The following is a 143,848-nucleotide window of genomic DNA, read 5'->3' as shown; positions in this document are numbered from 1 at the left end:
GTCACCAAATTCAACCACAAAAGCATATTTTGTCTAGAATCCCTATAACAAAATGAGTTCCTAGGTGTCTCACTTTTCATGTTGCCATGCACTGCTAAAGTATTCAATCTATACATCTAAGTTCAAGTCCCATGCCTAAATTCTCAATTTCATAAATTTACCGAGTGTCTATGACCATATGTATAAAAATAATTAAACAAATCAGGTAGAGAAATAGACAAACCTTGTACTGAAACTCAAATATGGTCTCAATTCTTCTTTCGATAACCCCACATACACGACAAACATAACCAAGATCATCTTTTAAAACAAAAGAATGATCACAGTCTTCCTCCTTTTCCTCTTCTTCATCGAGCACATTCATAGAAGCATCCTAATAGAAATACAATTAACAAATTAGTGAAATAGCAAGATAGAGACGCTGCTATATTACAAGAAAAAATTAGTATTGAAGAAACTCCAAAAGGCATCCATAATAAGTATAATTTAGAACCAAAAAATAAATCTGATGTACATGATAGAGTAGCAACATTCTCTAATAAATAGCAAGCGGGACCACAAATTAACCAGGGAAGAAACACATAAACTGTGTAATTATAACACAGATCAAAGATCCTACTTTAAATTGAAAATTACATTCAAATGATAAAAAGTTCAAGTGGAAATACACAACTTAAAACTCGCATACATCATTGTAACACATAAGCTTAAAACATAATTAAAACAAATGAAGGAGATCCTAATTACTAGAATGATGAATACATAGCAAATCAAGGCCATGATAATCAAATTTATCATCTTCCACAGTCTCCATCTACATCATTGATGTCACCATATCCTTTGACTTCATCGACGTTAAGGTGATGAAAGAACACAGAACAGAACACAAGTTTGAAGCAGCTGACGTTGAACGTGGTTGCACAAGGACTAGGGGAAGATGAGGGAAAGAGGCCATGTGGCCCCTTTCTCTTATGAAAAACATAGAGAAATGAGGTTGCTTCTTTGTTTCCAATGATTTTATGATCTTCCTTGGCAATCCCAGAATAATAACAATCTTGCAATATCAATAGCTGATCATGCAGTCTTGCAAGATTGCATCTTAACAACTGTGCATGAAACAATCTTGGTTTCGTAACACAAACAACCTTTTACCATATAGACAAAATTTTCTGGAGTAAAAATAAAAGCATACTCTAAATATACATGCCATAGCAGACTTGCATATGTGTATTATGAATAGAGCATGTATAACACCGAGCATGAAGTGCCAGAGTATTAATGTTATGTTCCATTAATTATAAGGTTTCAATACACAGAAATCACATTCACTATCCATTTCTTGTCTCTACAATAAAACCAAATAATTTCTAAGTTAGCTAATAACAACATTCAGAAAATTTCTTAGATTATGTGCATTAACAAGTCATGATGCCAAGTGCTAAGAAACAACTGCCTTACTCAGAAAGAATTAGACCATAATTTTTTAATATCAATTTATTCCCCATATCTCCAGCTTAAGACAGCTAGTAGGGAAGCACCACAAGCGAGAAAACATGGAAACTGTACCCATAAACTAACTGGACAAATACAGTTTCAATTTCTAAAAAACCAAAGATAATAAGAAAGAAAATCAATAAATCATACCTTCGAACATTCTATAGCCATTGACATTTCCCTCCAAATATCACCTAAGCCATCATCTTTCTCTTCAACCTCATCTTCTTCCTCCTGTATACCAACATAGATACCTTTGTCTCTGGGACTCGTATCTTGACCATCCAGACTTTTCTCAATTTTTGGAACTTTACTTTTCTCATCGAATTCAATGGGAGCATGACCCTGTTATCAAGCATTATTGCACATAAAATGGCAATGGATGTCACTGAAATAACTTGCATATTAGAAAAGCAGCATCTGCTAAATAACAGAAGCTACAAAGTAAATCTGCATACACAGAATCTTATAAAGGAAGCTATCATAGTCCCAACCCATTAATCCAAATGAATGAGTTTGAACTATTCTGAAATATAAATGGAAATCTCATAACAAACTATTCATATTTCAACATTAAAGTTGTGCTTAGTAGGAGTAAGGGGAACACAGGTACAAATAGGATGGTACAAGCTACTACTAATTTAAATTTACAAATGTAGATATCTCATTGTTTTTGTATTTCATTTTTCAACTTTATCAGTTGCACAACTAATGAAAACCCACTTCAATCAACTCAGCACTGAAGTAAACAGGGTACAAACACATTTCTACTAAAAGCTCCAGCATGCCAATACTTATTATCTCAAAACGTAGCAATATACAAAGAATTACAAAAGCAAAGGAAACACTTACATTCATCTGCAGCGCAGGAGATGGTCTTACTGGTGCAGGTAACACTACTTGATGAAATCGAGGATCAGAATTTTTATCATTATCATCCTCATCATCTGAATCAATAATTACGATTGATGTTGGGGCTGCAGGAACATTCTTAATTTGCCCACCCTCCAACTTTATCAGACCCTGATGTGCACTAGTAACTGGTTCAAATTCCAATTTGACAGTTTCTTCAGTATGGTTAGTTGCCACTTTCAATAATTGATTGATCAGGGAAGGGTATTTTGCAAAGTATGGTCCCAACATTTGCATTTTCTGTACTCTGAGGGCCTCTATGTCCTTCGTGACACTTCCAAATTCCCCACTGTCAAGCCGGTTCAGAACAGCAGATATTGCAAATGGGTCACTGTAATCCACAACATTTGAGTATGGGGAGCCATCAGATGACAATTTCAGTCTTTTGTGTCCCTCAGAAGAATATTCTGGTTTCCAAAAATGAATATATCAAGTCAAAACTCATGCACTAGTAACACCCATTAATGCATTATTCTTTTTCTCAAATAAATAAATAAAAATTGACCAGCTTGCAATATACATATAAACACAGAAAATTATGAAATCACTAATGGGAGAGATTAGAAAAACTATACTAAGGGTAAACTACATAAATATTTTTTTCTTCCAAGCAATATATACTGAATATGATGCAATGCCAACTGACAAAATGGGCATATACATCAGGGTATCGCTTGTTTCTAGAGGCTGAGACTGAGACTGAGACTGAGATTGAGAGACTGGGACTCAGTATTGTGTTTGGTGGCAAGAAACTGGAACTAAAATTTCAGTCACAAGACACAAAATTTCAGTCCCTTCAGTACCTCCAGAAAGTGGAGACACAGGAGACAGTAACTTTTGGGGATGAATACTGAAACTTTAATAACATTTCTTTTCAAAAATACTCTCATTTAACTTTTCAAATTCCAAATCTATCATTTAATCTCCATATTTATCTTAAACTAAACATAATATTAAAACATAATTCAATTCAGCACATTTTACACCAAACACAATACAAAAACTTAGTTTAGTCTCTGTCTCTCAATCCAGTCTCCCTTCCAAATGCAACCCACATGAGATAAAAGACTTAAACTCCAATGATCATTGTTGATTAAACACCATTCGGCACCTAACCAAACCGAAAAATTTATAAGTGTTAGTGTTAGAAAACTCACCAGTTTACATTTTTCAAACAACAAAGAAAATGTGGACTAGCTTGTCCACTTAAAGCCCAATCGAAAGCACAAGCATCCACCCATCATCATACCAGAGAAATCTCAACCAACCACAGTGAAGAAACCAAAACTACTATTGACCCTCACTTCTAGTTTCTACACACTTAGCCCTCAATTCACTCTCAGAATCAGAAGTACTTATCTTTGAAGGTTTCCACTTTTCACCACTACCGAGGCAACTATTAAGCATAAACTGACTTATAGAACCTTATATACCAACAGCAAATTCACAATTCACAATATGTATCCATAAAAATTGGAAAAATCCAAAATAAATTGACAGAAAACAAAAAAAAAAAGTTGAGTAAAGTATCGTTTTTGTCCCCAACGTTTGGGGTAAATCCTATTTGTGTCCCTAATATTTAAATCATCCCATTTGTATCCCTAACGTTTGTAAAAGTGATTCAATGTTATCCTGTCGTCAATTACACATCTTGAACACTTTAGTTTGAGTTTTAAAAATCTCTTCTTGAAGTTAGAATACAAATGTCTGGATAGAATCGATGATCCACTCTGAAAAATAGCTCATCAAAAGTTGAAACTAATTCCTACAACATTTACATAATTCACTTTTCTAGGGGCATAATTAAATCTAAACACAAATAGTAGGTATAATATTAAAATCAAACACATCCAAGTGAGACCTAATTGAAAATGAATACATCCAAGTGAAAATAATTGAAAAATATAATCTGATTTGTTAATATAATTGATAGTAAGATAACATTGAATCACTTTTATAAACGTTAGGGATACAAATAAGGCGATTTAAACTTAGGGACACAAATAGGACTTCCCCACAAAAACCATACTTTACTCAAAAAAGTTATATACTCAAGAATTCAACAGAGGAATTTAATATTCCACAGAAAACGGTTAACTAAAGAAGAACATCAAAAACAAAATGCAACTGAAAACACAACAAAACATACATTTGACTATACCTGGCAATCAACATTCAAGGCAGATTACACGAAAAAAGAAAAACGGTTGACAAGGAAATGAAGAATACCAGTTGGAGCGGGACGTTTAGCTGGGAGTGTATCCACCGTCGAACCCATTGATCAAAATCAAAAACCCTGAATGATCAAACATAGGGGGAAATTATCAAAATTAAGAAACTATTTGAGCTTTTCTTCAACTAAAAAAAGAGGGAAAATTTTCTGATCATTGGAAAGAAGAGTATGCAGGTGACATACACCTGAATCACTGTGAGAGGGGAAGAAAGAGCATCGGGAAATTACGACGAAATGTGGGTGTGAGAAAGAGAGAGAGTACAATTGTGTGAGTGTTGAGTTGAAACTTGAAGGCCTTTTGGCCGGGCACTCGCCACTCGGTGGGTAGTGGAGGGGACTAAATATTACGAGAAAATTCGGCTCCCCTTCCCATGTCAGATACTAAAATGACACTTCTCTCTTTTATATTTTATAAATATACATTTTTTTTTTTTAACATTTAAAATTTTTTTTAATTTATTTTAAATTTTTTGTATTAACTAATATTAACTTTATCCATTTCTTAAAAAAAATGAATTATTTTTTAAAAAATATCTATTAACAAAAATTTTATTTTTTATCATTAAATTTTACTTACCAAAATATTCTTTAATAAATTATTTTTTTTATTAATTAAATTGTATTTTTATCAATAAAAGAATAATTTATTAAAGGTTATTTTAGTAAGTAAAATTTAATGATAAAAAAATAAAATTTTTGTTAATGAATGTTTTTCAAAAAAATAATTTATTTTTCTTAAAAAATAGATAAAGTTAATATTAGTTAATACAAAAAGTTTAAAATGGATTAAAGAGGAGAATGTATATTTATAAAATACAAAAAAAGAGAGTGTTATTTTAGCATCTCGCAGGAGAGGGAAGTAGAATTTTCTCAAATATTATTTATTTATTTTTATCAAAATTTATGAAAAAATATATATTAAAATAATAATTATATTAATTTATAAATTTATAAAAAAATATAGAATTATAAATAAATATAAATAATCATATCAAATATTTTTGAATAATTTATAATTTACAAAATTTATTGTGTAATTATAAATTTATTTTTAACAATTTTAGCTTGAAAATTAGATTAAATGGATAACATATATTTATAATCGCTCAAATGCTATTTTTATATTTTCTTGTTTTGTACCTTTATTAATAATGTGTAATATGTGAAATGAGATTTCACCTAATTTGCAAGAATGAAATTTTACCTAAAATATAAAGAATATTAAAAAGAGAGAATTTTTTAAATAAATAAAAAAACATTTTTTTGTGAAACAAAATTTTTTTAATTTTAATTTCTAGCGTTTTTTAAGACGAGTTTGTCGCACTCCAAATTCTCCCTTCTTAAACTATTATCATCATTTCTAAGGTTGTTTTTGTTTATAAAGACAGGACACTAACACATAGGATAAAAAATATAAAATCATGTTTGAGATATGGACAGAAATATTGTATCAAAAGATAATGAATTAATGTATTTTGTATCTATCCCGACAGGAAAGACAATAAAAGACACGACTTATTTTTTATTTTATATTTCTTAATTTTTTATTATTATATTTTTTCTCAATTTTTTTAAATGAAAAAAAAATGAGAATAAATTAAATTTATTCTAGTTTATCACCAAATAAAATACAAAAATATAAAATTTTGTATTTCTATTTTTTGTGTCTTGTTATCAGTGTCTTATTTTATCTTGTTCTCAAAAACAAATGCAGCCCAAGAGTACAGAGGAGTAAACAAAAATACACAGACAATCATGGCTTCTTCAATATCGCCCGGAACAATAGCAACCACTATCATCGTTTTCATACAGGCCTAGGTATACGGGAATATACTATATTTATTGTTTAACAATAATTTTTTATTATTATAAATTAAAAAACAATTATTATTTCTCATAAAAAATACGATTTATTTCTGTGTACTCCTATATACTTGTATATGTTATGAAAATAATGATAATAGTTATCATTATCCATTGTTGTGAAGTTTAAAAATTTGAGTCAGCCAATTATTTATTTATGAGAATTTAAAGTGAAGTTGGTTAGAAGATGCAATAAATTTGCCAAAAATTTAAAAAAAATATATCCTTATATCTAAAGTTAAAAAATTATTTTTAGAAATAATACTTTTTAATTTATTTTTAAAATATCACAAAATTTAACAATAGATTATTTAACATAATTTCTATTTTCACATAACCTATTTATATGTTTATCCAATCAACGTTTCAATAATAAAAAGGTTTATGTCCTGAATCCATATATGCTGTCCATATTCATTGATTACGTAACAATCTGAATATTCGTAATTAACCTCATTGGCAGAAAACAGAAAATGAAACATTTAGTTCTCTGTCACACAATTTGAGAATAAATGTCCTATCTGCAGCACATATTTGCCATATAAGCGGAGATCTTCCAATATGCTTGTAGAGATAGCACGACATGATGATTTTTGCAGTCAACGTCACAGAATTTTCTAAAATAATATATCATTGAAATCAGAGAATGTTTTTTGTGGAAAAAATATTTTTATTTTTTAAAACGGTGAACAATCATGAAACAAAATGTTAAATAAAGGGTTGGGATAATATTTATACAGTAATTGTTAAAAATATTAGTTTTGACTCAAAGTTTAGTATGTTTGTACACTGATTTAAGTTGATTTGATTAGACCAATTATTTAATGATCAATTTTTTTTAGACGAATTAATTTTTTTTTTTTTAACTTTGCAACATAAGCTGCACCCACATCCTACTAAAAAAATACTGTAATACAAATTTATATTCCAATAAATAGCCTGAATAAACTATTCATAATCTACCGAAAAACTACTCCGTATTTTAATTATCAAATACTACTTTATATTTTAATGAAATCTATATCCTCCTGTACAACTTTATGAAAAAACTTGAAAGCTGACGAAAAAGAATTTATAATAAATTCCAAGTGATTTCAAGAATTATAATAATTTAAAACTTGGTGTATGTAAAATATTTGTAAGTCTTTTTTAATTTATTATAATTTAAATTTACACCAAATTTAAGAGAGATGAGTTTACAGAAAATTAATAATAGAGATCACTATTAAAGTAAACAAATATTAATTTGTGTAATTAAACAAGAAGGTTGAAGATGGAATTGAAAATGAGGAGAAAAGTTGGAACGAGATTGTAATAGAAGCCATTAATATTGTTAGTAAATAAAGCACATGCATAAGTGATTTAGTGTTTGTTTAATATTTGTTTGGATTGATGTTTGTCAACGAGTTTGAGTGATAGTTTTTTTAATAGAATTGATTTTAGGTAGCAGTGAGTTTATGTCAATATGATTTATGTTTAGTAATTTTATACTAAAATTGATTTTGATAAAATAAATATTGTCTAGTTAATATTAGTTAAAATCATTCTTAGATAGATAATTAGTTAATTATTAAAAGAGTATAATATTAAATTATGATATTATTTTTTTAAATATATTTTATCTTTTTTTATACTTTTTTTAGTATTTTTTATATAGTATTTTTTTATAGTACTTTATTTTAGTATGTTATAATTTTTTACTATTATAATTTTTTAAGTATTTTTTATAATAAAAATTAATATTTATTTATTAAATTAAAAATAACATATAAAATAATATATTTTAGTATTTTTTATAAGTACTCTCAGTAATCTTATTTTTATTATTGTTGTAGGTTCTAACTTTTTATTAATTATATTTTTATTATTATTTATAATTGATTTTTATTTAATTTATCATTTTTAATAAGAACAATAATACATATTATAAAAAATTAGAATAATGAACAGTACACAAGAATTACAATGATAAATTTTACAATATCAAACAAAAAAAATTGTATAATTATTTTAATATTCTCAATATTATTTTATTTGTTTATTTTAGACCATAACATTTTATTACTTATGACTTTATTGCTATGTGTGATCAGTTTTTTATTTACTTCATCGTTTTTAATAAAATCAATAATTCATATTATAACAAAATTATAATAAAAAATTTAATTAAAAATAAAAAATAAAAATAGAAAATAAATTATTAAAAATGATAAAAAAAATTATAGAAAATTATTAAAATCAATAATGACCAACAACAAACCTAAACCCACGTGAAATGAACGTAGATGAACGTCCATTTCTTGCTTCAAATGAACGCGCTTTTAGGATACAAAATCACGTGAAAAGTTGTCAAACATGAAAAAATAGTGTTCAAAGAACTTAAATGCACTTCTATCCTTTTCCACGTGTTTGCCAAACACATCCTTAATAGTAATAGTGTATCAAAAACCATAGTATCTTGTTTGATCAGAATGAGTACATCAACTAACGAAATTCCTAAAAAGTTATATACTAATATAATCCACAAAATACTAGTCTGATTAATAAGAAAAGGAACTTTCAGCTTCGTCGCGACATTGGACCTGCAGTATTGTGACTCGCTCAATTGAGATGACATCAAACACCTCAACACCTCCGAACTTGAATTTGCACAGGCTAGCAAAGTCTGCCAGCCTTCGAAAATAACACCGAAGTTACCGTCTCGTCTGTCACTAAATTTGGTGTAGATGGCTTCCACCTCAATGTGGTCGTGTACAAAGATGAGTGTGTGCCTCTGACCAATGAAATTACAAATTAAACAACAGTTAGTGACTATACTAACTAGTAAAATGAAATATGTATAGAAATGAAGATCTTCTAGCATATCATTCATAGATTTCTATTTCCAGAAATAACGAGTGAACTAGAATCGAATCATAAACCCTCAATCATAACAAAGGAGATGTATCTCATTATTAACTCATTGACCACCCATTAGAGTTATATAGATATTAATATCTTATGAAGTAATTATGATATAAGACAATAATCACATTAACATTTGATACGTAACCTGTACCTCAGCCACCCATAAAACTCGGAACAAAAACAATAAAGTCGGATCCACGTATTTGAAAATAAGAAATGTGGTCAGCAAAATCTTATCACCCAAAACGAAACACGATAACCAACCTAGGATTTCGGACTTATCCGCAACAAACAAGCAAAACATCACCTATAAAGCCGAGTACATATCCTCCGCTAAAGATCAGGTTCTATTCTCAGATTTATATTCGCTTGACATATTCACTAAGACTCATTATTGACTTGAGCGTCGGAGTATCTTTTGCAGGTATTCCCGCCGCGGTGTCCAGTCTGGCCGACATATAGCTCTTCCTCCTTGACGACACCCCGCTCGGAATCGCTATAGCTCGACCACCCTCATACGGACGAACCAACATTACTTAACAATTACTATTTTACCGAAAATCATCTAGTTGCATAATCAAAATAAATCAAGAATCTTGAATTTCACTAATAAGTGACTTGTGAAAACCAAAAATCAATATTCTCTTAAAATGTCTGAATTCTACAGCTAAAATCATAATCACACACAACTAGAGAATACACCGTTTTGCTTTAAAAACACAAGAAAGCCAGGGATCTATCTATTAAATTATCCAAGTATCAAATAAAATAGCACACATTAGACAAGAATGGTTCAAGAACAGTAGAAACATTGACAAATTCAGGGTCCAACCCAATTTCCTCCTTTGCAATGTCCCCATCATCCTTATCTTCTTCCTCTACTATACCATATTATCACCATAACAAAAATTCAAAATTAATCTATTTGAGACAATTTCCCAAACAATTGACATGCAAACAAACAATACTCCCAAAAAATACAGGACCTATTGGAGTGAGAAGAGAACTTAAAAGAGCGCTTAGTGAATATAACCCTAAGATCATCGACATCCCCTTCAAAGAGGCAGATCAAAACAACAGCTCTCTTTGGTCTGAACTTTTCAGGGTTCTGAGCCACTGGTGTGGCCAATTCAGGAAATCCCACTTGGGAAACAACCTTACCGCTCCCACACTCTTCTTTATTGCTCTGTTCCTCAACCTCCTCCGCAAAAGACGGTGGCTTGTAGAATCGGAGCTGCTGCGCCAAAGCTTGAAGTAATGGGTCACATCAACATAAACCGCACAATAAAAAATCACAAATAACTCAATGTCATCGACATTATCAAACCGTAAATAACTCAACGTCATGGACATAACGTACTTGCATCCCTAGTTGCCCCATGTAGTCAATTGCCTTCTTTATGGGGAACCTTAAGTCGGCCAGATCCCGATCTATACTTTTGCGCCGTTCAATCACTCGATCTCTTCTATCGTGAAGCGCCGTCTCCTTCTATAAGTTCCAAACGAAGCTTGCCAATGACCCCAACCCAACTTGACCCTACCTGTTAATGGATTTTGGTGCTTTCTTGTAATAAGAAATTCTAAACTTTTTCCAAATTCTTACCAACCGTTACTCTATTTTATTTGTGAATCAACCCATGTATTTTTTATTATTTGAGTTTACAACCTGGTCTTTCAAGATCCAGATTATTCCTTCTCCACCGAAGAAAGCTCCTTGAAATCATTCAATCTTTTCGCTTCTATAATTATGTTCCATTTAGGGATGACAATGGATATCATGGGTAGATTTTCGTCTTGAGCTCTATTTAGGAAAATGTTTTTTGTCCTTGTCTCATTTTTGTTATGGATTTTTATATACTTTTTTATTGGAGAAGTGGATACCTGTAGATATTCATTTTTTTTTTTTCGCGGTATTCTCCAATTCAACGACCAATGACTAATTCGTCGCAGATTGGAACTCCATTTAAGGGTTTGTCATTATTCAATGAGTTGTTGCATACACAAGACGAATTTTGAACCCTGATACTTGCCTAAGCAGACCAAAGAACTATAAATGGATATCAATCTTTAAAACATTTAAAAAAATTAACACAATTATAATATAATTTAATACATTTAAACTAAATTTATCATATAGTCACCAAAAAAAAACTAAATTTATCATATTAAAACACAATGTATACACAAATGAAGATATTTTAGAAATTTCACCCTTCGCAAAAATTTGATGAGTCCCCATCAAACAAGTACATCTACTATTGTCCCCTTTTATTTGCAGAGGCAGGTCCTGTTTCATCTCGTAAAAATATTTTTTTGGTCTTGTTAAATCTTTTATCGTGGGTAATATCTACGGTTACCTAATTTTGCATATGTATTTGTCATTCCTAATTCCATCTTTTTTCTATTTTGTTGCTTTATTTTTTTAAAAATGTTATATACACACACATACAGGGAATGTATTGTATAAAAATGACATTCTTATATGACAGTGTGAGAATTAAGGTTCTAAAAATCGGACCGAACTAGTTGGTTCAATCAGATTAACCAGAAACCAGTCATCTAATCGATCCGGTTGACTCCAAAATCGGCTTGTAAAAAATTGATGAAAAAATTGGTCAAATCGTTAGTTAACCAGTGAACCGACTTAACCGATTAGGTTTTTAAAAGGATCTGTTTTTTGCTATTGGCCTGAATGGTGTCATTTTGACGCAAAAAAAAAAAACCTTAATGAACCCACTCAATCCAATACTTGGTGACCCCAACACCTTATGCTTTTGCGAAAACCTCACCCCATTACACTCACCAACCACCACACAACCACACCTGAACCCTAATTTTCGCCTCCAAGTTCCAATCTTCACCGAAGTCCATCGAAGGCCACCGTCCTTACTAGTCAACCACAATCAACGCCGGCTCAAAGCTGCTATCACCGGGAAAAAGGATCTCCAACGGGCGGAAAGAAATCACCGTCGTGGATCGAAGCTGCTATCAGCGGCGTCGTCGGTTGGTCGTCTGAACTCCGAAGCTTCCTGGTCAACATCGTTTGTTCGTCTGGTCGTCGAAAGCTTCTCTGTCAACATCGATGGCATCTGTTCTGCCGTTGTGACCTAGATGCCTTCTCTGCATCTGTTCAGCCTCTATGTCGTGGTGAGTTTCAATTACTTTTTTATTTTATTAACTAACTATATGAATTGATGCAGAATTTTTTATTTGGTTAATTATAAGAATTGATGCAGGATTCTTTTACTAATTTAAATTCAGTTAATTTTTTTATTTGGTTAATTATATGAATTGATGCAGAGTTCTTTATTTGGTTAATTCAGTTATTCTATTGCTTATGTAATTCAATCTTGGATTCTAAATTTTGCTGTAATTGTTGTAAACTTGTAATGGTTGCTGTATGTCTGTATGTAATTCAATTTTGGATTCTGAATTTCGCTATAGTTGTTTAATTCACTAATTTGTAATGGCTTGTCGTCCTAATCGTCGGCTTCTATCAACGTCATCGTCGGATATCTTGAGTTCTTGGATTTTTGTTTTTTTCAATTACTTTTTTATTCAATGAAAAATTTAGTCTAAATTTAAAAGTAATAATCATATTAATTTATAAGGTTATAAAAAATGTAAAACTATAAATAAAGTAAAATAAATATAAATAATTATATCAAATATTTTAGAACACTTTATAATCTATGAAATTTATTGTGTAATTATAAATTTGTTGTTAATAATTTTAGCTTGAAAATTAGATTGAACGGATAAGTAAATAACATTTGTAATCTCATAAATGTTATTTGTATTTTTTTTCTGTACATTTTTAATACTAATATGCAAAATGGGATTTCACGTAATTTGCAATAATGGAATTTTACCTAAGATATAAAGAACATTGAAAATAAAAGTTAACAATAAATTATTGAACATCTTTTTGTTTTCACAAAATTTTTTTTTATTGTATTCGTCAATTTAATAGATTAAAGATTAATTTGTTATAATATTAAATTCTATTTAAAAATTTGTCGCTAACCAATTAATTGCGAATTTACGACCCACACTCATTCGTTACATAACAATCTAATTATACGTAATTAATATCGATGGCAGAAAATGAAAATTAGATATTTGACATTTATTGACAGTATGAAGTGAACATAAATATCATACCTGTGGCACATGTTTACCATACACGCATTCATCTTTCAGCATGCCACGTAGGGATATCATGACATGATGTGTGAACATAAAAACCATACATATGGCACACCGCACATGTTTACCATACACGCATTCATCTTTCAGCATGCCACGTAGGGATATCATGACATGATGTGTGAACATAAATACCATACATATGGCACACCGCACATGTTTATCATACACGCATTCATCTTTCAGCATGGCACGTAGGGATATCATGACATGATGTGTGAACATAAAAACCGTACATATGGCACACCGCGGGATAGCATGACATGAAGTTTTTGCTGTCAGTATTACAGAATTCTCCAAAACGATATATCATTCAAATCATTCCATTTTTTTGGGTTAACCACCAAAATAATTTTTGAATTATTTAAATATTGATAAAAATATATTTAAATTTTATTATTAATAAAAATATTTTTAAATAATTTTAAAATATAATAATAATATTCAATAATAAATATATATTTTTAAAAAATACTTTAAAAATTAAATTTTAATATAATTGTTTAAAAATATTATTAATTATTAACAAAAAAATTACAAAAAATATATTCAGTAAAAAATTATTAAATTTTAAAAATAATAATATTTTATTTTTTTAATTATATTTATAAAAAATTATATCAAAATTTAATCTCTAATGTATTTTTAATACATATTTAATATTAGATAATTTTATAAAAAAAATTAACATTAAATATGTATTTTTCAAAAAATACATTAGAGATTAAATTTTGATGTAATTTTTTACAAACATGATTAAAAAAATGAGATATTATTATTCTTAAAATTTGGTGATTTTTTTAAGTATATATTATTTTATAATTTTTTTAAAGTATTACTAGTTGCTAACAAAAAAAATTATAAAAAAAATATACTTAACGAAAAATTACTAATTTTTATGTATAATAATATCTTATTTTTATAATCATGCAAAAAATTGCATCAAAATTCAATCTTTAACGTATTTTTTAAAATTATATATTTATTATTAGGTATTATCGATAGTAAAATTTGAGTATATTTTTGTTAGCGTTTAAATAATTCGAGAACATTTTTTGTGGTTAACCCATTTTTCTGCTTTTATAATTATATTCCATCTAGGGATAACAGTGAATGTCTTAGGCAGAGACGGGATTTAGATGAATCAGCATGATTATATTTAATATCTACAAATTTCAACAATATATTTTCTAGTTCAATAATTAAAGTGAGATATTTTATACTCCAAAATATGAGTTCAAATTTTATTTTATACATTTTAAATTTATTTTCTTTTGTTCATTCAATTTTTTTTGTAATTCTTTTATCTATTATTATATAAAAATACTTTAGTTTTTATAATAATTCCTAATTGAATGTAATAAGAAAATATATACATAAAAATAAATTAGATTAAATTTTATTTTTTATGATATTAAAATAAAAATATATTAAATGAATTATTTATTAATATGAATATATCTTATATATTATATTTATTAATTTATTTTAAATACATATATTAAAAGTATTAGAGAAATAAATTTATACTATTTATGTTATATTTTTTATAATACAGATAAAAAACAGAATTTTATGAAATTTTTTTTGATATAAATGATTTTTTAAAAATTAATTTTAGTTTAAAATAATATTAAAAAATACAATTTTTTTTATTAAAACTTTCGGTTTTAATATAACACTTTCAATTTTTTATTTTTAACTCCTTTTTTATAAGATTTTTGAATCCGTCACTAGTTATAGAGAATGTTTTGGTTCCAATCTCTATTTAAAAAAATATTTCTTGTCTTTGTCTCATTTTTTATATGAGTTTTTTATTAAATTCTCTCTATATTAAAAGGTGGATACCTATAGATATTTATATTTTTTATTTTTGATGGTATTTTTCAATTTAACAGACTAATGATTAATTTGTTGCAAATCGAAATTTCATTTAAGAATTTATCATTATTCAATAGATTGTCGCATGTACAAGACCAAATTTAAACCCTAATATTTACTTTAGCGGATTAATAATCAATCTTTAAAAAAACATTTAAGAAAATTAACACAGTTATAATATAATTCAATACTATTAAGCAAAAATTATCATATTAAAACACAATCCAACCACAAATGAAGATATTTTAAAAATTTCACCCTTTTTGAGAATTTGATGAATCTCCATCTGACAGGTTCATCTACTTTTATTCCCTTTTTGTTTACAGAGGCGGGTTTCGTTCCGTCCCGTGAAAATATTACGTATCTCATTAAACCCCTTGTCTTAGATAATACTTGCGGTTATTCAATTTTGTGGGTATTTTTGATATTTCCATTTCAATCTTTATTTTTTGTTGTTTTATTTTTTTATGTTATATATATAAAAATTAGTCACTAATTTTGTCACTATATATTTATAAATATATAATATTACTCCTTCATTTTTAAAAATATCAGTTACTTTCTACTTTTTTCATTTGTTACAAGTTATTTATCATTTTTTAATTTCAAAAAATACTCTGTTAAAAATTTCTTATTATACCGTTTTACATATTTATAATATCTATAATTTATTAAACCAATTTTAGTCTATATTTTATCTTTATTTTTATTTTAACATGTCAATATTATTTTAATGAGTCAATCTTCTACAATGAAGATGATTTTTTCAATGCCTCTAATGTATATAAGAGTAGTCATCAAAAAGAGGCAGAGTATTGAGAAGATCAAGTAGTGAAAAGAAAATGGATGTTAGTGGAGTATTTTTTTTGTTGGCCACGCTATCTCCCAATCCGACAGGTTTCATTTAAGAGTCTCCCGATATTTGCTTAAGCGGACAAGTGAGCTGACCACTCGACCAACCCAAGTTGGTTGGATGTTAGTGGAGTATTTGGTAACGTAAAAGTGAGAAGGATATAGAGTAGTTATTAATGGAGAGAGAAAAATATTTATAGTGAATAGTGATACAAAGTTAATTTTGTATTTCTATTCTTATTATTTGAATTTTTAATAAAAATTAATTAGTGTACTAGAATTAAACAAAAGTTTAATTTTATATAATTTTATAAAATTTTTATTCAGCTCTCTATACTTTTTTTCTTTTTAATTGAGTTTTTTATTAATTTTTTAATTAGGTTCTTACACTTTTTTTTCTTTTTATTTGAGTCTTTGTACTAATTTTTTTTAGTTAGGTTCCTATACAATTAAGTTAATTACTGCCAAAAGGGACCTAGTTAAAAAAAAATAGTACAGAGACCCAATTAAAAAGAAAAAAAATATAGAGACCTAATTAAAAATTTTACAAAACTATAGAGATTAACAGAGTAATTAAATCTTAAAAAATAATAAAATAAAAATAGAAAAAGTAATTCATTTTAATATATATCTTATATTTCAATATATATTTTATAAGATGGTTATTTTTTTATATACGTATCATGATTATATTTTTATATCACATATTACATTTAATTTTTTATTTTCTATGTTATTTATCTAATCTACCTACGTTGGTAGAACTTTTTATTTTTAATATTGGAGTAGTAATGGTATTTTTTTAAAATGTGAATTGTTGAGGTGTTATTCTCAAATGTGAAATCGTTTAGTTAGAGAAATAAAAATTGGACCGTCTGATTTATTAGAAGTACAGAAATTGGACTGTTCAATTTCTAGAGGTACAGAAATCGGACCGTCCGATTTATGTTAAAAAAATTTAAAAAATTTGGGATACAGAAATCAAACCCTTCAATTTGTGTACTATTTATAATTTTAAAAAATATAAAAAATTACAATATTAAAGTATATTACTACTTTTATTTCTATAACAAAAAAAAATTAGCCACATTAGTACCAAAATCTTACAGAATATAAACTTAGTTACATATGAATATTAGAATAATTCCAATAAACAACTACATCAAATTTTTATTTACATTTTACATTTTTTTTATCATAAGCAATAAAAAATATTAAGAGTGTCCCTTTTTTCTCAATAGGAAAGACAAACTCTAATCCTATTGTGATCTAACTTATTTGTTTAATTAAAATAAAAATAAATTAGTTTTAATGGTTAAATTAAATTTTTTTTCGCAATAATATTATTAAAATTTATAAATTAAAAAATACTTAACTATTACTAATTAATAATATACGAAAAAAATTAATAACTTTAGAATTAACAACAACAACAACAAATAATACATAACTCGAGTTTTAATCAATTAGCAACATTACTTAATATAAAGAAAAATATAATTAAATTTTACAGATGACGACGCACGTGGTGAAATTGTCACATGTGTGTTAATCGAGTCTTTTTTCAATTATTGATACTTCTGTCTATCTTAAAGTTAAGCATTTTTTTAGAGAATTTGACGGTATAATGTAAAATCTTTCTCTCTCAATTATGGTTGTTATAAGCCATTTTTCACGATATCATACTTTAAGTTTGAACAAAATTTTCTACATAAGCACATCTTTTATTTTTAACAATCATATTATGCAATATAATAGATGCTCTCATTATGTTTGCGTTCTTCCTCTCCTAAAAGTGCGTTAGACCACTATGATTGTGAAGTATGTTTACAATACTCTGATTACTCGCTTCACATATTTGCATTGTCCTTCTTGATATTATGCAAATAGCTTGTGTTTCTCTCCTTGTGATTTTGATATTGAATTGACTAATGTCCATTCAAAATAAATAACTTCTGCTAAATAGTATCACATCTTCAACACTTTTTTTCAAACATTCAATTGTGGTGCTTTCGCCTATGTTTACATAAGCATCAACAACATCAGCTACTGTTCCATATGCTAACATTTGAATCGTAGCATTTCATTTTTGCAACAATGATAAGCCTTTTTTTCGAGTACCATCAACCTCTGTTGGAAATACAGATAGACAAATGAGAGGGTATCAACAATCCAAAAAAATACATATTTTTTCATTCAAAACTTTGTTGAAAAATCTCAACATAATACATCGTCTCTTCTACAAAACAATCTCTAAAAATATGATTATGTCCTAGTTTGTAATCCCTATTGATCCATCTACAATGAGTGAAAAAAGAGCACTTAACATTTTGGTTTGTTGTGATATAAAGATCTTCGGATTTTGAATCATTATACAAACATTCTTAGATTCAATTATCCATGATTATATTATCTCATCAAATTTTTCTTTCATACAAAGTTTTATTATGTGATATATGCTTGAGAGGATAATTTGGATATCCAAAGAAAAGAGTACAAAATAGATATTTTACACTTTTGGAAGGTCCCATCATTAGAGCATGTGTAAAGAAGTTTAATAAGAGCTTTGGAAACTTTGCAATACTCATACATGAAAAAATTGAAGAATGTAGTCTAAAGTAACTCTTAGTGTTAGTTCTTTCAGTTTTAGAGAACACGTTCTTTGAATGTCTAGTGGAAAAAATCCTTCCAATGACCTAAGTTGTTAAGAACATATTTTTTAAAGATTTAACAAAAGACATTTCTCTTTCTTTGAATGTGCTTAGATTACACGGAACTCAACAAATCCTACCCCAAGGATCTGTACCCACTTCCGAGTATCGATGCTTTAGTGGATTCGACATCTAGATATCAATATCTGACCTTCATGAACGCCTACTCGAGATATAATCGAATTCTAGTGTAAGGCCCTGGTGAGGAGAATACATCGTTTATTACTCTCAAGGCAAACTATGGCTATGGGACTATGCCTTTTGGGGTGAAAAACACAGGAGCCACCTTTCAGTACTTAATAAATAAGGTTTTTCAACCTCTCTTGAAAAATCTTATGGAAGTATATGTAGATGACATGCTAGAGAAGATAACGAAAGCTTCCTTTTTAACGTCCAACCTTAAGGAAGTATTCTCCACCATAAGGAAGCACGAGATGAGATTAAATCCCACCAAGAAACACAAAAAATGTAGAAATAAGGGAAATAAAAGAGAAAATACCAACTTTACAATATGAAGACAAAAAAGTGTGAAGAAAACAGGCAAAAAAATGCATAATAAAAAAAGGACAAAAGTATAATACGAAGAAAATGGGTGAAATTGAGAGAGAATTCGAGGAAAAACAAAAAGATGAAATAAAAAAGAAATACTATTTATAGGCTACTAAGAGTAGGGATATTAAGGTCAATTCAATGTTATTTTAAATATTTTTAAGCAGGCACAATAATGGATAAAAACTAAAAAGACACAGGAGATATTAAAGTGACACACATCTCTTCAAAATCACATCGAGTATTAGCCTGACCTCAACTCTGACGATGCGATTTTATCAAATGATCTACTATTTGATGGGAATGGGATCATCTCAATTGTTAAAAAAATTGAGGGTGTAAAATGTGATCTATAGCCCTTCAATGCTCTCTCTCTCTCATGTTTTCTCTTGGTCCCACTTATAAAAATTAATGGTGAGATATCACACTTTACTCCCTCAATTGTTAAAAAAAATTGAGAGGATCCATTTTCCTATTGGACCGACTTGTTACCCGAACTCCGACCAGAGATCAAAACTCAGGTAGGGGTATTGTTTATACATAGACCTACACATTATAATCCAACCCACTTTATTTTTGACATATAAGCTACATACAAAATTGGATCTGCCAAGATCGGCCCAATTACTCCAAGACCATTACAGAAGGACTAGTTTACCAAGGTTGAACTAGGTTAGATGCAAGTCTTGAAACCTAAACCCAATCCAATTTGGGAAAAGTTAAACGCTCTCTCTACTATTTCGGTAACCACCTAAAATATGAGGGTTATTTTTCACACTATAAGGGAGTAACCACCTATGATCTTCATGATTCATCTCCAAAAAATGACTAAGTCCTACACTTCTACTCTATAAATATCACATCACACAGGTACTTTTTGTAATCCAATCTCACTTAAACCTGCTAAATCTCTTACTAACTTAAACATTAAAATTCTTTGCAAGTAATTTCCATTGTCTAGGTGAGGACATCGGACCAACCACCGTATTGGCATCTAGGTCAGAACCCACTCCAAAGAGTGTTTAGACCTCACGTATAGGGGGTGAAAATGGGTCGAGTTGAGCCAAGTTTTGGCTTTTACAAGCCTGTCCAATGTTATAAATAGATTGCCCAAGTCTCTCATAGGCATTTTTTCAGGTTTGAGCCTAGTCTGTTTAAAACTCGACAAGCCAACGAGCCTATTTTAAAAGCCTATTTCATGAATTAAAGCTCAGAACAATACAATTGAAAAAAAAAATAAATTGACATTAAATACATTCTAAAATTTATAATTCATAAATTATAAAGGATAATTTATTTATATATTAATCATTAGTTACATATAATAACCATATTTACAACGCACAAACTTTTCTTTTAACAAAAAACTTACAATCTTAACTAGTCTTGATTATTGATTATTTTTTTGTTTTGTTTTGTGTTTAATATAAGTGAAATTAAGAATAATTTATTTTTTAAAAAAATATTTTGACGAGCCAATCTAACAAATTTCGTAGGCTTCTTTTAAAGCCTATAACTTGATTTTTTTAACTAATAGACTTTTCAAAAAGTCCAAACCTAACCTATTTAATAAAACAAGCCGAGTTATGAATTTTGTCGAGTAGCCCGACCAATTTCATCCCTACTCAAAACAATATTTTTCTTATAGTATATACATACTTTTTTAACTTCTCTTTTCCCACCGAACTAACTTTCATGCATGTGCATTTGTAATTTTTTTTAAAACATGTATTTTTCAAGTCTTATATTTATATTATTTTGTTATTCTAGTTTCAGTTATATCATTAACAATTCTTAAAATTTTACAAAAAATATATATTTAATTACACGGTGCCAATTTAAAGAGTTATTATACGTAAAATATTTATAAAGCAATGAAGAAAAATGCAGTATAAAATAATAGTACTAATAAAAAAATACAACTCAGTAAAAATATAATATATTTTTTTGGTCTGAATTCTTTTATTTATTTATGTGTCTTTTTTGGTTTGGATTCTTTTTTCATAATATTTTTTAATTCGATAGATTAGCGATCAATTTAACTCTATTTAAAAATTTACTGCTAATTCATAGGTTGTAAGACAGGATTTAAATTTTAACACTTGTTTAAGTTAACTAATGAATTAACTACTAGACCAACTGAATTTGGTTTTTTGGTCTGCATTTTTTATTTTTATATGTTTTGAACGGGTGTCTGTAATTTTTTTATATTTGAAATCATATAATTTCTTTCGGGCTAGGCCCAACAAAAGTGCAGAAAAAAGAAAGTAAAAGATAATATTTTGCTATGTTCACCAAAAAAGGATGACATTTTGCCCGAAGAGAGAGAGAGAGAGAACCAAAAACCATTAAAAAAAAAAATCTAGAGGAAGCCCTGAGACCGCGTCAAAAAAAAAAACCCCTAAAGCCATGTTTGGATGAATAACCCCTAAAACGTTTCTAACTGTCAAACTTTCTTCGCTTTCTCTCTTCTCTGATTCCGCCTCACTCACTCTGGCCGGTGCTCTTACATTAGCATCAAACGCCTTTGCGCTTTTCCTCTCACCTTTCACTCTTTGGTAACTGCCTCCATACTCAAGAGTCTTCCTCTCTCTCTCTCTCTCTCTCTGTGCTACGTACCTTGCCGTTTAAGGCTGTGTTTGGTTTTGATTATTCAAAGAGTGCTTTTATAATTTGATGGTGTTTCATTTAGTTGGAAAAAGAAGATGAAAAATCAATTTAATTAAAAAGCTGCTTCTGTTTAGCTTTTTTTCAAAAATGTTGAAAATATATTTTGAATTTTTGTTTATTTTATAAAAATTTATACAAATATGTGAAAACTCATTTTTCCAGTGGAAAAAAGCTGAACCAAATGCACCCTAAGTGAGGGTAGGTTTTTTTTATTTTTTGAATTTCTAAGTCGCCAAGCTGTTTATTGATGAATCCCCAATGCATCGGTTACTGCTTTCAGATAGAAGAGTTTTGTGTTGAGATTGTATTTTCTTCGTTCAAGGTTTGCTGAGATGGGGAAGAAAAGTAAACTGAAGGAACATAGTGGCAAAGAACATTGTTCCTCGACTCTTTTTGTATCCAACCTGCCATACTCTTTTTCCAACTCCCAGGTATTTAGTCTTGTTCATATGTCTTCCACTTGTGGAATACAAATATCTTTGTGACTTTGCTAAATTTTTCTTAAATATCAGCTTGAGGAGACATTCAGTGAGATTGGACCTGTCAGGCGTTGCTTCATGGTCACTCAGAAGGGTAAGGAGCAGTGCATCTACCTTCTATTGTTTACCTGTGTATAACATTAGGATTTAGAACTGGCTGTTTCTATACTTTTGTGGGGAAGTTTACTTAATTTTGTGTTTATAAAATTGGGTGGATAAAATATGTCAGTTTCTTCTTAATACCTGTTTCAATGGATGGAATTAGCAAGCAAGAAGAAGAAATTCTGCTGCATGTAACCCAAGCTGAGTTGTACACTTGTTCTAATTTAACAAAACACTGACTTATGATGCTATTTTTGATCAATTATCCACAGGGTCAACCCAACATCGTGGCTTTGGTTATGTTCAATTGTAAGTGTTTTAGCCTTTTAACTATTTAATGCTTCGTCTTCATTGTCACCGTTATCTGCTCGTTAAGTGTGAAATCTGATAAGAAGAGCCTTAGCTCAAATAGACAGATACAACTAAAAGTTTTTGCATTTGGAAAATAAGGATTCCATAATATCTCATTGCAGTATTTTTTGAGACACAGATATATACAAACATGCTGTATGTGTTTGTATGGTGCCTGTGCTGTATAACCATGGTGTTATACTGTTATTAACTTTTAATTGGTAAATTAATCAATAACTATAACTTATCAGTTGACACTGTTTTTATGTACATAGGCAGACTCCTCCTTTTTCCGGTGTGTCATACATATTAGAAATTGAATTTGTTTCTTAGTTTTCTCTAGTCTAGTACCAAAGGTTTCTCTAGTTTAGTACTAAATGTTGCCATCTGCAGTGCTGTCGAAGAAGATGCTAACCGTGCTATTGAACTGAAGAATGGTTCATCTGTTGGCGGCCGGAAAATTGCAGTGAAGCATGCAATGCCACGTCCTCCCCGTGAAGAACGACAATCGAAACCAATTCAAGGTTGATCCACACTTTAATTCTGATTCACTGTTCTGTGATAGTTTTGAATGATATGCATTTTGAAATATGAGCACACAATGTAATCATATTTTTATTTCTCTGGCTTATTTTCTCTCTCTATTGTGTCACCCAATAGTTGGTAAGACAGAAGATGACCCAAAGTCAAAAAATGATGATAAAGACAGCAAAGATTCTGGAGAAGAAAAAGCTGTTTCAATTTCAAAGGCAGAAGGTGGAGAATATGTTTATGGTTTTACTACACATGGAATTGTTTTTCTTAGTTGCTTACAATTTTATTTACTTGTTTATTTAGTATTATTTTTATTGTCTTTTAGAGGTACAAGTTTCAAATAAACAAAGAAGCTCAAAGAGGCCCATGGAAATGAGAAAAGCAACTCTTTGTAGTGATATAGCAGATGATGGAGGAGGCTCAGAAAAGCAGAGGTACTTACTCTTCTACTTTTATGTATTGTGCATAAGCTAATTATGCACTCCAGTTTGGAGGTGAATGATAATCCCTACAAACTGAATGTTACATGGTTGAGAATTGCGATTTAGTTGGTATGAGATAATCTGATCCGGACTTATGGTTGTTTCTTTTTTTATTTGTGGATGTATATTCCTAAAATGCTGGTCCTTGTATTGTGTTTGGCAGGGTCGCCAGAACTGTTATATTTGGTAGTCTCATAAATTCCGATATGGCTGAAGATGTTCACCGTCAAGCCAAAGAGATTGGCACTGTGTGTTCTATTAAGTACCCCCTTCCAAGAAAAGATATTGAACTGCAAGGTAACTGCACATTTGAGCTTTTTAGCCCATAGGATGTATAATGCAGATGAGTTTTCTCCGCACTTGGTTTATTTAAACTGTGGTAAACCACAGTTATATTAGAAAATGTAACATTGATACTTTACGGGGATGTGTTCATGTTATTTTTGAGTCAGGACTTTCCATTTTTTTTTTCTATTTTATGTAAATTCATCACATTATTAAGGTGTGAAACAGATTAATGTGCAAAATTTGCTCCTGTCTATACCATTCTAAGTTCTAAGGGAGTTTAAATCTTATTATTCTACTATTAAGCTCCTTTGCACTAGGCAAACATTTAATTTGAGTGCTGTTAGAAATCAGGTAGGATCATACCATATCAAAGAGTATCAAATATGACTTCTTAGGATTAGCATTAAAATTTATCGTTATACCATTAGTAGTGGTAGGGTTTTACTATTGTTATAAATAGATGCTAGTATTCCCCTCATTTAAGAGCTAAGACACATCACATAAATGTTATATATCCTTCCTCTCATCTGTCGAGTCACTATCTTACTCTATTACTTACCTGGTTAATCATGGATTTTAACAAGTACTGACAAGGACATCGAAGCTTGTTTGTCCATTCCCAAAGAGTTGGTTTTTCAGCTAGGATCTAAATATGTTTTATCAATTATTTGAAGTTATTGTTTGTTGATTGGGATGTTAGTGGTCATTACACAATTTTTCTAGGTCTCCTGCAAGATGGCTGTGCTTTGGATGCTTCAGCTGTACTCTTTACAAGTGTAAAGTCAGCTCGAGCTGCTGTTATGGCATTACATAAAAAAGAGATCAAAGGGGGAACTGTTTGGGCACGGCAACTGGGTGGAGAGGTAAAGTGCATGTGTCATATAACCCACAAAGTATAATATCATTTTATTACAGATAAGTATCTGCTTTATATGTGTCAAAATGATTATTATCCGCTAGACAGGCTTTATTGTTTTGCTTTCATAAAATGTAGCCTTTTCCAATGTCATAAAAATTAGATTCCATGGTATCATATTGAATAGTTATTCATCTTCTGACTTCTGAAGATGAAAATACTATTCTCCTCAAATTTCTGTTATGAAATAAACCATCAACTATAAGTTTCTTTGTGCTCTGTTCACAACATATTAATTATGTTCATATTATAATTACATACTGGGACTTTGTGATATGTGATGCCTCAAAGCCTTGATAGGTTTTAGTTCTTTTAGTTTGGTTTTTGTTCTTTATCCAGTTTATATTTGTACTTTTGTAGAACAATTACTCTGATGTATTTCATTCTCTCATTTTATCCAATACCATGTGTCTGCTATGCGACAATCTGTTGAAATTAGAGTTGGTTTTGTCTACCATGCCCAACATTTGGGCTGAAAGACTATATACATGAAGAAAGCTTTTTGCTGGGCTTAGTGACTAGTTGTATTGGTTTTCTAGAATATATAATGTGTTTCTTGTCAGAATCATCAAATAATCTGTTAAGTGACAGAAGATCGATGCTTTGTTTCATGCTCTCTTGTATTGATCTTCAGTTGACCATGTAGATGTAGTTAACTTCTCTGTAGGATTCCCTATAACTACTGGTTTCTTAATTCTTATCTTCTGTATGTGGGCCAGGGTTCCAAGACTCAGAAATGGAAGCTTATCGTCAGAAACCTTCCTTTCAAGGTTTGGTGCTTATAATTAGAAGACATGAAAATCATTATTATCTGGCAATATTGACTTTTGACTAGTTGATTAAACATGATACAGGCTGGTGAAAAGGAAATAAGGGATGTGTTTTCCTCTGCAGGGTATGTGTGGGACGTATTTATTCCACACAAGTCAGATACAGGGTATATTCTTACTTGCCAGACTTAAACTGTTTTTAATATTGCATAAATATATAATGTCTTTTCAAGCTGGTTTTCTTTCCCTTTCCTATTTTAGGCTATCCAAGGGTTTTGGATTTGTGAAATTCACCTGCAAGCAAGATGCGGAAAATGTATGATCTGTTGCTAAAGTTTTACATTGAGTACCATTTGTGTTCTAAAATAACCTGAAGCTTTTGCTTTTGATTCAGGCCATTCAAAAGTTTAATGGATCGAAATTTGCAAAACGGCTCATAGCTGTTGATTGGGCTGTTCCAAAAAAGATATTTAGTAGTGATTCAAATGCCACTGAAAAAGGTAAGCTTTATAATTGGTTGAAGTGATACTCCCACCAGCAATTATTATGTGTATGTGTATTTGATGTGAGTAGGTCAAATAAAATAATGCTGTGGAAAGGTGTGTTCTTTACCCCAACTTGCTTATTTCCTGGAGGTAGATTACAATCGGATATTATTGTGAAGGAAAGTAATATCGTTTATAAGATCAGAAATTATATTTGCGGTTAATTGTCTCCTGTTTTTACTTCCTAGGATTAGTATGTGACGTAAATTTGTGATTCACTTTGAAAAACATTCTTCATATAGTTGAATACAAATGAGATAATTCATAGCTTGAGTAAGAAACTTCTTTTTATACTTATTTAGAACAAGAGACAAAAGATGGAGATAGTAGTGCCACTGAAGACGATGTTGAGCACATTGGTGATGATAACTCTAGTGATGACGATGATAGTGATGAAGAGAACCCTAGTCCCATGGAGAAGGAAGGTGTTCCTCCTGAAGTTGATTTTGATATGGAAGTAGACATTACTAGAAAGGTTCTTAACAACTTGATTGCATCCTCCACAAAAAGAGTATCAGCGCAGAATGATTCTATGTTGCTCAAAGAAAATGAAGAGCCAGAGTCAGAGTCAGACGAAGATGTAGATAATAAAGGAAATAATGAGTCAGAAAAAGTTTCAGGTGTTTCTAATCCTGAAATTTCCAACATAAGCAATTTATCAAATCCTAAGCAAACAGAAGATGTTGATTTGCAGCGAACAGTTTTCATAAATAATCTTCCTTTTGATTGTGATAATGAGGAAGTGAAGGAACGGTTCTCTGGATTTGGGGAAGTAGAATACTTTGTTCCAGTTTTACACCAAGTCACCAAGTATGCTCTGGTTCTTTATTTATTTGTTTTTTTACATCTCTATATCACTCCAAACATTATTTATCATCCCGTTTTTGCTGTGCAGACGTCCAAGAGGAACTGGTTTTCTTAAGTTTAAAACCACAGAAGCAGCTAATGATGCAATTAAAGCATCAAATGCTGCTTCAGGTATTCTGCTGAAAGGTAGACCATTGAAAGTTTTGAAGGCTCTGGATAAGAAATCAGCCCATAGCAAGGAACTCGAGAAGGCAAAGAATGAGGTTAATGATCATCGCAATCTTTACCTGGCAAAGGTTTGTGTTCTCCTGTGTACCAGCACTATAGCAACTGATGTGCAATTGTACTAACATTTTTTGCTGCTACATTCTACATTATATGATAGGAAGGACTCATTCTGGAGGGAACTCCAGCAGCTGAAGGGGTTTCGGCCAGTGATATGTTAAAACGCCAACAGTGAGTAGTTTTTGGTTTCAAGTGCAAGTGCCATTGTAATTTTAACTAACATCTATGATTTGGTTCTAATTTTTGTGTGCTGTGATTGAGCTTGTCTTTTATCTCACATTTGCAATAAGGTTATGGCTATTGCATGTGGTACTTATGTCCTATTTAATATGTTCATGTTTATGTTACTTTGTTCAAGAGTGGTTTTCTTTCATGTTCACCTGATAATGGAACAATCCCTGGTTGGTCCTTGCAGCGTTTGCTCTCATCTGAACTTTTATAAACTGTTTCCCTTGTCATATTTGCTCATCTATTTGACATCAAAACAAGTGGGCAAGAGAAATCCAGTCTCTTGAAAATTAAATAACAACATATCTTATATACTATCTTGATTTCCGTATTTTGGGTCCTTTCATCTTCCATATTTGCCAGTGGTAAATATTCTCTAAGTATAATTTCTCTTGGTTTTTGTGATCTAACATTATTTGTTGAAATTTTTTAGGTTAGAAAAGAAAAAGAAGACAAAGCTTCAGTCACCAAATTTTCATGTTTCAAGAACAAGACTTATCATCTACAATGTACCGAAGTCAATGTCTGAAAAAGAACTAAAGAAAGTTTGCATTGATGCAGTCATCTCTAGAGCTACCAAGCAAAAACCTGTGATTCGGCAGGTTGGTTAAATATGTTTTGATTTGGAGTCATCAAATAGGTTCTACACAATTTTATGAATTCAATTTTTACTAACACTTACTGTGCAGATAAAGTTCTTGAAAGATGCTAAGAAAGGAGGAAAGGTTGTCCATGAACATTTTTCACGTGGAGTTGCGTTTGTTGAATTTTCAGAGCATCAACATGCCCTTGTGGCTCTGAGAGTTCTAAACAATAATCCTGGTAACATCCTTCATTTCATTGTTAGATATGGGGAACGTTACTCTCGCTTCTCTTTAAACTGATGTTTCATTGATTACAGAAACTTTTGGTCCTGAACACCGGCCAATTGTGGAGTTCGCTCTTGATAATGTTCAAACACTGAAACTCCGGAAGACAAGGCTACAATTCCAAAAGCAAGCCTCTCGTGATGACATCGAAGCTAGTGAAAATGGTGTATCCAGCAAAAACGAAGTTGACACACATGTGAAGGACAGGAAACGGAAAACTCGGGAGAGTGGCAAACCAATGAATGATTTGGATAGAAATGGTGAATCAGGTGTTACAGTGGCAAATGGAAACACCCCAGAAGGACACAAATTCAAGAAACAGAAAGGCAAAAAAAGTAGAAAGGCTGAAGAATTACCAGAGAAAGAGAATTTGGATGCCTTGGCCATGAAACCAAAGAAAAACCAAGATGGCCGGAGCCGTGGTCGTGCACAACTTGAAGGTCAAAACCCTTCCATTGACACCAAGAAAGCAACATCAGGAAACAAGGTAGATGTTGGATCAAGAAAAAGGAAGATGCAAAACGAACAAGGAGACCAAAAGGTTTCTAAGAAACGTCCAAAAAAGAATAAACAATCAGTTGGAAAAGACGCGGTAGACAAGCTTGACATGCTTATAGAACAATATAGATCGAAGTTCTCACACAAACGTTCCGAAGGGAATGACGGTGACAAAAAACCATCCAAACAGCTTAGAAAGTGGTTTGATGTATAAATATCACCATGCTAAGAAATTTTACTTGCAAAAAGTATTTTTGTTTTCCCTTTTTTCCTAATTTTTTTTTCACTACCTGGTAGAGATGTGATGATGTAACTTTATACGTCATCTTGCGATTGTTTTATTATCATCTGATATAAATTTTGCTGCGTACTGTTTATTGCCATCATAGTTTGTATTTGGGGTTAAGCAAAGATTTTAAGAGTGAACAAAATGTTTAGGATGGTGATAAGGGATTTGATGTGTAGTACGGATGGTTGCTAGTGTGGTGATATATTAGGGAGTAGGCATGCAATTATACCTCTATTCAGCAATCGCAGTGCGAACGTGAGGCTGAACTGGATTTGGATTTTTAGACTGTATTTAGAAGAGAGACTAAGAGATAGAAACTAGAAGATAGAAATGGAGAGATTAATATTAAATTAAATTTTTGTATTATATTTAGTATAAAGTGTATAAGATTGAGTTATATCATAGTATTTTGTTTAATTTAAAATAAATATGAAAATAAAATAAGAATATTTATTAAATATTTTAATTTAAAAAAATAGTTAAAATTTTTATTTTTATCTCTAAAAATTTTAATTCTTTTTTGGAGATACAAAAAGAACTAAAATTTATGTTTTGAGAGATTATCAAATACAATATTAAGTTGATCTAATCTCCTAATTTAAGTTCTAATTTTTAGAAACAAACACTATCTTAAAAAACACAGAATTTAATTTTTACTTGCAACGTATTTTATATGCAGATCTGCTACACATCTAAGTATGATTGCCATCTAAATTCAACTAAGTAGACTTAGCACCAACAAAAATCACTCTCATTAGTGGTTGTCTTCTTCTTCGCGTTCTTCCTCCTCTTCCTCCTCATCCTCTTTTTTCGCGTTCTTTTTTCTTTGCGTGTTTTTTCCCCATCGTCATTCTTTTGTTGCTGCTGTTGCTATATTTTTTTTCTTCTCCTCCTCCTTTCCTTGGTGATTTTGCAGCATTATAAAGAATTATAACAAAATGAAATAAGAAGATAAAAAAGAAAAAGAAGAAGCAATAGAAGGTCAGGAGGAAAAATTTTGAATTGTACATAACAACGAGACCGAATGCACCTTAATTTGTTCAGAAATGAATCAAAATTACATAAAAAAAGAATCGAAAATTAAATTCTGAATGAACAATGATGACGATACACAAACAAACTCGTTTCAAAACAAGCGTAGACCAAGTCAATTTTGAACAAAAACACATCCAGATCAATTTTGGATTAGACAATATTATCAATATGACAAATTTGATAATAACGACAACGATGATATGTATTATAAGAAGACGACAATGACAATAACGATGATGATGATGGAGGAGAAGAATGAAAAAAAAAAAAGAAAAAATTCTAAAAAGAAAAGGAAAAAGAGAAAGAGGAGGAGGTGATGATGGTGTTATTGGTGACGACGATAACAAATTTGAAAAACAATAAAAAAGAAAGAAAAAAAAAAGACATAATATTAGAGGTGAAGAAGAATATGTCAGTATAAATTTAAAAAAAAAAGCATGAAAAAGAAGCGCATAAATACAATAAGACTTTATTAAATTTAATCGATTAAATCACTTAGAAGTAGAACTTTAATGTATTTAGATTAGGGGGCTCATGAATTAATGGGGAGGGACTTCTCAATTTTAAAATCTACTTGATCATTTCTTCTCTTTAAGCAGCGAATTTTCGTTGTTTAGTAATCAAATATCAAAGGAAATTCTTTGACGAAAGAGAAACTGGTATAACAAAACCCTATAAATCTAAGCCTAGCTTAAGATTATAACTAATAAAACTATGTAGTTTTAAGTTTAACATATTACATCCAAATATATATCATCATAAGGATCATTATATGTTTTAGTTAGGGGTAAGTATGGTTTTGGTCCCTAAAGTTTAACGCCAGAATCGAAACTGTTCCTCATCTAATTTTTGTATTAAAATCGTCCTTAACATTTTTTTTCGTATTAAAATCGTCATTTTTAATAAATTTTTTTATATTATTCCTAAACTACCCCTATTTTAATAAAAAAGATAAAATTAAAAAAAATAAAAAAAAATGTGTTGTGGGGGGAGGAAAAGGGTAAGGGGGAGGGGAGGGGAGGGGAGGGGAGGGGAGGGAAGGGAAAGGGGAAAGGGGAAGCCAGCCCCTCACCGCCACGCACAGCTTTTACCGCCGCGCCCAGCGCCTCACCGCCAAGTCCAGCCCTCACTGCCGCGCCCAGCCCCTCACTGCCAGCTGCCCCCAGCCCTCACCGCCTCACCGCCCAGCCCTCATCTCTTCGCCGAACCCTCACCGTCGCGCCAGCCACCCACGCCAGAGGAGAGAGATCGGACAGAGAGAGACGCGAAGAGGGAGAAGGACTCGCGTTGCTTCTTCTTGCCGCCTAGCCACTGAGGGAAGCCAGCGCCACCATCGCCGCTGCTCCTCGCCGCCTCGCCGCTTCAGCTTCTTGCGGTTATGGGTTCTGATGATGAGTTTGCCGGTGGTCCTGCTTGGCCTTCTGCATCTGCTTCTTTGTGCTTTGAATTTCTGATTTGGCTTTGTGCTTCTCTGTTGAATTTTTTGATTTGGCTGTGTTGATTTGTTGATTTGTTGCTTTCTGTTTCTGCATTTGTTAAATTTGTGCTTGAATTTGTTGATTTTCTGTTTCTGCTTCTCTGTGTGGAGGTGGAGGTGGAGGTGGGGGGAAGAGAACGGGGAGGGGGAGGGGACGCGGGGGTGGGGGTGGAGGTTGGGGGAAGGGAAGACGGGGAGGGGAAAAGGGGGGAGGGGGACGGCAACGGCGGCGTTGGTGGCGGTGTTGGTGGTGGTGCTGGTGGCGGTGCTGGTGTTGGTGGTGCTGTGGGTGGAGGCTGTGGCGGTGATGTTGGTGTTGGTGGTGGTGGTGGTGGAGCATGTAATTGTGTTGGTAGTGGTAAGAGTAATTTTGTCCAAAAAAATAAAAAGGACGATTTTAATACGAAAAAAAACGTTAAGGACGATTTTAATACGAAAATTAGATGAGGAACGATTTCGATTCTGGCGTTAAACATTAGGGACCAAAACCATACTTACCCATTTTAGTTATGAAGTAACGGCTAAAATCATGTAAAACAATAATGTTCTGCATCCAAGTGATTTTATTAATAAAATTTAATTAAATTGTTATAACTTTTTTTTATATTTACACGCTACGTAACTGATTTTTAAACATAAACAACTTCCCACTTTTAATATAAACGACAATTTTTTTCTTTTTTTTTCTTTTAAATTTGCGCACACTTCTCCAATATTGTGTCTTCTTCTTCTTTTCTTTTTTCATTATATTTTTCTTTCGTTATCGTCATCACCCATAACACCAATATTTTGCAAACATTTTTATTGGTTATGATTTTTTCTGATGTCATCATTAAATAATTTCGGTTTATTTTTTAATTTATTTCAATTCATTTGTGTGTTAATTAAGGTTCACTTGATACTATTGATAAGTATTGATCAAATTTTTTATTCTCTAAGTAATTTCGGTTTATTTCTTAGTTTAATTGAGGTTCATTTGGATTCAAAAATGATCTAATGTGTTTTTATTAATGATTGAGTCTTTTTGACTGTTTGTTCAAATCTGAACTAATTTCGGTTCATTTGTGTACTAATTGAGGTTCACTTGATGATACTGATAAGTATTGACCAAATTTTTTAATAAAGAAGAATGAAATTATTTATTATTACTTTATTCAATTGCATTAGATTTCACTCCATTCCATTCAATTAATTCAGTTTTGAACAAGCAATCAAAAAGACTCAAGCATCAATAAAAACATATCGAATTTATTTCTAAATCCAAATGAATCTCAAATAAACTAAGAAATGAATCGAAATTATTTAAGAAATAAAAAATTTAGTCAATACTTGTTAGCAGTATCAGGTGAACCTCAATTAACATATAAATGAACCGAAATTAGTTCAATTTTGAACAAGCAGTCAAAAAGACTCAATCATCAACAAAAATACATACAATTTATTTCTAGATCTAAGTAAACCTTAGTTAAACTAAGAAATGAACCGAAATTACTAAGGAATAAAAAAATTGGTCAGTATTTATCAGCAGCATCAAGTGAACCTCAATTAATTTACAAATGAACCGAAATTATTTCAATTTTGAACAAGTCGTCAAAAAGACTCCATCATTAACAAAAACACGTCGAATTTATTTTTGGATCCAAATGAACCTCAATTAAAAGGAGGAAAAGAAAAAACGCAGCAATAAAAGAATGACGATCGAGAAAAAACACGCGAAAAAGAAAAAGGAACGCATAAAAGAAGAAAGAAGAACGCAAAGAAGAAGAAAGAACGCAAAGACGAAGACGAAAAAGAATATGTGTTACGTTATTAAAACGCGCGTGTGTACACATTAGTGTAATGAAAATAGTTTTTGTTAAGGTTAGATCAATTTAGTTAGATTTAATTATCAAAAATACTTAAATGTGTACCCTGAACTGATTACCTACATTTGTAAATAAAACAAGTGTAATTACCCGTGCCATGCACGTGATAAAATTGAAATTATAATAATTTGATTAATAAAAAAATAATATGTTATGCAATATTTTTTTTTAAAATTTAGTATTAATTGGATTAACTCTGAAATAGTTATTAATCAATTTTAATAATCTACTTTGTTCAATAAATCAGACATATATACTGAATGTGATCATAAATAATATAGTAATAGTTAAATCTACCAACAAATATATTGGCTATTATCACACTCTAAAACAAATTAAATATAAAGGCTATTAGCACTCACTTATAAATTTATAAAATCGCACTGTCTTTAATTCGTGCAAGGATTTATTTATCAAATAAACTTAAAATATAAACAAAAAATATTTATAAAATGGACCTAGCATCACTTGAAAGAATCATGGAAAATAATCAACTTACTTTATCATCCATAAGAACCATTTCTCTGTAAGTCGTGTTGTTTTTGTCAAATTTGAATGAGACTTTTCATAACCTTATAATTCTTGTCTTTATTTTTCAAACTTTTTCATTACATAATCTATCATAGGTAATACTATTGATAGAATCGTAGTTAGTATCCCTTAAGTATAAAAAATAATAAACAGAAGAAGTTCTATGTCTGAAGTACGAATTTTCTAGATGATAAATAATTGTAACAATTCACTATTAATCCTTATATATATATATATATATATATATATATATATATATATATATATACACACACACACTAATTATACACTGTAATAGTTGACAAATATTTTCAATGGAGATACTTACTAAATATATATGTTATCGACATTAATTATATGCCAATATTTTTAGAAAAGAGCTAAAAGATGAGATATATAAATATATATATTATTATTGCTATATAGGAAGCATACATAAATTGCTATATTTTTTTATTATATTATACAACTTAAAATTATATTATCATGTTATTATTAATCCTAGATACTTGCTATAATTATATCAAATTTAATTATGAATCTAAATAAATAAAATAGATAACATTCAATATTATTTTTTTCTTTTTTACATTCAATATTACTGTAAATATAAAAAGTAAAATAATTAATGAAAAAATATGAGCAGAAAATAAAATATATTAATTAAAATTCAATTTGTTATCTAATTAATCTTATGTCCATACGATATAATTTTACAAAAATGTTATGAATCACAACCTTTTTTATTCTACAAAAAAGAAAACCACTATATGTAGCCTTTAGTAATACAAAAAATAATTATAAAAATTAATTATTGATATTGATATTAATCATAATTGATTATTAATTTTTAAAATATATTTTACCTTTCTAAAATATAATGCATGTACCGTGTAGACTTTATTATTATTATTATTATTATTATTATTATCCACTAATTGATATCAAATTAAATGGGTCACTATTAATGTGTACATCAATTATTTCCTAATAAAATTATTGCACTTGAATGAGAATTAGAACTATATCAATTGATATAATTAGAATGATTAAAAATATCGATGATTTATAAATAGTTTAATAACATATTAAATATTAATTTGATATAATTATAATGAAAATATTTTCTTAAATTAATATAATCATGCATTATTCGTGAGCTAATTGTAATATAATTACAATAAATTTATTTGAGAAAAAAAATTCATGTATAATTTTCAGAAATTATAATAATTTTTTTATTTATATATACATATATATTAATTTTGTTAAATAATTATATATATATAATTATATACATATACATAAATAAAAAATATATGAATTATATTTTGTTAAACTCCATGTTACCGACTATTAAAAATATTTAAATCACATGTATTAATTTTTTTGTTATAATTATTTCGTTTTATATATATGATTATTTTTTATTCTACAATCGTGAAATAATATTTTCATAATATTATTGCTATATATGAAGCAGCTTTATATTACTATAATTATATCAAATTTAATTATGACTATAAATAAATAAAATAGGAAACAATCAAAACTAATTTTTTTATAGTCAAAATTTACTGTAAATATAAAAAATAAAATCACTAATGATTAAAAATTTGAGTAGAAAATAAAAATCCATAAGTTAAATTCAATTTGTTAACTAATTAATTTTATGTCCATATAATATTATTATTATTATATATTGATTAAAACTGTGAATACATACTAATAAAATTATTACATACGAATGAGAATGAGAATTAGAACTATATCAATTATATCAATTATATAAATTCAAAATTATTATTATTGAGTAATGATGATAATTCATGTGATAATGAATATTACCTATAAAACATCTAAAATTAAATAATATTCAAGTATAATTATGTGACAATTATAATTCAAAAATTACTATTTATGAAGTCACGTGAATTATTATTATAATTGATATAATAATTGCTATAATTACTATATATTCTCAATCTTATCGGTTGTATCAATTTAACTATATCAATTATATTCAAATTAGTAGTCAACTATTTTTATGAAAATTCTTGCTATAATTAGGTTATACTTATGAGATTATCTTGTATTAATCGTTATAATTAATTTACTAAAGATATTTATTAAATATATATGTTATCTATATTAATTATATGTCAATATTTGTAAGAATGAGTTTAAAAAAGTGATATATAAATATATAATATTATTGTTATATAAAAAATAAATTTAAATAATATATTAAATATTAATTTGATATAATTATAATAAAAATATTTTTCTAAAATAATATAATCATATATTATTCACGAGCTAATTATAATGTAATTAAATGTATAATATTATTCTATATTATTTATTTACCGTCATGATTTGATTTGATTATTTTCTAGTTTATTTAATTACATAAATAATTAAAATATATAACATAACTATCGTAATTATTATAATTTTATGATATAATTATAATTAACATATTTTATCATAATTAAATATTGATTTGATATAATTATAATAAAAAAATTTTCCTAAAATAATATAATTATACATTATTTATGAACTAATTATAATACAATTAAAGATATTATTATATCATAATATCTACTTACTATATTAATATAATATTAAAAGATACATGTTTCATTATTTTTTATAGATAAAATTGGTTTTTATTGGCAACTAAATTATGTTTAGGTCAACGAAAACTATATGTTTAGGTAGAGATTTTTTGTCAAATATAATGAAATACAAATAAAGAAATAAAGGATAAAAATAAACTTAAATAATATATTTGACACCACTTCATTTTATTAATTATTAAATTATTTAAAAATAGTAAATCCACGAAAATACTCATAATATATAAATTGAGGCAATAATTTAAAATTTTCTAATTATAATTTAATCAAATACTAATATTAAAACCAAATTACTTAAACAATATTGAATCTATTATAGTTTTTAGTCACGTATAATATAGAGTCATTCTCGTAACGATAACCAACTGAAATAACATCGCAAATATCAACATTTAGAATTCGTGCAAATTCAAACCATTCTCTTGTTAAATAAGCTTCATCATCCGCTATCAATACAATGCGGCAAGATATAAAATTGCCACACCGAGAAACCAAACTAACCCTTGTTCCTCTCAATGGCATTGCATGCATGCAAAAGAAAGCCGGTAATTTCTGAAAAAAAATCACAATATGTTATAAAATTATTCTAATAATGAACAACTTAAAATAAGAAAATTTAAATATATTACTAATCGTTAAAATTGTATATCCGAATTTGTCACGAATTTAGCAAAAATGAACTTAAACTGAGGGAATTCAATCTCATTATGTGCTCCACTTCGAAGATTTTCGGGCAGACGTAAAAAACATGGAGGGGATGAAAGTTGAACTTGCCCTATAAAGTTCCGTGGATGCAATTCCTCAATCAAAAATCGAGCTCCTCCCAAAAAAGTTAACTTTAACCACATTCCATTAGGTTGGTCATAATAGGTGAGTAGATCCAACCATCCTTCGGTAAAGTAGAGATTATTGTCCCTTCTTTGAACGCTTACATCCATGTAGTTGGAATCTGAATCAGTGAAGACAACTCGATGAGGTATTTCATGGATGTGATGCATTGTAAACGATTGTGGTAAAAGATAATCGAAATGGAACATTAGACAATAAGAATAACTTAGAGTAACAACAATTAATAAATTATTAAAAGAATAATATAATAGAATGAGTATATGAAAAATATTATAAAAAATTATAAATTGTACCTTAAAAGGATCAACTTCAATAAAAAACGAAGAATACATTCTTATTCTATGAAGTAGTAAAAAAATACTAAATATAAAATTATGAGCTGACTCTCAAATTTAGATTCATGTACCACAGAAAAATACTATTTATAGACCTTAGTAAAACAAAAATAAATATGTAAATTACTTATTATTAAGGCAATTTTTTATTATGTACAGTAATTACGCATTATAATTGATAAGTAGTTTAAGATTGCATTAAATATTGATTTGATATAATTATAATGAAGATATGTTTCTAAATTAGTATAATTATATATCATTCATTAAATATTAATTATAATATAATAATATAATTATAATAAAGGTATTTTTTATAAAATAATTTAGAATATATGAAAAATTTCATTCGTTTTGGAGGGAAAACAGGCTCACGAGAGATCGACACATCACCCTTATTAATTGGGGGAAAACCCAATTTTAATATATTACAAGTGCAATGACCCGTGCTATACACGTGATAAGATTGAAATTATAATTTTAAATTATTTTTTAAAATTAATTTAAATTATAATAATTTGGTTAATAAAAAATTAATATGTTATGCATAGTTTGTTTTTTTTAATTTAGTATTAATTGGATTAACTCTAAAATAGTTATTAATCGATTTTAATAATCTACTTTCTTCAATAAATCAAACATATATACTGAATGTGATCATAAATAATATAGTAATAGTTTAATCTATCCACAAATATATTGGCTATTATCACACTCTAAAACAAATTAAATATAAAAGCTATTAGCACGTACTTATAAATCTATAAAATTGCACTGTCTTTAATTTGTGCAAGGGTTTATTTATCAAATAAACTTAAAATATAAACAAAAAATATTTATAAAATAGACCTAGCATTACTTGAAAGAATCATAGAAAATAATCAACTTACCTTATCATCCATAAGAACCATTTCTATGTAAGTCGTGTTGTTCTTGTCAAATTTGGATGAGACTTTTCATAATCTTATAATTCTTGCCTTTATTTTTTAAACTTTTTTATTACATAATCTATCATAGGTTATACTTTTGATAGAATCGTAGTTAATATCCTTTAGGTATGAAAAAATAATAAACAGAAGAAGTTCTATGTCTGAGGTACAAATTTTCTAGATGATAAATAATTGTAACAATTCACTATTAATCCTTCTATATATATACACACACTAATTATACACGGTAATAGTTAACAAATATTTTCAATGGAGATACTTACTCAATATATATGTTATCGACATTAATTATATGCCAATATTTTTAGGAAAAAGCTAAAAGAGGAGATATATAAATATATATAATATTATTGCTATATAGGAATCATACATAAATTGCTACATTTTTTTATTATGTTATACAACTTAAAATTATACTATCATGTTATTATTAATCCTAGATACTTGCTATAATTATATCAATTTAATTATGAATCTAAATAAATAAAATAGATAACATTCAATATTATTTTTTTCTTTTTTACATTCAATATTACTGTAAATATAAAAAGTAAAATAAATAATAAAAAATATGAGAAAAAATAAAATATATTAATTAAAATTCAATTTGTTATCTAATTAATCTTGTGTCCATACGATATAACTTTACAAAAATGTTATGAATCACAACCTTTTTTATTCTACAAAAAAGAAAAATACTATATGTAGCCTTTAGTAGTACAAAAAATAATTATAAAAATTAATTATTGATATTGATATTAATCATAATTGATTATTAATACTCTAATTTTTTAAAATATATTTTACCTTTTTAAAATATAATGCATGTACCGTGTAGACTTTATTATTATTATTATTATTATTATTATTATTATTATTATTATTATTATTATCCACTAATTGATATTAAATTAAATGGGTCACTATTAATGTGTGCATCAATTATCTCCTAATAAAATTATTGCACTTGAATGAGAATTAGAACTATATCAATTGATATAATTAGAATGATTAAAAATATTGATGATTTATAAGTAGTTTAATAACGCATTAAATATTAATTTGATATAATTATAATGAAGATATTTTCTTAAATTAATATAATCATGCTTTATTCATGAGCTAATTGTAATATAATTAAAATAAATTTATTTAAAAACAATTCATGTATAATTTTTAGAAATTATAATAATTTTTTTATTTATATATATGTATATATTAATTTTGTTAAATAATTCTCTCTCTCTCTCTATATATATATATAAATAAAAAAATATATGAATTATATTTTGTTAAACTCCATGTTACCGGCTATTAAAAATATTTAAATCACATATATTAATTTTTTTTGTTATAATTATTTCGTTTTATATATATGATTATTTTTTATTCTACAATCGTGCAATAATATTTTTTATAATATTATTGCTATATATGAAGCAGCTTTATATTACTATAATTATATCAAATTTAATTATGACTGTAAATAAATAAAATAGGAAACAATCAAAACTAATTTTTTTATAGTCAAAATTTACTGTAAATATAAAAAATAAAATCATTAATGATTAAAAATTTGAGTAGAAAATAAAAATTCATAAGCTAAATTCAATTTGTTAACTAATTAATTTTATGTCCATATAATATTTTTATTATTATATATTGATTAAAACTGTGAATATATACTAATAAAATTATTACATACAAATGAGAATTAGAACTATATCAATTATATTAATTATATAAATTTAAAATTATTATTATTATTATTATTATTATTATTATTATTGAATAATGATGATAATTTATGTGATAATTAATATTACCTATAAAATATCTAAAATTAAATAATATTCAAGTATAATTATGTGACAATTATAATTCAAAAATTACTGTATATGAAGTCACATGAATTATTATTATAATTAATATAATAATTACTATAATTACTACATATTCTCAATTTTATCGGTTGTATCAATTTAACTATATCAATTATATTCAAATTAGTAGTCAATTATTTTTATGAAAATTCTTGCTATAATTAGGTTATACTTATGAGATTGTATTGTATTAATTGTTATAATTAATTTAATAAAGATATTTATTAAGTATATATGTTATCTATATTAATTATATGCCAATATTTGTAAGAATGAGTTTAAAAAAGTGATATATAAATATATATAATATTATTGTTATATAAAAAATAGTTTTAAATAATATATTAAATATTAATTTGATATAATTATAATAAAAATATTTTTCTAAAATAATATAATCATACATTATTCATGAGCTAATTATAATGTAATTAAATGTATAATATTATTCTATATTATTTATTTACCGTCATGATTTGATTTGATTATTTTCTAGTTTATTTACTTACATAAATAATTAAATTATATAACATAACTATCGTAATTATTATAATTTTATAATATAATTATAATTAACATATTTTATCATAATTAAATATTGATTTGATATAATTATAATGAAAAAAGTTTCCTAAAATAATATAATCATACATTATTTATGAGCTAATTATAATACAATTAAAGATATTATTATATCATAATGTCTACTTACTATATTAATATAATATCAAAAGATACATGTTTTATTATTTTTTATAGATAAAATCGGTTTTTATTGACAACTAAATTGTGTTTAGGTCAACGAAAATTATATGTTTAGGTAGAGATTTTTTGTCAAATATAATGAAAATACAAACAAAGAAATAAAGGATAAAAATAAACTTAAATAATATATCTGACACCACTTCATTTTATTAATTATTAAATTATTTAAAAATAGTACATCCACAAAAAATACTCATAATATATAAATTAAGGCAATAATTTAAAATTTTTTAATTATAATTTAATCAAATACTAATATTAAAACCAAATTACTTAAACAATATTGAATCTATTCTAGTTCTTAGTCACGTATAATATAGAGTCATTCTCGTAACGATAACCAACTGAAATAACATCGTAAATATCAACATTTAGAATTCGTGCAAATTCAAACCATCCTCTTGTTAAATAAGTTTCATCATCCGCTATCCATGCAATGCGGTAAAGTATAGAATTGCCACACCAAGAAATCAAATTAACCCTTATTCCTCTCAATGGCATTGCATGCATGCAAAAGAAAGCCGGTAATTTCTGAAAAAAATCACAATATGTTATAAAATTATTCTAATAATGAACAATTTAAAATAAGAAAATTTAAATGTATTACCAATCGTTGAAATTGCATTTCCGAGTTTGTCACGAATTTAGCAAAACTGAACTTAAACTGAGAGAATTCAATCTCATTATGTGCTCCACTTTGAAGATTTTCGGGCAGACGTAAAAAGCATGGAGGGGATGGAACTTGAAATTGCCCTATAAAATTCCGTGGATGCAATTCCTCAATAAAAAATCGAGCTCCTTTCAAGAAAGCTAACTTTAACCAGATTCCATTAGGTTGGTCATAATAGGTGAGTAGATCCAACCATCTTTCGATAAAGTAGAGATTATTGCCCCTTCTTTGAACGCTTACATCTATGTAGTTGGAACCTGAATCAGTGAAGACAACTCGATGAGGTATTTCATGGATGTGATGCATTGTAAACGATTGTGGTAAAAGACAATCGAACTGGAACATTAGACGATAAGAATAACTTAGAGTAATAACAATTAATAAATTATTAAAAGAATAATATAATAGAATGAGTATATAAAAAATATTATAAAAAATTATAAATTGTACCTTAAAAGGATCAACTTCAATAAAAAATGAAAAATACATTCTTATTCTATGAAGTAGTAAAAAAAATACTAAATATAAAATTATGAGCTGACTCTCAAATTTAGATTCATGTACCACAGAAAAATACTATTTATAGACCTTAGTAAAACAAAAATAAATATGTAAATTACTTATTATTTATGTACAGTAATTACGTATTATAATTGATAAGTAGTTTAATAGTGCATTAAATATTGATTTGATATAATTATAATAAAGATATGTTCCTAAATTAGTATGATTATATATTATTCATTAAATATTAATTATAATATAATAATATAATTATAATAAAGGTATTTTTTATAAAATAATTTAGAATAGATGAAAAATTTTATTCATTTTGGAGGGAAAACGGACTCACGAGAGATCGACACGTCACCCTTATTAGCTGAGGAAAAACCCAGTTTTAGTATATTAAGTAAAAATAGATATTTAAATTATTTATTTAAAAAAAACCCCGAAACAAACGCATTCAATAGATATTGTTAAGCTTTTTATTTTATCAATTTGAATATATTAATTTATGGCCACCACTTATTGAGTTCTTAATATTTTGATTATTTCCTTTTCGTTTCAGGAATGAAGCACGTGTACATTGAGAGAGAGAAAGAGAGAGAAAATGAAAGATAAAAAAATTAACTGCATTTACTTTAAAAAAAGAATTAGAGAAATTTTTAATTAATAAGAGTTAAATTAAATCTATTTAATAAAGTTTTTACCTAAAAAATAAAAAAGTAACTCTATTATGAAATTAATTAAATAATATTATTAGATTAAAAGACTAAATAAAGGCCGAAATTAAAAAAATGTGTAACATTTTCCCTCGAGATGAAAGTTTTAAATTTTAATCCAGCTTAAAAACAAAAAACATTTAACAAAAAATTCATTCCATTTTACCTATAAGTGTACATTAAAATCAGCTACTAATATAAAATACATGTTGAAATATAAATACACGTTTAAAATAAATTAAACCACATATGTATTTATATACAAATACATTGATAGCTGATTTTAGTGACTGATTTTGGTATACAAATAGTATTTTTGTTAATAATAAGATGATATCAAGAGAAGCTACTCAGAATTTACAAAAACGAATTGATATCATTACAAATTACTTAACCACCACTTTCGTATATAGTATTAATCACATTAATTCATCATAACTCACATTTGCATCTTTATCTCTAGCTCCAAATATCTTATTCTTTAAATTGTCTAAATTACATGGGGCACAACGTCGATGCAATGTTTACAATACAAAATCCCAAATCTTGTTTCACTAATACATTATCTTCCTAAAAAAAAGAAGGAATACACTTTCGGGATATGCTTTTTCTTGATAAGCTACGTACTATCAGTTGGTTAATTTCATCGATACAAAAATTTAAAAAATAATAATAATGAGTAAATAACACGAGATACCAAGGATTAAAAAAAAAAAAAAGAAGACGCAAAGCAAGGTATAGAAAACTAACTTCACAAGCCTTCAACTATATTCTTTAAACTTCTATTGCTATGTATTGTTTTCATGCGTTTTTGCTCTCTTCCAAACAATTACTATGCCATAAAAATCAGATGTAGCCAAAAAGTTTTCTCCATGGTTCCAAGCAATTCCGAGGACAGGAAACCGATGACCCTATATAATATAAATTCCAAGTTATATTGAGCTTCTTGATTTTTCATCACGTTGAAGAGTCCACTAAAATAGAAAACTAACCTGCAGCTTGTTTACACAAGTATGCTTTGGCCGAGTTAAATCATAGAAGTAGACATTTGAGTCTTCACTTCCAGCAACTTCACATGACAACAGGATAATATTAAAAAGATAGTAACTTAAATATTGCTATGTAATACAAGACACTCGGGAAAACTTATGGCCTTTTGGTTTTTGTTTTCATTTTAGTATCTTTCATTTTCAAAATTTTGTTAAAGAAAATATCAAAAGTGAAAAAGAAAAACCAACTAGGCCCTAACGTGTTTGCAGAAAATTGGTCGTGTTTGCAGAAAATTGGTCTCTAAGGCCTATCAAGTCTCAATAGAGCATTATATATTGTATAGCAGTGTCAACAAAGCTTAATTATTGAGATATGGGTGCAAGTGCCAACAATGCCAGATTTTGGGTCAAATTTACAAGAGCAACATAATTTAAATTTAAACTATGCAAAGAGGTAGTGGAGAAAAAGAGAAAGCAGTGACAATGATATACCTATGAACTCCCCTTTTTCTAAGGAAAGAAGGGGGCAGAAAGAAGCTTGAATTTTGTGTGTACGTGGGGCTAACTTGAGTGAGCATCGTATAGTTAAATAACCTTGTGTCTCCAAAGCCACGCTACAACATAACAACTTCAGTGATCCAAAGAAAAATAAATAAATAAAGAATAAGAGTTTCACTAAAAAACAAGGAAATGCACTGAGGATTAACGGCAGTTCTTTATAAACCTGAAGAAAGACAGGTTTCCGTCCTGAGTACAGGTCAACAATACGGGTCCTCCAGCCAGTAAAGAAAAACTCCGATACTGCACTGTTGTTACAGGAGATTTGTGTCTGCTGCTACTTCGGTAACGATGAGCGCGGGATAACACACCTGTGTGGGAGTTCATATTTACTGAGTATATACATCCCTGCATACACAATCCAGTAAGTAAAGAAAATCAGATAAAACTGAAGGATATACATATGCATGTATATTAGAGGCACACCTGTGCATCCCCACAAAATATGAGGTTTCCTGTATGATTAATGTCCATAGCGGTAACTTCACTGTCAAATACTGATGAATTAATTATCCTTCCAGTGCTAAAATTGAACACCTAGTACAAAATATAAAGTTTAAGAAAAGTGAATTGAAACAATGTTACGATGACAGTTAACATATGGTAAGTGAAAATATATAGTAGCACAGAATTTTAGAGGAGAAATTATTCAAGGTAATAGAGTATCCACAAGTCACGAGTAGCTAATGGCAAGAATATTGACCGTATCATGAATTTACATGTTCATGAGAATAAATGACTCTCCTTGCTTCTTTTCCAATTCCACAAAAAAGAAAAAAAAAAAAAAGATTATTTCTTCTCACTTACATGGGGAAGTGACAAAGGGAATAATTCTACTTATCTGGGACTTATATGGCAGGGTATTGACATTGTTGATAGAACAAAGCATAGTTGTATTTGGGAGTTTTGGAGTGATTGGGATCTGCTGAGAGTCATTTACACTATGAATGGGTTCTCCCTCATAATAATGAGGATTATACCAAAAACATTTACATAGGCTATACTGAAATTTAACAATATGACAATTTGTAAGCCACATTACCCTTCCAATTGCTTTGCTCAAATTATCCAAACACAAATCGGGTAACTCATTTCTGTTCCCTTTCTATCTTATGCCATTACTCCCCATTCCACCCCAGTCTCTCCAAATCTTTCCACGAATAACCTTGGATCCAAACTATAAATTCTTCACATACTATGTGAAGAAAGAACATGATGCAATTCATGACATTTCAGAAAAGGATCTGTCATATATGATGCTTCCTTTTTGTTTTGAAAGAGTAAAAAGAGAAACAGGCAGCATATTTACATTGATTTCCCTGTGTGAATTGCCAACTGATAGGAAGTTGTTATTTACCTGCACCATATAGAGAGAAACAGACTTCCATCACAACCAAAGATATATGGAAAGAATAAATTTATTACCCATATAAAAATCAAAATTATGCAAGCATATTAAATACAGAAAGTTGCAGAGAACATATCGTTGGAAAGATTAACCAATTGAAATATTTTGAAATTCACTAGGAGCGACCATGGTTTGAGTTACTGTAAGAAACAATCTGATTTAATATGATTTAGACTTTTAACAGACTAGTTGAAAAACATTTGAACAGGTTCAGAATCAGTTATTCAAACTCATGGAATTGGTTGTGAACCGGTTTAGACTTTATCAAACCAGGTTGAGAAGCGTTGGTGATGGTCAAAGACAGTGTAGACACTATTGATCATAGGGAAATATCATTGTGGTCGATGGATGTGATGGAGGACAAAGTTTAAGAAAAAATAAATAAATCCTACTCACGCCACCAACCCCCCAACAGCAACTACTTTTCGACAAAACAAGAAAAAGAAACTTACAAATAACCCAACATATATTAGGAGGTAGTCCCAATTCTTTACCAAACTCAATGAAAAAACTGGCTATTGCCTTATCATTCTCTTCAAAATAAAAATTTTAAGAAAGTCAATCTATGCAACTACCAGGAAAAGGGAAAAACAAAAGAAAAAGAAAAAAAGAAACACGCAGACATAAGTAAATCAAAGCTTAAGGGCTTGACTTCCTCAAACTGTGAGGGATTCAAAACCACCCATGAAATATCTAGTCTTTAGTCTACAAGTCAATTTTATCACCTCTTTCATTAGTAAAGGGTACGAGGAGAAGAAAGACAGAAGAGACTGAGGATCTAATACAAGTTGTATTATTTTAGGATTCAACATCCATGCTAGTAACTTGGGGGGTTATAAAATTTTAGTTGTATAAAATTTTAGGTCTCGACTGGTTCGACGGTTTTCTACCGATTTTCTTTTGAGCGGTTATGGGGGGAGGACCGGACCGCTTGCATCGCCGGTTCCCGGTTGAACCAGTTCGACCGGCCGGTCCGGTTCGGTTTTCAGAACCTTGAATACAACACATACAAAGTCATAGATACTTTACATAGAATTTTAGGATTTCTTTGGTGTTAGATAATATTTCGTTTACAATGAAAAGTACATTGATTTTCATTCAATGTTCAATGGAACAGCTAAAAAAACTGAAACTTAAAAAGATAAAAAAAAAAAAAATCGATCTAAAAGTAAGAGAGAAATAAAATAGAATAATATCTGTGGACCCTTGGGGTGGGTGTGATCATGAATTTGGTTTTGGAGAGGAGCAAAAGGCTTTGGAAGGTTAAATCTCGTTCATGGGTTTTGTTTTTGGAGGTCGAGGGTTTTGGAGGTATTAAATTTAATTTACCTTTTTATCCTTAATATATTATTATTTTAGAATTTATTACCATTTACTTTTATTATTTCTAATATTTAATAACGGATAAACTTGTAAACATATATAATAAGCCCTCCCTATTCATTACATATTTTATATTTGTGAAACAAAAAAGGGCTTAAAAATATTAATCACTTCCCCCTTTCCTTTCTCTTGCAACTCGCAAACACACCCTTAGTTTTTTACCTAATTATAAAATCCAAGAAAAACTTAAGAAATATCGAAGATTTTAAAATCTAGGATAAGTATTTTGCTATCCAGCTATCAATATCAAAGATAACAATGCTATCAAGCTATCAACTCGGAAACAAGGTTAAGATACACTCATATATATGCAATATCTTGTACTCACAGGGTGAAAACGGATGCACAATTGCGAAGAAACTCCATATATCACCCGTATGCAAATGCCTTTTCCTATCTCCCATACTCTCACAGTTTTATCCAATGAAGATGATGCAACATACTGGTTGTTTGATGTAAAATCAAAATCTGTAAATAAACCATCAAAAAGAGAAAGCATTGATTGTAAAGGAACAAACTAAGGTAAACATAACAGTGAAAAATAACAATTATTTGGCATTGACCTTCTAATAATCACGCTACATGTACATCAAAAATCAATCACAAAATCAGCCACCCATATAAAATACATGTTGAAATACAAACTATACATTGAAAATGAGTTAAACAACACATGTATTTATACACAACTATATAGTGACTAATTTGGTGGCTGATTTTTGGTGTGCACATAGTATTTTTTTATCCATAATATATATAAATTGCAGCAACTCTATTATAAAAGCAAAGTAACCATTAAGGTATGAACTTGGCCTAAAATTGTAGGATAGCCTATCATAGTCTATAGGTGAACTAGTTGATGATTAATCACAGGTTTATATTTGTCAAAATTCTTTCTTTGTAAAATCATAGTTGATAGAAAATAAATTTAGTTACAGATCTTAAAGAGGATGAAAACTTCTCTATAATATAGAAAACATAGGGAGAGAAAAAAGGCAAGGCAATCAATAATAGCATATTAGATCTTGTCGTCTAAGTAATAAAACTTTGGCTGAATCACATGTTGAAAAACGGTTAACCAATAGCAAAGCTATTTTTCCTGAAATGTCACAACTTTCCTCTACAATACGAAATATGCAAAACACAATTTTTTCAAGCATAATCCACATTAAAAATAATACATTGATGATATTGCCTTAGTGAACTTATAATAATACATGTGATACAAGATGAAATAAAAGACTGAAAAAAAAATACCAGTCTATCCAACCTGTAACATCTTTAGAGTGCCCATTTAACTGTTTGATGACCGTAGGTGTCTCAGAAACACTGCAAACAGTCAAGGTTCCATCTGATGCTCCATAAGCTAGTAGATCAGAACTCATGTGTCCAAACTTTATCACAGTAACTACACATAAAGGATTTAGGCATTATTCCTCCCAAACCAAGTGGACTAGATATAAATCAGTGGCATAATGGAAAGAAAACCAAGAGCTCTAGATATTACCAGCGGCTTTGCACTGATCAAAGATGCAATGCATGCCAATAAAAGAATAGCCAGGCTCAACCCCCCGATGCCGTGGACGATCAGAATCACTTACACTTGAACCAAAACTTGCTCTATTATTGGATGCTGGATTTGGAGTTTGCACATCCTAGAATTAAACGAACACATGATTTTGTCATGACATGTCAAAAGGTTAAAGATCAAGAAAATTAAACCACCATTTGAAGTTTTATAGAAAAATTTAACGAACCTCCTCCAATTTAAAAAACTGAACACTGCATGTTTCAAGCAAAACCACGTTTCTTTTACATTCATTAACTGTAACTATCTAATATACATGTCGCTATCCTATTGCATTACCATAGTTTCCTTTAATAATTTGAAACCTGAAACCCAAGGTCCGGTAAGGTTTTCCAAAATCTAGAAAAGACGGTTGGGAGATACTTCAACTTTTGCCCATTGTAATTTCAGCTAGAGAAGCATTGAACTTGCTAATGTTACATACAAAATCTATTCATGTGCTTTCACTTAATTATTAGAATTTGTGGAAAAGATGGTTCACAATATGATATCAGTCCCGCCAATCCAGCGGGGCACAATTGGATCTCTGTAACCTCATTCTTCTAATGAAAAGTTATATTCCCATGCAAGATAGGATAGATCAAAATATTATCTATCCTTCAAATCCAGAGGACTCTTGCATGAGAGGAGAGTCAGTTTGGATTGGCATTTGAAAAAAGTACTTATTTTTTTCATCTTTTTAAAAAAGATCTTTTTTAACAAACAAAATTATTTTACATTTGGATAGGCTTTTTAAAAAGAGTTTTCAAGTATGAAAGACGTCTTTTGCTTCTGCTTTTTTTAAAAGCAAAGTATTGTTAGCTTTTAGAAAAAGCAAATAATTTGCTTTTTTAAATAAAAGTACTTTTTTTAAAAGACGTATCCAAATAGGTTTTAAATTGAATAAAAGTACTTTATTTTTTAAGAAAAGTATTTTTTTTCACTCAAAAAAGCCAATCCAAACTAGCACATATTAGATATAAAATCATTTGTGTGATTTTAATATTTACTTTTCATCCTTTCACTAGCATGTTTGGTTGAACTTTTTGAAAGTTTGAAGCTATATACTTTAGCCTTTTAAGAATTAAACGGAAAGGATTCTTCCAAACAAAGAAGCTGCTTAAAGATACAGCAAACTAAATATTAGATTCTTTTTTTTTTCCTTTAAAAAAAGATATTTTAAAAAGAATATATAAAAGGAAAAGAATATAAGACCTTTGAGAAGCTCCAATTATTGTGAAGTCTAGGATAGTTAGATAAACAAGCATGCATCCTGAGAAGTTTCAGTAAACAGAGCCTTACGGTCCAGACCAAGAACTTATCTAGTAATTTTTCCTAATATACCTAATTCAATTGCTTAAGGATTTCTTTTGACATTCCCTTTCTAAAAGAACAAATAACAAAATAAGCCTAGGTATCCTACATCCTCAGGGTGCTTCGCAACTACAATCTTTCCTCAATGACAGCACACTCAATGCAAGTTTATCACAACATCTATAAGGAACTAAACATACCCGACTAGAAGTCCAGCTGTCTCCCTCAGACCAGCGGGAGAAGGGATTTGGAGATGACATCCATCGACCACTGATGCATCAACCAGTAAATTATCCTGATGTCAGAATTGTACCGAAACAAATTTAAGCTAGCACAATATATGAGAAAGCTGCATTGGCAAAATATTTGGTCATATTTGACTAAAAGTAAAGAATTAACCACAAAGAAGTACATATGAATATCAAAACAGAAGGATGGCAATTGAATTGGGAAAGAGAAAGGTCTTATAACAACATTTTATTATAAGATGTGATATCATTTTTAACCTAGAAAATAATAGAAAAGGATTGGTGAAGAAAAATACACCAGATTAAAAGAGCTCCCGGTTCTTTCAGCCAAAAAGTCTGAGATATTTTAATACATATGAATAATGTCTGAGAGATATTAATGTATCTAACTATATATCCGGATCATTTGAACTGAAACTCCATTTACAACCAGGCCTATCTTTAGGTCTTCAAATTTTGTCACCCTTTTGATGAGTTGAAAATCATGGAGTTCAACATCAAACATCTATGCTCATAACTTCAAGTAAAAAATTCCAAAACCTGTTTCCTGGAGTACTCTGCAGACTTGGGACACGTGAACTTTCCCAGTTCTTGGGCCTAGATATATAATTCCTGTATGCCACATAAGTTTTTCCATTGCATCTCCAATCCTTTAACACAAATATTCCAACGTCAAAAATGTGCTGAACTTCATCCAAAACAACACAATTGAGAAGAGCATAAAAGACAGCCTACAAACAAAACTGAGTAGAAAATTCATGGAAAAGCAACCAAATTGTAATCGATTAGGTGGCATTCATCCTATTGTGAATCATATGTAAATCATTTTTTATTCCTCTCTTTTTTTTCTTTTTTTTTCCACCAATAGGTTGTTTTCTTTTTCCTCTATCTTTAGTCATCGAAAAGGTAGTTTCCACACATGACCAGATTCTATCATACTTTTCACGGTACTTCTACCTTGCTTTACAATTTTCTCTCAAATCTATTGCTTACTGTCATACAAGGAACAAACAGAAAACTTTTACGAAGATAACATAGCTAAGAGCACTGTAACAACACGCGAATCAATGACCGAACTGCAAAATCATTCCAAAACTCCAAAAGTAACAGCACCAACTCCAAGAGGAAAAATCATATATATATGATTTTAAACCAAAATTCAAATCTAGCACGATTGATCTGAGCAAACATGAAGTTCCAAAGAAACCAAATGGAAAAACAGAATAGAATGAGATTAACAAAGAAATCGCATAGAGAATTTAGAAGCAGCGAACACTGTAACAATGTGAATTTTCAGATATGTGCGATAAATTTGAAACTATGAATCGATGAAGCGCAAATTTTCAAAATGGAACGTACTCTGCGGCTGAGAAGTCCGGCCTTGGCCTTCCGGTGAAGGAGGAGGCGGCGGATGCCGATGTATTCGGGATCGCCTTCGGCGGTTGCGGGTTGCAACAAGCAGCAGAACAAGTCTGGATCTGAGCTGCTCTTCTTCTTGTTGCCGCCGTCGGCGTTGTTGGTTTCGATTTTGTTGTTGCTGTTGCTGTTTTGGTGTTCGTTCTGTTTGAGCTCTGGTTCGCGGTCGTTCATGGCGGCGCTGCTCTGCTCCGCCATCGTTCCTATGAATCCTTCATCGGAGAGCGGTGGCCGAGCTCGATTCTCCGGCGTGGTTGACCGTTTTGGAATGAGAGAGAGAAAGAGAAGAAGATAAATAAATGGAAACCGTACTAGCCGGTGATCGTGGGAGAAATCGAGGAATAATAATAATAATAATAATAATAATAATAATAATAATAATAAATAAATAAAGATTTCAAAAATATTTTTTTTATAGATATTTTTTAAAAATTAAAATTTAATATATATAATCAATTAATTTGTGTTATTTTTATTAAGATTAGATCGAATAAATTAGTTTATTCAAAATTTTAATAAATTAAAATTTGAATTGGTATAAATTAATATTTTTTATAAAAAATAATTAAAATATCTCTATTTTATATATATATATATATATATATATATTAATTTTAAAAATTATAAATTCTAATTCAATGATGACAAAAAAGAAAAATGTTAGAATTTAGAATTTTTAAAATTAATATATATAATAAGAATATTTTAATTATTTTTTATAATAAAAGTATTATAGTCATTTTTTATAAAAAGTAATATTAATTTAGATCGATTTAAAATTTGATTTATTATTTTTCGATCAAATTAATTTGTCTGACTTAATTTTGACAAAAATAACACGATTTAATTAATTATGTATTAAATTTTAATTATTAAAAAATATTTTTAAAAAAAGATATTTTAAAATTTTTTTATCAAAATGACTCTCTACTAATAATAATAATAATAATAATAAGTCTATTATACACGCAAATCTTTTTAGTTTATAAATTTATATAAGTTAATTTAAAATCTAACAAAAATAATCTTTACATCAAAATGTGTGTAAACACGCGATCACTTAACTATTTCAATAGCGGGCAGACACTTATGTAATTGTTACGCGATAAAATGTATTTTTTTTTGTTGAAAGATAGATCATTTATATTTATCTAACAGTTATACTACACATACAAATATTTTTGGCTTACAAGTCTTATAAGTTGAGCCAAACTCAACAAAAGCTACGCTCACCCATAAAAGCGTGTTAACACGCGCATCACGTTTTCAAAGTGCTCCTTCACCATTTTGAACGATTCTTTTTCTTCCTCGATGAAAACCACAACTGTCATTTTTTTCGCGTTTCTTCTTCTTTTCCTCTTTTTCCTTTTTTTCCTTTTTTTTGTGTGTTTTTTCTCTTTTTCTTCAGGTGTTTCATCTTCATCGTCGTGTATCTCCTCTTCTTCTTTTGATTTTGTAACATTATATTTTTTTCCTTTTTTGTTTGATTTTTTCTTCTAAAAAAATTATGAGAATATGAAATAAGAAGATGAAGAAGAAGAAACAGCAGAAGAGGAGGGAGGAGGAAGATGAAGAGTTTTGAATTATGCATAACTTATCAGAATAAAAATACACCCAAATATCTTCGTTTTACACCCAAATTTGCTGCAAATACAAAAATGAGTTATGCTACGTGTATACTAACCACCAAAGTATACTGGAATACAAATATACATTGAAAATAAATTAAAACACACATGTATTTATACACAAATACATTGGTGGCTGATTTTCGTGTACAAATAGCATTTTTGTAAGAAAAATATTTTCTCTAATATTGCTTTTTTTTTTCTTTTTTTTTTCCTTATTTCTTTCTTTCTTTTAATTAAATGAATGTAAGTTCATCCTCTTCCAAGTAATTTTACAACATTATGTGTTTCTTCTTCTTCTTTGTTTGATTTTTTGGTTTTTATTCTTGTTAAGAGAGTAAAATAAGAAAAAACTTGAGAAAGTAAAGCAAAAAAGAAAAGATGAATAAAAGAAAAAAAGAAGAAAAAGATAGTGATGATGATGAAAAAAAAGGAAGCAGAAGATGAAGAGGAGGAAGAGGAAGAGTTTTAAGTTATACAGAACTTATCAGAAAAAAAATACACCCAAAATTCTTATAAATACACCCAAATATCTTTGTCTTACACCCAAATTTGCTGCAAATACAAAAAAAATTCCTCTAATACTACATTTTTTTTCTTCTGAATTGAACCACACCTCAACTACTTGATTTGACTCAAAATAATAAAGATTTTTTCGATTTTCCTACTTCAAATCCAGCTGAGGGATTTGTCTTCTCAGTCGGAGATATTTTCAATTTCCATTTTTCCTTTATGCCACATGTAATCAATTGATTCTTAATTTCGTTTTTCTTTTTATTTGTGCTCCGAACTCTTGTAGAAAAACCTGCAGCCTTCGCATAATCCTTGTAGAATTTTACAGCATGGTGTTAAAGGTCATCCCAACTTTGGATACAAACTACTCATCAACAATACAGATTTGTTGTAAAATACACCCAAAATACACCATATTAAAACAAGCATAAACTATAGAATGCAAATACAACTATAAAACCATTATAAAAAATAATAAAAATCAGATTCATGAATTATCAATAAATAGAAACTAAAACAATTCAACTAAAATAATAAGACAATTCACCCTCAATGAGATGAAAAGTCTTAAACTGTAAATACACCCAAACTTTTCTGAAATACACACAAATATTCTTGATTTACATCCCTGATATAAAATGCAGAAAATTCACCAGAACTAGTACATTAGATTCAATTCAAACAAGGAACAATGAACAACAAATTTCACAGATAAGGTTCACTCATTATTCAGCTACACAATCATAAACTACTAACTGAATTCAAATTCAGATTCAATTATTAATTGGAATTAAACCACACCTCAAGAACTTCACTGAATTCAAATTCAAAATCCACTTCGCTCTGGTTCAACTGATAATCTAAAGTTGAATCATCTATTATCTTTAAAACGATTTCAGAACTTAATTTCAGAAACAATGAAAAACGAAAAAACGAAGAAAAAGAACAGAGAAAAAAACTTACGTAAACAGTGAAAAAAAGAAAGAAAAAAACACACGAAAGAGATCAAAGAGAGAAGATAAGAAAACGCAGAAAGAATTCAAAAAAGGAAACGAAATTCTTTTGAAAAAGGAAGTTATAGATTCGCGCGTTGATTGATTGGAAAATCTGTTAAGGAGGTGCGTAAAACATACGTGCCTTAAGAGGCGCGTTTTAGGGATTATGAATTTTCAGGACTTGCATAACTTGTATAGTAAAAAAGCTTGTATATAGATAGGGTTGAATACTAAATATACTATGGATCCGTTTGGAAAACACCAAAAAGCTATTTTTTTAACTTTTGACTTATAAAAAGTTATATTAATAGTGTTTGGTATAATTTTTTAGATAAACTTTTAATTTTTTAAAAAATTATTTAAGAGCTTTGAAAAAGTTAAAAAATGAGATTTTTTCTATTTTCAAAAGCTATTTTATCACTCTTATTTAATACACAACTTTAAAACAGAAACTTTTATAATAACTTTTCAAACACAAAATAACTTATTTAAAAGTTGTTATTAATAAAAAATTTTATATTTTAAACTTTTTTTTAAAAAAATTTTATTTAAAAAATTTAGCCAAACTGACCCTATATCTATTCTTTTATTATAATTAATTAACAAGGTAAAAAATGAGCTTTGTAGACTTAATACAAAAATCTTTTTCATCGATATAAGGCCTATTAAAGACTTTTTGGCCCAACAAGAAAAAGAACAAATAAAAATCACACGTCCAATGGGAACTCAAACTCACAATTGCCTGATTAGAACTCAGACACCTTATACATTAGCCCATGAGCCCATGAGCCCATGAGCGCTTTTTGACGCTTGCTTTCATGAAATACTAGAGCATAGAGTGCGTGAACAAAATAATCGCATACAATTATTCTCTATGCAAAGCTAATTGATGAATATAAATAATGTAGCTTTAAACAAAAAAATTGTATTTCATGGCGTAACAATTACTGAATTATATTGTGCAAAAATTACATTCACAATTAAAACATAAAAAACATAGAATTATAAAACATTATTAAAAATCTCTCTAAAGATAACAAAGTATAATATTACACCCTAAATAGTCTTATCTTGAATTTAATTCTAGACAAAGTAAATATAACAACAAAATTAAATTTTTGTACAACTCTTGTGAAAGATAATTAGCTTAATTATTAATAATGTTATTGAAAATAATTTAAAGATGAAATGTTTGTTTGATTAATGTAAATATTAAAAAGTTTTGTATAATAAGAATATGAAGACACAAACTATTAGATATAATACACATGAAAACTCCGTATACAGAGGAAATAAGTTAATCTTCAAGTTCAATAAGAAGAAACACTAGTAATATTTGTGAAGTCATAGATTCCACAAATGAAGAAACCTATGCGAAGGTAAAAAGAACCCTGCTACATGATAATATGATAATTGCTCAATTGAATAAATTATTATGCAGAAAATTAGAAAATCATATACCGCATTAAGTAATACTTGAAAGGAAACAAATAATAAATTATCAACAAATATTATAGAATGTCTAATATAACACAATTTTGTATTCAAAAAATAACCTACATTATATATTATATACCAGTAAACAATTTTACAGAATCACTACATAGTTTATCTTAAAATTTTCTGTATGAAAATATAGTTTGCACAAATCGAAAAAAAATGCTTCCATTTGAATGATTCCTTGCAAAGCATAATAGGAGAGTTCCATTCATTCATTCAAATCAGAGAGATATAACAATCAAAAATTAACTAATATATTCATTCAGAACTAAGAAGCACAAAAAGAAAACCAACTGTGCAAGTTATGAGTCAATTCACATAAGAAGATAGCAAAACTGCCAATAGAAATGGTAGCTACACTTTATTGTTACTTTTCATACCTTGTAAAATTAAAAAAAATGAACATACTTACAAATTCAAACAGAGACTAATAATTTGAATAAGAGAAAATTATTATTTTCTTAAATGACAAATACAAAAAGAACTTGTGAAAAAAAAAAGAGCACGCTTCAGATTTGTAACACTAACTTGTTGCACTTACTTATAACACTAAGTACTATTAGCCTGTATGTAGGTAGAGAGATTGAAAATTAACAAATTAAGTAAATAAAAGGATTGTATATAAATATATCTAAAGAAGAAAATACGACAATTGTTTTGGAGTCTGAATGATGATGCACAAAAAGTAGCAAAGCATAAATGATTGATGATAAAAATTTGTAAAGATGAGAAATGAAACTACTTGTGCTAACACACACACACACACACATATATATATATATATATATATATATATATATATATATATATATATATATTTCTCTACTACTCAGCTGCTCCTTATACCTTTACATTAATTCTTCATAAAAATCAATTTTGCATCATATTTAAACAGGCATGCAATATTATTCTCTGATCTACCTAGCTAGCTATACTACACATCGTGCTATTAGTTGAAGTAGGAGATAATTAAGAAATAGAAAAAATTATCTTTACACATGTTTAATTTAGTAGATGATTATTCTAATTAACTAAGAACCGAACTTGTGAAGGGAAGCAAAGAAAAGCAGTATATTATTATTACAGGTGACAAAAATGTACGAAAAGTCAAGTAAAGAGAGCGAAATCTGAAGAATGAACAATTCAAATTAGCAAACGACTTCTTTGAATTCTAAAATACAAATACAGTGCCCAATGAAACTATTCAATCATTCATAAAACATAAAAATAAATGAAAATAAATTAAAGCAATTGTGATGATTCTTAAGTACGACTACTTAAAATTCAACCAGAAATTACCAGTGAATCCCTATAAATGATTTTAAACTGAGCAATTCTCATACAAAATATTTTGAAACAAATAAATACTGTTAAATCACTCATATGGACAGCTTTTTGGAAATGGAGGTAGTAACTAATTATATAGTTGAAAAAAAAAAGAAAGCATAATGAAATAGGAATAAACTCTAAAGTTACGGTCAAATTTTCTTACGAGTGCTTGAAGCAATGTAGTTTTCTTAGCACCCAGAGGACCCGGCTAGAATGTCATCCTGAGATTTCACACCAGAAAAAAAGAAATGTATAGGTATTCAAATATTTTTGTTTCAAAAAAAGGCTTCATAAAGTAAATGTTAAATTGCCCTCATTGTATACATTAAATAGAACTGAATATAAATGAGAATCATTTTACCATGATGATTTTATTATTCCACTAACATCTTTAAGAATATGAATTTCTCTCCTATTGTAGTGTGCAAGGTGAAAAATACCAGAATACTCTATCGATCAAGTGAATTAATCAATCATAGCATTAGTTCCACTAATAGTACTATTCTCAAATTCAACTAAAAATCATATAGAATAATATAGTGAAATTATAAATACCAGAAAATAATAATATTCAGATTCATTATTCAGCAATAGCTAGTGTGGGAACATTCAAGGTACCAAGTTAGAAACACTCTAACCATTGGCAAAGTGGTAGCCCCTCCCCAGTCACAACCTCAAATGATACCACCACTCCCTTCATCTGATTGAAGTAGTGCTTGTACCTTCTATCCAACTACTTATCAAATCATCGATAGATAATTAATTAAGAAGCTAAGCCAGCATTATATTGGTGATACTTATGGTAGAGATATCACCAACTCATCAACTAATTTTTGCAGATAATTATATGAATTTTCAAAAAAATTTCACTCTCATATTCTTACTGCTACTTTTGCTAACACAGATGATGAAACAAACGTAAAGGATGGGAGCAAGAAATTAAATATTATTTCATAAGCGCTGGATTTGAACCCAAGCTAGCTTAGAAAATCACTCTTTACTTGAAAAGCAAAAGAAATTATTAAAACATGATTAACTAAAAGTGCTCTTAATTTGAAATCCCATAATATCAAGTTTTCCTCTCATAAAAAAAGCAGTTTCAAAACTAAATCAAACCAGAAAATTAAAAAATAAAGTTCAACGTAGATTTAATTAACTATCACCAATGACAGAAAGAAGTGATTGATAAATAAAAAGGCTTTTGCGATGATTAATTAAGTCAATATGAAAATAGAATGGAGAGTAATTAATTGAATAGACCAAAGGTTTCTATGGGCAGTAACTAAGTGTGAACTTCATCGTTCTAGATACATTGGACGCTGGACATGATTTCAACATATGACATTTTAATAAATAAATTTGTTTGAATATTTTCATAAATCAATTAAACATGAGCATGTCTATTCAGATCCAACAACAGTTTTGCATACTTAGCTACTTGATTAAAATGAAAATAATTTTTTAAAAAAATAAAAAAGGAACAACAACAACAACAACAACAACAAAATCTTGTCCCACTAAATGGGGTCAGCTACATGAATTAAACGATGTCATTGTGCTCTGTCATGTATCATATCTACAGAGAGACCGTTTACATGTAGATCTCGTTTGACCACCTCATGGATGGTCTTCTTAGGTCTTCCTCTATCTTTCGCCATTTGTCCATCTTCCATCTCATCCACCCTCCTGACTGGATGTTCTATCGGTCTTCTTCTCACATGTCCAAACTACCTGAGACGCGATTCAACCATCTTTTCCACAATGGGTGCTACTCCAACTCTCTTCCTTATATCTTCATTCCTTATTTTATCCAATCGCGTATGACCACTCATCCATCTCAACATCTTTATCTCTGCCACACTTATCTTATGTTCGTGCTCCCTTTTAGCCGTTCAACACTCCGTACCATACAGCATAGCTGGTCTTATAACAGTACGATAGAATTTACCTTTAAGTTTTAAAGGCACTTTTTTGTCACATATAAAACCAGATGCACTCCGCCATTTTGACCAACTTGTTTGGATCCTATGATTTACATCATGTTCAATCTCTCCATTATCCTGTATGATGCACCCCAAATACTTAAAACTTTTAACTTTTCCTAGGATGTTTTCTCTAATCTTCACCTCTATATTGGGGTTTTTCCTTCTCAGACTGAACTTACATTTCATATATTCCATCTTGCTACGGCTTATGCGCATACCATACACTTCTAAAGTTTCTCTCCATGACTCCAACTTCTTATTTAGGTCTTCCCTTGACTCTCCCATAAGGACGATATCATCGGCAAAAAGCATGCACCATGGCATAGGCTCTTGGATGTGCTCTGTGAGTACTTCCAAGACTAATGTGAAAAGGTATGGACTTAAGGATGATCCCTGGTGTAATCCTATACCAATAGGGAATTCCACCGTCACACCACATTGAGTCTTCACACTAGTTGTGGCCCCATCATACATGTCTTTAATTACCCGAATATATGCGATCCTTACTCTCCTCTTTTCTAAAACCTTACATAAGACCTCCCTTGGTACCCTATCATACGCTTTTTCCAAATCAATAAACACTATATGTAGATCCATTTTATTACTACGATACCTCTCCATCATCCTTCTTAATAGGTATATCGCTTCAGTGGTAGATCTTCCTGCATAAATCCAAATTGGTTCTCTGTTACTAGTGTTTCTTTTCTCAACCTCCGTTCTATCACCCTTTCCATAACTTCATAGTATGATTCATAAGCTTAATCCCTCTATAATTTTCGCAATTTTGTATATCCCCTTATTCTTGTAGATAGGTATCAAGGTACTCTTTCTCCACTCTTCAAGCATCTTCTTTGACCTTAAAATCTCATTAAAAAGTTTGGTTAACCAGTTGATGTCTTTTTCTCCAAGACCATTCCAAACCTCAATCGGGATATTATTAGGTCCTACTGCCCTGCCATTTTTCATTTGCTTTAGAGCATCTTTTACCTCGAAGTCTCGAATCCTTCGATAGTAGTCAAAGTTTTGATCTTCTTCCCTTGTGCATAATCGACCAAGGCTCAGAAGAGTCTTCTGTCCCTCATTAAATAACTCGTAGAAGTAGCTCTTTCACCTTTCATTAATCTTCTCCTCTTGAGCCAACAAACAATTGAGCAAAAAAAAAAAAACTTCAATTGCAACCACATCTAAGCAAAAAATGAAAAGAGCAGCTTGAATGCCAAAAATTAAATATTACTACTTTGATAACAAAAAGGAGAACCTTGAATTGCAACCTCATCTCTTCATTTCCAAGTTCTTGATCATGTTGATGCTTTGAAATCAGCATGTCATTGGATTCATGTTGCTCCCACACCCTCCACCCCAAACCAATTCTTTCAAAAAAAATGTATGACTCGGATAAAAAAATTTGAAACTTTAAATGAAGCTGAAAGATAAACCGCAATCAAAGATTCTAATGTGGTATTCATTTTCTATGTTGAAAAATTCATGCTCCATTACTTAAAAATCTCATTTAATTTTTTTGAATGCAAAATTGAAGATAAGAGGGAATTAGATTAAAACCTTTTGTCGAAGAGCAATTAGAATCCTGGCAATAATAATGTGGTTCTGGGTTTTCTGCATCAACGGCTCCACACCAGATAAAGACGCTAATAACAACAACAACATTACAAATATATACATCAAATCAAATAGTAAGGAACATACACAACTCTTCATCGCAAACCATCATCAATCTGTCATTGAAAAAAGAAAAAGAAGAAATCACCCGAGGTAGGAGCGTGCCTCTTGAGAGTGATCTGGTGCTGCTGCCTGCTATGAAGACACAGTTTAAATAAAAAAAGATAATATTAAAAAATAAAAAAAAGCTATGTGCAGGGCAAGAATATTAAAATCTTATACCTTTATTTTCTCAGAGGGCTTGTTGGACAATTTGTTGCAAAATGCCCAGAAAATCCCATAGTTGTAGCAGCTTCCGCCGCCACAAACGCTGCCGTACCTACCTTGGCATCTGCCTCCTCCCTGGTTGCAATCCTTGATCCAGCCCACCATGGCTGTACATGCACGACCGTCATCACATCCCCCACCTTATCCACCATCACCATGTCAACTATTACCACGAACTCCAGTTTGACCACTGAGTCCACCGCTGCCTTAGACTCCTCGACTACCATAGTTGCCGCCGCAACCTCTTCGACTGCCGTAACCCTACCACCACTGCTGTTGTCCCTTTCACCGTGACAGGAAATAAATAGATCTAACCGCTCCGTTCTTGTCGCCGCCGCTGCTGTGCTCTCCTCTTGCCTAGTCTCGCTGCATGTGCTTTCTGTGGCAACCGCTCAGTTCTTTCCATCGATCTACCTTCTTTCACCGCTTCCTCCTCTGTATCTACCACCACCACATCGGTGACCACCATGATTTTGGCACGGCATCACCAAATGACAGAAAAGCTATCCGGTGATAAAAAGATCTGAAGAAGAAGAAGAAAAACAGAAGAGGAGGAACTGAAGAAGAAGAGAATGAGAGAAAAATAACGTAAACCCCTTTTCAATTTTGATTTTGAATTCAAAATTTAAAATTTCACGCTCAATCTTAGTGGAACTCAACTGTGAAAGGAGCCAATAAGTGTACGAATGAATTGAAACATGGCATGTAATAGATGACATAAGCCGCCAATGAGAATGTATGTGTGAATCATTGTATAGCATGTGGTGAATGATATAAATATCATGAACAGTACTTTCATAGCTAAAAGGATTGACACGGTAAATTCCACTAATTTAAAACAGTCTATTAGAAGAATAGTATTAGAAGAATAGTATTAGATTAGATTAGATAGTATTAGATTTATGAGAGTAATTGACATAAAATGTTTACACATAAATATAACACGTGTGATATTTACACTTATTATGTTAAGTGATTTAATAAAATATGTCTGATTATTTAGTGATTTTTATCTATTATTTTTATGTGAATATTCACTAATATTTAGCAATTTTATTCAATAATATAATTCGGATAGTAAAAATTTAGTTGCGCCCTAAACATTTAAGTGTACTAGCTAAAGATCTTTTAAATTATGAAAGTTAATAAAGTAATAAGATTAATCACTCTTAAATTAAAATAATAAAATGTATATATGATAAAAATTACAAATTTAGTGATTATTAATCACTTATCTTATCATTTTATTTTTTTTCCCTGCAAATTCAAGTATAATAACTTCTCATTTTACTAATTTTATCACCTTTTTTTTTTGGCTTTCTTTATTTTGGTCAAAGAGTCTTGATATTTTTATTGGACTCTTAAGGGGGAGGGTTTTACATGGCCCAGAGAATTTATTTTTTGCTTACAATCACATCTATTCTTTTGTATAATTATTCATTCAATTAATGTAAAAAATAAGGCAAGTTATCGAAATAAATTATTTGAAAAATAATATTACTATAATACAACATATGAATAATGAAAACGCAAATACAACTTTTATAATTCTATAGAAACGCGAAAGATATAGCGGATTAGGGATTGCACGGTAAACCGCTAAAAAATACAGCAGTTTATATTGAAAAGCGTGCAACCACTACATCCTACAGCGATTTCTGAAGAAGCTGAACAAAAAAGAAACCGCGGCACTCCTACAGAATTTCTTCGCATGTATCATTTCAATTCAATCTATATCTTTTATTTGATCATCATGTTATCCTATATACTATATAAAATATATTGTTATCATTATTCTATAATATCATCACTATTATATAATAAATTTATATTGTTTATTTTATTCCTTTTTTTATGCATTATTCACGTCCCAATTCAATATATTCTTAGTTTTGTGTTTCTTTCTTCTTTTTGATAATCATTTTATTATATATCATAAAAAGTATTTCAAGTATTATAGAAATTTTAATTATTAATCTCAACTATAATATATATAATATATAATTAAAATCAATAGTTAAAATTACTAAAACGTTTAAAACATCAGAGTACTCAAAATATTTTTTATGTAGTAATATAATATATCAATATATATACAAATTATTTTGTATGGTTTTAGACTTAGTTTCTCTTCAATGCATGATTTATTTTATCCGAAAGAATTTATAAAATTTAAGGAATATTTTTTTTAAGAGTATATAAAGAATAGCTTTTTGTTCGAATATTTTTTTTTTAATTACCTTGCCTTATTTGTTACATCACACCCCTAGAATGACAATGTCCCAGAATCGACCACAACTGCTTCATATAACACTTAATCTGCAGACCAAAAATAACCTCCTCTGTCAAATTCAAATTTTGCTGTGATCTCCGTTAACTATCATTCATTCATCTAGATTTAGAAATAACACAAACAATAAATCTCATGACATATATAATTAAATAAGCCAGAGAAACAAATCACCAAAAGACAAATGAGAAAGAGCATAATTTGTTGAATAAACTAAATGAATTCTAAGATAATTAGACAACATCAACATCTCCTTCCCCACAAGACCCTACCATATCTTAGCATTCACCCTTTAAGTGTCAACAGGCCCCTACTGTAACCTTGGCTTTGAAATAATGATTCAATAACTAATAGCAATTTAACCAAAAGAAATTCTAAAACTAAGGAAAAAAAAGCTCAAAGTTTTTACAAAGAAAAAGACTATCAAAGGCTTAAAAAGAGCAAAAGTGTCAACTGCGTTGGAAATTTGGAATTGCATATTTTTCTCTATCAATAAAGGCTTATATAAATTATAATCAACATGGTACCAATAATTTATGAAATTTAAAAATTATACAGAAACGAATTTGAATGTTTGTCGATCATATATCATTTTATAAATGCCACAATAAAATTAAGAAAAGATCAAGAGACATCAACAAAGGTAAAATCTATCTCAAATTCCAAACACCTTGAGTGAAAATTCTTAACTTAAAAAAAAAAAAGAAAAAATATAAAATTCAGAAAAGTAAAATATTAAAATATCAAAAAGAAAGAAGAGTGAAAGAAAGAGCAAGAGGAATAAGCCACAAGTTAAATAGATACATCACTTATTTCTCTTGACTCATATGCTCTTATTGATTCATCTATTCTCTTTGACTAAAACTTGATATTTTCTCAATTTTGTGAATGAAAAAGATTATAACCTAAAAAAAGTACAAAATGATATATGAACATTGAAATCCTACTAACATGTCTAACTTTATTTAATAGCGGAATAAACACATCAGTATTCAAAATCTGATCGCCAATGAAAAACAAGTAATCATAGCAGAGGGAACAACAATAAAACAAAGCATACATGAACAGGTTGAAGTTAGTCATTCTTGTTCGAATGCTGTTGTTGGGTTGCTTGGATTCGTCCCACCAGCTAGCTTGGGCTCTTTCCTTGGAGAGATGCAATCTGTAACGTAATTTTGTTCTCAAGTCTTAAGAATAACAAGTCTTTTAAAAAATAAAGAAAATTTATTCACCAAATCCCTAACAATGTTTTTGATGGATATAATTTAATGGTAACTCTTACAGAATAACAAGAAGCATGCTGACAAAAGCAACATTATACCTTGGGAATATGGATGTTTGCGAGGCATTCCCTTTCTGAGGGAGAAAAGAAAGGAGGTGTCGAGCACTTGAACAACGCGGTCATCTAAGAAATAAGGCCTCGTATCGAAGACTCGATTCACGAGTACACGCACAGATAAGAACCTTTGCTGCTGCTCCTCTTGTACCAACCCTAATTCAACTACTAAAATGCAAAAGGATGGAATGCCTTCTGCGAGACCAGAGATGGTAACACATACTTTGTTGTTGCCAAGGTCAACCAAGTTGAGATTGGAGGAAAAATCATCAAAGAAGGATGGTTGGATCGCCTCACACAACTCATCAAGGTCTTGATGGCGAAGAATGCAATAATCGTTATTATCCACCAGCAAAGCCTGTATGTCATATTTCACACCACGTATAAGACCCTTCACTTTCCATGTCAGCACCACACTGCCATCGCCTACATCCCCAAGGGACGGCACACGCAGGAAAAGAGCATAACCAGGATCAAAAGATGTGCGCTCCAGTTTAATCCATGCTTTAGGTTGGGGATCGTAGAGATATGCAATTCCTGGTGCGGACAGGCGATGCAAAAAGAATTTATCATTTAGCACAAAACAAAGAGGAAAATTACAATAATCAGAGTTGACTTCGGTTGGAGGATCGGGCGCGGAATGCCAGTTCGGGGGACGGGGATTGGGACATAAAACCCATAACCTCGTCTTTCTTCCTAACAGTGGTACCGCACCAAGCTCCAACAAGTAAACCTCATCTTTAATGTTTGCAAGGAAAAGGAAGTCTTCGGTCGGTAGCGGAGGGATTGCGCCCGTCTCTACTGCCTCAGATATGCCCAACGTGTTGCCACCGACATAGGAGATTTGGTAGATCTTGGTGCCAGACTCGGTTTGCTTACCGACTAAGAAAAGTTTCGAGTCGAAGATAAAGTGATCCGGCATGCTGGACTCTGGAAGATTCAAACAGAAATCAAACGGAGCCTGCTCAAGATGGGATTTCCAATCCCTATCCTCATTCTTCCCCAATTTTTCTAACTTCTCAACGCGGATGCCAAAGATGTAGTCGTCTGTCACCATCCACAGGCATTCTCCTGTTTCCGCCGACTCCATCATCAACAATATGAACACAGAGAAGAAAGGATTTATTTGTTTGTTATGTAGAAGGCTGGGAGATAGAAGGCAGACGTAGGCTAGGGTTTCGGTTATTGAAGATCGTATGCAAACCCCGCTTTTTCTCACCCAGCCAATCCTTTGGTCCGCGAAAAACAAAAATTCAAGATAAATCTTGTTCGAAATAAATTAAAAAATATATTTATTTTTCAAAACAAATAATTTTATCCATAAGTTTTAGAACACATTTTTTTGGACTTTGAAACAAGGCCGTCCACTGTAATAACGAACTTTAATAATTTTATAAAATTCGCTCACTTAAATGGCAAATTTTATGTTAATCAGCGGTAAATTTTTTTTCACATATAATATATATCCACATATATTGATTGTTCTTTATTCACATTTATATTCATCTTTTTTCTTCTACATTTTTTGTTATTATATTTTTTATAATATCTGAAATACCATTATTATTAATTCATTATAATGGTAAAATTACTTTTGATAAAGATGAATCCGTTATATTTATTTTTGTACAACCAACATTTGTATACTTGCCAATTGAAGTGTGAGAGTACAAAACATGAAGAGAGTGAAAAAAATCTATTCTACATATTCAATGGAAGTGAACGGCACTTTAATTTATAAAAGGTATTTATTTTTTTATTTTCTTATTTTTTGCTCGATATTTTGTTTATATTATTTTTATATGTAAACATGACTTTTAACAATCTTTCATTTGACCAAAGTATCGAATACGTGAAGAAGACATACAACTAATTAGGAGTTGGCATAATCATTTTCCAAACATCCATTTATTGGAATTATTTTTGCTTCTCTTTGATGTGTATAATGACATCGTCGAAAGTTGGTGTTGAGAATGCATCATCGGCAGTAATAAGAACAAACATCAAAAGGTTGGTTTAAACATGCCACTGAAAGAGAGTCAAGATGAGAGAAATCCTGATGATTATAATGATATGTGTTGGAAGTAGATCATGAAAGTCATGATGGTTCTGTGGTTGGAGACCCAAAACAAGATCATTACTAAGTTCATCTTGTGTCTGATGATGAAGATGTAGATGCCAAACCAATAGACATACCGGAGGAAGAAGATGAAGAGTTAAACAACTTCACAGTGTCACAAGTTGCGCTAACCCAGTCTACTATTTTCAGACCATACGATCATCTTGCTCACTATTCAACGTTGAACCTTAACGCAATGAATGTAGATTGGTCTTTTGGTTAAGGAGAGTCCGAGGATGATCCAACGCATGATCTTGAGATTGGACAACAATTCGACAACAAAGAAGCTGTGATGGCGGTAAAGATGTATAGCATCAGGCGAGCTATGGAGTATATAATAGTAAAAAGTGACCAGTTGAAGTATGATGTACATTACACTTAGAGAAATGGAACATACGCATTGCATATTGTCAAAAACAAGAGAAATGGGAGGTTAGGAGGAGATACGATAGTCCCCATTCTTGCATGCAAATAACATTAGGCCAGAACCATAGAAAGTCGGATTCGAAGGTGATAACTGAACACGTATTCTACTATTCTCTATAGTGAAGACAGATCCTACGATCAGCATAAGAGTTCTCTAAAGAGCAGTTGAGAATCACTTTAGTTACAAGACATCTTATAAAAAAAAGTTTCACTTGTAGAGCAGAGAGTGAAGGATTACCATGTTGTTCATAACACGCAGCGGAAGTAATAAAATAATCCTAAAAATCTATTTTATACTTAAACTTTATTCCAATAATAAACAATATATAGATCAGATCTAAATACCTGTGTGTACGCTAGTAAGAATCACTTTCCCCTTCGATGGTACGAAGGCGCTATGCGTATCCACACCGAGACCAACTTTTGCTGTCAACTCCTTGATTAATGGACATCTGATATAAATTGAGAAACCTCTTGCAACTCTTTGCATGTTATAAAATTCTTCTCCAAGAATTAGGCTCACATATATTTATGTGTGTAGAGGTAAAGGAATAAAAACCATTATTATTCTCTCACATTTTCTCTTCTTTTGGCATACATATAAATAGTATGAGATTTGTTACGAATTTTAAATTTAATTCTCAATTCAAATTTAAATCATATCTTGAAATTCTAAATCTGAATCATTCAAATTTATGAATCATATCATAACTCAATTTGAAACAGAATTAGTTAGAATCTCATCCAAATTTAGAAATAGAATAACTAATTATTCTCAAATCTTATTCAATATTCTCAATTATCATATTATTATTATATTCTTGGTGCTAGCAAAAAATATAATAATATTTCAATTTAAATTAATATAATTATTTATTTGATCAAATCAAAATAATAATTAAATAATTCTATAGCAAAGATTAGAACACTCGTTAGTGTGTGACCCCATAGGTTCAATATTAAGCGGGTAGTAAATTAGTCATACTAAATTTACTAATTAAGGTTGGCGTCTAGCAATACTCCTCAACGACCCGATAGTATGAAGTAATATATTTTTGGAAAATGCTCTTTGTACACTAAAATTAACCATTAGAATCAGCCACCAATGTATTTGTGTATAAATACATATGTGGTTTCATTCATTTTTAATGTGTATTTGTATTTCAACATGTATTTTATACTAGTGGCTGATTTTGGTGTACACGTAACATAACCCTATATTTTTACTAAGAACCTTAGAAAAATAAAGTATAATTCCTTCCATCTTTCCAACTCTTGGTTAACCCTTAGAGTATGGCTTAATTGTCAAACTCTAACTTGTTACAATTATTATAATAAAATGTGAAAGACTTAAGAAACTCATTTCTTCATTCATTCAATCCCCTTGACCAAGGTTTTAATTATTTCAGTCATTATAATCATAGAGCTCAAACTCTTTATTGAGAGTTGACGGATTTTTTATTGACTAATCATTAATTCTACAAGTATTTAAATCATACCCAATATCCATTCAACTAGCACCTTAGGGTATTAAGTATCCGGAATCAAAGTATAATAAATACATTATTAATTACTATGATAGTCGCAGGTCAAAGGAAACTCTATTACTATATTCATCTTGAGAATATCCTATTGACAAATATGCGGTAATTATAACCATTAGAAATTCACAGAGTGAGTCAGTTTAATGGTCATATCTCTATATGCACCATCTATATATATAATTTAATAAATGAGATCTATTAATCTTCATCCAATGAAGACCATTATATATATATTGATATTTTCGGATTATTAATGTCCTTTTTAATAATTCTATGACCAAGAACAATTTAGATTAAATTATAAAAGATTTATCTCTCAATATTATGATCACTATCATAATGATAAATCTCTAAATTTAATCAAAGACCTTCTTATATTAACATTTTAATATAATAACGATAACAAATTATTTGACACATGATTGATTGGATTGTGGTCATACTCCTTATTCCCAACAATCTCCCACTTGCACGAGAGACAATCATGATAGATTGGATCTTATGCATACTATTATCTCAGTAATCTCTCACTTGCACTAGAGCCAATCAATTATGTGTATAATTTTTAATGCACATTTGTGTTTTTTAAAACTCTTTTGACCTTAAACACCTTAACCTTTGAGCACATGTGCTTGACCTTTTGCAAGATACCCCTAGTGCATAATAAAGATCGCGTTTTCTCAAAATATGAAATCTCCCACTACAATAGTGTATAATCTTATTTTAAGGACAATCCTTATTAAACATGATTATAAAAAAATCTAAGTAACTATTAGATCTATTTTTATAGAATTGTATTATTATACAAATATGCTACTTTTTCAAAAAATTAGTTTTATGATCAAACCTTTTATACTTTCCAGAGAAAGTATATCATCTGTTGAGTGGTAAACAATTTTAATAAAAGTAATAATACTTCCACTTTTTCTTTGTAAATACAAAATTTCTCTTGACATTGTATAAATCAAACTTTTTTATTGTCTTGACTTTATCAAGTTCTATTTGTTCACCTTATCATGCTGGACTCTGGAAGATTCAAACAGAAATCAAACGGAGCCTGCTCAAGATGGGATTTCCAATCCCTATCCTCATTCTTCCCCAATTTTTCTAACTTCTCAATGCAGATGCCAAAGATGTAGTCGTTTGTCACCATCCACAGGCATGCTCCTGTTTCCGCCGACTCCATCATCAATCGAAAATTTTTGCCAAACTTTAAGAACAAAAAATATACTTTACCCTTAAAAATAAGACTGAAGACACTATCATCGACAGGCGATCAAGATTTTGAATACAAGATTAACCGGCAAATATCGAGTAAATCCGCAAAATGGTCCCTCAAATTGAGTCCGTGCACCAATGTTACTCCTCACTTTTGAAATGCTCTAATTGCACCCTCCAAATTGAGCTCCATGCGAAATCCTGGTCATTCCACCCAATTCCGACATGACTCAGCAGCCGGAGCGCTGAGCTGGCGGTTTAGGGTCCACGTAGGCATCACAATGACAGATCATACTTGGTCTTGAAGACGGTGTTTGCATCACAATGCCTGAAGTTGGGATACTTTCTCACTTTCTTCACAAGCTTACTAGCAACCCAGTTACGATTGGCTACTCTGTTCTTATCCTCCCTTGCACAGGTATGATCATCTCTGAAAGTCTTCACTTGCCAGCAAGTGTCGTCTCGGTCCTTGGAAGCAAAGATAACCGAACTGCAATCCTTCACCTTGCAAACTACCCTAAGCCTCTTCCTATCGTTCTTATTGAATCGAATACGCCTTCCCTCCTGGATGGTGTACTCCTTAACAGCCTCTTTAAAATCTCACTTCGTATTAAACTTCATTCCAACCTCTAAGTGAAGCTCCCCAAACCTAGCCCCCTCCCTAAAAACTGGAAACACCTCATCAGATTCAGTCTCATCTTCTAATTCGTCTTCAGAATTCGGTGGGGTTTTCATCTCCAATGAATGCCAAGAGTTGGCACCATCAGAATCAGTCCCAAGATCGTATGCATTATAATCATCATTCTTACCAGTTCCTACGAATCCAAGATCCACTTCAACATCAGAATCATCCTCCACAAAAGCATCGTCATCAACACAAATCTTCTCTTTCATCTTATTCTTCCTCTTACCCTTATCTTGTGAATCACTCTTATTACTTGTTTTCTTCTTACCCTTTACCTTACGTGAAGGAACAGGGTCCGCAGCACATGAATCAGATGAGCTGTCTTCCCTTACTGGTTTATAGGGCTCATCTTCTGAACTATCATCAGAATTAGAGGAGTCCTCATTAGAGGACATCAACATCACTGGCATCTTGCTACCCTGCCTCCTTTTCTAAGCATTTGTGCCTCCTATCCCAGTTGCAAACCTCAGGCAATACCTCCTATGAACTTTTGTCTGATTTGGTTTCAGGGTGTTCTTGTCCTTCTTTTTAAGTTTTGTTCAATCGGCACCTTAACAGATGCTTTAACCCCTTCCTCCATAGGTCGTCTCACATTACTAGTAGGATTCTTTTCATCATTTGGCCTAACACCATCGTGTGGGGCAGCTGCAACATTTTCTTTTGCTTGCGTCCCAAGGTCTCTTACTTGATCATTAACGTATACCATAACCTCCTTCCCTTGTATAAGTTCAGGTGACGAAACCTCATGTTCAATGTAGATATCAACAATACCCTCATTCTTTGCACCCATCTCACATATCTCTCTTAGGTCTGCATCACTATTCAACTTCCTCAATCCCTCCCCTATGTTCTTTCCAGGTACAAGCCACCAAACTTCCTTCATTCTGTCATAACCTAACTCCTTATAATAGTTTCTCAGGTAAAATACATCCAGCCTATCCACCTCAACATCACCAAGGCAGTTTCTGTTGTCCGGATAGTAACCAATATTTTCATCCACACCATTTTCGAAAGTTCCTCCATAATGAAACATAATGTCTAGTACTTCATCCATCTGCAAGAGAAGTAAACAAATAAATTAAACACATGCAACAATAACTTTTGACCATAACTAGACAACCGTATCATTAGAGGAAAGAGCCCTTGTTGGATACATAAAAAAAACAGAGCAACTCAAATCCCATGCTAACATCGTAACCACAAAAAATCTAACAACATAGAAATCTCAACAAAACACCAAACGAAGATGAAATCTCCTTCAATCAACACATCACGTGAAGAGCCATCAATGAAAACCCAAAAAAAAATTAAACTTCAACTACACACTGTATTTCTAACCTTGTTGTAGCTGACGATGATGATACCCTCTGCTTCAACAACTTCGTACGATTGACGTCCTTCCTTCTCCTGCCAACGAACTCATACAAGCACTAACTAGAACGTGCCCTAGTGTGATAGCATTCTCTGGACGAAAGGGAGAAGAAACGTTTGAAGAGAAGTAGGAGAAAGACTAACGAATGATCAACCCTCTCCCCAAGCAACCTTTCAATTCCCCTTCATCACAAAACGACATTGTTCTGATTCATCAACCCCCTCTAAGCAAAACGACGTCGTTCAGGTGGCCTACGTGGACCATAAACCGCCAGCTTAGCGCTCCGGTTGCTGAATCATGTCGGAATTGGGTGGGAGGACCAGAATTTCGCACGGAACTCAATTTGGAGGGTGCAATTAGAGCATTTCAAAAGTGAGGGTAACATTGGTGCACGGACCCAATCTGAGGGACCATTTTGGGAATTTACTCGGCAAATATCATTATCAAAAACGGTTCAGTTGTTCTTCAAAATCAATCTACAAAATACAAGATTAACCGGCAAAACGGTTGAACCCGACCGTTTTTTGAAAGGTTTGGCTCGCTCTTCTACTATTCAAAACGGCGCCGTTTTATGTAAACAAAAAAGCCACCGAACAGATGAAAGGCAACCCTAAACCCTATCAGAGCAATCACCACCAGAAGCCCTAGCCGCCACCGTCTCCATCACTGATCTCCTCTACTTGGCCAGAGCGTGTCGTCGCCGCCGGGATTGTGATAGAAAGCGTGCCGTCGTCGCCAAAAGTGGTCTCTATCGATCAGCCCTCTTCTCTCCGTCGCGCTCGGAGTTCTTCTCCTCGCCGTCGCGTCTCTCTTCAAGCTCTCTGTTTCTCTCCGAGCTCACTCTGTCTCTGTCTTATCAGTCTCATTGAGAGCTGCACGAGAATTAGATTTGGATTTGGTATTAAATTTGGATATATTCGTAATCTTAATAAGGGTCACTTCTTAGGATTATGAGAAATCCAATAGATTTCGTTTGTGTGTTCTTGTGTTAGGATTAGTCTCCAAATATGCCCTATGGAAGCTATGAAATATGAAATAGAAATTGCTTCCAATTTTCATGCTTTTTGTCCTGATATAATATAATTGCTTTGTGCTACCGCTGCTGCTACTTCCATCATTCAAATCAAGAGCATGTGCGTTGTTTTGATGTCAAGAATAGTAAATGGCATGTTCTTACTTCTTGGTTGGCATGTAGTTTTTACTCCTCCAAATATGTAAATATGATTCTGTTTTGCGGGGTGAATTTTATTTATTTATTTTTATTAATGCTTCTGAGGTGATCAGGGCTGATTTGATTCTACTAATTTTGAACACTAGGTTTGAATTAGGATTTTTGTTTAGCAGATGTTAATTAGCCTTGGAAGTTGAGGCATCCTTTGATTTTAGTGCTACATCTTCAATTCAACTCAATGCGCCAAATTGTTTATGTTGGAATTTTTATGATTCTAAGTTGTTTATGCTATGATTCTAATTCTGAATTGTTTATGCTGATTTTTCTGATTTGTTGATTCTGGTTGTTGATTTTGCTGATTTGAGTTGTTGATGGTGGTGTGGTGCAGTACTTCACTGCATTGTTTATGTTGGAATTTTTCTCTGAATTGTTGTTTATGCTGATTTTTTTTATTCTGAGTTGTTTATGCTGATTTTTCTGATTCCGATTTGTCATTTATGCGCATTTTGATTTTTATTAGTTATAAATTTTAATGTCTGAAGATGTTTGTGAACTTTTAATGATAAATTATGGATAATTTATTAGGTAAAATTGTAAAATTTTGAATTTTATCAACTTAAAAATCATTAAATTTAAATATTTAAAATTATATATTAATTTTTTAATAATTATATTTTATATTTTATTTTAAGCACGTTCCGGGGCTGGTCGTCGATGCCGTCTTCTTGCTTCGAGCCTCGCCGTCAGCAGCTAGTTCTGATTTGGTGAGTTCTAACAAATTCCTCTTTTCTTTCTTGCTTAATTTTGTTGTTGTAATTCATCTTTGCACCTTGATTTTATTGCTGAAAGTTGAATATTTTGCTGAAAATATCACTGGGCTAATTTTTTTTGGCTGAAAATCATCACTGAGTGGAATTGTTTACTGATTATCATCACCGAATCTTGAATCTGTTGCTGTCTTGTTAAAAAGATCACCTAGCTAAATTTTTTGTTGCTGTAATTCGTTAATGCACCTTGACTTTGTTGCTAAAAGTTGAATTTGTTGCTGAAAATATCACTGAACTAATTTTTTTTGGCGGAAAATCATCATTGAGTTGAATTACTGATTATCATCACTGAAGGTTGTCTGTTGTTGTTTTGCTGAAATAATCACTTAGCTGAATTTTCTGTTGCTGTAAATCTGTAAATCATCTTTTGACCTTAATCTCTTGTTACTGAAAATTATCATATTTGAATTTGTTGTTGGAAATGAGGTTCATGTTCTCTGCAAGTCAGAATAAAATTGTTCAGTTAAATTGTTGTTCCCATTCTCTATTTTTTTTGCTAGAATTTTAAAAATGTCTTGATCACAACTCGGTTCCTATTATGAATTATTCTTGGTATTGATTTGTGAAAAATACACAAATGTAGATATAGATACAAATTAAAATGAAGGAAATGTTGGTCAAGCTTCAAATTTGTCCCATGAAGATATAGATGCCAACTTTGAGATCACTCCTTGAATTTGATTTACTGATTGTGTTATTTTTTGTTCTCTTTCTTGTTCATTTAAATTGAGAAAGTATTTTGTACCAGGAACTAGTTTATTATTTCTTTTTGCATTATCAGGTATGTCTAAAAATTGTTACTAGATTGTTATTAATATGTTTGTGAACACATGCATAACTATGTTTGTGCCACTCTGAGTGCGCAGAGAAATGCTGGGGAGAGGCTAATATGGCACCTGGGAACAGTACTGCTAAGTTATCGGAACTCCCTCTGAGTGTCGGGACCTCATACTTGTGCACAACTGCTTCGCACTCTTATCAACTTAGCATTCTGAGGCCTTTCTGTGTCTCTGCCAACTACCCAACCCACTCCCAACCCAAACCTTCCGATAAAGTCACCTCATCTGACACTTGGCTCACCAAGTGGTCTCCCGCTAACCCTAATTCTTCCCGATTCCCCAACCCCAAACCCTCACCACGTTTCCCCCAACCGGCCGCCGATGACCTCTTTGACCCCGACAACTCTCACTTCTTGCGGAATGACAACAACCCTTGCAACGCAATCGACAGAGTCGTTCTCCGCTTGCGAAATTTACGATTAGCCTCCTACAACGACGATAACGTGGAAGCACCCGGAGGTTTAAGTCGCTTGCTACGCCGAGACTGGGTTCGTTCTGATACCGCATTGGCTGAGGATGAAGCTAACGACATGCTTCTGCCATGGGATAGAGACGAAGGTGAGGATGAGAAGGTAGCTGTGGAGGTAGAGAATAAGGTGATGCAGAAGAGGAAGGTGAAGCCGCCAACTTTGGCGGAATTGACTCTTGAGGAGGAGGAGCAGGCGCGGTTGCGAAGATTGGGGATGCAACTGAAGGAGAAGGTGAATGTGGCCAAAGCTGGGCTCACGCAGGCCGTGCTGGACAAGATTCATGATCAGTGGAGGAAGAAGGAAGTTGTTAGGCTCAAGTTCCATGAGCTTCTTGCCAGAGATATGAAGACTGCTCATGAAATTGTTGAGGTTTCTTGCTTCCCCTTTCACTTATTCTTATTTTGTTCTTGATTTCAATAGCATTTTTGTTTAGAGAACTTATGAACTGAAATCTTGTAGCATTTTGCAGCGCAGAACAAGAGGGTTAGTTATATGGAGGTCAGGAAGTGTTATGCTGGTGTTTCGTGGGAAAAACTATGAAGGACCAACACCTGCATCTTTGGAAAGGAGTGAGCCGGTTATGATGAATCAAGAACAGCTTGCGAACATGACGCCAGAGGAAGAAGAGTTTGACAGGATGCTTGGTGGTTTAGGTCCTCGTTTTGTCGAATGGTGGGGCACGGGAATACTTCCTATTGATGCGGATTTACTTCCTCCTGCTGTACCTGGATATAAGACTCCCCTTAGACTTCTTCCAACTGGAATGCCTCCGAGACTAACAGATGCAGAGCTGACGAATATGAGGAAACTTTCCAAAGCTCTTCCTTGTCATTTTGCTCTAGGTAATGTTATTCTACTCCGGTAATGTATTAAATCATTGTCCTTTTACTTATATGGATCTTTTGTTGAACCTTGTAAAGGTAGAAATCGAAATCTCCAAGGTCTCGCAGTTGCTATTCTGAAGCTATGGGAAAAAAGCTTAGTTGTGAAGATTGCTGTTAAGCGTGGTATCCTGAATACAAACAATGAACTAATGGCCGGGGAGCTAAAGGTATGTTATCTGTAGCTTCGGTTATAGTCCTAGTCATTGTTCAATGGAGCATGATGATAAATCTTGTTTTTCTTTCCTGGTTCAGAAATTAACAGGAGGCACCTTGCTGATAAGAAATAAATATTTCATTGTAATATATCGTGGGAAGGACTTTGTCCCAACTAGTGTCGCTGCTGTTTTAGCTGAAAGACAAGAAATGACAAAACAAGTAGTAGATGATGAGGAGAAGGCACGGCACAGAGCCATTGATGTAACTCAATCAGGGGCAGATGAAGCAACGACTCAAGCAGGATCATTGGCTGAGTTCTATGAAGCTCAGACACGCTGGGGAAAGGATATATCTGCTGAAGAACGTGAGAAGATGATCAAAGAGTCTGCAAAAGCTAAGAATGTTAAGCTTTTCAGAAAAGTTGAACGTAAACTGGTTCTTGTAAGTCTCTAATCCTTTACATTGTTGAAGATTATATACTTGAGTTTTTTTATTTTTCATTTATTTATGATTATTAGTAGTGATCTTGTTCTTCTTATTATTATCATCATTACAACTCTAATTCTGAACAGGCCAAGACCAAAAAGATTAGAGCAGAAAATCTTTTATCCAAGGTAGAAGCTTCCTTGGTTCCAGCTGATCCTGATTGTGATCAGGAAACAATATCGGAAGAAGAGCGTGCTATGTTCCGCAGGGTTGGTTTAATTATGAAGCCGTACTTGCCACTTGGTGGGTAATTTTCAGCTGTTTTGAAAGTTGCTATATTATAATGGTTCATTACCTAACAACTATTAATGATAATCTTCAGGTATACGTGGAGTTTTTGATGGTGTCATTGAGAATATGCATTTGCATTGGAGACATCGTGAGCTTGTTAAATTAATAACAAAACAAAAGACCTTTGCTTTTGTTGAGGACACAGCTAGATTACTGGAATATGAGAGTGGTGGAATACTAGTGTCGATAGATAGACTTCCAAAAGGATTTTGTCTTATTTACTACCGTGGGAAAAATTATAGGCGTCCCGTTACCATAAAGCCAAGAAACCTTCTAACAAAGGCAAAGGCATTAAAGCGTTCAATTGCCATGCAACGCCACGAGGTTCCAAATTTTTATGTCAATGGCAAATCTGTATGTTTCCTTCTATATCTTTTATGTCTCAATTGATCTTGTATGACCTGTGTAGGCACTGAGTAAGCATATTACTGAATTGGGGAGAAAAATAGAAGAAATGAAAGAGGAACTTGTAAGTATTGACTTATCATAACTTGCATTCATCATTTGCATGCCCGGTAGATGTTACTTAATCATCAGGTTTCTCTATGTATCTGGTGGTCTTGCATGTTAGCATCAGCTTTCTCTGTGTTTTGTATATTCAATACTTATTGTCACTTCGAATTATTCAAAGGGTTTGTCTCATGATTTGGAGCCTGAAGATAGGGGTGGAATAGAGGACCTTAACCGTATAGATCATGTCAGAATCCACCCTGGTAAGACACCCTCAAAAATATATAGTTTCTTGTAGAAGATTTATGTACTGGCTTTGGATCTTATATAAATAGTTCTTACAGCATTTTTTCCCCTATTAACATCAAATTTCGTATCATCTGAAAGCTGCTATCGAGGAGAATTGATGAAATAAAATAAAATATGGAAGATGATCTCTATTCTAGTTACAATGACAACTGAATATTTGTTGATTGTTATTTCCAGAGTGAGCTTGAAGCTTCGGACGGGGAACAAAATGACGGTGATTTTGGCAATGAGGAAGATAGTGACTGGGATTTTGAGGATTAGAAGTTTCAAAACTTTGAAAATGATGATCATCCCCGGATGGCAGGTGTACAGAATTGCGGTGAAGTTTCTGGATGACATGCCGTTGCATGCAGCCAGGAGCCAGGTTTATTCAATTTAGGTATCAAGTCTGCATATATGCTGAATAAAATTGCTGCGTTCCGGTTTATTCAATTTTCCAGCGAGACATGCTTAAGGAATCCATCACCAATTGAAATCTCACTGCTATCTTGTTTCTTAGAATGCTGCTTATTTTCTCTATCTCTCTCTCTGTAAATTATTACCATGTAATATGTAAATATCCAATTTGATGAGATACAATTGTGACTGACTCGATTCCCCACGAATATCCACGGCTTTTTGAAAAATAAAATAATAAAATTGAAAAATATTTGGAAAAAAAATTAGGATAAACATAACTTAGATATAATTACAAGAACCAGAAATTCCTAGATACAATTAATCCCAAATCCGATTATAAGAACCAGAATTTCGAAACACAACTCAGATCCAATTACTAGAACAGTCAAATATTTGTTAGTAACTTGCAAAGGAGGAGGTAGACGGCGGTAGCGACGCTGTTGCTGGAGATGGAGCTGAGTGGCAGCAGCCGGAGGTAGAGGTGTGGCTGGACTGTTGGAGGTAGAGCTGAGTCGTCGTGGAGCAACATTGACTTTGGGGGTTTTTTCCCGCATCCTATTTGCTTTACTGTTTCTTGTTTCTCACTTTCGCTGCTCAGACTACTTTTGATAGCAAAATGATTGAAAATTTAACTTTATTAGAGTGAGACCCGCCCACCAATTTGGTAAATTAATGATAGTATAAAATATATTAAAATATGTTTTAATTATTATATTATTTAAAAATTAGTTAAAATATATATAAATTAATATTAAATTTAATATGTTTTTTATTTAAAATATTTTACAATACAAAAATTTTTTATATTAAAAATTATTTTTTTATTTGTTTTTATTTTTGTATTTATTTTATTTGATGGACTTAATCTTCTTAATATGGTGTTTGTCTTATATTTTTTGTTGTTGTTAGACTTGCTTCTTTATTTGTATGTTCTTATGAAAATATGTTCTTTCTGTTAATTTGTATATATTTTTTATTGTCATTTTTATTCCATTTCTTTATGTATATTCTTCATCTAGAAATGTGTTTTAAATTTGTTTATTTTTTTTTTAATTTCTTGATTAATATGTCATATAAATATGATGATTATTAGTGTTGGTGAAGTTAATTTCTATATTGAGGAATATATCCTAAATCTTAAACCTCGAACCGTCGAATCCTAAACTTAAATTTAAAACCCTAACCCTAAACGTAATATGTATACAACAAACAATAAAATTCTAATACTAAACCCTAATCCTAAGCCTAGCACATATAACATAAACCCTAAGCTCTAATCTTAATCCATATATCCTAATTCTTAACTCCTACCCATTAACCAACTTAAACTTTCATATTTAATTGAACACTTCCAAACTAGTTTATAATTGTATCGAAATTTGCATTAAACATAAAAAAACATCTTAAATTTCAAATTGTTACACGTTTCCTTAGTGTTTTCACCATTTAATTATCTAAGGTTTAGTATTTATAATTTTACTGCACAGTTTGCTTTATTTATAATTATTATTACTATTTATTTTTGGTAAATAATTATTATTACTATTATTATCATTATTTATTCTTCTGGGCTTTATATTTTTTGTTTATTGTTACTATAAAAGCACTTCATGGCCTAATTTGATTTTTATGTCCAAAAGAGTATTTCATATAATCCAGATAGCATGGCCATTAGGGTGGCAATATACATCCTATCCATGGATATTCAACCCGATTTGCAACGGATAAATAGGGTGTAGGTAGGATTCTTGTGCAGATTAGACAGGGTGCGGGTTGAGTCTCAACTCTACCCAACCAACCCGCACCATATATATATATATATGTTTTAAGTGGATGTTGAACTAAAGATCTCTCACTAAATACAAATGATTCTTAGTTATTAAGAGAAGGTCATTAATTGATAATTTATTACGTTTTTTTATGTAAAAGTCAATTCTATTTTAAATTATCATTAAATTATATAATAATGCTACATCTTTTTTGGATTAAGTATGTAGAGTCGGATACCTGTATATTAAAAACGGATAGAGTTAGAGTTGGAATATTCTTAATCTATGGATTGGATTAAGATTATATTCAAACCTTAACCTATCCTACCTATTGCCACCCCTAATTTGGCCATACCAAAAATAGAAAAAAAAATTATCTCCCTTAACAATCCATTAATCTCTCAACTATGCATTAATTTATCCTGTAAACATGACCAATTATTTTTTCCCAACTAACGAATGACTCACCCATCTACTGCACATCAGCTGTTGTCCCCGATTGTGGCTACAGGCAAACCACGCCTGGACAGCTCCTTCATGTCACTTCATTTCAGCATGTACTGAAAAATTACTGTCAACACCATAGCACAACCCCTTTCTTGAGGGGAGAAAAGCTACAGTACTCATCTTCGTCATTTATTTTTACATTTCTTTTCTCAAGGGATTGCACTCCTTATTTGTACATGATTTGTTTTGCCTTTTTCCTGCCTTCTTTCTATGTTAATGCATATTCTTACTTAGGAGTGGAAAGAGGTCAGAAATTTGTCAAGGATTGACAGCTGACTTGTGCTCGGCCTAACCTTACTTGATCTGTCACATGTGTCTAGATTCAAGCTGTTATAAAAGTCTTAAATTTATTATTTAGTCAAATCCATATTTGCAATTTAACCTAACTAATTGGTTAGACTTGCTTGGCTTTGTCAAAATATAAATAAATACAGAAATTATTTTTCATAACAAAAAACTTATTAAGTTGTTTATACTTTATATTTTCATATTTTAAATACTATAAATTTTTATATATTATCGTAAATATTAAATTTAATATATTGCATATAAATAATTTTTATGAATAGTGATTTTTTTAAGCCGAAGGAGTGCTGAAAGGGTGCGCAGAGGGCGTTTAGATACACCACTACTAGCCACTGGCTGGTTTCGAAACCAAGGTGCATTTCATGCAAGGTGCACTGGCTGGCTGGTTTCAAAACCACTGGCTAAGGCTTGCGTAAGGGGTATGAATACAAGAAAATTAAACTATATTTTACAGCAAAACTCTCCATACACTTTTACATTGATGATTATAATCCATCTGAAATGGATCAGTATGGATTTACTTAAACCAGGTCCAACATTAAGTTCTTACTCTACAGAGACTAAATACTAATACATAAGAGCCTTACAGTGTTTGTTGTTCACAAGTTGAATGAACATTTTCTTTTTCTAGCAAGGTGAATTCATTTGCAGGATTGAACCAATAAAAAATTCAATATTTCACTTGCTTTGCTTAGCAGCAACAGTTCGCTGAACCGTTGAAACACCGTCAACAAATTTTGTCCGGAAAAGAACATTTGCATTATTAAACATGCCTTCCTTCAGTGAAACAACAATAAACTGCAAAACAAGAAACCAAAAGACACGAGGTTATTCAATTCAACGAGTGCTGAACAGACACTTTCTGAAAATCTGGAAACTAAAAATGAATTTAGTTGTTCCTCTCAAAAAAATAAAAAATAATGAATATTGTTGGAAACATTACTGATTTGAGTGTCAACCAACTAACCAAGACAAACTACTGTTATTAGTATTAATAAACTTGGAGAAAAATTTGGTTGGGTTTCATTTTTTGGAATTAGAAAAATAAAGGATTCAATGAGTTCAAGGAAATTACACCACACTATAAAAACTAGTCCTTTTTGTTTACCTGGGAGTGTGGAAAATGAGTCTTTATCATTCTCCCTATGTTCTGTGTGTGGCTTAAATCAAGAGCCGCATCAACCTGCAACAATTAGAAAATTAACTCCGAAAGGAAATCTTCAAATATAGAAAGAATGAACCAAATGGGGAATGGCAGTGAATTAAGATGAAACTCGCGAGGTAAGAATACAATACAGAGAGGGGGAAAAAGGAAAAGATGTAACTGTTTTTAATACTCATAAAATACAAGTTATTTTAGTTTTGGATTCTCAATTTTTTTTATTTGGTCATTCTTTTATACATTAATAATTAATAATAGAAGTAGAGAATAAAGACATGAAAAGTTGAAAACCAACACCTCCTACATTCTCAATAACCAAAAGTAGAAGCTCAATAGATCAATCTCCAAACTCAAGCTAACAATATTCTTTCTGGCTGAATTTAAGGTAATTAATAATTATTATTGTAATATATCCAATAAATTGCTTTGACTGGATTTAATTGAGGACGGAAATAGAAAAGTACCATGCAATAATTAAATTCTTAACTGCAAAGTGAACAAATCAAAGGGCCATTGGCATTTTATTGGATACCAAGGTTCTTGCTGGTGGTGGAGGAATCACAATTCATGCAAAGCATACCTCATCAAGGATGTATAGTGGAGCAGGTTTGAATAGCAGCAGTGCCAGAATCAGAGAAAGTGCCAGTAGAGATCGCTGACCTCCACTTAATTCAGACAATGACTGTTTCCAGACACCTCCAAATGCAACCCGAACCTCAAGACCATCAAGAAAACTGCATCCTTCTGGAGGTTCTAACTTAGCCATCGTACCCGGTAGTAGTGTAGAAAATATGGATCCAAAATCACTGGGGAAAAAAAGGCATTGCCAAATTGAAAAGCATGTAAAATAGATGGAGTAAAGGGCATATATGAAGTGGTGGAAAAAACTCACTTGTTTACTTTGACCCAGGTCACATTTAGTGTCTCCTTCTTTTTTTCATCCAACTCTTCAATCACTTTCTTGATTTTAGACTTGTCATTCTGCACAACACAATGATAGAATAACCAGTTATGCAAGAAATGTGGCAAATTATTGAAATAGATGGGCAAAAAGAAACCTCAATTATCTTTTTCTTTGACATTAAATCGTTGTACTCGTCTTCTGCCTTCTCAAACATTGCCATTACTTTCTTGTTGACCCGTTTCTCAAGCCTAAGGGAAAAATTACATGAAATCCTTTAACAATAAATAATCATAGTTGCACAAAACATTTATTATTATTATAACAGTAAGTCAGTTTATCACGTCAACACACCCAGACTGTTCAGCTTGAAGCTTTTCAAGTTCATCTTTTGCTTTACCAGGATCACGGGAAGAAAAATCATAATCAGTTCCACTTCTACCAAACAACTGTTTTTCAGAAGCAATCCAAGCATGCTTCTCTAACAATTTATCCACTCTCACAGAGCAGTCTTTCTGTTCCATCTCCATCCGTTTTACCTAGAATAACAATAAGGAATTTCTTCATTAGCAAGGCACCTCCAAATGCATAGATGAGAAAATAAATTATTACCTCATTTTCTATCCTTTTCCTTTCAAGATTACTCTCACTAAGTTTATCTTCAATTTTTTTCTGTTCCTTCATAATACCACTGATTTCCTTGTCACATTCCTTCATTTTCAGGCGAACTGAGTTCAGCTGTGACTGAACTTGATCAAGATCATTCCTTGCAGAATCAACCTACACATGGAAAGTTTGAGGCCACAACTCTTGTTCACGAAGAATTCTAAACAATATAAATAACTATTCTTACTGCAGAACTTTGCTCTTCTACTTCTGATGTAAGATTACTGATCTGTGTTATCAAAGAAGCTAGTTGATTCTCCAAGGATGTTTGCTCCTTCATAACAGCTTCCATTTCCATCACAAGTCTCTCCTTTTCATTATCGTGTCCCTGCAAACCAGCAGGCAAATTGTTAGAGAAATTGTTAGAGAAGCATTATCTAATAGTCTTCTCTAACAATTTATCCATCACAAGTCTCTCCTTTTCTTAATCTTTGGATTACAATAAGAAAAATACCAGTTGCAAATTATAGTGAATTCCACAATCTAGATTGGAAACTTCAAATATTTTAGTACTCAAATTCCAAATTGTCCCTCAAAAACAGATGGGCAGGACTGGCATAAAAGATCATGGAATTTCATGAAATACAAATCAAGGCTGCCATAAAAATAGCAGCATTATGAGCCCCTACTCTCTTAAAGGTGCCTTACGCCTTTGACTACCTTGTCAAAGGATCAAAGCTGATATATCCCCAAAATGACAGTAGTCAGCAAAGAAGGCACTTCGAAAAATTGTCAAATTTGGCACATCAGAAGTTTCGTTGCACCTTGAGCCACATTATGGGTGTTAGAATATCTATGAATCTGTGAATAAAATAGTTATGACCTTATAGGATCAGATATAATCTTAGGAATTGTTATAATACAATTAGTTAATTGTATATATCTTATAATTATGTACAGATTCTGTTTCAGGCATAAGCAATCTCCAGTGTGTAGCCAAGATATAAGGAATAGACTATAAGCCATAGACCTTTGTGTAGAGCCCAACCATTCATTCCAAGATTTGAACCCACTATCACACTAGGAATGGCATTATTTACTTGTAGTAATACATTTCAAATTTTCTAATGGAAAAAAAAATTAAAAATAATTTCAAATGAATCATGATGATGAGAAAACATTTTGAGAATTACCTTCAGGTCTTTTAAAGAAGATTGCACTTGGGATTTGATTGACTTTATCTTTTTCTCTAATTCCTTCAGCCTACCCTCTCGACTACTGTTATGTTCTTTGATTGATTTCTCAAGGGATGAAACAGTCTTGACACATTCTTCATAAAAAAGTTGTTTTTCTTTTACTGCAACTTTTGCTTCGTCAAGTTCTTGCTCAAGCTTCTTCACCAACTCCCCAAGCTACAAAGAGAAACAAGAAAGGAAGCACGTTGACAGAGATATATAACATGAAGAAAAAAGAACTAAAAAATTGACGAAATCAAGGTAAAATTGGTGTGTCTAGTACAGGGTCAAATTTTGGAATGAAAAGAAAGGAACAATACCTTATGATGTTCATTTTGCTCAGCTCTGCTCTGAAATAGTGAAAGATCATATGACTTAAGTTCTAGTTGTGCTTTGAGGTCTTTAAATTTTTTCTGAAGAGGGAGAAGCTTTGTAATCTGTATTACCCAAGATTCAAGGCCAAGTACAAAGAACTGTGAGATTGAAATTTATCTCGGAATCATAAGCTTACTAGAAAAGAAATAGCACCCCTGCCCACCCACCCAACCCCCGCCCCCCTTTTTTCCAACCATCTACAACCGGTTTTGCCCCCTTATAAGCACCATCTACAATGGTTTTAAAGAGGCTATATTGGTAAATTCATTGCCCTTCTATGACGATGATTGATCATTGACAACTTAAATTACAATTTATGGGTAACGAATTTATTTAGTATGGATTATGGAACTATTATGAAATATAGAACTTAAGATTTGCTGCTTTTATCTAAAAAAATGTATATACAATATGCATGTTATATATATATATATATATATATATATATCACAATGTCCCTCTACCTTTGTTCAAATCCCAGCCATCCTACGTCCCGGGATCCCAACATTACAGTTTTTGGGACCTCCGGGATGCAGCAAGATCCGAGAATGACTACTATGGTTTCCATATTTTATTGGAAAAAGCAGTGTTGGGGATCTACCTTTTCTTCAATCTCCAACAACCTTCTTTGGTGCACTGAAAGTTTTGACTCAGCCTCAGCCAAATCATGCAGTTGCTTCAAAAGATCACCACTACCCCTGTTTTGTCAAAGCCAGCAGAATGTTACAAGAAATGCTTACAATTTCTCATAATATCATCTACACAAAAGACAATGGAACCTCATAATAAAATACGTCAAAAATTTCTATGCATTTTTAACACTTTCAATTAGAGTATTGGACAAACCTACTCTTGCTAGTCCTTGGAAGTTTATCTGGCAAGGTTTATTTTGTTTTTCATTAGTCATGGTGATAGACTAATAGCCTTACTCAAAACTTGAGGGTATACTTATGTAGAAATGTTCCTCATTCTAGTGGTTTTTGAAGACCTTTTCAGCTTAATTCTTTTCATGATTCTCCTATTTGCCAATTTTACCATTTATCTTCATCTAACTCCTGTTCAAAAATTCTTTTATAGGAGCTTGCAAGATCATTTTTATACATGTTTTCTCTTGATCTTCCTTATGAGAATTCTGTTAGATCCCCTCATATTGATCATACATTATAACTTCCCTGAGATATAAATGTCGCCTAGTGCCAAATATTTTAACAAGAGTATATCTGAGGAAAAACAAAAATAGGGCTGGTGGCAACATAACAGAAGAAATTGAGAGCTTGTCACTACACTGAATTCCCAAAGTTGGGATAGTGAAAGCATGGTAGGAATAGAGACTAGGCAAAGATGTGTTAAGGGGGAATTGTTACTTGAATACCATGAGCAATGAGTTCCAATTTCTTTTCTTTTTCTCAGTTACATATACCATATCAAAGGGGGAAGATCTCAACTGATATGTTCTCCAAGTGAATTAATACATACTTTCATTTTCACTTTCACGAAACCAGATAATGGCATACCTTCGGCTTCCACCAGTCAAAAGGCCACTTGGCTGAAATATATCTCCTTCAAGAGTGACACTTGTTGTATGAATATTCCGATTAAATGCCACCTAACATTCACAAAGTGCAATCCAAATTGAGCATGCATATAGGAGAGTAAAATCCTCAAAAGGTATTATACTAAGACAATAATGACTGTGATCAACAAATAGACAAAGTATCTACTAGTGGAAACAAATGAAGACTCATCCAAGAGAACAGCATATTTACAAAAACTATAGTATTGTAAGAGAAGCATGTAGAGGTGGGCATGTAGTCACCAAACACTTCTTCATAGAAGATATGCACATTTAGCAAAGTAAAGAATAGGGAAAAGATGGTTTTCTTTTGGGTGGGTGGGTGTGGGGGGGATGCACATGTAATGTGTAGAAGGCCTAAGCAGCAAAAGATGGTTTTCATCAATTACCTCCTTTGCAGCTTCCATGGTCTTGCAAACAAAAGTTGAACCAAAAACGTACTCCATTGCTCTCTGAAACAAAAGTACAAATTAAAAACAAAACTGAGTAATTTATCCAAAATAAAAAAAAAAAGTTCAATCTCAGCATCAAATTAGTTTATTGAGTTTGGCTTAGGTTATTTGTGTTCAAGACAGCTTCAATCAACATCTTTCTAACAAAGTTTAGGGGAAAGAACAGCAATTCTTTTTAACCCCCCCCCCCCCCCCAAAATATAGTAAAAAATAAACATGCAACAATTTTTTTGAGCAGCTGAATAAAATGTCCGTAATATGAAATTCAAAATAAAACTAGAGATGTTTCGTACAAATTGAAAAGGCATTGAAATTGCTTTCAGTATCAATGATTCTATTATATATCGTTCAGATTGGAGGGAGGGTAAAAAGGGAACACAAACAGAAAAAATTATTAGCTGACCCATCTAGTGGGAATAAGACTTAATTTTTGCAGAGCAGGGAATATTAATATTAATATTAATATAAATTCAAGGAGTAGCACCTTCAATTCTTCTTCATAACCAACCAAAGAAAGTGCTATTTCAGCATTCTCTTTCCCCACCTGAAATTCAAGTAAGAAAAATCGTCAGCAAAGTTAGGTAAGGAATCAAGTCAGTCAGAATGCAAATTAATGAGATAAAGAAAAAAAATAAAAATAAAAACTAAGTGAGAGATAAAAGTTGCAGAGACCAACCAATCTAGTAGCCTCTTGTTGAACTCTAGCGGGAACACTATAGGATTGTATTTTGTTCAAGGGTATGATTGTCACTCTTCTTCTGAGTTTGCCATTCTGTAGTAGCTGCTTTCCAGTATCTTCTGTGTCAACAACAACATTAAACAACTTTCCACCTGCTGTAACCTGAAAGTAAACATGTATTATCAGATTAACATATAAATAAATTTTTACTAACAAATTCAGATAAATGTTATCATACATGTTCACCAAAAAAATATAATGTGATCGTGCTATCCAACCTCTAAGGCAGTCATTGTGGACTTATCCTTTACTTTGATGAGTTTTGCAACGACACCTTTCACCTTTGATCTATCAAAGTTTTTGACAGGATCACAATACGTGAATTCAACATTTGACAAGTATGCCGAAATATTGCGTATTTCATCCTTCCACTTTTGTACACAATCCACCTCAGATGCACGATCCTGAAAAGTTTTTTTATAGACGAAAATATCTTAGTGCTAATCCTGTTAGATTGTAGAGAAGTGAATAGAAGCAAAACAAAGCCGATCTAACCCTTTGCAGAGCGTCCATCTCTCCTTCTTTATATGGAATAGACTCCAATTCGATCTTAACATTTTCCACGTCTTTTCTTCTAGCGGCAAGCTCATTTTCTACAGAAACAGCTTCTTCACGCTTTGACCTTAATTGTTTAGTTTTCTCTTTCAGTTCCTTTTCACAATGGCTAATTTTGGTTTTCAACTGTTTCAGTTCTGTTTCAGCACTCCCAACTGCTATCTTTGCATCACCTAGTTGATCCTCTAAGCATTGCTCTTCATTCCCACTGCTCTTGCCAGCTATAACACCCTGCCAACAGTTTTGAGCAATAGAATACGAAAAATCCACCTCAACCTGATAGTCTACCCATTGACATGAGAAAGTTGTGAACATGAAACCAATATATGCTTATGGTACCTGATATTCTTTCTCATGCTCATCCAGCTTCTTAGTAAGCTCATCGACCCTCTTTTTAAGATCTGCAGCTCCCTCTTCAGCTTTTTTAACAGCAATGGCCTTCTCTTCTACAGATTGCTTCAGTTCTTCAATATTTTTCACAATCTTAAAAATATCCAGGGTTTAAACTCAAATATCAGGTTCACAAAATGGACATTTTAAATTTAACATTTAAATGAATCTATAATCATTAGTACCAAACAAAGTTAATACCAAAATTACTTCCTACTTACATTAACCTTGTTGGTTTCTTCACTTCGGAGAGTGTCTATCTTATTATTTAACACAGATGTTTGCTTGACAAGACTCTGAGAAAGTGCATCTACTTTATCTGAGAGAGATTTCACTTCTCCACCCATTCTCGCCTCTTTTTCAGAAGTCAACTGAGCTATTTTTATTTCCATTTCCTTTATTTCTACCTGAGCCTTCTTAGCACTTTCATCAATCTCGGTTATCTTTGATTTTGCTTGTTCCACCTCAGATCTAGCATTGTCTTTAATCCTCTCTGCTTGAACAAACTCATAAGCAATACAAAATCTTCTAAGCCTATCTAAATCAGCATTGCCATTAGCCCATTGCATATACTGCATCCTTTCTTTTCTCAACTTCTCCAATGCAGGCAATATCTCCTGATCAAGAAGCTTGTTAATCTCATCAACCTTACTTTGCTTCTTTTCAAGTGTTTTTAGAGCAGCCTCTTTCTTGGTCTCATACATTCTCGTCCCTGCAGCTTCCTCAAGCATAGACAATATCTCTGGTGGCTTCATATTTAAAACCTTAGTGATGCGCCCTTGCATTATGAGAAAATGTGGATTATTAACATTTAGCTGCACCGAATGAAAAAGATTCTGGACTTGACTAGGCTGTGCAAGCTTCCCATTGATCAAATACTTGTTCCTCCCTCCAACTACTATCTGCATTGTGCATCAATTAAAGACATAGGTATACAAAACAAGAATTACTAACTAACATCTGACTTTAGAAGCAATAGTTACCTAAACAGTGCAGTGAACAACCACTTGAAACCTTAAAAGTATAATGAGAAAATCAGTTCACACAACTATGAATCTTAGAACCCATAAGTCAACTTTTTTTAGTTTAACATTTTATTTTCTTTTATGTTAAATAGTATCAAAATTAGAAATTACAAAGCTGTAAATAGATCTTAACTAACCAGAACTAAAAAAAAAATATACAGAATTTAGACAGACAAAACCCATATAAAATAATGCTTTCTTTTTTTCAAAATTACATACTATAAGTTTTATTTTATTTTTTGTCAACTTTTGTTTGCCAATAATGTACAGAATTATAACTAGTATACAAAAGAGAAATTGCGAGCTCTTAACAGACAACTTAACGAAATATTAAAACGATCACTTATAAACGGCTAGTGACAGAAAATTTAATTCAACCAAAACATCTAAAAGCATCAGAAACAGATAAATTCAACAAATTAAAAAACAGTAACCTGTCTTGTTACTGTAATCTCGGAATGGTCTTCATATCCGAGAGGGCTTCGACTCCTATCAGAGTTATCGAAAACAATTGACACCGTCGCTTTTGTAATCCCCGCTTGTCCCTGCTTGTAAACAAGCTCCTGGAGGTTCGAAGCTCGAACCTGCTGCAAATTGGTGATACCCAGCACGAAGCAAATCGAATCGAGAATGTTCGATTTGCCGGAACCGTTCAGGCCCGTTATGGCATTGAAGAACGGGTCGAAACCCGGAACAACGGTTCGCGTCGCATATGATTTGAAACCTTCCAAGCAAACCTCCTTAATGTACATCGCTCGAAAGTATAAAAAATTGGGAATAAAAATGGAAGAAATGAAGGGCGTAGGGTTTTGGAGATCGAAACCCTAAATGAAAGAGCTTTGGTTGAGTGCTTTACCGCGGGTTGTTGAAGGTTTCAGGATTTAGAGAGTGGGAAAAGGGAGAGAAAGACTTGAAATTTAAATTTTGAGGTAACTGATGATGGATCTGCGTTGTTTACTTGTTTTGTTGTGTTCATGAGTTGAAGACTTGAAGTCAAGGGAATGACCAAAAGGCGGGAAAATACTTTTTGAGTTTTGGTTATCATTTAGAATTTTAGACCAATAATTTTAATTTTAATTTAATAATTTCTGGTTCAGCAATGAATTTTGGTGTAAATTTTTGGGAATAAGCCAATACTCTTGTGATAAAAATGTGGATAACTATCATTTGGGGCCAACTCTCTCAATATTGAAGGAATAATTAATTTTTAAGACAAGTTTAAATAAATGAATTTTAAAAAAGTAAGACTTAGTATGTATATAAATAGAGGTTTAAATCTTTAACAATATACATGATCAATAATAAAATTTTTTATCCCTCTTTTATACTATCAGATACTCTTTTCTATTTTATATAAGATACTACATATATTAGTAAATATATTAATCATATCTATTATATTGAGATAGTAATTATGAGGAATATTACTACTAGAGTTATTTATTTATAACTCTTTTGTTTTATATTTATTATATATTCTTTATTTTTTTTACAATACAGTATCAGCATGAGATTTTGACTAAATTTTAAGAAGACTCGGCTAACAAATTTTTTTTATGTCGAAATTCTCTTATCTTAAATTTAATGTCTTAATACAAAACTTTTCATGATATTTTATATAAAATGAGTAATACTTCTTCAAACATATTATTTAGCTAATTTAATTATCTATCTTTTCAGTAAAGTTATTTATGTGTATTCGAAATTTACATAATTCATTCATTTGATAATATGTTATGCCAAATTTAGTATAATAGCTTTTGAACTTTGATCTTTTTACCTAATTGAAATCTTACAAATTGAAAAAAAAATATATTAAACTATAATAAACTTTGATAATTAACTTTTTGACAATAATTTAATTTAATGTTATTTTAAGTTTTATTAATTTTTTAGATACAAAATTAAGATATTCAAAAAATATTAGTGTTATAATATTCAAAGTTTCGATCATTTAACTTCTAAGCTAATTTCCAGACAATTATAATTTTATGTATTATCTTTAAAAAATTAAATAATTTTTTTATCAATTTATTTAATATTATTTTATATTTTTCTATTTTCTTAATTGAATTTTTTTATCCATAAAAAAAATTTAAATTATCAATTAGCGTATATTATAATTTTTAATATTTATCATTGTAATGATAATTTTTTTTTGCATTTTTAATATTTTATATATTCTAATTTTTTTATAAATATAATGATAAAAATAAAAAAAATTATATCTTTTTTAAGAGGAAGACTAATGTTTAAAAAAAATACATAATCTATAATATCAACATCTATTAATAGTTTCACTACTCTAATAAATCATAAAAAAAATGATTCAATGTAAGTATATAACTTTTAAAAGTTTAAATAATCATAACTAATTAATAATTTTGATACTATTTGTTTGATCTTATTTCTTTAGAATGAAATCCTAGAAATAGTTAGTTTTAATTTTGACTATATCATTCAAATAAAAAAGATGAAAATAAAAGATGTTATGATAAATAACATCAATATAAAAAATATTTAAATTATTATTATTTATTTGGTACAAATTATTTAAAACGATTTCAATATATTTAGTTTAATTTTTTTCTTTATAACTAAAATAAAAATACAACATATTATTTTTTATTTTTTAAATTATATATTGGCCTCCTCAAAAATTTCTGTTCAAGCTCTGCCACTGTATTTAAAAACAATTATTTATCATGGATATTAGATGCTGAAATTCATCTTGATTCAATGGATCTTGGAGATACCATTAAAACTGAAAATAATACATCCCAGAAGGATAAAGGCAAAGCTATGATTTTTCTTCGTCGTCATCTTGACGAATGATTGAAAAATAAATATCTCACATTAAAAGATCATGTAGATCTGTAGAAAGACTTTGAAGAAAAGTACAATCATCAAGAGACGATGATACTTCCTCAAGCCCGATATGAATGGACGCACTTGCGTCTACAGTAATTTAAATCCACAAATGAATATAATTCAGCAATGTTTTGAATCACCTCACAAATGAAATTATGTGGAGAAAATATATTTGATAATGATATGTTAGAGAAAACTTTTTCGTCCTTCCATACCTCGAATGTGCTCCTACAGCAGCAGTATTGAAAAAAGAATTTAAAAAATATTCTGAATTAATTTCTTGCCTTATTGTTGTTGAACGTAACAATGAGTTGCTTTTAAAAAATCATGAAGCGCGTCCAGTTAGGGCCGCCCCATTTCCTGAAGCAAATGCGGCAAATCATTACCCCATAAGAGATAAATGGCAAGGTTTTAGTAACAAGAAAAATTATGGAACGAAAAGGAATTATGTTTACTAAGGATCTCACCAGAAGTGGGATAAAGAAATGAACAATGAGCAAAATAAATCAATAGAGGATAAATATTTCTGTTGTGGTGGAAATGGTCATTGGTCACGTACCTGTCGTACCCCAAGGCACCTAGTCGATCTTTATCAATCATCTTTGAAAAAAGACAGCAAAGGAAAGGAGTCGGATTTTGTTTCAAATGATGCTGAAAATTTCACCACTCATTATGATGTATCTGATTTCTTTGAGGATTCTGAAGAAAATATTGGTCATTTGATCAATAATATAATAGTTTAATATGTGAGATTGTTAAGTATTCATGTAAATAAATAATGTAAAGAACTTTTTGTTAAGTTTTATTTTCTATGCATTTGAATTGCAAGTACGATGTATATAAATAATGTTTAATAAAATATTTATAAATTTTAAAATTATTGTGCTAAGATAATAATAATAAAATTTTTAGTATATATTTTACTTTTTAGAAAAATATTTTCAATCAAGAAAATAATTTTATTGCGTAAATATTTCTACTCATTTTATTATTATTTATCTTTGAAGAGAATGGCAATGACATATAGTGAAGATATTTGCCTTGCGGATATTACAAGTTCGCACATCATTCTCAAAAATAATATATGTTTTACCCATCTTGTACCAAAAGAAGAATATGTTAATACTATTATTGGCTCATGCAATGGGATAGAAGGCTCTGGAAGAGCAATAATTTTTTTTCCTGGAGGAACAAAATTTATAATAAATAATGCACTATTGTCTACCAAGTCTCTAAGAAACTTGTTGAGTTTTAAAAATATTCGCTGAAATGGATATCATATTGAAACAATGAATGAGAAAAATCATGAGTATTTATGTATCACAACTTAAGATTTAAATAAAAATGTTATATTAGAAAAGTTACCCTCACTCTCATCTGGGTTATATTATACCGAGATTAGTGCAATTGAATCACATGCCATTGTAAACCAGAAGTTTACTAGCCCAAATGAATTCATAACTTGGCACAACCGATTCGGTCATCTGCGAACAACAATGATGCGGAGAATTATTGAAAACTCCCATGGACATTCACTAAAGAACGAGAAGATTCTTAAATCTAGTAAATTTTGTTGTGCTGCATGTTCGCAGGGAAAGCTAATTTTAAGGCCATCACCAGTAAATATTTGATTTAAATCCCATGAATTTCTATAAAGGATTCAGGGCAATATATGTGGACCTATTCATTCACCATGTGGATCTTTTAGATATTTTATGGTCCTAATAGACGCATTTTCGAGATTGTCACATGTGTGCTTATTGTCTTCTCGCAACCTGGCGTTTGCGAGATTACTTGCTCAAATTATTCGATTAAAAGCACAATTTTCAGAAAATTCAATCAAAATAATTCGTCTCGATAATGCTAGTGAATTTACTTCCCAAGCCTTTAATGCTAATTGTGTGACTAATGGAATAAGTGTTGAACATCTAGTAGCTCATATTTACACACAAAATGGGTTAGTGAAATCACTTATTAAACGCCTCCAATTGATTACTAGACATTTACTCATGAGAACAAATCTCCCAACCTCAGTTTGGGGCATGCTATTTTACATGCCGCATCACTCATTCGTTTGAGGCTAACAAGTTATCATCAGTTCTCTCCTATGCAATTTGCTTTTGGCCCGCAGCCAAATGTTTCCCATTTAAAAATATTCGGATGTGCGATATATGTTCCTATTGTACAACATTCTCGCACTAAAATGGGACCCAAAAAAACTTGGGATATATGTTGGATATGATTCTCCCTCTATAGTAAGATATCTTGAGATACAAATTGGAGATGTATTTAAAGCCCGATTTGTGAATTGTCATTTTGATGAATCAAAATGTCCAATAATAGGGGGAGAGAATAAACTTCCTGAAAAAGGAACTTAATTGGAATGCATCATCGTTGATGCATTTAGATCCCCGATCAGGGCAATGTGAACTAAAAGTTCAAAAGATTATACATTTGCAAATAATAGCAAATAAATTGCCTGATACATTTTTCGATACAAAGAGGATAACCAAATCTTATATACCAGCGAAAAATGCCCCAATTCGAATTGATGTCCCAGTCGGACAAATAGCTACTGAAGTAAATTCATGCCAGAAGTGTGGCAGGCCTGTCGGTTCCAAAGACAAAAATCATCGAAAAGGAAAAGAGGTAAATACTATTACTATCGAAAAAGACATAGTAAAGACATATGTAGTTGTCCAAAATTCTGATATAATTTTAACGCCGGAAGACGTTCAGGTACCTAGAAATTATGAAAATGACGAGATCTCGATAAATTATGTATTTACAGGAGAAAAATGAGACCGAAATAAGACAATTATCAATGAAATATTTGCATATAATGTTACATTAAATATCATGTATAAAAATAAGGATCTTGAGCCAAGTTTAGTCGAAAAATGCTGACAAATGAATGATTGACCAAAATGGAAAAAAAGTCATGAAAGTTGAGTTAGACTCACTTGCAAAACGTGAAGTCTTTGGACCTGTAGTCCATACACCAGAAGATGTAAAACCTGTTGGATACCAATAGGTATTTGTGAGAAAACGAAATGAGAAAAATGAAGTTGTGCGCTACAAAGCCCGACTTGTGGCACAAGGTTTTTCACAAAGGCCAGTATAGATTATGAAGAAACATATTCCCTTGTAGTGGATGCAATAACATTACGTTATTTGGTCAGTTTATCCGCATATCATAAATTACATATGTATTTAATGGATGTGGCAACAGCTTACTTATACGGCTCGTTAGATCGTGATATCTATATGAAAGTTCTTGAAGGACTAAAGATATCTAAACCATCCAATGAATATTCGCAAGGGTTATACTAAGTTAAATTGCAAAAATCTTTATATGGTCTAAAGCAATTTGGACAAATGTAGTATAATCGTCTTACTGAGTATCTGACCAAAACGGGATTCAATCATGATGATATCTGCCCATGTGTTTTCATAAAAAAATCTGCATCTGAATTTATTATAATTGCTGTGTACATTGATGATTTAAATATCATTAGAACTCCTAAAGAGATTCCAACTATTATAAAATCTCTAAAGAATAGTTTGAGATGAAAGATCTTGGAAAGACTAAATTTTGTCTCGACCTGCAGATCGAACATACAAAAAATAAAATTTTTATTTATCAAACAACATACACAAAAAATATTTTGAAGAGATTTTATATGGCTAAGTCACATCCCTTGAATACCCCAATGATCGTAAGATTTTTATATGTGGAAAATGATCAATTCCGTCCTAAAGAAAAAAATGAAGATATCATTGGTCCTGAAGTATCATATCTTATTGCCATTGGAGTGCTAATGTGTTTTGCTAATAATACACGACTTGATATATCATTTGTTGTGAATTTACTAGCAAGATATAGTTCCTCTCCAACCAGAAGACATTGGAGTGGAATCAAACAAATCTTTCGATATCTTCATGGAACGACTGATATAGGATTGTTTTATCCATATGAATCCAAGTCACAATTAGTTGGCTATGCATATGCTGGATACTTGTCTGATCCACATAAAGGGAGATCTCAAACAAGATACTTATTCACATATGGTGGTATAGCTATATCACGGAGGTACACAAAACAGACGATTGCGGCAACATTCTCTAATCATGCTAAAATACTAGCGATATATGAAGCTAGTCGCGAGTATTTTTGGCTCAGAAGTTTGATCCAATATATTCTGTCATCATGTGGACTGATTGATCATAAGATAGCCCCAATTGTCTTGTTTGAAGATAATATAACATGCATTGCTCAACTTAAGGGTGGATACATCAAAGGTGATATAACAAAATATATTTCTCTCAAATTCTTCTTCACTCATGATCTTCAAAATCAAGGACAATTGATATCAAACGGATCCGCTCAAGTGACAATCTGACAGATTTATTCACAAAGTCACTCCCGAAATTCTCTTTTGAAAAATTGGTATATCAGATTGGGATGCGTTTATTTTGAGATATTAAATGATGTCGACAATAAGGGAAGACTGTATTCTTTTTTCCTTGGTCAGGTTTTTTTCATTGGATTTTTTTTACAAGGTTTTTAACGAGGCATTTCCCATCACAAAGAATATTGTACTCTTTTTCTTTCACTAAAATTTTTTCTCATTGAATTTTCTTTAGTAAGATTTTAATGAAGTATAATCCTAAATGGTCATCTAAAAAGGAGTGTTGTCATAAAGATGTGGATGACCATGATTTGGGCAGCCAACTTTCTTAATATTGAAGGAATCAATTTTCAAGACAAATTTAAATAAATGAACTTTGAAAAAGTAAGGGTTAGTATCAGTATGTATATAAATAGAGGTTTCACGATCAATAATAAAATTTTTTATCTCCCCTTTGTACTATCAGATACTCTTCTCACTTGTATATTAGTAATATATATAATATTAATAAATATATTAATCATATCTATTATATTGAGATAATAATTATAAAAAATATTAATACTAAAATTATTTATTTACAACTCTTTTATTTTATATTTATTATATATTTCTTATTTATTTTACGACAAATACAAAGTTATTAAAAATGTTTTTATTTCAAGGGTTTAGTTAAGACATAAGATCACGTCTTAAAGTCGTAAAATGGACGTGAACAAATTCAGGATAGAGAAATTAATGGGGATGGTTGAGGAGAAGAGAGTTGCGCGACACCCTCATGCACTCACGTCGCAGCTCTTTTCCACAGGGGTGTTGGTGCAATCAAGTGAGATCTGGGGGAGAGACGGTCACCGTCGACTGATCATGACGATGTCCCGATGACTGAAAATATTTTACGAAGGAGACACGGTCGGTAATGAAAAACAGAATTAGGGTTGCGTGATCGGGTCAGAAGGCGTTCAGCGTTCTAGACTTCTAGTGGCCTCATACATGGTTACAAGTTTCACAATCCTTTACAATGCTATATCATGGACCCACATTAATTTCTAATTGAATTATAAAATTATATAAAATTATTTTTAATTATTATCGATAATAGTTGGCCGACTTTAGTCTTGGCAACGTATATTTTTTCATAAAAAAATTAATGAAATAATAGAATTAAAAATTCTACCTTAAATTAAAATAGTGAAATTCATATAATAAATATTAAGAATGACAAATTTAATAATAATTGTTTTTATTTTATTATTTATCAGTTTTATCGTGACCTCTAAATTCGAGAATTCCTATCTAATAAATTCATTTTTTTAACCCAACTAAAATGAGTGGCGATTGGTGAATTCTCCTATGAATGTCAGTATGTACACACAACAAAACAAGAAACTCCACCATATATTTATGTTAGTTCCAGAATAAGAACGGGGGAAGAAGAGAGGGAGAGAGAGAGGATCAGATAAGCATGGAGGAAGAGAAGAAGAGGAACGGGATAGTTTCGGTTGAACCAAAACCGAGCAATGGTTTCACGTCAAAAGTGATAGACTTGTTGGAGAAGCTTATAGTGAAGTTGATGTATGACACTTCACTCCCACATCACTACCTCACTGGTAATTTCGCACCTCTTCCCGATGAAACCCCTCCGACTAAGGATCTTCCACTCACCGGCCACCTCCCGGTTAGTTACTATCAAGATTATCATATGATTATTCTTTCTTGAAATTTTTGAATAATTAGTGCCAGTAACTTTTTTTTTTTTGTATTTAATTTGTACAGCATAGCTTAACAGTCTTGTGTGTTTGTGTTTCATATGTTGGTTTGGTTTGGTTGTGGAAACCAAAGCTAGATGAAGAAAGGAAAGGGATTTATATCTATGATGAACAAAATGATTAAAAAAATGCTATGTTAACACCAGCCACTAAATCGACCACCAATAATTTGAGTATAAATACATGTGTTGTTTTACATATTTTCAATATGTATTTTACATTTTAATTATGAGTGGTTGATTTGGTGGCTGATTTTCTTTGTATGCCTAGTATGGTTGAATAATTATTTTAATTTTTTTTAAAAAAGACGTAGGAAGAATTGGATAAACAAAAGGTTTGGATTTAGTATTTTTTCTCTTGTTTTGTAAACTTTCCTGCATAAGTCTTCCAAAGCTAAATAGATAATAGAAGTTGTTGACCTCTGCAATAATGGTTGTTGAAAACATCAAAACATTTCTGTTTATTTATTTATTATTTTATCCTAGCCTGTAACTTTTTGCAAAGGATTTGGATCCAGTTAACTAAAATAAATAAATATAGGATTTGGATCTTGCCATGTTATGAGGGAAGATATATACATAAGTAGCTTCCTGGGAATTTTAAGAGGGACTCCAATGTATTTAATGAGTGTGTCTCTATGGCATATTATAGAAATCAGTGCAACAACTGAATTGTTTTATTGATAAGCTTTCAGTATTTTTCGCTGTGTAGTTAGTTTTTGTCAATTGATTTTACTGAGCATGTTATGCTATGATCTTAGGACTGTTTATACAGGACTTGGTGCTTAGTAGTTAATAAGCATTGAAGCTGCCGCTTTCTCATAGTAAACTGGCTGAATTAATTGAAATCATCTTCAAAGGTGTTTAGATTTGGTATTATGACATTATTTAAGTATTAAGTGCAACTGAAGAAAGTTTCATATATTCACGCTGATAGATAATTGAAAGCTAAAAATGAGAAATCCATATAACTTTGAGGAGGAGGAAAATACTAGGCATTAATTGTTAATGTTGACGTAGGTCTATTCCAATTTTAGTTGTTTGAACTACAGTCCTTCAATTATTGTAGCGTCTTTTGCCTCAGTTCAAATTCATAGACCTTCTTGTGCTTTACTAGCCATGATGAAAATAGTTCTTTTATATTTTTGGGTTTTCTGCTTTTCTGCCCTTGAAAACTGGTTACTATTTCTATTTGCTGATTGCTGAAGTAAAATGTCTATAATCAGTACCTTTTCTTGTATCAACTGCTGTTATTCATTTCTTACCATTTGTAAGTCTTTTTGTAGGATTGCTTGAATGGTGAGTTTGTCAGGGTTGGACCTAATCCGAAGTTTTCTCCTGTGGCCGGATATCACTGGTAATTTTGTTCTTTGGTTTTCATCTGTTTAGCTTCAACTTATTGATTTTCCATTAGCAATATTTATTTTTATGGGAAGATTTAGTTTTAAACTGGAGGTGTCTCAGCTTATCTGGATTGAAATGTGTTTATTCTTAGCACTGCTTATACAATATACCCTCCTCTCTCGTTTTGCAGGTTTGATGGAGATGGGTATGTAATTTGCTTCCTTCATACAAACTTACATTTCTTTCAAGTGTCTTCAAGAATAATATTTCATGTAAATAGAGTGGTGATATTTGATCCTAGATCTGCGAGGATGAATGCTCTGTTTGGTGGATATTATTATTATTATTGAAATCAATGAGAAATATTGTGAATGAAAAACTTTGTTAAGTATAAAACCATTTGTGTGCCTTTTGAGCTGTTGGTAGAGGCAGATGAATTGTTTTATACCTTAGCAAGCTCAAGTCAAAATCTTGTAAACTCTTTCTCTGATTATATTACACTATGGCCCTCCGATGTTGTTCTACATATCATTGAATTTCAGAATGATTCATGGTTTGCGTATCAAAGATGGAAAAGCAACATATGTTTCTCGTTATGTGAAAACTTCTCGTCTTAAACAGGAAGAGTACTTTGGAGGCGCCAAATTTATGAAGGTATGATATCATGTGCACTAACTTGTTGTCATTGTTTTCTCTTTTTTTTTCATTATTACTTTTTCTATTTTATTTAAATATTGTCTTTTTTAGTCTGTCTCTGCATGCACTTTTTCCTGAGTTGCATGCTTGATTAAGTGAGTGACTGCTTTAGTGTGCAGACATGAATGCCCACATGGGATTAGTTGTATTATTTGTAGTTCTTAATTAAGTATGACCAGTGGGGCATCATTGCAAACATTTCCTATTTCAAATCTGTTCTTGATGGTTATTTTGCTTTAATATTTATCTAATTCACTCTTTGATTGAATCAATTGTGCTTCTGACACTGTCAATTGTCAATATCTTTCACTTTTGTGATATTGCTTCCCCTAGAACCTATCAACCTCTCTCTCATTTAAATATGAGCATACGAAAGTTCAATTCAGTCAAACTATATGCTTCCAATTGTTTACTACTTTTTCTCTATCCTTTTTTAACTGTATAAGGATCCCTCTAAAGTGAGGATCTCGCTTTAGGGGATAAGGTGAAGGATTTCCCCCTATTGTTTAAGAATAGAAGTTATTTTACTTTATTGCTTCAATGGTAAAACTTCTTATTTTACCTTCAAAAGTGAAATCCTCACTTTAGAGGATCCAAATTTGTATTAAATGAGCAAAGGTCAAGTCTTCCATTCAACTTCTAAAATCCATTCTACAAGAAAGTGCTAAATACTCTTAAATGTCATTTCAGATTGGAGATCTCAAGGGTCTGTTTGGACTGTTGATGGTTAACATGCAAATATTGAGAGCTAAATTGAAAGTACTTGATCTGTCTTTTGGGAATGGAACAGGTCAATTGTGCTATCTATCTTGTTCTGTCCAATTCAGACCATGATTTTAATGTATTTTGTATGTGAACATTATGTGCTTGCTACATCATGCATGGACATCTATTCAATATCGGTACTTTACGAAATACTGTAAACTTCTAACCGATCTTTCAAATTTCAAGATAGCTCTTAATTCTTTTCTAGAATGACCAGATAGTGCATTATCCTTTGGTCAGCCTTGATGGTTTCTGATAAATGTACTTTGTTAAGTTTTCTTTTTTTGTTTTGTATTTCTTCATTTTCATTTTCTTATAAACCATGACTGGAAGATCTGAAACTAACTTGTAATCATCTCTAATTTATACCAGCCAATACAGCTCTTATATATCATCACGGAAAGCTTCTAGCTCTCTCAGAAGCTGATAAACCCTGTAAGTACGGCTATTATATGTTTTAGGCTTATGAAGACTACGCACTTCTTGATTTTATCTTAACTGTCACTATATGGATTCAACAAAGGTTTTGAGAAAACCCTTAAGTTTTCGGCCATCCTTCAGCCATGATCATCTAAGCAATTATTTTTTCCTTCATGGAGAAAGACACTGAACTTCAATTAACAACTTTGTTGTACCTGAGGATTCAACTAGTTATCATTATATTTACTGATACTATTTCCCCCCTTAAAAAAAAAAAAAAAATTTTCACACATTTAAATATTTTTTTAAAAAGATAATCAGAAGTTTTTAAAAATTCAGTGTTTATTTTTTTCAATTATATTGAAAATTTTAGATGTAAAATACTCTCCCCCCCCCCCCCCCCCTTTCTCTTTTTTTATTTTAAATTGTTTTGTCCAGAGGAAAACAAACAGCTTGACATGGTCCTTTTGAACTTTTGCAGATGCTATTAAAGTTTTTGAAGATGGTGATTTGCAGACACTTGGTTTGTTAGATTATGACAAGAGATTGGGCCATTCTTTCACAGCTCATCCAAAAGTTGACCCATTTACTGGTGAAGCCATCTTCAATTAAGTTGAATCATTTAGGGGAATAATTATTCCTATTTCCAACTAAATGAATATCCTGTTTGCAGGCGAGATGTTCACATTTGGCTATTCACATACACCACCATATATTACGTACAGAGTTATTTCAAAGGATGGTTTTATGCATGATCCTGTACCCATAACAATAGCAGAGCCTATCATGATGCATGACTTTGCCATCACAGAAAATTATGCAATATTTATGGATCTTCCTCTGTATTTTAGGCCAAAGGTATTTCGAGTGTTTCTATTCATATATTCTGAAAAAGGGAAAAACAAGAATTAGTTAATTATAGTTCAACTATGCCAAGCATGGTATTTAGATTCTCAAATGAGTCTTATTTATGATTATTATAATTATAAGGATAAAAAACATTTTGCTTTTCTAATTTCAATATTGTGGTAGACTATAGGAAAAATGGCAAGCCTAAAAAAATTTGCACTGTTTGTTCCTGACATGGTCATAGAGCAACTGAAGTTGTTGTGGTCAATCTTTCTGCTCCCATTCTTAATTAAATTATAATTTTGCACTGTAAAAGTGATCCCAGGATTTAAAAAGATTTTTCTGAGAGAAAACATATTTGAGATAAAAGCTATTTCAATGTTTACACCTAATAGTTTTAGCTTTTGAATAAACTCTCTTTAATTTTACTGTTACACTGAACATACCATATCAAAATCCATTTTTCAGGAAATGGTAAAGAATAAGACATTGATATTCACATTTGATTCGACCAAGAAAGCTCGATTTGGGGTCCTACCTCGGTATGCTAAGGATGAGAAGCATATTAGGTGGTTCGAGCTTCCAAACTGCTTCATATTCCACAATGGTATGTTTATATGTTCTGTTTCTACTTAATATATGATAATGATAAACATTCTGCAATTATGATTCAGTAAAAATTCAATGATCATAAAGGTGAACTGTCTGCTAACAGTTTAAGTGATGAGTCCATTATGATGGGTTATGGGGATGAACAATATACAAGTAAAGGATGTGAAACCAACTTGTTATCTCTGCTTTCATTTCATTGATTGACTGGTTGATTTCAACCTTTTTGACAACCTTATTTTTCTTTTATTCTTTTAAAAACCAGCTAATGCATGGGAGGAGGAGGATGAAGTTGTTTTGATCACATGCCGCCTTGAGAATCCAGATCTGGACATGGTCAGCGGAACTGTCAAGGAAAAGCTTGAAAATTTCTCAAATGAACTGTAAATAGACTCCTTTTCTTCACCTAGTAATTATTGGAATCAAATTTACTTAAACTTTTTATTTATTGTAAATAACTATATTAACTATATATTGACAATTTTTTTAAGGTATGAAATGCGATTTAACATGAAATCTGGCGAAGCTTCTCAAAAGAAACTATCTGCATCTGCTGTTGATTTTCCTAGGGTGAATGAAAGCTACACTGGCAGGTAAGATACCAAAGTTTTGACCATTTTATTTCTTCTTGGTCATCGTTCTATTCGGTTAAGGGTTTACGGTTTTGTGGTCACATTCTTTGTGCTTCTTGGACAATGTTTATAATAGTTCTGCGATATATGGTTTTCATATTATGTTCTAAGATAACTAAATTTAAGTTTGTTTTGCCTCTCTTGTGTTTATTATTTTCTTTGTCAAAATCAGGAAGCAACGATATGTATATGGAACCACATTAGACAGCATTGCAAAAGTTACTGGAATTATTAAATTTGATTTGCATGCCGAACCGGACTCTGGAAAAACAAAGCTTGAAGTCGGAGGAAATGTTCAGGGTCTCTACGACTTGGGACCCGGGAGGTTTGGTTCCGAGGCTATTTTTGTCCCACGTATTCCTGGGACAACCTCTGAAGAAGATGATGGATACTTGATCTGTTTTGTACATGATGAGAATACTGGGTATGACTTTTCCATTGACATTTCAAATGATTACTTATGCAGTTTTTTTTTTCTTTTAATGTGAATGAATTATATGAGAATCTGTGATTCTGTGTATGTCGAGCTTGTTGCAAACTTTTTACAAAGCTTGTTCCAAGCTCGGATAAAAGAGGAGGGTTCTCTTGAACATTTGATAGTCAATGTAAAACGTTGAATCTCTATGAATTGTAAAACTGCTACAGTAATGGCCATCATGGCTACTATGACTAGTCGTCACAAATCAGTCATCTCTTATATACTTACTCTGAGATGGCTTTCTCTTTTAGTCTCCTCTATCGAAAGAATGAAAACCTAATTGCCCGAATTTAAATTAAATTACAACACTGCAGAAAATCGTTCGTGCATGTCATCGATGCTAAAACAATGTCAGCAGATCCTGTTGCTGTTGTTGAGCTGCCGCATAGAGTTCCTTATGGTTTCCACGCCTTCTTTGTGACAGAGGTTAGTGTTACTCACTTCACATTACTTTTTTTTTTTAATTTCGTTTCTCTCTCTTCCCCACTGCATGTAGTGTTCATTTGGGTATTCTATAGGATATTACATTATCTCTCAAATTATGGGTTTATCTGATATGAACTAATTAATAGGAAGATCAGTCAAACCTACTGGTTCAGTCACAGAAATGCCTGTGACTGAAGTCATAGCTCCAAGTTTGTGAGAAGTCCTAAATTATGCTTGCCATTGATTAATATAATTTACCCCCTATATGATTAATCTAATCTAGTAATCATTTCCTTTGTACCTCCATATAGCTTTACCAAACTAGCGGGTACTTCGACAATAATAGGCCGAAAGGAGTTAGTTACATTGTTGCTTAATGCTTAGCTTTTTCTAAAGCATTATGTTGTATGTGGGAGACTGAGAGTTAGGAAGAAAGGGAAAAGGAAGCATAAGGACTGAGAAGAATTGAGTTTAAGTTTTCTTACTTGTAAAATAATTTAATAAGCTCATAATTTACATTGTAATCCTGTGAGACTCCCCAGTTTAGGGGAGCTTTGAAATAGGGTGGTAGAGGGAAATTTGGAGACATGATAAAATTCCCATGTCTTTTTCCCTTCTAAAAAGGATGGTATAAAGGTGAAAGCTAAGGAACTATGAAATACAGCTAAAACCTATATAATGGCGTGTGGTTTACAGAATGTTTTTACATTATTAAGAATTTAATACTAGAAACATATTATTGGAAATTTACATTTTTTTTCAATGTAAAAGTTCATAGGAATGTGAAAGAAGGGAAGGGTTTGAAGAGTAAAATAGAGTTTATTGAACTTTTCCCTTTCCTTCCTTTCCTTCCGAGCAATCCGAACCTGTGTATGCATGATTAGTTCATGATGCTAACTCTTCATTTCATGGATCTATGTGCAGGACCAACTGCAAGAACAGGCGTAACTTTGATTAGTGTTGACAGCTTCACTATGTACTATCTCATAATGTATAGGCAAGTATCTGCTATATACTATGTATCCAGTGTTATGTTGAAACAACCTATTTTATACCAGTACACTATCATAAATAAATTAATAAAGAAATTTTCCATCTTAACACATAACTTTTGCATCTTCTTGAGCAGAAATTAGTGAAAATGTGAATATCTTATTTCAGCTCAAGTAGGTAAAGAAGTAAGCGGGCGTATGAGGTACTAAAAAATGTGTGTGAATATTCACCTCATCCTCATGAAATGTATAGGAAAATTATGTATGTCAATGAACATGTATGAAATATATTTTATTAGTTGTTCTGTTGTTGGGACTGGAGTGAGGGAGGGACCAATTCATTGAGTATTTCTCAACTTCCAGAGTAAAGATTTATTAAGCCCCTGTGTAAAAAATTAAAAAGATTTATTAAGTCCAAACTTTACCCCTTTCTCTCTCTCTTCTCTTCTTTTTTTTTATCATTTTTTTTAATTTTTTTCTTTGGTTCAAAATATCTTCTAAAACTCTAACTCACAAAGATGGCCCGTGGGACAATAAAAACTGCAATACATTGCATAACTTCCTTTTTGAATGAAACCCAAAGTAGTTGCAACGAAATTTTGATGGACATTTAGGTCTTCAACAAAATTTTATTCTCATAGAGATTCTGAGTTATTGCTACCGTAACATGGATAGGTCACTTTACTGGTTCAAGAAAACTCGTTTTGTGAGTAGGGATGACAATGGGTTTTTATGGAGTGGGAGAAGTTCTCTTGTTTCTGTTCAGTAAAATGCCTTCCGTTTCATCTTCACTCCATTTTTGTCGCGGCCTCACAGGTTCTCGTTTATTTTTTTAGCGAGGGTGGCGAATACCTGTAGATAATCATGGATAATTAGAGATTATTTAAGTTTTAAATTTTTGTTAAAAATAATTCACATAACCGTAATAAAATCTTATATAATTCAACTAAATATATCAAAATCAAACATAATTTAACATAATAATATATTTATAAAATTTTTAACATATAAATTGAAATAAAATAAATTAGTTAGTTACTTATATAACTTGAGTTTAATTTTGATGCACTGACATTGTAAAACGTTTTATACAGTCGTGTAATTACAACCGTTCTCTTAGATGACCATCACGCGATCAATGTAAAAAATTATTATTTTTGCTAATATGACATTATGTGATTGGATGTACGTATAAAACGATTTTACACTAATAGTGCATCAAAATTAAATTCATATAACTTATGTACATAAGGACATTTAAGTAAGTTTTATTTCGTGGAAATTTCGCAGGTCCCCATGAGATGGTACTGTTCTGAAGCTTACCTAAAACCAGATGATTGAGCTTGAATGAAAGGCCCAAACGTTGAAAGAGGGTGGTCTCTAAGCTATTACTGCATAGGAGCCGCCGTCCGAGTTATATGCTTTGAGGAATGGGGGTGGTACCTGCAAAGACACTCTGATGCCTAAGTTAGCAAGGGGTTAAGCAGGTTTTAAATGTATTAGAACTTAAGTTTAGGTTGTCAGTGTATTTATAGGGAAGGAACCAATAACCACCGTTGAAGTAGTTCTACTTCTGATGGTGGATACATGTCTCTTTATCGGGCACGGATTCAGTACAAGGAAGGAGTTTGCGCACCGAAATGCCAAAAAGTTGTTTGGCGCACCAATCAGCCAAAAAATATCAAAATAAAAATGCATGTTTTTGTGGAGTCTTTTTAACAATTAGACATAAAATAGGGGTAACTTCTTTTAATTTTTTAAAACAAATATATTTCACTTAATTGTTAAAAGCCGCCTCCTCTTCCAGGTTATCTTCCTCCCCTTCCTTTGCCGTCCCAAGCGCACCGCCTCTTTCATTATCTCCACCGCCAACAACGACGGAAAGAAAGAGCTAAAGCTCCACCATTTAACGCTGTGAATCTCGGTGCTTCCTTGTGTAGAACCAGAAAACACTATATACATAAAATCGTTGAAGTATCGATTGGCGTCAAGATTCATGGTCAAAATGAGGTCTTTCGGTTTCAGATTTAAGTACGAGACCCAAACCGTTAAAACCATTGTTGATCCATCGAACTCGATCCACGCGTTCACCGTGTCACCGCTTTTGAGATCGACATTGATGAATCTCAAGTCGAAAACCTTTGCCGAAACCATGCTATTTAAGTCCACGCCGACGTGGTTACTGTTAATGTCCTTGAACTCAGCGCCCATTAACGTGTCAAATTCAACGGCGACGAACTTCGTGGCAGCGGCAGCGAGGCCGAGACTTCCGCCGGCGTCGCCGAGGGAATCATCGTCCGTCGAGAGGACAAATGCGAGGCCGCCGCCAATTGATGAAGGGTTGAGATTGGTTACAGAAAATGAGAAGAAGGTTCGGAAGCTGGCCGGAGAATGATTTTTCGATTGGCGGAATCTGACCAGATGAGAATATAAGGCTTTGCCGGAGCCGGAGCTGGGGACAGGAAGGTCGCGCGTGAGGCTGACGGTTCTGTTGTTCAAATGAGCGTCGCCAAGGAGCTTGAGAGAACTGAGCATTAAGGTTCCAAAGTCAAACTGAATTAATTTAAATATTTGATTTTTTTAATTTTTTGATATAATACCACAAAATATTTTAAATTTAACAACAATAACCATCATAAAACTAATATTTATGAAGTTATCCCACTACACAAAAATTGTATAAAATATTAACTAGCCAATCATATGAAACTAGGTTCAAAAAGATCTTTACCGTTAGATTAAAAAATATACAATAATCTAATGGTTTCTCATTAAAAGTGCTCATCAGTCAGCCAAATCACTTTTTGGCACTTACGGTGCGCAAACGTGTTTAGCATACCGAATCTGTCTCCCCCCTTATCTTAGGATTGTTAGGATCTGTCTTTTAGAAGTGGGTGAGATATTTAAAGAAATAGTTATTCACTTGGATAAGTGCTGACTGCTTGTTGGTGTCGAGCCCGACTTCTTACGTGGGGTCGGATACACGATGAAAGCCAATTTTTTTGGATTGTGCCTTTTAGCCTAATTGGGCTTGACTTATGTTTTGGGTCAGAATATAAACAGATACTTTAATCCCACTCCGTCTCAATTTATCCGTGAGGGTGAGTCTTCGTTTCTGTAAAAATTTTGGGAGTTTTCGTTAACCTCTCCATCACGTGTGTGAACTTTTTTGCGATCCCTATTTGTGGGGAGTAAAGAAATTTTTTTTGAAGAAGACGCATTTATCTTGTAACAAATTGTTTTATAATAAAATTAAGGTGAAAATTCAGGTGAATTAACTTCATATGACGTTAATAACTGGAAATCTTTTTAGTCAAATCTAATAAAATTATTTAACGATTCTCAACTATCAATTTCACATAAAATTATCTACATCTGAATTTTCACCTAAAATTAATTAATTTTGTTTATTATATATATATTAATGGCTTTATTAAAATTTTGTACTTGTCAAAATAATGCGGTAAATATAATACGAATGCTTTTCTTCGCGATCATTACTCCCTCTCCTTCTCTCAAATTCTCTACTGTCCTCCCTCTCATTCTCTCCGCCACCCTTTGCCGTCCGCCACCCTCGTACTCTCTCACTTCTTCTACCTCTTAATCTCAAGGTCACTGCAAAAGACAAAACCGTTGTTGCTGGGTGCCTCTCCTCCTCTTAGATTCTCTCCCTCTCCTCCCTCTTCTTCTTCTTCATTCTCACTACCGTTCACCACCCTCATCTCCTCTCACTACTTTCACCTTGTTATTTCTTTTATTAATTATTTTGTGATTTCTGTGTTTTTTTTCTTTGATTTTCTTTGAATTCTATACAATTATCTATGATTGTGTCTCATATATGTGCCTCTATTTTTTTTTAAATCATGCACAGTGACTAGGAAGGATTGGAATGGAATGTTTAAAGTTTTTGGTTATGTTTTTAAAATATTAATTTTTGAATGTTTGAAGTTTTGGAATATGTTTTGTAATTGTGTTTATTTGGGTGTCATTATTATGATAAAATTTTTTTAATAAAAAAAGATTTTTTTTAATTTTTTAGTGTATTTAAAAAATTTTCAGTAATAAAAATAAAAGTACTATAAAAATAAAAAACATCTTTTTTAAAAAGTTACAATTTAGACTTGTCTGGACGTTATTCTCATAAAATATATTTTTTAAATGATATTTTAAAAAAAATTATAAAAATAAAAGTAATTTTATTTTTGGATATTTCATATAAAAAGATTTTTTTATCTATCAATTATGTTTGGATAAAATAAGATAAAAGTACTTATTTATTTATTTATTATGTAAAAAATATTTTTTTAAAGAAAAAAATCTTTTAAAAAAAATATAAAATACTTATTTGGGAACTATTAAATTAATAAAAAAAATTTTTACAAAAAATATCTTTTTTATTTCTTAGTGTGTTTAACAAATTTTTAATAAATAAACAAAAAATATTTTTATCTTATTTTATTTAAATATAATTAATAAATAAAAAATATTTTTATATAAAATATTCAAAAATAAAATTATGTTTACTTTTATAAAAAATCTATTAAAAAAATCATTTAAAAAATATTTTTTTTAGAAAATACTGCCAAACAAATACTTTACGGCTAAAAAAGTTTGATATGGAAATAAAATGAGTGATATATTTTAATATGGTAATTTTTAGTGTTTTTTAAAAGAGAAAGTATATGGAGCCAATGACCTAAGCGTACAATGTGTACAATGAAGGTTCAGAAAGTATTAGAGATATGATTATTAGTGTTACATTGTCTTATTAGGTTATGCTTTTGGGATGAGTGGTTTCAAGACATGGTATTAAAATTCTAGATCCGAAAAGTCAAGAGTTCAAATCTTGGTGAACCTAAAATTAATTTTTTATATCATGAGATGTTTATTCGTTTAGGCCATTGGCTCCCTAGCACTACTCTTTTTAACCATGCGAGTTGTTTGATTTTAAAATTTTACTTAAGAAATCGTATGAGCCTACTTGTAGTTGGACAAATATGAATTTCGAAAAGCTAGAAAACCGACCCTCCAAATTATTTGTTATTTTAAATTTTTTTACTGATGAAGAATTCGTAATTCACATGGTCCAAATTCTATTCTATTTACACTATATAATTGTAAAGTATCTGTATTTTCATATTTGAGTCCAACACCACTTTTTTTTCCATATGCAACTTAAAAAGTGAATACTTTACCGATGGAAGGGTTATTTATTTGTTTTGAGGAATGTGAAAGGGTTATTTATAGTAACACCTCTCTATAAATAAAGAGGTTGGAGCGGCTACATTGTCCGTGTTACCCTTTCAGCTCTCCAGATCTTTCCGCAACACACAACCAACGAACAAAACCTTCTTTCACTTTCTCTATCTTGTTCCCAAATCTATCTTCTCTCTCTCTATATAACATATTAACATCGCATCTCTTTCTCATATAAAAGAACCGTTCTTTCGAATCCTTCCCGCTTTCTCCACTCTCTCTTACACTCCCCTCCTCAATTAAGTTTCAATTTTTCAAGATTTGTAGATTCTCGTCTACCCCTAACCTTAATCCGAACCTAATTTTGCCCTCAAAGGTCCGATCTCGCTTGCTCTGTCTCAATCGACATATATATATACAACCCCTCTTTTTATTTTATATTTAATTAAAAGGAGAACACAGAATTTTGGGGAATTTGTCTATAGTTGTTAGGTTTTCTTTTTTTACTGTTTCTTTCCTCAATTCTTTTGGGGAAATATGGGATCTGAGTTCCTTTTCATTTTTCTGGGTGTTCTTTCGGTAAAAATGTTTCCTCGTGTTATGAATAAGGGTCAAGATATTGTATTGTGGTAAGAATTTTGTTCAGCTATTAGATTTTTCATCCTTTTTCCTAGTTTTTTTTATTTTGGGGAGATTTTAAGATCTGGGTGCCTTTTTTTTTTGGGGGGGGGGGGGGGGGGGGGGGAGGAGATGGTGTATATTAAATATTAATAATTATTTTGGTTGGAATAGTTCCTTTTATGCAAGAAAAAAAACGAGGATGAAAATTTGGTACTGACCGAGTGTAATGTTATATAATTATTAGGGTACATGGCTGACCAAGGATTGGAGGGTAGCCAACCAGTGGATCTGACCAAGCACCCTTCTGGGATTGTGCCTACCCTTCAGTGAGTATCTATCTGATCTTCATAATTTTGTCTTCCTATATAATTTACAATAGAACACTTCAATGAGGTTTAGTTTATGTAGCTGACTTTATGTGTTAAAGCTTTGTTGTTTATCTTGGAATATGTAATCACTTTGCTTTTATAATCTGATAACCAAATTATTTGTACCCCAGAAATATTGTATCAACGGTCAATTTGGACTGTAAGTTGGATCTTAAAACGATTGCACTTCAAGCTCGTAATGCAGAGTACAATCCCAAGGCAAGTTTCACTTAGTTGATGTTGAATTTAACTTATGCATATTGTCTAAGCTGTACAAACACTTTGCTCTATCATAATTATGGTTTGCTTAGGAACTACATGCATTTTGTCCATGTATCTTGCTTTTCGAAACATATAAACATTATATTCGAAACATATAAACATATGTTTATATTTGATCCAAAATCAATAATTAACCTTGTACACTGTGCTAATAGTTGTGTTATCATCCTTTATAGCGTTTCGCTGCTGTGATTATGAGGATCAGAGAACCAAAAACAACTGCCCTCATTTTTGCTTCTGGCAAGATGGTATGTTCCTTAAAACTAACCTAGTATTCTGTTAATAAATGATGGTAGTGGATATCACTGTCCTCAAATAAAAAGGTGGTGAATTTTTTTATATGCAACTACTTTTGCTAATTGATCATCTTATGATTCATTGTATTCTGCCATGATTTCAATAATGCTCTTGCTTTGTGATTTTATTCATGATTGGATGATTCTTGTCGCTTTAGTTGAATTTGTCTCTTTTAAGCTTTAGCTTACATTCCTAATGTTAAATTCCATTGGTACGGCTAGGTGTGTACTGGAGCGAAGAGTGAGCAACAGTCTAAATTGGCCGCAAGGAAGGTATGAGTATCCATTTGCCTTCTTTCTTCATATGGAAAGAGAGCGGGTGGTGGGTTAGGATGCTCTTTATTCCTAAAAATTTGCATCATCGTCTAATTTTACATTTTCTTCCTTCAGTATGCTCGAATTATCCAGAAGCTTGGTTTCCCGGCCAAGTTTAAGGTAATACTTATGTTATATCTCGTTATGTTTACGAAGTATTTTCACTCTCTACTGTTATATCTAATAGTAGTTGACTCATTTCATGCTTCAGGATTTCAAGATTCAGAATATTGTTGGCTCTTGTGATGTCAAGTTCCCCATAAGACTTGAGGGTCTTGCATATTCCCATGGTGCTTTCTCAAGTGTAAGTTATTAACTTATTATTTAACATTATTATTTTTTAATGGATTTTGGGTTGGTTTGCGTATCTCATGACTTCTACATTAAAAATAATTATATTGAGATTGAGTTAGGTACCCTGTGAGATATTATATATAGAGAACTATATGTTGTCTAAATTTTAGTTTCTCCAACTATTGAGAGTGTTGATCTGACATGTATTGAACTCCATATGCAAAACTGATATTGAACAACCTTAAGGTGGTTTTGTTTAGTTATTAATGTGATGATGCTGCTGGCTGGCTATGCTCAATGTTTCATTGAACGCTGCAGAAGCCTATATTTCTTTCTTTTGTATGATATTTTTATAAGTAACATGGTGGAAATAGTGAACCTTAATGAATGGTATTGTAATCATGAAACAAGTTGCATGTCCAATAAATTCCCATGTCATCAAGTTAAAGAAAATGTTGAATAAATCTTCAACTTTGCTGTTTGTGATGTTAGTACGAACCAGAGCTGTTTCCGGGGCTAATTTACCGTATGAAGCAGCCTAAGATAGTCTTGCTTATATTTGTCTCTGGGAAAATTGTGCTAACAGGTGCCAAGGTAATATTCCTTCGTATTTTTAGTCTGTTCTTCTCATTTTGGTTTTGATGTACATGTTCCCAAGATTATTTATTTGTTTTTCTTTCCATATTCTAGGTGAGAGATGAGACTTACACAGCATTCGAGAACATATATCCCGTGCTTACTGAGTTCAGGAAAAACCAACAATGGTATGGATGTGGTTCTGTTCATTTTAACATAATTACTGCTATTTATTGGTTTACACTCTGAATTGTAACTGTAATATTGGTTAATTGCAGAGATATTGGACTCTACAATTTAACATTTCTTGCTTTCTAGCAAATTTTCCAGAAAAAAGGTTTTGTTATTCATGTTTGCCTTGTACACTAAGTGTGCACTCTAACCTCTCGCCTTTGGATGTGGTGGTATTTATTCATTTTAGAAGATTCCACACCCCATCCAAGGGCAGAGACGGAGTGCATGTTAGCTTGTGTACTGGACTTTACAAATATCATCTCTTTTTTGGTTTATTTTTTATTTTGAGGGCCCTAATGAAGTATTTGATCAATTGTGACAGATTTTTTTTCAAGGGAAGGAGCAAAGTGCCACTAAAGGAATGATGTTCCATGGAAATGTAAATAACAAGACAAAAAGAAAAAAAAAAGGAACATCTGGATTGATATTAGTTAAGACCCATTTGTTTTAGTTGTTTCTCTGTTTTGAATGTTCTAGTAAAGTGAAGCACATTGTTCTATTCTAATTGAAATTTCAAAACAAAACATGATTTTGAAGAGGCAGAGAGGTGTGAGAGAAGTGGAAAAGAAAAAAAAAATATCGAGGAGCTAGAAGAGAAAAGGAAATTTTATTTATGTAAAATTGCAACCACACATTTGATTTAGACCGTACGTAACTATTTATGTGAGAACAAACTTGCCTAATTAAATCATTGTAACAATTATAATATTGTAATGTGTCCATAGCCATAGCTTCCATGTGGAGGCATATTTTTTTAAGGGTTAACCATTAAAAATGTTTCTAAATTATTCAAATACTAATAAAAATATATTTGAATTTTACTATTGATAAAATTGTTTTTAAATAATTTAAAAACGCAATTAAAATGTTTAACTAGAAATATATATTTTTAGAAAATGTTTTAGAGATTGAATTTTGATGTGAAAAAAATTGGGATAATATTATTCTGAAAATTTGGTAATTTTTTTGTTAAGTATATATATATTTTTTGTAATTTTTTAAAAGTCTTATTGGTTGTTAATAAAATAAAGTATACTAAACAAAAAATTATCAAATTTTAAGGATAATAATATCTTATTTTTTAATTATATTTGTAAAAAATCATATAAAATTTTAATTTTTAATGTATTTTTTAATAAATATATATTTAATGTTAGATAATCTTGCAAAAAATTTAACATTTTAAAAATGCATTAGATATTGAATTTTAATGTGATTTTTTGTAAGTATGATTAAAAAAATGATATATTATTATTTTTAAAATTTGGAAATTTTTGCTAAGTATATATTTTTTGTGATTTTTTAAAAATATTATTGGTTGTTAAAAAAAATTACAAAATATATATATACTTAACGAAAAGTCATCAAATTTTAAGGATAATAATATTTCATTTTTATAATCATACTTGTAAAAAATTTTATCAAAATTTAATTTCTAAAGTATTTTCTAAAATACATATTTATTGTTGGGCATTTTTGTTGCGTTTTAAAATTATTTAAAAGTATTTTTGTTGAAACTAAAATTCGGATGTATTTTTGTTAGTGTATGAATAATTTGGGGTGTTTTTGGTGGTTACCCAATAATTCAAAGAAAAGAATCCAATGAGTGGCAAGTAGATTCAAGAAATATGTATAAATGAGTTTTTTCTAATTAAATTTCATTTAACTAATTTCTTGCTCAACATTACAATACATAATTTTACCTTCAGTAATAACAGATTTATAAATTACTCAAATAACATATTTGAGTTTGTATAAATAGAAAAACAAACAAATAAAAGAAAACCGAATATGAAAATTAAATTGAGAAACACAGCACGAAAAAAAAAATAATAAATGAACCTACCTTGCGATTGAAAACTTGGTTAGTACTTAGTACATGAATCACATACAACTTCTATCAAATTGTTTCTTTAATTTCCAGTGTATGTATTCAAGGAAACTTTTAATTCACAAATGGAGACAGTGCACACTTTCTGTCATATTATAATTAGAAATGAGTTATGGTCCTAGAATCTTGATACATTAAGGGAAGCCATCTGAAATGGATATAGTACGCATAGATGATAGATGAGATCATGAAAGCTTATGAACAAAAAAACAATTCTGAATAATGTGATGAGATTCTTCAGATTTGGAGATTAGATGTTTAGAGCAATAGTTGAGATTCATGACACAAGGATAATGTCACAAATAATTTATTAAATGTATATATAATATATAAATGACTTAATTAACCATTTAATTAGATGGTTAAGAAAAAATCTAGATAAGAGAAAAGGAAAAAAAAAATTAAAAGAGTTACACGTATTTTAAACTTGTGAGAGAAGCAATTGAGAGAGAGGAAGTTAAGAAAAAATAAAAAATTGTGAATGTAAAAATATTCAATGTCTTAAACTTTTTGTGTTTCAAATGTCGAAATTCTTTGTCACTGAGGCAGTGACATGGTAGAAGATTTGTTGGCCTCCAAAAAAGTTGTATCGACTTCAAATTTTGGATTAAAGTCAGAAAGTGAAATATAAAATTCATAGTAATGTCCTTACCAAAAAAAAAAAAAATTCATAGTAATGTATGTTATGCAAAAGAAAAAAAAATTATCAAAATTCTTTTATTTTGTACTTGATTGTTGATTCTGTACATTTTGTGACTGTTATAAACATTTCATTAGAAGAAAACCTGTTTTGGGTTAAGAACATGGTTAATTATTATGGTTTTTTTTTTCGGTCATACAAAATTACAAATACAGTAATACACTCGCACACACTAACTTAGTCACGGTAAAAAAATCTTTTATTGTATACATAATGACTTGAAAAAAATATGATTTGAAATAAATTAACTCAGCACAACTCTATTATTGTAGACATAATGACTTGAAAAAAATAGTATGTATACTTTTATTACTTAATAATATTCATCAATCATTACTATCAATGTTAAAAAATACAAAAGCACATAAATATGAAAGTATAGCCACTAAATACTCACCAATTAAGGGAGATGCATGTCAAGAAACACAACATTATGACATTTTCACGCAAAATGATGTTAATGTACGGTTCTATGAACATTCAAATCCAGTTTCAAATATCTCCCATATTTAAATATTATATGTCCACATCCAAGTCACAAATAGTTCAGAAATCAAAGTTATTTGTCTTCTTTCCTTCATCCATTTTACAAAAGTGAAGGGAAATTGAGATAAAGGGAGACCAAAGAAGGCATGGATTGAACCATGAACCTTCCTTATTGATCTCACCATTTAACTGAGCCAAGAATGAGTTGCCTGAGATGAAACTCTCTTGTAACGGTGGTATCCTCCAAAGTTGGATGAGACAAAGCTCACCAACTTCATCTGCAACAATATTAGCCTTATATAAGATTTAAAGCAATAATGGACAAACACACAACACTCTTAATCATGTAAAGGAAAGTTTCAAAGTATAAAGTTATTTACAAGTAGATTTGTAAAACTTCTTATCATGGGTATGTCTTATATTTGTTTCCATTACTAAAAACTTTCTATATTCAAAATGACAAAGAATTTAATTTTTATGCACTGTTAGTGTAAAACAGTTTTACATGTGCATTCAATCGTGTAACAGCACATCAACAAAAATAACTACCTTTACATTGACTGCATGAATAGTCATTTGAAAGAATGATGTGATCGAACGACGGTGTAAAACACTATCAGTGCATCAAAATAAAACTCGATGATAAGGTTGTTGACATGCTTTTGATTTCGGATTAAAACCATGTCTGCTATCCATGTATATGTATCAAATACTACTATGTTAGAATACTTTTACCCACAATAATCTTTAGAACAAATAGACAAGGTTGTAAAGTGTTTTCAGGTTACCTTTAGAGTCGCCATGTGCTGGAGGGAACCACCAACTTGGGGGGAGATGTCATTCAATAGCCCCATTTGGGGCTCCATGCATAAGCATGCCTTGCCTTTCTCCACCAAAGCAATGTCCCTCATTTCTTCCATTAAACTGTGAATGGTACATTGAGGACAGACCATTGCTACCATGGAAACCAATGGTGAAATTCTGCATTTTCTCCATGTCGTGAACCATGGACTGCGACACAACATAGTGATCATTGTTGGAATGTAAAGTAGCCGTGGAAAGGGAGCTTCCGGATTCCATTGAGGGGTTTATACTGTTGTTGTTGTTGCCTTCAAGCTTCTTTGTATTAAGAAAGCGACCACCATTACCCCTTGCCCTTCTCATAGCATGAAGGTGACGCGACTCATGAAGATATGGCTGAAAGAAAAGAAATTAGTGAAACAAGTTACAAGTTACAACCATCAGTAATAACTATCACTTATTATTGGACACAAATGAAAGATCTAAAGTTATGCAAAACATTCACTCAAACACCTACTAGTGTGAGGAATGATGAAGCCTCAATAAGCATCATGGTCATTTGTGATCTTTACCGCACTAAATGACCATGATCATGTACAGAGAAAAACACAATGCTAGACTCACACAGTATAAAAGCATCCGGTGTTAACGCAGGGTCCGGGAAAAGGCCGCACCCAAAGGGTGTAATGTACACGGCCTAACCCGATAATTATATCAGTGGCTATTTCCACGGCTTGAACCCATGACCTTGAGATCACACGGAGACAACTCACCTATTGCTCCAAGGATCCCCTTCTAGACTCTCACAGTATATAATTTGAAGTAAAAAAATTGAAAATTTCCATCTAACTGACTTATCATAAAGGACCTCCTATATCAGCAATTTCAAATCCTATGTGTCCAAAGTCCAAACTGTTTAGGTCACACTTATGCTTTGTGAAGGTAATCTTAAAATGGATAAGTTGCCCACCCAAAAAAGTAATTTAAAGGACGGATTCAGATTTTATCCGAAAACAAGTAACAGAAGTAGTATGATCCAAATGTTATCATCATAGACTAGTTGATACCAGATATGCTTATGCAGAATCATTCCACTTACTAATCGTCGTGGAACGGAGAAGCATATTTAAAGATAAACTGATGTTTAGGTGACTTTTCCTTAATACATAAACTCAACTCTCATATCAAGAGTAACAGAACTTTTATGTTCTTCTGATATTCAAAACTCCTAAAGTGTTCTAAAATCTAAAGACATACTGCTCAGGACTCTGATTGTTATGAATTTCTACAAGCTCCCCATTCTCGTAGCAATAGAATCATTCATTTCAAGATGCTACTTTTTGAACAATTTGGATATCAAATGTACCTTTCTAACTTTAATCACTTTCTTTTCGAGCTCGGCCTTAGCACGTGACTGTCTTCTTCTCAGAATACCATGATACTGCTTTGCATTGACATAAACCGGCTCCTCTTCCATTTCAAGTGGCAAAAGCATTCTAGCATGGTTCATCCCATACAGCTGAGGGTTTATCTAGAATCATGGCAACAGCTGTTAGGACTAGAAATAAATCATCAATAAGGCAGTGTTTGGTTGTTGTCTTAAAAAAATAGAGACATAGACACAAAGACACAAAGACACAAATATACATGAACACAAAGATACACAAATTTTATAACGTGTTTGGTGATAATATACAAGACACATGTATTTAATTCAAAAGTCCATTTTATCCCCAAACTAAAACAACTCAAGTGTTAAAGATAAAGGACAATGGTTGGAATTTTAAAAAATAATTAGGGATAGAATTGGAAAAATCTGCGTCTCATGGGTTGTGTCTTAGTGTCACAGCTTGAAAGAGATACACTAAATACATGTCTTTTATGTGCATCTGTGTGTAACCGTGTCTTTTAAAATTTTATGTCTCAGCAAACAAACGGTGTACACGTACCACCGTGTCCATGTCTCTGATAGACATAGACATTAACCAAACGGAGCCTAAAGTAACATTTCACTAAATTGATTGAATAAGAATATTGAATATAACTTAGCACAGAAATCCATTAGAGAAAAGGAAAACCATCCTGAAAGGTAACACATTTGCAGCGATTACCGCCTAAAGGACGTGAAGAGTCCAGCTTACAGAATGGAATAGAACAAAAAGGCATTCAATGCTTATTGTTACAGTTTTAGCATTGCTGAAATGCATTAATTCTAAGTGAACAAGTGATAAGACATGTCTTCTTGTTTGCATAATTATTGTTATGTAGCGCATAATTATTGTTATGTAGCAATTTTGGTAACTATGCCTAATTATGGTCTGCTATTTATGCAAAGAATATCTGAGAGAGACAGAGAGAGAGGAGTGTTTGAGTGATAACCATTTTCGTAAACACTGTACGGAAAATCCTAGATAGTATACCATAGTTTGTTGCCCATAGGGTGTCAAGCCTCCACCATAATGTGCATCAAAATAAGCTTGCGAAGTTAAAACCTGCATCATACTCAGAACTCCTATTATGTTTGTTTTACTTTTAAACCAACATAATAAATGTGTATACTATACAAACACATGGTTCCAGATTCTGTAAACCGAAAAATAAGAAAATGGAGAAACAAAGAAAAAGAAGATTAACAGAATATGGACTAGATTTATGCACTATAAACTCAGTAAACAAAGGATCATGCCATAGTTGCATATGACTGAAAAATTTAGTTCCAAAGGTCTTACAATTGAATGACTAATGCTTTCATTCTCGGAATTCGGACCAAGGTGTTTTCCCATGGTAAATGGGGTTGAGGAAAAAGCATGTTTGATGTTCTGGTGCTCTTTGGTAACATCTCCACCTGAGAACAACAATCAAAATATTTATAAATATCATATTCATATAACATTCCAGTGTCTATGCAAAAGCACAATTCAGTTCCTAGTAAATTCTACTATGCACCTCATGCAATTCCCTACCTATATTCTATTTAGGTTCAATTGCACTTTATTTATTATTATTTTTTGTAAAAAATGAAAATAAAAGACAGTTAACTAATCAAAATTCTTATCCCAATAAGTGGAGCTGGCTACATAGATCAAATGATAACCGTTTTTTTCTTTTGACCAAAACCAAGACAAAAAGACAATTAACTAACCAAAAACCATCATTTGAGATACAAATTCCTCCCTTTCAAAAAGGTTACATATAGTAGATAAGTTTCTTATATTTGTGACAATTAAACCCTAATTTAAAGGGCATGGAACTCATTGATGACAAAGAGTCCTATTAAAGGTGAGAACGTTCAATTGGTTGGAGAAACTGCAGTAGCAAAATTGCAACTGACCTGAAGTTATTTCAACTCAGTCTACCAAAACAATAATTCTCCTCTCTCACTAATCACCTCTTGCCACGTGGAAGATAGGCAATAACTTAATAGGAAGTATATTTTAACAATTTAACCATTAAATCACAATATATAAAGATCATTTATACCAAATTTCAAAAAATCGGATATCAATAAGCATGCAACTGAAGAACTATTGGTTTATTATATTCTGAACATATATATTATGTTGATTTTTAAGGATATAAAAAGTATAGCAAATGATTATGAATTCACATGAAATTTTCTAGATATAGATCTATAAGATAAAAGTTTCTAATCCAACAGTTGAACTTTTTAAAACAATTACACAAGCAAAAAGCTATTCAACAGTGTAACATATACTTAAATTGACATCGTTGTCATTTGATCTTAATACACACACACACTCTCTCTGTGAGCAGCGATTAATGGGACAGAAAAGGGACGAATATGGCTCCTCTAAAGTAAGCATGTTGATGTTCGTAAAGTGATAAAGTAAAGGGTTAACTGTTAATGAATAACCAATGTTAAATCAATAGCTTTCATCATGTATAGGACTCACCAAATGATGAAATGTTAGTTATCCTCTTGGATTTCCCACTTTACCAATAAACTCACTTTAGAGAAGCCAAATCCGGGACGGATACGATTTGGGAAAGTGTTATACTTACTCAAAACCAGAACATCTATGCATTATGCCAAAATACAGACACCTGAGTTATCAATTCCAGGTAGTGATTGAGAAATCAAAGACTGCATCTGTTTATTGAAACCAACAACTTCATTAGTCTCTGATTGTGTTGTGATTGTGCCACCATTCATGGCTGATGAACCATTCAACTGCTGATCTACTGATGATGATTTTGGGGAATTCTCACCAGCTCCGCCGCGCCACCAGGGCTGAGCATAAATGGAAGCTTGAAACTGAATCTGCTGGCTTCGCTTCGCCCGCCACTCGTCTGATTCGGGTTTTCCTGGCATCTTAAGTCAAGTATTCCCTGGAACCAAAACAAATATACAACAACAAATTAAACATTCTAAAATCATATATATACAAAAACAAACTTAAATTCCCAAAACACACAAAGAAACAAATAAATCTCAGTCTGTTAACTCCATTAAACTGAATTAAACGTTGCATCTATGAAGTTGAAAAGGAAACGAATATGAAGACCTACCCTCTACTCAGATAAACCCCAAAGAAACTTGATCGTGATCAACCTACCCTCTTTGTTCTTGACCTGGAATCGGATTTATTTATTGCTACCCTGAAATTTCTACATAGAATGAGAACAAAGTAAAGATTTCCCTTTTTATATTTTCATTTTTAATTTCCGTTACTACACTAGAAACCTCAAAAAATCAAACTAATATTCACATGTTTTCTTCCCAACCAAACATTAACCACTAAACAGAAAAATTCCGATTTCTCAGAAGCAATAGACAAAGATTAAAACAAAAAAGGAAAAGAAGAAAACACAGAACAGTAGAATGCGCTTTTGAACTCTCTAGTCAAATAAGATTCAAAGATAAGGTTCTCATGAGTTTGAAGCATAGAAGACAATTTCTTCTTGTTGTTTTGGTAAAGAACTTACTATGGTAGGAGCTATGCTTTTCACTCTTCAGAACTGAATTACATTGAGATTGAGATAAGAAGACCCTTTCTCTCTCTCTCTCTCTCTGTCTCTCACTCACAATGGAGCATGATGCAATGATGAGAATGAGAATGAGAATTAACCTATATGAATAATGAATTTTAATTAATTAATTAACTTAATGTAATAAGAAGTATATTTTATTTCTACTTCACGCAAAGGTCTATGTCAATGTCTGATCTCTGATGTCTCCAATTTGGAAGAAAATAAAGAATGAAGCCAGAATGACCTAATTACTTTTACTTGAGTGCAATGCAAGAAGAATTGATATCTTTTTTTCTAACAAAAACTCTGCTGAAAAGTGGATCAAGCTTCATCCCTGTGTCACCTTATTCAATGTAGAATATACGAAATTATAAATGAAGCATGTTTGGGTATATTTGGGTAATTCACTTTTTAGAATAGTAGAAAATAAATTATCATTTAATATTTTTTCTTGGCAATTTGTTCTTAGTATTTTGAAAAAAAAATAAATTTGATCCTTAAGGTTTAAAGTGTTCTATTTGAATTCAAAAAAATTTTATTTAGTATTAATTTAGTGCCACAGTAAGATCAAAGTTAAATAATTAACGGAATGACCTACATAACAATAGTACCAGAACAAAATCGATAATCTGAAAAACAAATACAAGCTCCAGAGACATAAAATCAACCGTTGATGTATCAATACATTTATTTATCATTCTCTTTAGTTCTATAGAAAATATTTTATTTATATTATAAAAAAATAATAAATAAATATATTGGTACATCAACGGTTGATTTTGTGCCTTTAGAGCTTGTATTTGTTCTCCAAATTATCGATTTTGTTCTTGTACGTAATGTAGGACATTCCCTTAATTATTTAAGTTTGATCTCACAGGAACTAAATTGATGCTAAATGAAACTTTTTTAGATTCAAATAGGATATTTTAAACCTTAAAAACTAAAACAGAATTACGCCCAAAAATAGAAGACCAATTTAATACTTCACTCTTAAAAAAATAACATGGTTGAGAGATTAAATTATTTAAAAATTAGAAAATTATATGATTAATATACTTTTAAAATTTTATTAGAGATTAATTTATCTTATATTCTAAAATATTAGTAACTATTTAATTTTATTCAAAACAAATATTATTAAAACCAATTTAAAGTACTACTCTTATTTTGATTAATGTGAACTGCTTACTAGTAGGACTAGTATACTTTTTAATTTTATATTAGAGAGATGGTTGTGTTTTGCGTAGTTATTAGAAGTTAGTGTGTTTTACACTTTCACTCAGCTGTGAAGGTTATATTCCAAGAAATCGGAGAGTCTATTTCTTAAATTTTATAAATTTGACCCACAATTTTGTTTAATGATAAAAAAAAATCAACCACCTAAAAATTGGACCTTTCTGCAATCTCAAATTCAAACTCATCAATCTAAAAATCTAATCCTCAAATTTCATTTAAAATTTTAATTCACCCAAATCTGAGTCTCTAATTTGATTTTTACAATTAAAAAAAAATCACCACCATATTAAATTAAAACACCCAACTTTCTCATAACTAAGCATGGTTCTGAAAACCGGACTGGACCGGCCGGTTCAACCGGAAAAACCGAGAACCGATCAGTTAACCGATCCGGGTAAGCTCAAAAACCAACCAGTAAAAAACTGGTAAAAAATCGGTTGAACTGGCCGGTTAACTGGTAAACCGGTCGAACCGGTCAGTTTTTTACGGTTTTTTAACGGTTTTTTATTAAATTAATATATTTAAAATTATTTTTAAGTTTTTTAATAATTTTATTTAATATTTAATTAAACCGGTTGAACCCCAGTTGAACTCCGGTCGAACCATTGAACCATTGAACCAGTAATCTCACCGATTCATTGACCGGTCCGATTCTCGCAACCTTGTAACTAAGGATAACAAAACAGTAACTTCCATTACTAAAAAAATAAGTCGACAACCTTTTCTTTTAGGGTATTTTTTTTTGTTGTTGTTGTCTTTATTCGGATAATTTACTAAAGGACAAATCTGTTTTGTCTATGTTTCTTTTTTACTTTCTGTTTTTTTTTTTCACCGGAGTTAATTGTTTTGCCAATTTTAATATTAAACAAAACAAAAATATATTTTTCTAATGTATTTTATTCTTGCAAAATAGTTTATTATTATCCTGGCACAATAATTATTTTGTATGTTTTTATCTTGTTATACTTTTTAATTAAATTATTCTATTAATCTTTATATTTTTTAATTTTTAATTAAATTTTAAATTCTTATACTAATTTTAAATTTGAACTTAGATCTTTTTAATAATAAATATTAAGATAAAGTATTATTTTGATCCCAAAATTTAGAATAAATATTATTTTAATCTTTAATCTTTTTATTTTTATCCCAAAAATTTAAAATAGTATAATATTATTTCACTATTAAATTGTTCACCAACATTTAACAAAATTAATGTGCTGTTAATAATATTTTTATTAAAACTACATTTGTTCAACCTCTTCTTTCATTTTTACTCTCTCAAAAGTCTAAATTCTATTCTTCTACTTTTTTCTTTTTTCTCCTCAAACATTTCTTGGAGAATTAATAATATAAAAAAGAAAGGAAGAAAGGAGTAAGAAAATAAAGTTTAGACTTATTGAGAAAATAAAAGTAGGAGAATAGGTTGAGCACTTTAACAAAAATATTATTACTAGTACATCAATTTAGTTAATTGTTAGTAAAAAATTTGTTGGAAAAATAATATTGATATTATTTTAAACGTTTTGGAATAAAAATAGGACGATTAAAACGTTAAAAACCAAAATAAAATTTACTTCGAATGTTGAACCAAAACAATACTTTATCCTAAATTTTATAAAAATATTTACATTCATCTCACACCACTAAAATATGTTTGAGTAGATTCTGTCAAGTTAAATTTTTTAAATAGCATGATACAATTAGATATTTAAAACGGGCATAAAAACCTAATTTTTAATAAAATTATAAAAATAAAAAAAGTAATTTAACTTTTTGTTTTCTATATGTATCTTAGTGTATATTTGTCCAATCAAACATATTACTTATGATTTTATCTCTATTTTTGTTTTTTATATCCCTCCAAAGGCACTCTTAAAAATGCCGATTATCATATTGAAAATGGATTATCTGTGTAATAACACATGATTGATATTACTAAACTCTATAGTCTATACCTCACATGACTTGGTTTGGTTTGAATGGAGGAGCATCTCCAAAAGAATTATTTTTGAAAAAAAAAACAATACTTGAAAAAATTGAGATAAATGTTTAGATGTGAAACTAATTTATATTTTGAGGAGTGCTAGGAATAAGGGTGGTAAACGGGCCTAAACCTATCGGGTCGGCCGGCATAACCCGCTAAAAAAGTGAGTCAGGCTGAAAAATTGGTACCGCTAAATAGTAAAAATACGCTTAATTCGCACCTTAAATCGCGGGTTTTAGCAGGATGGGGCGAGCTTTCCTGTCGGGTTTAGTATTTTTTTAGTGAGGGAGTATTTTTACAATTTTTTGGGCAAAACCTAACTTCCCCCAACCTAACTTACAAGAGTATGAAGATAAAAATTGAGTGGTTTGGATTATGTTTATGTTATTTTGGAGACAATATTTATAATTATGTAATTATGTTTATTTTGCTTTAGAGATAATATTTATACTTATGTTTTGAATGAAAACTTAGTTTATAATTATGTTCATTAGATATTTATAATTACAAAGACTTTAATGTTTATGAATATAAAATATAATTTTTTATACCTTTAGAAATTATAAATTTATTAATATGGTTATGAAATTATATATATTATTTAGTAGTTAATAGTAAAAAAAAAAGAGCTTTGACGGGTTTAGCCCACCAGCCCACAATTAGGCGGGGCAGGGTGAAATTCTAAGACCGCCTCATTAGGCGGGGCAGGGCGGGACGGGCTTCCCGCTTGCCACCCCTAGCTAGTAGCCAGCAAAATTTGTAATATGTAATCATCAATTAGCCATCATCAATATTTTTAAAAGTATGAGATGACATCTAATGGTGTAGGATTACTCATTTTGTTTTGATAGTTAAGTGTTGGCCGAATTTCAATAAAAGTGCTGATCCCTAGACTTTCTCTTATTTTTTTATTTCATTAAATATTAATTTTATAGTTTAATTTTGATGCACTAATAATGTAAAGCATTTGACGTAGGCGACTAGGCGTGCAATTACATCCATTTTTTATGACCATTTACGCGGTCAATATAAAAAAGGTGAATGTTATCATACCCTATCTAAAGTAACATGTAAGTTATCCTCTATAATGTGTCATATTCTAATTGGGTGTTTATTTTAACTTAAATTATTTTAACCTCATGAGAGTTAATAATATCATTGGAAAACGGTAACGACTTGACAAAAGAAGAAAATGAAACACCAAATAAGACAATGATATTTAAGATTTAGGACGCACAACGACGATGACAAAGGAGTAGGGAGGAGTAAACGAATTAGAGAGAGTTAGAGTACCTTTTCTGGAATAATGATTTGGGAAGAGAAAATAATACACCAATGAGACGGTGATGTTTGGAAGGCGTAACGATGACGAAAAAGGAGTACAATTGAGAGGAGTAAACGCAATTAGAGAAAGTTTGAGTAGCTTTTCTAAAAGAACGATTTGGGAAAAGAAAACGAAACACCCAATGAGACGGTGATGTTTGGGAGACCCTTTTCTAGAAGAATGATTTTGGAAGAGAAAATAAGACACCCAATGAAATGGTGATGCTTGAGAGGTATAATGACGACGACGAAGGAGTGGGGAAGAGTAAACGGTTGAATACCTTTTCTAGAAGAATGATTTGAGAAGAGGAAACGAAATACCAATAAGACGGTGATGCTTGGGAGGCGCAACGAGGACGAAAGAGTGGAGAAGGTAACTCAGGTTAAAATAAACATCCAATTAAAATGTGACATATCAGAAATGATAACTTACATGTTATTTTAGATAGAGTAGAATATCATTTACCTATAAAAAAATATTTTTATTATGTGATATTACATAATTAGATGTATGTGTAAAATTATTTTATACCCACGGTGCATCAAAATTAAATTTTTTATTTTATTTTATATTTTATAAAACTTGAAACTTATTTATTACAAATTTTTGTTAGAGAGTAATTTATCCGAACAAAACTTGATCTGTTTTATATGTCTTACTCAGATTAAAAATTTAAATAAAAATTACTATTCAAAAGTCAAAACTCTAAACTCTTCATCCTTCCCCAAAATCAGAAGTCCAAAAGAAAAGAAAGCTGGGTTTTAGTTGTTTACCGTTTTACTGATTGGCCTTCGCCGACGGTTCAATTCCGCTCTCTCCCACAACCGCCGGTAATCCTTCCTTCCTTTCTTCCTTTCTTCTCTTACACACTCACTCATTCATTCTACTTCCTCTCTTTCTTTATTTTTAAATTCCCCATTTCTTGCGTTTAGTTCTGTTTTACATAATAATATTCTCTTCAACTTCTGTTTGCTTATTCTTCTTTTAATTCCTTTGTTGCAACTTGTTTTGATTATTATATTTGCATTGTTATTACTTACTCCTGCACAATTGAAGCATCTATGTGGAGAATGCAAATGCATATGCACTACCTCGTTCTCTCCCCCCAGAATGCACGTTATCTGTTTGTTAAAATGCTTCACTTGATTTTGCATTTTCATTTTTTTCAACTTTCATTCTCACTGTTATAATTACGATGTTTTTACGTATTCTAGACAAGGAAAATGTAATAATTCATTCTTTTTATTAGTAATAAAAGAAATTATTATGAGTCTACTTGGATAGATGGAACAGTGACATATGCTCTATATAAATCTTTGGTGTACTTGTCTTTGTTTGATAAATTTGAGGAATTTAGTTCGGTCTAAAGATTTTGATTTTGGGATTATTTTATTCAATTGATTTAGTTCGCTCTACGCTTAAACAATATCACTCTAGACATGATAGATGATAGGACTCAATGACGTGCTTGATCCATGTAACCAATCCCACCTAGTAGGATGAGGCTTTGTTGTTGTTGTTGACTTGTTGTTCTTGTTGTTTCGTTATTTTGTTGGATAATCCTGATGAACGAGTTGAACTAGAAATTTTATAATTAGAAGCAAGGTAGCTGACATTGTATATTTAGAGATGGGGGAATTCTGGTGGTCCCTTTTGGGTGCTGCAATCCCTTTGGTTGTTGCAGGACAAGCTTTTAGGGTGAAGAAGAGGAATGCAGAGGAGCAGAGGCTGAAGAGCACAAGGGGAAGAGAAAGGAGCTCCGATGAAATCTTTGTCTGCGAAAGGGTATGCACATCGAAGAGGATGTTGAAGAAGGTTGGCTCATTCTCAAAGGACCCCATTCCTGATACTTGTGTCACTGTCTGTGGTGTATCTGACCTTGATGCGTGCGCTGACGCTTGCGCTCGCACTGTTTGTGTTAACCAGCATCAGGTACCTAATTGGAATGACATATGCCTTAGGAGGTGCCAGAGTGAATGCCTGAAACTCTCATCTCAATCTTCCTAACTGATGGATTGTCAGATTTAGTGCAAAGAAAAAGTTTGTGTATACATTTGCATGTTTTTGTTTCATCATTTTAACTCTATAATCCCAGTTTTCTTGGGCAATCCTATGGAAATGCAAATGGGAAATTAGTCAACTAGATCATAGTTCATTTATGATCAAATGCTTGTTTCTTTTGCTGCTCTATCTGTAATTTATGGTGGCATTCACACACGTTCAATGTTTTAGCATTATGTTATGATTGGCAACAAAGCAAAGTGAGGACGGCAATGCGTAATGCTCAACGGAAAATGTAATGTTGCCACAATGGGAATGGGTGTGATTGCTGCCCGAACTTTAGACTTCGGTGCATGAAGTGTGGAAACATTGCCATACTATTGCTCAATTTTCATTTCTATCTTAAGTATAAAACATGCTTTATGTCTCTGACGTTTATAATTTTCTTAAAAAATACTCATAATGTTTAATTAGATTTAATTGTCTCTGACATTTTTTATTTGTGTCAAAATTATCTTCACACGTTAATTACATCTAAAATATTAGGGATACAAATCAAAATATCTAGAGATAGCTTTGACACAAATTAAACATGTTAGGGATAATATTAATTGAAATTAAACGTTAAGAGTTTTTTTTTAAAAAAATTGTAAACTTAAGAGACACAAAATATACTTAACTTCTGTCTAAAAATACAAACTGTCCAAGCAGAGCATTCTTTAATATATTGATCATACTCTTGCTGCCCATTATTGTTCCTGAAGTTTATCGTTCTTATTTATATCTATTGGACAAAACAATTGTGTGTTTGTTTCTGTTTCTATAACTAAATGAGTCTCTGTATCTATTGTTTTTGTATTTTTGTCTCGAATAATTTCCAAATGCAACTAAATCTGTATTCTTTTTGGTCTTTCACCTCTCTAAAAACTATCCAGCAATTGATGGCAGGAACCTTCTTTAACTGAAGACCAAGTAACTGTAAGAAGCTAAGATCAATAACAAGGAAAATACACCCAAAACCTAGAAAATAAGGACAACTATACAAAAGAAACATGTTTTGTAAAATAATAAAATTGAAATTTGAGAGTAACAATCCAGCAGTTTTGCTTAAGCCTTAAGGTAGTGTTTGAAAGAGAGATATAGATTTAGAGATTGAGACTGAGAGATAGATACTGAAATAAGTTTTAGTATTATATTTGGTGTAAAATAAGAGACAGAGACTGAAATAAAAATGAAGTTCTAATTTAATTTGCACAAAAAATAAAATTAGAATTAATTAATTCAAATAAGAGTATTTTAAGAATAAAATATTATTAAAATTTCAATTTTCATTCCAAAAATTTTCAGTTTCTTGTATCTTTATATTTTAAAAGTACTAAAATTTTAAAGATAAAGACTGAAATTTTAATACCAGAAAAAACATGATAAACATTACCTAAGAGTTCATCTATATCAAAGATTTTTATAATTTGGAAGTGTATATTATTATTCTTTAAATTAATAATATCACTCATCTATATTCTTATGAAATTATCCTCACCATGAAAAGTTTCTTCTATCACTATAGAAAATAAAATAACGAAAATAAAAAAAATAGAGAAAAGAAAAATCACACAATAAAAAAGTGACAATATCACTTTTTTATAATTTTTGGACATATAAATTAGACATGATATGCTTAGAGATTACGTATGGGGACATATTCATGATAAGTGTGAAGAATAAATTCCATGCTTTGTTATGATAAAAGCTGAATACAATGAAGTATGAAACTAGAACATTGAATTCCATACTTCTTTTTGGTCCCGGTTGATATTTCCATGTATTTATTTATTTATTGGTTACAATTCCGTGTATTTAATTTAATCAGTAGTAGCTCCTTTAAATTCAATTATGCTATTGCTATGTTAATCCACTAACGCCGAAGGTAGTCCCACAAGGCCACAAGTAGATATGGGGCGTCTAGATAGATTTACAAGTTATTTTTTTTAATTTTTAGCTTATAAAAATATATAGTATTAATGTTTGATATAAATTTTAAAATTAATTTTTAGTTTTTTAAAAAATTATTTTAGTGTCTATAAAAAAAATAATTTTTTTAATAATAAAAAGTTTTTTATTTTTTGAAAAATAAATATTTTTAAAATTAAAAATTTACAGATAAAATAATTTATTTATGAATTATTTTTAATATAAATATTTATTATTTAAGCTATTTTTTTAAAAAAATAGTTTAAATAAGTTATATCTCAAACTAAAGTTTCGGACGCAAAAGCAAAAAAGAAAGAAAGAAAAGATTTTTTTTTAAAAGGTGCAGTTCTTGGCTAGATTAAAGTTATATAATTTTAACCAATTTAAATTAGTTTAATGATTAATTTATTAGTTTAAATATTAAAAATTAGAATTATACTTTATATATATATAGCAACTCATTTTGACTGCAAATCTTTAAATAAAATTTTAATCCACGATAAATTAATCTTTAATATGTTAAAAAATACCGTATGCAAATTAAAAAAAAAAGTTATATGATTTCCTTATCTATCTATATACCTATCACAATATTTGATCAATAAACACCTTAAAGATTATAAAACTTAGAAACCTTTACTAATCAAGTAATCATGATCTCTTTTTGGTATTAGTATTTTTTGTGTGCCTTTTTTTGTATTAGTATGATATTGTGCCCGTTATTCTTAATTAATTCTAAAACAATTATTAAAATTTATAAATCAATCATAGTTCGTAAAATTGTCAATTATTTTTTTTATCATTTTTGAAGGATTGTAAGTTCTTGTTTTTTTAAGGAGATTATTTTTAAGAGGGGTGTTAAGGGATCAATAGAATTTGTGATGTTTAGTCATTAATTAGTTATCATTAATATTTTTAATGGTGTAAAATAATATCTAATGGTATAAGATTAATCATTTTTCTTTTGATAGTTAAACGCTGGACAGATTTCAACAAAAATATTGGCCCATAGACTTTCTTTATTTCTAATGGCGGCAAGTTTATCTTGATGAATATATCCAAAGGTGTGTTTAGTAAACACGTTAGAAACACAAGAAGTGCGTTTAATCTTTTTAAAAGTTGTAATTTTTGTTTGGCTAACTTTTTTCTTCTGAACGCGAACATGATTTTGGGTTTAAACTACCGTTCAGCAAAAGCTACTTTGCGTTCACTTTATAAATTAAAAAATTAATTGACATTCTACTAATTTTGCCATTTAATTTTATCCACAATAAAAAATACTAAAAATAATCATCAAAATTCTTGAATTTTTTCATAAATAAATATTTTTTAATATTATTATTAGTACTCTTTATTAAATTTTAATTTTTATCAATTTTTTATTTATTTTTTATATTAATAGTATGAATATTTTTATTTAAAATTTTTATATGTTCATTTATATATATCATAATCAAATTTACAAAATTAATTCTATACAAAATTTTATTTACAAACTCTAATCCAAACCCACGCTAACTCAACTTTGATTGTTCCCTCATTTATTGAATCTTTACCGAGGCATACTTCATAAACCAATAATGGTACGAATTTACACACTATATAATGAAAGAGAATTTCTCCAAATTTGAACTAGATAATCTTTTTGCTTGAAACTATAGAACAAATAGTGGTGTCTAATTAAAGAGAGCTATCTATCCATATATTTACTCCCAAAATAGTATAGTATCTACCATAGTACCATCCATACGTGTCGCAAGAATAAACAAAGGAGTGAAAGGACGCAAGTGAGCCCTACTTTAAATCTTGTGCCACGTGTGGCGTGTCATCTCTAGTGTCCGTATGGCCATGCCACACTAGCGTTGGCGTATTGTCGTTTTGCGGAATTTTGTATTTTTGTTGGCTCTTTTTGTCGTTTAACCCGCAAAAGGAGTGAAACGTCGTCTCAGCCTCTCAGGTCTTAGACAGAGGGAGACACGTGCAGAAGCCACGAGGCGCGTGCCGATCATGAATTCGTGGTATATCTAAATAATTATACAGTGGGTACACAAAAAATAAATTATTCTAAAGTATTATTTTTATTCCAATATTTAAAATAAGTTCCAAAGTTATTCTTAACATTTCAATCATCTTATTTAAATCTTTAACATTTTAAAATTGATTGAATATTATTCTGTCGTTAGAGATCCATTAACAGAATTGACGACGGGACAAAATTGAAACAATTTTAAAATACTAGAGATTTAAATAGGACGAAAACGTTAGAGACAAAAATTATACATAAAAATAATTTTTAATTCAATTTTATCTTTTAATAATATTAATTTTTTACTGTACATAGTATTCAATTATTTTTTAATTACATCTAAGTAAATTATATTTAATCACATTATTTTTATTTTAAATAAAATTATTTTTTTATAAGTTTAAAGAATTTTGATACATTAGAGACAAAATATATAATTTATATTTTATTATATATATATATATTATTTTTTTTTGCAAATTTATATACTAATCATTCTACAAATATTTCATGATAACTAAAAATTTTTAAGAGTAAAATTATAAATAAAATTAATTTATTTAAAATGAAAGTAATATAATTAAGTGTATTTTATTTAGATGTTATTAAAAAATAATTGAATATTGTGTATAGTAAAAAATTGATATTATTAAAGGATAAAATTAAAATTTATTTCTATGTATTTTAACGTTTTTGAAACGTTAGGACTTAAATAGGACGATTGAAATGTTAGGGACAATTTTGGGACTTACCTCAAACGTTGGGGACAAAAACGATACTTTACTCTATAAAATAATAATATTAAAATGAGTATTGTTAGGGAGCTAATGGAATATTTGTACAATATATACAATGGAATCGAACTCTTGATTTTTCGGATCTAGAGTTCTCATACCATGTCATGATAGCACTCATCCCAAAAACTTATACTGATAAGAGAAAGTAACACTAATGGTTATATCTCTAATACTCTTTAAACCTCTATTGTACATATTGTATAAATATTCTATTGACTCTCTATATTTTTTTTATTAAAATATAACAATATATATTAAAAATCAATTAAAATATATATTTATATTTTAATTGATTTTTAATAATTAATTTTGTATGTGTATATAAAATTTTTATAAATTAAAAATTTTTAAATTAAAATATTAAATATATATTTTATAAAAATTATAAATTTAATACTAATTAAATTTTATTTTATTATTTTATGAATTTTTTATTTTGAAGAATTTTTAAATTATATATATATACAAGAGAACAGATGGCGAGTGTTGAAGTTGCTATAGCTTATGTAGAGTGTTGTGCTGTTTGAGCTATCATGGATGATCTTTTGTCGGATATATCATTTGAACCTTGAAGAATGTAGATGACGCTTTGTATTTTTAATATGGGGTAAAAGGTGGTATTTTTAAATAAGGTAAAAAGTTGGTGTATTTTTTATTTATATAGATATAAATTTAAGTGTTAAATATTTTTTATGTCTCGAAAATTGTCAATACTTTGTTTAAATTGTTTAAGGATGTATTATTTGTTGCTTGAGAATGTTATGTATATAGTAATGAAAAATACTACAAATTATATTGTTATTGAAATGTTATTGGAATCTGAGTTTCCTAAACTATATTGGTCTCTTTGTGTTATTTATTGTATTAATTTGATGCTTCAAGATATTAAAAAGTTTGAGAAAGTAAGTGAAACTGTGTCACAAACTTCAATGGTTACGAAGTACATATATAATCGTTGTCATCCGTTGTATTTGATGCGAAAATTTACAGTTGGACGGGGAACACTTCGATTTACTCCAACTCAATTTGTCATTAACTTCATTGCTTTGTATAATAAATTGGCGCGTCCTTTACGGTCGGGATTACCATCGAAAAATTCGACGGTCAACCTACTTAATGAAACGCTGTGTTTTGGTGACGCACAATGGTTTACCGTCGAATTTTTTCAACGGTAACTTGGACGGTAAATTCAAAGCGCGAACCCTCTTCCCCCTCATTCAAATTTTACTCTCCCTCCCTCTCTCTCTCTCTCTCTCTCTCGGATAAGAAAAAAAAAAGGATAAACAAGACAAGAATTGAAACTAAATAGAAAAGATAATTTGTAATTGAAATAGAAACAAAAAAGATAAGTTGAAATTGAATACAAAGATAACCACTCTACTTTTTATCTAATTTCTTAATGTAACAAGAAAGAGACTCTTCAACCTAACTTGTCCACATCACAGTTTGGGAATTGAATAGAATGAACTCGTCAACCTTTTACCCAATTCCCCATGCAACAAGAGATGAACTCACTTAACCTCATTTGTCCACACTATAGTTTCACCACGAAATTAAAAAAAAATGTTTTGGTACCTCCAATAACTCAATACTAAGCCCACAGATACAAAGTCCAATTTAATAACTAAATAAACAAAATTAAAATACATCAAATTCAATTGAATATTCTAAAAATATAAACTAATAATTCTGAATAATATTTAAACTCTTCATATCACGAACATTTGAAGCACGTATCATTCTCCTCTTTTTCAAAAAGATTCATCCTCAAATCTTGTAGTTGAAAAAATAGTGTATGAAAAGGACAAATACAAGAAAGATAACTTTTTTTGTGTTTTTTTTTGTATTTTTTTTATTTTTTTCTAAATATAAAATCAACAATAACGACAAGATAAATAATGAAATACAAATAAGAAGGACAATAACATAAAGAAGGATGTGAGAGATATTGGATTCTTTTTTATTTTTTATTTTTTGATACAAAAAGAATAGACATAGATTAGTAAGGATTAATCTAATATTTAAGTTCTGATACCAAATGATAAGAAAATAAAAAAGATAAACAAGACAATAATTGAAATTGAATAGAAAAGATAAATTGTAATTGTAATAGAAACAAAAAAGATAGGTTGAAATTGAATACAAAGATAATTACTCTACTATCTAACCAATTTCTTGATACAACAAGAAAGGGACTACTCAATATCAAATAACAAGACCGATGAGGGGTTCAGGTATCGGTGTCTCACCAACAGAGCTAACAGGACATCGGTCAGGTCATCCAAGTATATCGGCGGCTCAATGACCTTCATGAAGACTAAGACTAGGCTGGTATGTAGTGTCTTTAATTTTGTTATTAACTTAGTTATATTCTTTTACATATTATTACTACGAATCCTAATTATATCGTTTCAATGCAACATGTGTAGTCGAAGTCGTTGGATAGCGATACGACATTGGCGGAGACGTTCAGGTACACCCACATGTTGACGGAGAATAAAGCGAGATTTGCTTATCATCGGTCTCGGGATTATTAAACATACATTTGATCTTCTGATATAAAATTAGAGATTAACTTTATAGCTGTTACTAATCACAATAACATGTGTTATACAGGAGTCCTACACGCAGAGACTAGAGGCCGCGACTCAGCAATCTCAACAAAGTGGGAAGGACGCCACCGATGGATCTACTGCTTCAGCCATCGATTTTGATGTAGTTTGGCACGAGACCACCTCAGCGTCGTACAAGAACTGCGTATATGGGCTGGGGTCGTTCTTCGCCAGCAGCCTCCGCACCTCCACGTTGAGGCCGTCGTCCGCCTCTGACACCAGTCGAGCCTTCTAGCTCAAGGAAGGCATGGATTTGAGGCTGTAGGTGCAAGAGCTCACCCGCAGCCTTCACCAACAGGCTCAGGAGCTGAACAATTATTGGGAGAGGTATCAGGAGATCCTTACATGTGTGACAGATACAGATGACCTCAAACTAGAGTTGAGGGAGCAGTTGGAGTGGCTTCAACGGATGGAGGCTCAGATAGAAGTGTACCAGGCTTAGATGCACGTCGCTAGCATCATCTCTGCTAGTGGTAGCACTGCTGTTGATGACAGCGGTTCTGTTGGTGGCACACAGACATCACTGCCTTCTGCGCCGCCTTAAGAAGTCACCAGGAACGACAACGACGAGGAGGACTACCTGAATCTTTAATGATTAGTGTTTTGTTTAATTGTTTCATTGTATTTATTTGATTTACTTGACTTTTAATTTATTTGAACATTTTATTATTTATTTTAGATAATAAGTTCCTATGATTTATAAATTGATCATTAATTGTCTGAAAAATAATTTTAAATAAAGAATTAAAATTGACCTTTTATTTACAATTTTTTTAAAATTGACATTATCATCAAAATTACTGAGAGAATAATCCGACTATAATAGTGCGAAAAACAACATATTGTGTCGCCAATGTTACTGTCGAAAAAATTCGCCGGTAATCAAATAGTTTTTCGATCAGGTAATCTATTGCAGAATCCGACGATAATTACCGTCGAACGAAAATCTTCGACAATAAATATTTACCAGTGAAATTTATACAGTCCGATTTCTTTTAACAGTAACTTAATTACCGTCAGATTTTGTTCGTTTTTCGATGAAAAATTCGACGGTATTCAGTATTTTTCTTATAGTGTCTATCATATTATGAAGTTTGATCAAATTATGATTTTGATATGCTTTACAAAATTATTAATATTGATTTGTGAAAAAATATTCAGATGCTAGATCAACTGAATTTGAAAGATGATCAAGATGATGATGGAGTTTATAATAATTTTGTGAAAATATAAATCAAAATGAAGACAATTTGGATGTAGCTCTACACTTGTGAAGAAAGATACGGATACCTAGATTTTGAAATTACTTCTTGGATTAATTTATGAATTATTACTCTTATTGTATCAAATTTAAGATATTATCATATTATTGTAGTAGTACGAATTAATTCTATGTTTATTTTTGTATTATTTATTTTAAAAATTGAGATTTAATTATTATTAAAATATTAGTGAAAATATATATTTTAAATTTTAATTATAAATTTTTAACTATTTTATATTTTTATGAGAAATACTAAGAAGCCATAAAAATTTATTATTTTTTGTCATCACTTAATTATTAATTTAATTTTTTTATTTTATTTTTTTAAATTTAATAATTCAATAATATATTTTATCTTATTTTTTTAAATATTAATAATTACGTGATGATTACAAATAATAAATTCTGATAAATTTTTAATAATTTTTATTTTTTATTTACGTAAAGCCAAATCAATTAATTTAATCAATAATTTATCAATTAAATCAATGACTCAATGATGCAATACCCTGATGAATTCAATAACGGGGCGCAGGTAGGTATAAACAAAGGGGGGCAATGCCCCCCCAAAATTTTAGCTTTTATTCAAAAAAAAAAAAAGTCTGATTCCCCTTTTTTTATTTCTCAGCCCCCCTCTCTTTTTGTTTTATCTTTTCCAATCTCCCTCCCCCTCTCACTTTTAATTTCTACAAAACCCAGCCCAATAGCCCATCTGCCCATTCCCTATCCCTTTTCTATTTTCCAATCCTTATCTCTTTTTTATTTCCCAACGTATAATCACTAATCAGTTTCCCAATCCCCTTTTTCTATTTTTCAACATACAACCGGTCTCTTCCCCTCTCTCTCTTCCCACCTTGGCTTTCAAAAAATTTAGGTAACAATTTTTTCTATTCTTCTTCTTCTTTATCTCTTTAATCTTCTTATCTTTTACAATTTTACTTTTTTAACTCTTTTTTTTTTATTTTTTGCAGATTAAAAAAAAAGAGTAGTTTAACAAGTGATTTTTCACTCCTCTTTCTCAAAAAAGGTTCTATTTTTATTCTTTTTTATATATTTAGTTATTTACTTAATTAGTTAATTTATTATTATTTGTTAATTAAGTTTATGTTATTATATGTTAGTTTGTATATTTAGTTTTTTTTATTATTTAACTATTTAATTACAATTTTATATTATTTATACTAAGATGTTAGTATTATTGTTCTGAATTTTAATATTTTATTTTAAATTGAAATATAATTTTTATATTTTATAAAGATTTAGACTGTAATTTATACTTTTTGCTAAATATATTTTAAATTATAGGAACTTATTTGGCCATTTGAATTATGAGTAAGTTCAAAACCATTGATACATTTTTTAAAGAAAAGATCAAGAGAATGAAGATGCTTCTACTATTACTACTCCAATACTTGAGGGTCATCAAATTTCATTACTTCAAGTTCTTCATTGAATAGCTCAAAGCGTCCACGACTTCTTCCAAATCAACTGGATGTTTTTCGTTTGGAAAGAGATCCTGGAATGCGACCAATGATTTGGAAGTTTCCTCCAAATAAAAGAGATGAAATCCGTCGGGCTTATATTAAAGTTGGGCCAAATCAGCCAATTCTTGATAATTATCCATTTTCTGGTGATAAAAGTCATCGTCGCTTTCAAGCTTCATGGTTTAAATTGTTCCCATCTTGGTTAGAATATTCTATAGAAGATGATGCTATATATTGTTTTCCGTGCTTTCTTTTTGCTAAGGAACCTTCAATCAATACGGGTTCAAATGCTTTTATTGAGAATGGTTTCAGGAATTGGAAGAAAGTAAATAGTAGAAAAGAATGTGCTCTTTTGAATCACATTGGCAAAGGTCCTAACTCATTCCATCATAAGGCACTGAAATCATGTGATGATTTGATGAAACAATCACAACATATTGACAGACTTCTTCATAAGCAAACATCAGAAGAGATTGAAAAGAATCGAATTCGACTAGGAGCATCTATATATTGCATTAGATGGTTGACATTTCAAGGTTGTGCATACAGAGGACATGATGAAAGCCAAAGTTCAAGCAACAGAGGTAACTTTTTGGAAATGTTAAAATTTTTGGGATCTTACAATGAAAGAGTGAAACAGAATATTTTGGAAAATGCTCCAAAAAATGCTAAGTATACTTCAAATGATGTCCAAAAAGAAATTCTACATATTCTTGCTACTAAGGTGAGAAATTCAATTAGAGAAGAGATTGGAGATGCCAAATTTTGTATTATTGTTGATGAAGCTAGAGATGAATCTAAAAAGGAGCAAATGGCCATTGTTTTGAGATTTGTTACTCTAGATGGTTTTGTTAAAGAGAGATTTTTTGATCTTGTGCATGTCACTGATACTTGTGCAACAACTTTAAAGAAAGAATTGATTTCTATCATTTCTCATTATAATCTCCAAGTTGAAAATATTAGGGGTCAAGGGTATGATGGTGCTAGCAACATGCGGGGTGAGTGGAATGGTTTGCAAGCTTTGTTTCTTAAAGATTCTCCACAAGCATACTATGTGCATTGTTTTGCTCATAGGTTACAATTAGCATTGGTGACAGCTTCAAGAGAGGTACTTCAAATTTATGAATTTTTTACTCAATTAAACTCTATTGTCACTATTGTTAGTGCTTCTTCAAAAAGACATGATCAATTACAAGAAGCTCAAGCAATTGAAAATGCAAACTTGGTTGCTCAAAATGAATTAGAAACAGGCAAAGGTGCGAATCAAATAAGCACTTTACAAAGAGTTGGGGATACTCGATGGAGCTCTCACTTTAATTCTATTTGCAGTTTGGTAAAAATGTTTACTGCTACCAATATTGTTCTCAATAATATCATTGAAGACGGGACAACTTATGCACAAAGAGGTGAGGCTTATGGTGTTAGTAAAATATTATTGTCATTTGAATTTGTTTTCACTTTACACTTGATGAAAGAGATTATGGGAATCACTAATGTCCTTTGCCAAGCACTGCAACAACAATCTCAAGATATTCTTAATGCAATGCATATTGTTTCTACATCAAAGTTACTTCTTCAACAATTAAGAGATGGTGGATGGTGCAATTTTTTTGCAAATGTTAAAGATTTTTGTAAAAAACATTGAAGTCCCTAATATGAGTGCACAATATGTTTTTGGAAGAGGTCGATCTCGTCAACCAAGTGTGACAGTTGAGCATCATTATCGAATAGATGTATTCTTGGCAACAATTGACTCTCAAATACAAGAGTTGAATAGTAGATTTAATGAGCAAACAATAGAGCTTTTGACTTTGAGTTGTGCTTTGGATCCTAAGGACAATTTCAAATCATTCAATATTGAAGAAATCAGCAAGTTAGCAGAGAAGTTTTATCCCCTTGACTTTCCTTCTAATGAGCTAAATATTTTGAAATCTCAGTTGCAACATTATCAGCATGATATACCAAATCATTTGAAAGGCATTGGTACACTTTCTGAATTGTGCAACAAGTTGTAAGAAACGGGAAAATCAAGAACTTATCACATGGTTGATAGATTAATACGTCTTGTTTTGACTCTACCAGTGTCTACAGCAACAACAGAAAGAGCTTTTTCAGCAATGAAAATTGTTAAGACAAGACTCCGAAGTAAGATGGCTGATGAATTTCTTGCAGACAATTTGGTCATTTATATAGAAAAAGAATTAGCAGCTATTTTTGACACAAATTCAATTATAGATGA

At 30.9% G+C, this 143,848-nt stretch overlaps 13 protein-coding genes across 33 annotated transcripts in view; 7 read left to right on the top strand and 6 right to left on the bottom strand.

The window, feature by feature from the left end:
• The window catches only part of LOC130944590 (protein CHROMATIN REMODELING 35), a 7,715-nt gene extending 2,769 nt beyond the window's left edge, over positions 1-4,946 (bottom strand). For 4 of the 5 annotated variants that reach the window (XR_009072073.1, XM_057872975.1, XM_057872974.1 and 1 more), the window contains exons 1-5: positions 4,825-4,946; positions 4,636-4,702; positions 2,347-2,813; positions 1,645-1,839; positions 224-373 (exon numbers count right to left, since the gene is read on the bottom strand). Coding sequence is in view for 3 of the 5 variants with exons in the window: in XM_057872975.1 (XP_057728958.1) it covers positions 224-373; positions 1,645-1,839; positions 2,347-2,813; positions 4,636-4,684 (861 nt within the window). In the remaining 2 variants the exon portion in view is untranslated. The remainder of the gene's footprint in view (positions 1-223; positions 374-1,644; positions 1,840-2,346; positions 2,814-4,635; positions 4,703-4,824) is intronic. The other variant, XR_009072074.1, reaches the window with a different exon arrangement.
• A 5,222-nt stretch (positions 4,947-10,168) lies between these two features.
• Positions 10,169-10,790, bottom strand: LOC130946054 (nudix hydrolase 15, mitochondrial-like). Its single transcript, XM_057874733.1, has 3 exons — positions 10,766-10,790; positions 10,373-10,657; positions 10,169-10,290 (listed from the first exon to the last, which is right to left on the bottom strand). Exons 1-3 carry the CDS (start codon positions 10,788-10,790, stop codon positions 10,169-10,171), a joined length of 432 nt encoding a protein of 143 aa, XP_057730716.1.
• An 11,262-nt stretch (positions 10,791-22,052) lies between these two features.
• Positions 22,053-30,054, top strand: LOC130944870 (uncharacterized). 2 transcript variants are annotated; one of them, XM_057873442.1, is made up of 19 exons: positions 22,053-22,169; positions 22,604-22,712; positions 22,794-22,854; positions 23,135-23,171; positions 23,607-23,737; positions 23,874-23,969; positions 24,073-24,181; positions 24,393-24,526; positions 25,241-25,380; positions 26,153-26,203; positions 26,288-26,370; positions 26,465-26,519; positions 26,598-26,703; positions 27,051-27,558; positions 27,644-27,851; positions 27,941-28,011; positions 28,502-28,670; positions 28,758-28,890; positions 28,970-30,054. In XM_057873442.1, the coding sequence occupies exons 2-19, from the start codon at positions 22,614-22,616 to the stop codon at positions 29,647-29,649; spliced, it is 2,871 nt and encodes a 956-aa protein (XP_057729425.1). In that variant the 5' UTR covers positions 22,053-22,169; positions 22,604-22,613; the 3' UTR covers positions 29,650-30,054. The 2 variants fall into 2 exon arrangements, with proteins under 2 accessions (XP_057729425.1, XP_057729424.1); XM_057873441.1 differs by having other exon boundaries at positions 22,057-22,169; positions 22,562-22,712.
• A 2,083-nt stretch (positions 30,055-32,137) lies between these two features.
• Positions 32,138-33,154, top strand: LOC130946053 (glycine-rich cell wall structural protein 1.0-like). The gene is made up of 3 exons (XM_057874732.1): positions 32,138-32,182; positions 32,348-32,594; positions 33,126-33,154. Exons 1-3 carry the CDS (start codon positions 32,138-32,140, stop codon positions 33,152-33,154), a joined length of 321 nt encoding a protein of 106 aa, XP_057730715.1.
• An 11,196-nt stretch (positions 33,155-44,350) lies between these two features.
• LOC130946580 (uncharacterized) lies at positions 44,351-53,148 on the bottom strand. The gene is made up of 12 exons (XM_057875371.1): positions 52,779-53,148; positions 51,960-52,069; positions 51,372-51,441; positions 49,798-49,945; positions 49,561-49,698; positions 48,619-48,758; positions 46,809-46,856; positions 45,926-46,036; positions 45,666-45,847; positions 45,434-45,555; positions 44,945-45,021; positions 44,351-44,863 (listed from the first exon to the last, which is right to left on the bottom strand). The coding sequence occupies exons 1-12, from the start codon at positions 53,031-53,033 to the stop codon at positions 44,741-44,743; spliced, it is 1,524 nt and encodes a 507-aa protein (XP_057731354.1). The 5' UTR covers positions 53,034-53,148; the 3' UTR covers positions 44,351-44,740.
• Positions 53,149-54,969: 1,821 nt separating this feature from the next.
• Positions 54,970-67,600, bottom strand: LOC130943992 (uncharacterized). Of its 12 annotated transcripts, none has more exons than XR_009071940.1 (8): positions 66,341-67,600; positions 66,080-66,181; positions 64,970-65,048; positions 62,685-63,252; positions 62,551-62,594; positions 62,346-62,431; positions 58,964-59,021; positions 54,970-55,287 (listed from the first exon to the last, which is right to left on the bottom strand). XR_009071940.1 is itself a non-coding variant. In XM_057872105.1 (3 exons), exons 1-2 carry the CDS (start codon positions 67,446-67,448, stop codon positions 66,099-66,101), a joined length of 1,191 nt encoding a protein of 396 aa, XP_057728088.1. In that variant the 5' UTR covers positions 67,449-67,600; the 3' UTR covers positions 63,302-65,048; positions 66,080-66,098. The 12 variants fall into 12 exon arrangements, 1 of the variants encoding a protein (XP_057728088.1); XR_009071942.1 differs by lacking the exon at positions 54,970-55,287 and adding an exon at positions 62,044-62,137 and having other exon boundaries at positions 58,298-61,915; positions 62,346-62,594; positions 66,341-66,713; positions 66,956-67,600; XR_009071939.1 differs by having other exon boundaries at positions 62,346-62,594.
• Positions 67,601-74,300: 6,700 nt separating this feature from the next.
• LOC130945153 (CRM-domain containing factor CFM3, chloroplastic/mitochondrial-like) lies at positions 74,301-80,212 on the top strand. Its single transcript, XM_057873848.1, has 11 exons — positions 74,301-74,617; positions 75,583-75,654; positions 76,584-77,395; positions 77,496-77,868; positions 77,947-78,077; positions 78,163-78,507; positions 78,639-78,795; positions 78,875-79,167; positions 79,253-79,312; positions 79,475-79,556; positions 79,780-80,212. The coding sequence occupies exons 3-11, from the start codon at positions 76,607-76,609 to the stop codon at positions 79,782-79,784; spliced, it is 2,235 nt and encodes a 744-aa protein (XP_057729831.1). The 5' UTR covers positions 74,301-74,617; positions 75,583-75,654; positions 76,584-76,606; the 3' UTR covers positions 79,785-80,212.
• A 2,672-nt stretch (positions 80,213-82,884) lies between these two features.
• On the bottom strand, positions 82,885-92,540 carry LOC130943793 (structural maintenance of chromosomes protein 2-1-like). The gene is made up of 20 exons (XM_057871814.1): positions 92,031-92,540; positions 90,793-91,473; positions 90,521-90,664; positions 90,122-90,412; positions 89,845-90,030; positions 89,564-89,728; positions 89,372-89,431; positions 88,825-88,887; positions 88,377-88,468; positions 87,464-87,560; positions 86,808-86,924; positions 86,446-86,664; positions 85,500-85,640; positions 85,259-85,426; positions 85,001-85,185; positions 84,804-84,897; positions 84,638-84,726; positions 84,326-84,551; positions 83,692-83,766; positions 82,885-83,381 (listed from the first exon to the last, which is right to left on the bottom strand). The coding sequence occupies exons 1-20, from the start codon at positions 92,346-92,348 to the stop codon at positions 83,262-83,264; spliced, it is 3,531 nt and encodes a 1,176-aa protein (XP_057727797.1). The 5' UTR covers positions 92,349-92,540; the 3' UTR covers positions 82,885-83,261.
• A 7,666-nt stretch (positions 92,541-100,206) lies between these two features.
• On the top strand, positions 100,207-107,971 carry LOC130944516 (carotenoid 9,10(9',10')-cleavage dioxygenase 1). Its single transcript, XM_057872865.1, has 14 exons — positions 100,207-100,554; positions 101,931-102,001; positions 102,179-102,193; positions 102,531-102,642; positions 103,375-103,474; positions 103,822-103,884; positions 104,351-104,461; positions 104,543-104,727; positions 105,187-105,325; positions 105,593-105,710; positions 105,819-105,920; positions 106,132-106,383; positions 106,752-106,863; positions 107,788-107,971. The coding sequence occupies exons 1-14, from the start codon at positions 100,342-100,344 to the stop codon at positions 107,809-107,811; spliced, it is 1,617 nt and encodes a 538-aa protein (XP_057728848.1). The 5' UTR covers positions 100,207-100,341; the 3' UTR covers positions 107,812-107,971.
• A 5,168-nt stretch (positions 107,972-113,139) lies between these two features.
• Positions 113,140-116,561, top strand: LOC130946587 (TATA-box-binding protein). Of its 3 annotated transcripts, XR_009072312.1 has the most exons (11): positions 113,140-113,427; positions 113,917-113,998; positions 114,172-114,259; positions 114,499-114,570; positions 114,841-114,891; positions 115,009-115,053; positions 115,145-115,237; positions 115,720-115,821; positions 115,918-115,991; positions 116,082-116,140; positions 116,360-116,561. XR_009072312.1 is itself a non-coding variant. In XM_057875380.1 (10 exons), coding segments are annotated over exons 2-10 (603 nt in total). In that variant the 5' UTR covers positions 113,140-113,427; positions 113,917-113,921; the 3' UTR covers positions 116,361-116,561. The 3 variants fall into 3 exon arrangements, 2 of the variants coding, with proteins under 2 accessions (XP_057731363.1, XP_057731365.1); XM_057875380.1 differs by lacking the exon at positions 116,082-116,140; XM_057875382.1 differs by lacking the exons at positions 113,140-113,427; positions 116,082-116,140 and adding an exon at positions 113,438-113,680.
• A 2,349-nt stretch (positions 116,562-118,910) lies between these two features.
• LOC130945072 (nuclear transcription factor Y subunit A-1-like) lies at positions 118,911-125,120 on the bottom strand. Of its 3 annotated transcripts, none has more exons than XM_057873734.1 (8): positions 124,863-124,995; positions 124,446-124,535; positions 123,981-124,265; positions 122,645-122,760; positions 122,336-122,407; positions 121,282-121,446; positions 119,903-120,311; positions 118,911-119,392 (listed from the first exon to the last, which is right to left on the bottom strand). In XM_057873734.1, the coding sequence occupies exons 3-7, from the start codon at positions 124,246-124,248 to the stop codon at positions 119,952-119,954; spliced, it is 981 nt and encodes a 326-aa protein (XP_057729717.1). In that variant the 5' UTR covers positions 124,249-124,265; positions 124,446-124,535; positions 124,863-124,995; the 3' UTR covers positions 118,911-119,392; positions 119,903-119,951. The 3 variants fall into 3 exon arrangements, with proteins under 3 accessions (XP_057729717.1, XP_057729718.1, XP_057729716.1); XM_057873735.1 differs by having other exon boundaries at positions 124,446-124,544; positions 124,863-124,993; XM_057873733.1 differs by lacking the exon at positions 124,446-124,535 and having other exon boundaries at positions 124,863-125,120.
• Positions 125,121-130,138: 5,018 nt separating this feature from the next.
• LOC130945218 (uncharacterized protein At5g64816-like) lies at positions 130,139-131,832 on the top strand. The gene is made up of 2 exons (XM_057873944.1): positions 130,139-130,284; positions 131,082-131,832. The coding sequence occupies exon 2, from the start codon at positions 131,084-131,086 to the stop codon at positions 131,459-131,461; it is 378 nt and encodes a 125-aa protein (XP_057729927.1). The 5' UTR covers positions 130,139-130,284; positions 131,082-131,083; the 3' UTR covers positions 131,462-131,832.
• A 9,823-nt stretch (positions 131,833-141,655) lies between these two features.
• On the top strand, positions 141,656-143,254 carry LOC130946052 (uncharacterized). The gene has a single exon (XM_057874731.1). The coding sequence runs from the start codon at positions 141,656-141,658 to the stop codon at positions 143,252-143,254; it is 1,599 nt and encodes a 532-aa protein (XP_057730714.1).
• The last annotated feature ends 594 nt before the right edge of the window (positions 143,255-143,848 follow it).

Source organism: Arachis stenosperma, chromosome 8, assembly GCF_014773155.1.
Source record: "Arachis stenosperma cultivar V10309 chromosome 8, arast.V10309.gnm1.PFL2, whole genome shotgun sequence".
In the NCBI taxonomy this organism is placed as follows: domain Eukaryota; kingdom Viridiplantae; phylum Streptophyta; class Magnoliopsida; order Fabales; family Fabaceae; genus Arachis; species Arachis stenosperma.
The sequence above is the reverse complement of the archived record's forward strand: the minus strand, read 5'-3'. Positions and strand labels throughout refer to the sequence as shown.

What these genes read in the sequence shown, in the direction of transcription:
- LOC130946054 (XM_057874733.1), bottom strand. Translation starts at nt 10,790, where the DNA reads ATGGGGCAACTAGGGATGCAAGTAC. An exon ending in GCAACTAGGGATGCAAGTAC is followed by an intron (nt 10,658 to 10,765) that starts GTTATGTCCATG and finishes CATTACTTCAAG; the next exon opens with CTTTGGCGCAGCAGCTCCGA. An exon ending in CTGTATTTTTTGGGAGTATT is followed by an intron (nt 10,291 to 10,372) that starts GTTTGTTTGCAT and finishes AATATGGTATAG; the next exon opens with TAGAGGAAGAAGATAAGGAT.
- LOC130944870 (XM_057873442.1), top strand. Translation starts at nt 22,614, where the DNA reads ATGGGGAAGAAAAGTAAACTGAAGGAACATAGTGGCAAAGAACATTGT. An exon ending in CACGGCAACTGGGTGGAGAG is followed by an intron (nt 25,381 to 26,152) that starts GTAAAGTGCATG and finishes TATGTGGGCCAG; the next exon opens with GGTTCCAAGACTCAGAAATG. An exon ending in TCAGAAACCTTCCTTTCAAG is followed by an intron (nt 26,204 to 26,287) that starts GTTTGGTGCTTA and finishes AACATGATACAG; the next exon opens with GCTGGTGAAAAGGAAATAAG.
- LOC130946053 (XM_057874732.1), top strand. Translation starts at nt 32,138, where the DNA reads ATGGGTTCTGATGATGAGTTTGCCGGTGGTCCTGCTTGGCCTTCT. An exon ending in GTGGTCCTGCTTGGCCTTCT is followed by an intron (nt 32,183 to 32,347) that starts GCATCTGCTTCT and finishes CTCTGTGTGGAG; the next exon opens with GTGGAGGTGGAGGTGGGGGG. An exon ending in ATGTAATTGTGTTGGTAGTG is followed by an intron (nt 32,595 to 33,125) that starts GTAAGAGTAATT and finishes GTGTTAATTAAG; the next exon opens with GTTCACTTGATACTATTGAT.
- LOC130946580 (XM_057875371.1), bottom strand. Translation starts at nt 53,033, where the DNA reads ATGGCGGAGCAGAGCAGCGCCGCCATGAACGACCGCGAACCAGAGCTC. An exon ending in ACAGCTGGACTTCTAGTCGG is followed by an intron (nt 49,946 to 51,371) that starts GTATGTTTAGTT and finishes GTTTAATTCTAG; the next exon opens with GATGTGCAAACTCCAAATCC. An exon ending in AGAAAAAGGGGAGTTCATAG is followed by an intron (nt 45,022 to 45,433) that starts GTATATCATTGT and finishes TGTCATGTGAAG; the next exon opens with TTGCTGGAAGTGAAGACTCA.
- LOC130943992 (XM_057872105.1), bottom strand. Translation starts at nt 67,448, where the DNA reads ATGATGGAGTCGGCGGAAACAGGAGAATGCCTGTGGATGGTGACAGAC. An exon ending in CAAACATCCATATTCCCAAG is followed by an intron (nt 66,182 to 66,340) that starts GTATAATGTTGC and finishes ATTACGTTACAG; the next exon opens with ATTGCATCTCTCCAAGGAAA.
- LOC130945153 (XM_057873848.1), top strand. Translation starts at nt 76,607, where the DNA reads ATGGCACCTGGGAACAGTACTGCTAAGTTATCGGAACTCCCTCTGAGT. An exon ending in TCCTTGTCATTTTGCTCTAG is followed by an intron (nt 77,869 to 77,946) that starts GTAATGTTATTC and finishes AACCTTGTAAAG; the next exon opens with GTAGAAATCGAAATCTCCAA. An exon ending in TAATGGCCGGGGAGCTAAAG is followed by an intron (nt 78,078 to 78,162) that starts GTATGTTATCTG and finishes TTCCTGGTTCAG; the next exon opens with AAATTAACAGGAGGCACCTT.
- LOC130943793 (XM_057871814.1), bottom strand. Translation starts at nt 92,348, where the DNA reads ATGTACATTAAGGAGGTTTGCTTGGAAGGTTTCAAATCATATGCGACG. An exon ending in AGATTACAGTAACAAGACAG is followed by an intron (nt 91,474 to 92,030) that starts GTTACTGTTTTT and finishes TGCACAATGCAG; the next exon opens with ATAGTAGTTGGAGGGAGGAA. An exon ending in AAGAAACCAACAAGGTTAAT is followed by an intron (nt 90,665 to 90,792) that starts GTAAGTAGGAAG and finishes GATATTTTTAAG; the next exon opens with ATTGTGAAAAATATTGAAGA.
- LOC130944516 (XM_057872865.1), top strand. Translation starts at nt 100,342, where the DNA reads ATGGAGGAAGAGAAGAAGAGGAACGGGATAGTTTCGGTTGAACCAAAA. An exon ending in GAGGCGCCAAATTTATGAAG is followed by an intron (nt 102,643 to 103,374) that starts GTATGATATCAT and finishes ATGTCATTTCAG; the next exon opens with ATTGGAGATCTCAAGGGTCT. An exon ending in ACGCCTTCTTTGTGACAGAG is followed by an intron (nt 106,864 to 107,787) that starts GTTAGTGTTACT and finishes ATCTATGTGCAG; the next exon opens with GACCAACTGCAAGAACAGGC.
- LOC130946587 (XM_057875380.1), top strand. Translation starts at nt 113,922, where the DNA reads ATGGCTGACCAAGGATTGGAGGGTAGCCAACCAGTGGATCTGACCAAG. An exon ending in GGGATTGTGCCTACCCTTCA is followed by an intron (nt 113,999 to 114,171) that starts GTGAGTATCTAT and finishes TTTGTACCCCAG; the next exon opens with AAATATTGTATCAACGGTCA. An exon ending in TTGTGCTAACAGGTGCCAAG is followed by an intron (nt 115,822 to 115,917) that starts GTAATATTCCTT and finishes TCCATATTCTAG; the next exon opens with GTGAGAGATGAGACTTACAC.
- LOC130945072 (XM_057873733.1), bottom strand. Translation starts at nt 124,248, where the DNA reads ATGCCAGGAAAACCCGAATCAGACGAGTGGCGGGCGAAGCGAAGCCAG. An exon ending in ACCTGGAATTGATAACTCAG is followed by an intron (nt 122,761 to 123,980) that starts GTGTCTGTATTT and finishes TGTTGTTCTCAG; the next exon opens with GTGGAGATGTTACCAAAGAG. An exon ending in AAGTGATTAAAGTTAGAAAG is followed by an intron (nt 120,312 to 121,281) that starts GTACATTTGATA and finishes CTTTTCTTTCAG; the next exon opens with CCATATCTTCATGAGTCGCG.
- LOC130945218 (XM_057873944.1), top strand. Translation starts at nt 131,084, where the DNA reads ATGGGGGAATTCTGGTGGTCCCTTTTGGGTGCTGCAATCCCTTTGGTT.
- LOC130946052 (XM_057874731.1), top strand. Translation starts at nt 141,656, where the DNA reads ATGATTTGGAAGTTTCCTCCAAATAAAAGAGATGAAATCCGTCGGGCT.